The sequence below is a fragment of the Salvelinus sp. IW2-2015 genome, linkage group LG26, assembly GCF_002910315.2.
Source record: "Salvelinus sp. IW2-2015 linkage group LG26, ASM291031v2, whole genome shotgun sequence".
NCBI classification, from domain to species: domain Eukaryota; kingdom Metazoa; phylum Chordata; class Actinopteri; order Salmoniformes; family Salmonidae; genus Salvelinus; species Salvelinus sp. IW2-2015.
Window position 1 is genome coordinate 12,162,510 of NC_036866.1, and position 106,110 is coordinate 12,268,619.

The 106,110-nt window shown below is 42.2% G+C and overlaps 6 protein-coding genes across 9 annotated transcripts; 4 read left to right on the plus strand and 2 right to left on the minus strand.

Annotated features, from left to right (window-relative positions):
- The first annotated feature begins 26,010 nt into the window (after positions 1-26,010).
- Positions 26,011-31,210, plus strand: LOC111952803 (excitatory amino acid transporter 1). The gene is made up of 10 exons (XM_023971716.2): positions 26,011-26,269; positions 26,539-26,676; positions 26,926-27,133; positions 27,241-27,283; positions 27,432-27,560; positions 27,684-27,868; positions 28,030-28,263; positions 28,583-28,777; positions 29,666-29,800; positions 30,308-31,210. Exons 1-10 carry the CDS (start codon positions 26,050-26,052, stop codon positions 30,504-30,506), a joined length of 1,686 nt encoding a protein of 561 aa, XP_023827484.1. The 5' UTR covers positions 26,011-26,049; the 3' UTR covers positions 30,507-31,210.
- Positions 31,211-40,371: 9,161 nt separating this feature from the next.
- Positions 40,372-56,046, minus strand: LOC111952111 (DNA polymerase epsilon subunit 4). Its single transcript, XM_023970601.2, has 4 exons — positions 55,560-56,046; positions 49,920-50,004; positions 49,171-49,212; positions 40,372-40,658 (listed from the first exon to the last, which is right to left on the minus strand). Exons 1-4 carry the CDS (start codon positions 55,809-55,811, stop codon positions 40,642-40,644), a joined length of 396 nt encoding a protein of 131 aa, XP_023826369.1. The 5' UTR covers positions 55,812-56,046; the 3' UTR covers positions 40,372-40,641.
- A 580-nt stretch (positions 56,047-56,626) lies between these two features.
- LOC111952702 (serine/threonine-protein kinase NIM1) lies at positions 56,627-63,488 on the plus strand. Its single transcript, XM_070435128.1, has 4 exons — positions 56,627-56,699; positions 59,997-60,311; positions 61,060-61,328; positions 61,589-63,488. The coding sequence occupies exons 1-4, from the start codon at positions 56,678-56,680 to the stop codon at positions 62,342-62,344; spliced, it is 1,362 nt and encodes a 453-aa protein (XP_070291229.1). The 5' UTR covers positions 56,627-56,677; the 3' UTR covers positions 62,345-63,488.
- Positions 63,489-68,448: 4,960 nt separating this feature from the next.
- LOC111952108 (C-C motif chemokine 25) lies at positions 68,449-71,554 on the minus strand. Of its 2 annotated transcripts, none has more exons than XM_023970597.2 (5): positions 71,435-71,554; positions 70,958-71,044; positions 69,469-69,586; positions 69,079-69,175; positions 68,449-68,987 (listed from the first exon to the last, which is right to left on the minus strand). In XM_023970597.2, exons 1-4 carry the CDS (start codon positions 71,448-71,450, stop codon positions 69,079-69,081), a joined length of 318 nt encoding a protein of 105 aa, XP_023826365.1. In that variant the 5' UTR covers positions 71,451-71,554; the 3' UTR covers positions 68,449-68,987. The 2 variants fall into 2 exon arrangements, with proteins under 2 accessions (XP_023826365.1, XP_070291230.1); XM_070435129.1 differs by having other exon boundaries at positions 71,498-71,521.
- A 3,894-nt stretch (positions 71,555-75,448) lies between these two features.
- On the plus strand, positions 75,449-80,408 carry LOC111952318 (cystinosin). 2 transcript variants are annotated; one of them, XM_023970890.2, is made up of 11 exons: positions 75,449-75,557; positions 75,768-75,854; positions 77,268-77,346; positions 77,460-77,547; positions 77,745-77,848; positions 77,970-78,107; positions 78,218-78,317; positions 78,515-78,634; positions 78,854-79,024; positions 79,168-79,285; positions 79,855-80,408. In XM_023970890.2, exons 2-11 carry the CDS (start codon positions 75,794-75,796, stop codon positions 79,995-79,997), a joined length of 1,122 nt encoding a protein of 373 aa, XP_023826658.1. In that variant the 5' UTR covers positions 75,449-75,557; positions 75,768-75,793; the 3' UTR covers positions 79,998-80,408. The 2 variants fall into 2 exon arrangements, with proteins under 2 accessions (XP_023826658.1, XP_023826659.1); XM_023970891.2 differs by having other exon boundaries at positions 75,453-75,672.
- A 178-nt stretch (positions 80,409-80,586) lies between these two features.
- On the plus strand, positions 80,587-98,848 carry LOC111952317 (ran-binding protein 3). Of its 2 annotated transcripts, none has more exons than XM_023970889.2 (16): positions 80,587-80,638; positions 87,612-87,667; positions 87,848-87,884; positions 91,022-91,108; positions 91,198-91,275; positions 91,453-91,518; positions 91,892-91,987; positions 92,173-92,270; positions 93,882-93,967; positions 94,081-94,156; positions 94,293-94,389; positions 94,534-94,658; positions 94,854-94,974; positions 95,189-95,331; positions 95,666-95,852; positions 96,339-98,848. In XM_023970889.2, exons 1-16 carry the CDS (start codon positions 80,617-80,619, stop codon positions 96,389-96,391), a joined length of 1,428 nt encoding a protein of 475 aa, XP_023826657.1. In that variant the 5' UTR covers positions 80,587-80,616; the 3' UTR covers positions 96,392-98,848. The 2 variants fall into 2 exon arrangements, with proteins under 2 accessions (XP_023826657.1, XP_023826656.1); XM_023970888.2 differs by lacking the exon at positions 80,587-80,638 and adding an exon at positions 80,715-81,317.
- Positions 98,849-106,110: the final 7,262 nt, after the last annotated feature.

The following is a 106,110-nucleotide window of genomic DNA, read 5'->3' on the forward strand; positions in this document are numbered from 1 at the left end:
ACACGGCGAGTGGAGTTAGACCAAAAAGCTCTATTTTTGTTCATCAGACCACATGACCTCTCCATTCCTCCTCTGGATCACTCCAGATGGTCATTGGCAAACTTCAGACAGGCCTGGAACATGCACTGGCTGTAAGCAGGGGACTTGCGTGCGCTGCAGGATTTTAATCCATGACGGCGTAGTGTGTTACTAATGGTTTTCTTTGAGACTGTGGGTCCCAGCTTCTTCAGGTCATTGACCAGGTCCTGCCGTGTAGTTCTGGGCTAATCCTCACCTTCCTCATGATCATTGATGCCCACGAGGTGAAATCTTGCATGGAGCCCCAGACCGAGGTGATTTGACCGTCATCTTGAACTTCTTCCATTTTCTAATAATTGCGCCAACAGTTGTTTTCCTTCTCCCACCAAGCTGCTTGCCTATTGTCCTGTAGCCATCCCAGCCTTGTGCAGGTCTCAATTTATCCCTGAATGTCCTTACACAGCTCTCTGGTCTGGCCCATTGTGGAGAGTTGGAAATCTGTTTGATTGAGTGTGGACAGGTGTCGCTTTATTACAGGAACGATGTTCAAACAGTGCAGTTAAATACAAGGTAATGAGTGCGAGAGTGGAGAACAGGAGGGCTTCTAAAAGAAAAACTAACAGGTCTGTGAGAGCCGGAATTCTTACTGGTTGGTAGGTGATCAAATACTTATGTCATGCAATAAAATGCAAATTAATTATTTAAAAATCATACAATGTGATTTTCTGGATTTTTGTTTTAGATTCCGTCTCTCACAGTTGAAGTGTACCTATGATAAAAATTACAGACCTCTACATGCTTTGTAAGTAGGAAAACCTGCAAAATCTGCAGTGTATCAAATACTTGTTCTCCCCACTGTACATGTCAACTGTTAAACTATCATTTTATTTGTTCTTCATAAGTACTCAGAGTATATGAGGAAAAGCTTTTGAATTTACCATTTTGGCATATGATTGTATACTTTATACTTCGAATGTTCTTTAACATAAATCAAAATCAACTGAAAGAATGCATCCTTTTTGGGTATTATGTGTTTGTCAGGCACTTTGCAAAATTGACTTGTCACCGAGCGGTGATATTTTCTGACAAAACAGGGAATATGTGGTTCTGTGACATGAGCAGGGGTAATATTTTCTCTGTGTGCAGTGTATGTTGGAAGAAGTAGCCTATACCAAGACAAATTAATTTTATGAAAAAATGAATGATGAAAAGCAGCTGTTCTTCACAGATCCACAGCTGCTAATTAAATGGTGTTTGTTAGCATTAGAAAGATGGGGGGGAGGTGTGAATTTTAGATTTGAGAAGCTGTTGGAGCATCCTGGTGTGTGCATAGATTCATGGTGTGTGTGGGCAGTTGCACAGCTTACCATCACCCTGTCATTGACCATTGTATGAAGGATATTACTCAATAGAAATACAGATGTGGGTATATATGCGATACAGTATTTCCATAGGTTGACTTTTATTATTGACATATTGATAGATTAGATCTTGCATCATACTGTATTTGGTCCAATTGTCTTGATCTTTGGCCTTTATCACCACCATTGGCTTTAGATATCTTCATGTTACCAACTTGAAAGTAATCAGATGACATTTCAAAGCAGTGAATCTATTACCTGACCTTTCCCTGTGTACTCAGGCATTTTATATGAGCAGTTTCTCCACTTTCATCTCTTAATATTGCCACTCGTCTAAAAACAAACACTCCTCTTTTAACTGCAGGTGTGGAGACAACACCCGATGCACCACCCAGAGAGCAACCTGGTCCATCCTCTCCCCTTTAAGAATAGCAGCACATTCCTGAATCAATTTATCACATCAGCTTTTATCCAATTCAGCATCTTTTTATTCATGGCTGTCATTATCAAAGAAATACATGGCGCAGTTTTTAACTTACTAATAATATTGCTAATGACATACCCAAATGGGTTATGCTGTTCCCAGAATCAGGGGAAGGGGGGCTGATCGATTCAGTGTGAGGCTTAGCTAAATTCCCCTTTGAGAAATAATTGATGAAGTGTGTGTGTGTATCTGTGTGTGCTTTCTCAGTATGAGAGAGTGAGTCTGTTGACATGAAGACATCAGTAAGAGTTTTGTTTGTCTCATAGGGACTTAGCTACATACATTATTTTGGTTCCATTCCACTTGCCTAAACACTACCCAGGGAGATATGACGTGGGGCTACAGTGAATGTGGTTGAGCACACATTTTCCACAAAGAAATCACACCAGTAATCCATTAAAACTCTGTGTTCTCACTAATACGATCCAATCTTGCCATATTGTCCACAACATTATCACATTGCTTGTTGCTAGGTAACTGGATTTATAATGAGAGAACCACATCCATCTCAATAAATAACAATACTACAATACAGTACTACCCATCCTAATAATACAGTGGGGAGAACAAGTATTTGATACACTGCCGATTCTGCAGGTTTTCCTACTTACAAAGCATGTAGAGGTCTGTAATTTTGATCATAGGTACACTTCAACTGTGAGAGACGGAATCTAAAACAAAAATCCAGAAAATCACATTGTATGATTTTTAAGTAATTAATTTGCATTTTATTGCATGACATAAGTATTTGAAATACATTCAAGAAAAAAAGCAGAGACTTTTAATATTGGGTACAGAAAACCATTTGTTTGCAATCACAGAGGTGATCAGATCGTTTCTTGTAGTTGCTACAGGTTCTTGCACACACTCGGAGGGATTTTGGACCCTACTCCCTCCATAACAGACTTTCAGGATCCTTCAGGTTTTCCAGGGCCGACGTCGACAGCCAGGCTTAGCCTTCCCCGATGTTCGCGGAGGCCCAATACGGCTTCAGCCCTCCCCAAAAGAATTTCTATTGGGTTCAGGTCTGGGGAAGAGATTCGCTACAAGCCACCATACCCTCTCCCAGGGGATACCTTTGGAGAACCGATAGGCTTCTTTAACCCACGAGACACAGCTTACTCCTTAGTTTTTGCCCTGGCTGTGCTTGTATATCTGTGGCTATTTGTTTACGGTCGTATGTTTTCATGCTGGGAAGATCCCAGCCCACAGCTCCGACCCTATCTCAATTGCTCTTTACTATTTGGGGAAGTGTGGTTGAGGGTTGTTGTGGATGCCAAAGATTTTTTCTTATGAACTTAAGCGCGATACATGGACACACATCTCCCATACGTTCGCCCTCATACGGTGCAGTCATTCCTGTTTTACCCCTTATTTCGCCAGGCAAAAAGCACAAGCTCCCACCTACACGATAAAATCAAACACACAACCACCCATTATTCCCCAAGGATGATGTTTCACTTTTCATGAAACGTTCACAGTTGGGATGGTGTTCCTTGGGCAGGTGTCTGTAATCCTCCAATCTTCCATTACCGGGTTAGGGAGCAGAAACTGCCCCTTTTGTGACCTGTTACCCCCCTACCGACTGCTACCCGGCCTGGTTCTGGCCCCCTCAGCTGCTGTAGCATTATTGAACGTTCGGTAACATTCCCCGTAACCCCCTGATCACAAAAGATGGCTGGCATTGGACTGGCTCTTGGCCAATCCACATCCTCGCCTGAGGGATACACCACAATCAGAATGCACAGGGGAATTTCCTGGGACAGCAGGTGGGCCCGACCCATTTCAGGGGACCCCCTGTACGGGAGTGGGCAGCCTTCTCGCATTCTTTTTTTTAAATATAGCACTTTACTATTTATATAATAGCACTTTATCCTTGGAATATACCATGCCGTTTCCCCCTTTGTAGAACAGCTATTCCCTTCCCTTCGACAGTCTCCAGCAGTCTAGCCACTCTATGCAGAAGTGAGACGTGTTGGACCTACTATATGAGCACAAGGAAAGCATCTGGCATTGACCTGGAGAGTACAATTCACGTTGTTTCACGCCTCAAGTGTGAGACAAAGTCAAATATCCCCCACCTTCCCCATCGAACCACCCAACAACTAAAAAATAGCTCAGTAATATTCTGCATCCGTGCATTGTGTATAAGACCTCTTACCTTCATCCAACACGCCCAACCCCAACCAAGCTGAAATTTCGGTGTCCTCGCGTCCTTTTAACCAGAGGTACCCTTCTCCCCATTCCTCTCTGGGAATTCCAACCTCAGTGCCCTCCTCGCAACGGTAGCCCTCCCAGCTGATCCCTCGGGGCTCATCCAGTATGATGGTGCCCAGTGACAGAGCGGGAATGCTCCGAAGTGCCAGACATGCAATGGATCTGCAGCCTCTCTGCGCCAAAGTCTCCCAAGCTTTCAGCTTGTTCCTGCACTCTGCCGGACCATCCAGACACCCGTTATGTTGGCACCTGACCTAAGGAGTACGACAGCATAACAACGCGATGTGATACAGACTCACCAAACCACACCGTTGGCCTTGTATTTTAAATGTTAGATTTTAGGTCCTTGGCTTTGAGTACTGGAAGTCTATCAAGCCACTTTGAGTTCCTATCTTACTACAAATGCCATCTGAGCAGCGTGATTGACATTACATTACCTTTGATCGTGGCGCAAACCAGTTGCCCCTGCCTTGTGAACACCTTTCAGTGCTGCGCGATGTGACAGAGGAGGAACATGCCCTCTCTGAGCCCGATCTGCCGTGTGGTACTTGCTCGCGTCCCCGCCCCCTGCCAGGTATTTTTAAACATCCCCGTCCTTAGGACACCCCCCGGTGAGGCCTTCAACTCCGTTAGGGTCTTTGACTGACACCCTGAAAGACAAGAAGGAATGTGCAATGGTTTATAAATCCTATTCCCTGGAGAGACTTGGGACACAGTCCACGGACATGAACCAACCACAATAACCCTTATAACCCACAACACTCCAGCCTGAGCACGATGTGTGATAAATAGACGACCCCCGGCAGTATCTTCATGAAGATGGTTGAGTGTCTTTTCGTTGGGTCCCTCAGACAGCCGTAGTACTGGACGATGGCGTTACGTGGTGAGAGGTTCTTAAACAACTGGATCTCACACCCAGAGCAACTCACCTCCTACAGACAGACAGACAGACTCAGAACAGACAGACAGACAGACAACATGGACAGACCAGGACAGGGACTATAGACAGACAGACAGATCAGACAGACAGACAGACATGGACAGACAGACAGACAGACAGACAGACAGGACAGACAGAGCAGACAGAACAGACAGGACAGACAGACAGGGGAACAACAGGCTTCAGGGTTGTCTGCCTCATTCACAACAACAAAATCCCTCCAAACATACATGATTTTGAATTGAGGAAGTTGTATCTTCTTGAGATGTGCTCCACATCTGTATGGGGGCGCGGGTCCCCAGCTCTCCCTCAAAAGAGTCCACCCTAAAGCCAGTGACAGAGAGGTCCCTGGCGTCAATTAGTTACGTGGGACGTGATCCCCACACCTCTTTCTCCTATACAACAGCCTTGATCCACACATATCTCATTGATACTGCCCCACGAGGTGAGATCTTGCGTGGAGCCCCAGACGAGCAGGTGATTGACTGTCATCTTTAACTCTCTTCCATTTTCTAAATAATTGCCCAGCCAACAGTTGTTGCCTTCTCACCAAGCTGCTTGCCTATTGTTCTGTAACCCATCCTACCTTGTGCAGGTCTACAATTTACCCTGATGTCCTTACACAGCTCTCTGGTCTTGGCCATTGTGGAGAGGTTGAAGTCTGTTTGATTGAGTGTGTGGACAGGTGTCTTTTATACAGGTAATGAGTTCAAACAGGTGCAGTTAATCAGGAATGAGTGGGAACAGGAGGGCTTCTTATAAAAAAACTAACAGGTCTGTGAGAGCCGGAATTCTTACTGGTTGGAGGTGATCAAAATACTTATGTCAGATACATACAAAATGCAAATTAATTATTAAAAATCATCAATGTGATTTTCTGGATTTTTGTTTTAGATTCCGTCTCACAGTTTGAAGTGTACCCTATAGATAAACACACATCTAGCAACCAAGCTCTCTTACATCGCTTGTAAGTGAGCGAAAAACACTGCAAAAATCGGCAGTGTATCAAATACTTGTTCTCCCCACTGTATGTAGAGTAGTTGTTGTTCATGTTGAGGTAATCAGTTCATTGAATTAGAAACTCAAACCAAAACGATGCCAAAACAATAACTTCCAAATATTACTATTACTATACACTTCAGTGTTGTGATGCCCAAATCCTAGCAAAATGCATAGTGCATAATATTGAAACGTTATTGTTGGATATTATTAATCCTAATCAGACAGGTTTTTGAACATGGACAATACATTGGAGATAATATAAGACAAGTACTGTAAACAATAGAACACTATGAAAAATATGGGAAACCAGGCCTGGTATTCATAGCCGACTTTTGATAAAGTACAACTGGAATTTACAGTGAGGGGAAAAAGTATTTGATCCCCTGCTGATTTTGTACGTTTGCCCACTGACAAAGAAATGATCAGTCTATAATTTTAATGGTAGGTTTATTTGAACAGTGAGAGACAGAATAACAACAAAAAAATCTGGAAAAACGCATGTCAAAAATGTTAGAAATTGATTTGCATTTTAATGAGGGAAATAAGCAAAACATGACTTAGTACTTGGTGGCAAAACCCTTGTTGGCAATCACAGAGGTCAGATGTTTCTTGTAGTTGGACACCAGGTTTGCACACATCTCAGGAGGGATTTTGTCCCACTCCTCTTTGCAGATCTTCTCCAAGTCATTAATAAGGTTTCGAGGCTGACGTTTGGCAACTCGAACCTTCAGCCCCCTCCACAGATTTTCTATGGGATTAAGGTCTGGAGACTGGCTAGGCCACTCCAGGACCTTAATGTGCTTCTTCTTGAGCCACTCCTTTGTTGTCTTGGCCGTGTGTTTTGGGTCATTGTCATGCTGGAATACCCATCCACGACCCATTTTCAATGCCCTGGCTGAGGGAAGGAGGTTCTCACCCAAGATTTGACGGTACATGGCCCCGTCCATCGTCCCTTTGATGCGGTGAAGTTGTCCTGTCCCCTTAGCAGAAAAACACCCCCAAAGAATAATGTTTCCACCTCCATGTTTGACGGTGGGGATGGTGTTCTTGGGGTCATAGGCAGCATTCCTCCAAACACGGCGAGTTGAGTTGATGCCAAAGAGCTCCATTTTGGTCTCATCTGACCACAACACTTTCACCCAGTTGTCCTCTGGCAAACTTCAGACGGGCATGTATATGTGCTTTCTTGAGCAGGGGGACCTTGCGGGCGCTGCAGGATTTCAGTCCTTCACGGCGTAGTGTGTTACAAATAGTTTTCTTGGTGACTATGGTCCCAGCTGCCTTGAGATCATGGACAAGATCCTCCCGTGTAGTTCTGGGCTGATTCCTCACCGTTCTCATGATCATTGCAACTCCACGAGGTGAGATCTTGCATGGAGCCCCAGGCCGAGGGAGATTGACAGTTCTTTTGTGTTTCTTCCATTTGCGAATAATCACACCAACTGTTGTCACCTTCTCACCAAGCTGCTTGGCGATGGTCTTGTAGCCCATTCCAGCCTTGTGTAGGTCTACAATCTTGTCCCTGACATCCTTGGAGAGCTCTTTGGTCTTGGCCATGGTGGAGAGTTTGTAATCTGATTGATTGATTTCTTCTGTGGACAGGTTGTCTTTATACAGGTAACAAACTGAGATTAGGAGCACTCCCTTTAAGAGTGTGCTCCCAATCTCAGCTCGTTACTTGTATAAAAGACACCTGGGAGCCAGAAATCTTTCTGATTGAGAGGGGGTCAAAAAAAAAAAAAATTTTTTATTTCACCTTTATTTAACCAGGTAGGCTAGTTGAGAAACAAGTTCTCATTTGCAACTGCGACCTGGCCAAGATAAAGCATAGCAGTGTGAACAGACACACAGAGTTACACATGGGTAAACAATAAACAAGTCAATAACATGGTAGAAAAAAAGAGAATCTATATACAATGTGTGCAAAAGGCATGAGGTAGGCAATAAATCGAATAATTACAATTTAGCAGATTAACACTGGAGTGATAAATCATCAGATGATCATGTGCAAGAAGAGATACTGGTGTGCAAAAGAGCAGAAAAGTAAATAAATAAAAGCAGTATGGGGGGTGAGTAGGTAAATTGGGTGGGTAGTTTACAGATGGACTATGTACAGCTGCAGCGATCGGTTAGCTGCTCGGATAGCAGATTTTTAAAGTTGTTGAGGGAGATAAAAGTCTCCAACTTCAGAGATTTTTGCAATTCGTTCCAGTCGGCAGGCAGCAGAGAACTGGAAGGAAAGGCGTCCAAATGAGGTTTTAGCTTTAGGGATGATCAGTGAGATACACCTGCTGGAGCGGCGTGCTGCGGGTGGGTGTAGCCATCGTGACCAGTGAACTGAGATAAGGCGGCACTTTACCTAGCATAGCCTTGTAGATGACCTGGAGCCAGTGGGTCTGACGCAGAACATGTAGCGAGGGCCAGCCGACTAGGGCATACAGGCTCGCAGTGGTGGGTCGTATAAGGTGCTTTAGTAACAAACGAATGGCACTGTGATAAACTGCATCCAGTTTGCTGAGTAGAGTGTTGGAAGCTATTTTGTAGATGACATCGCCGAAGTCGAGGATGCGTTAGGATAGTCAGTTTTACTAGGGTAAGTTTGGCGGCGAGTGAAGGAGGCTTTTGTTGCGGAATAGAAAGCCGATTCTTGATTTGATTTTGGATTGGAGATGTTTGATATGAGTCTGGAAGGAGAGTTTGCAGTCTAGCCAGACACCTAGGTACTTATAGATGTCCACATATTCTAGGTCGGAACCGTCCAGGGGTGGTGATGCTAGTCGGGCGTGCGGGTGCAGGCAGCGAACGGTTGAAAAGCATGCATTTGTTTTTTACTAGCGTTTAAGAGCAGTTGGAGGCCAGGAAGGAGTGTTGTATGGCATTGAAGCTCGTTTGGAGGTTGATAGCAACGTGTCCAAGGAGGGCCAGAAGTATATAGAATGGTGTCGTCTGCGTAGAGGTGGATCAGGGAATCGCCCGCAGCAAGAGCAACATCATTGATGTATACAGAGAAAAGAGTCGGCCCGAGAATTGACCCTGTGGTACCCCCATAGAGACTGCCAGAGGACCGGACAACATGCCCCTCCGATTTGACACACTGAACTCTGTCTGCAAAGTAGTTGGTGAACCAGGCAAGGCAGTCATTAGAAAAACCGAGGCTACTGAGTCTGCCGATAAGAATATGGTGATTGACAGAGTCGAAAGCCTTGGCCAGGTCGATGAAGACGGCTGCACAGTAATGTCTTTTATCGATGGCGGTTATGATGTCGTTTAGTACCTTGAGCGTGGCTGAGGTGCACCCGTGACCGGCTCGGAAACCGGATTGCACAGCGGAGAAAGGTACGGTGGGATTCGAGATGGTCAGTGATCTGTTTGTTGACTTGGCTTTCGAAGACCTTAGATAGGCAGGGCAGGATGGATATAGGTCTGTAACAGTTTGGGTCCAGGGTGTCTCCCCCTTTGAAGAGGGGGATACCCGCGGCAGCTTTCCAATCCTTGGGGATCTCAGATGATACGAAGGAGAGGTTGAACAGGCTGGTAATAGGGGGTGCGACAATGGCGGCGCCAGTTTCAGAAATAGGGGGTCCAGATTGTCAAGCCCAGCTGATTTGTATGGGTCCAGGTTTTCCAGCTCTTTCAGAACATCTGCTATTGGATTTGGGTAAAGGAGAACTGGGGAGGCTTGGGCGAGTAGCAGCGGGGGGGGCGGGGCTGTTGGCCAAGGTTGGAGTCGCCAGGAGGAAGGCATGGCCAGCCATTGAGAAATGCTTGTTGAAGTCTTCGATTATCACGGATTTATCGGTGGTGCCGTGTTACTAGCCTCAGTGCAGTGGGCAGCTGGGAGGAGGTGCTCTTGTTCTCCATGGACTTTACAGTATCCCAGAACTTTTTGGAGTTAGAGCTACAGGATGCGAATTTCTGCTTGAAAAAGCTGGCCTTTGCTTTCCTGACTGACTGCGTGTATTGGTTCTGACTTCCTGAACAGTTGCATATCGCGGGGCTCTTCGATGCTATTGCAGTTCGCCACAGGATGTTTTTGTGCTGGTCGAGGGCAGTCAGGTCTGGAGTGAACCAAGGGCTATATCTGTTCTTGGTTCTGCATTTTTTGAACGGAGCATGCTTGTCTAATATGGTGAGGAAGTAACATTTAAAGAATGACCAGGCATCCTCAACTGACGGGATGAGGTCAATATCCTTCCAGGTACCGGGCCAGGTCGATTAGAAAGGCCTGCTCGCAGAAGTGTTTTAGGGAGCGTTTGACAGTGATGAGGGGTGGTCGTTTGACCGCGGACCCGTGGCGGATACAGGCAATGAGGCAGTGATCGCTGAGATCTTGATTGAAGACAGCAGAGGTGTATTTGGAGGGCAGGTTGGTCAGGATAATGTCTATTAGGGTGCCCATGTTTACGGATTTAGGGTTGTACCTGGTGGGTTCCTTGATGATTTGTGTGAGATTGAGGGCATCAAGCTTGGATTGTAGGACTGCCGGGTGTTAAGCATATCCCAGTTTGGTCACCTAACAGAACAAACTCTGAAGCTAGATGGGGAGCGATCAATTCACAGATGGTGTCCAGGGCACAGCTGGGAGCTGGGGGGTCGGTAGCAGGCGGCAACAGTGAGAGACTTATTTCTGGAGAGATTAATTTTTAAAATTAGAAGTTCGAACTGTTTGGGCATAGACCTGGAAAGTATGACAGAACTTTGCAGGCTATCTCTGCAGTAGATTGCAACTCCTCCCCTTTGGCAGTTCTATCTTGACGGAAAGTGTTATAGTTGGGTATGGAAATCTCAGAATTTTTGGTGGCCTTCCTAAGCCAGGATTCGGACACGGCAAGGACATCAGGATTGGCAGAGTGTGCTAAAGCGGTGAGTAAGGCAAACTTAGGGAGGAGGCTTCTGATGTTGACATGCATGAGGCCAAGGCTTTTCCGATCGCAGAAGTCAACAAATGAGGGTGACTGGGGACATGCAGGGCCTGGGTTTACCTCCACATCACCCGAGGAACAGAGGAGTAGTAGGATGAGGGTGCGGCTAAAGGCTATCAAAACTGGTCGCCTAGAGCGTTGGGGACAAAGAATAAAAGGCAGTTTATGGGCGTGGTAGAATAGATTCTGGGCATAATGTGCAGACAGGGGTATGGAGGGGCGCGGGTACAGCGGAGGCAAGCCCAGGCACTGGGTGATGATAAGAGAGGTTGTATCTCTGGACATGCTGGTCTCAATGGGTGAGGTCACCGCATGTGTGGGGGGGTGGACAAAGGGGGTATCAGAGGTACGGAGAGTGGAACTACAGGGTCCATTGCAAACCAAAACAATGATAATGAAAACTAGCCTGAACAACAGTATGCAAGGCATATTGATATTTGAGAGAGACATACAATAAGGCATAAAGTGATTGCAGGTCTTGATTGGGAGAGCTAGCTAAAACAACAGGTAAGATAACAGCAGCAATAACAGGGTGCTAGTCTAACACAGCAACACAGGTAAAAATGGCGACGACTAGGCGAGAGGGTCGGATTAACTACACACAGATCCTGAGTTAAAGCACAGGCCGACAGATAAACACAAATAAACAGAATGGAGTACCGTGAATTAATGGACAGTCAAGCATGCATCAGCTATGTAGCCAAGTGATCATAGTGTCCAGGGGGCAGCCGTAGATGGAGCAGAGGAGGCCTCCACTAAGCTAGCACGCGGCGTTTAAAGTTAGTAGCCCGGGGGTGGTCTGCTCAGACGGAGGGGGTCTGCTCAGACGTGGTTGTGTCGACAGAGAATCCAAGCCAGATGGCGATGGAAAAGAGAGGTTGTCAATTGTAGAATTGTGTTTGCTAACTGGTGCTAGCTTCGTGGCAGTGGCGCTAGCTGCGCTAGCCGCAAGCTAGCTGTGAGGATCAGAAGCAGTGGCTCAGGGATTACGGCAGGAATCCGGCGTTGTTGTCAGAGACAGTCCGATGCTGGTAAATTGGTGAGTAATATCCAGGCTAATAACAGGGCTGGTGTCTGTGCAGAAGGTAAAAGCTACTAGCAGCGGCAAAAAAATGGCTAAATTAGCTTGTAGCTGGTATTGTAGCCCAAGAATTCGCTGGTGGACCTCTAGCTAGCTAGCGGCAGATGGGCCTAGCTCGAGGCTAGCTCAAGGCTAACTGGTGCTTGCTTCGGGACAGAGGTGTTAGCCAGTAGTAGCCACTCGGTTGCAGCTAGCTAGCTGTGATGATACGGTTGTAATTGTCCAGAGCTTGCGTCAGGAATCCGGTGATGTGGTAGAGAAAAAGCAGTCCTATATGCTCTGGGTTGATATCGCGCTTGCAGACTGGCAGGTATTGGCCCGGTATTGAAGCTGGCTGTGTCCGAGTTGAGGGTGAAGATCGCAGCAGTGGCTAACTGACTACTAGCTAGTAGCTAGTTATCTGGCTAGCTTCTGCTTGGGGTTACGGTTCTAAAGTATAAAAAAAATAGCAGGTCCGTACCACATTGGGTGAGGCGGAATGTAGGAATGTATATTCAGTTCCTAGATGGAAAGTGAAATTAAAATATATACGAAATGTATACGAAAAATACGAAGACTATTTACTATTTACTATTTACACGCGACAGGACAATACAGGACAATACAAACACACGCCCGACTGCTACGCCATCTTGGATTCATGTGAAATACTGGGAAATACTTATTTCCCTCATTAAAATGCAAATCAATTTATTACATTTTTGACATGCGTTTTTCTGGATTTTTTGGTTGTTATTCTGTCTCTCACTGTTCAAATAAACCTACCATTAAAATTATATACTGATCATTTCTTTGTCAGTGGGCAAACGTACAAAATCATCAGGGTATCAAATACTTTTTTCCCTCACTGTATATATGCATGTCTGGATTATTACAATTTTGGAGAATCTCTTATACAATGGGTTAAAGTTATGTATATTAACCCCAGGTGTAAAATAATAAATAATGGCTACTTCTCAGAAAGTATTAAATTGTCAAGAGGAGTAAAACAAGGTTGTCCACTATCGGCATATCTATTTATTGTGGCCATCGAAATGTTAGCTATTAAAATCAAATCCAGCGATGATATCAAGGGGCTAGAAATCCAGCGCTTAAACACAAAGGTGTCATTATACGCTGACAATTTATGTTCTCTTTTAAAACCGCAATTTGGATCCCTGCACAGCCTCAGAGGATCTAGATACTTTTTGTAACCTCTCTGGATTAAAACCGAATTATGATAAATGCACCATATTGGATAATTTAAAAAAACAACAACTTTACATTACTGTGTAGTTTACCAATAAAATGATCCGACTGTGAAGTGGACATATTCGGTATTACTATCCCGAAATAAATAAATAATCTCACTACAATACATTTAAATGGAAAATTAGGCAATTTAGATTAGACCTCGCTACATATGGAAAGGACAACACCTATCTATTTGTGGAAAAATCACACTGATTCATTCTTTAGTCATATCCCAGTTGACACATTTGTTTATGGCCCTGCCTATGCCTAACAACTTTTTTWAAATACAGTTAATTCGGAAAGTACGCCTTGACTTTTTCCACAATTTGTTACGTTACAGGCTTATTCTAAAATGGATTTAAAAAATAACAAATCCTCATCTATCTACACACAATACCTCATAATGACAAAACAAAAAGTATTTTTTGCAAGTGTGTGTGTGTGTGTGTGTGGTGTGTGTGTGTGTTGTGTGTGGTGTGTGTGTGTGGTGTGTGTGTGTGTGTGTGTGTTGTGTGTGTGTTGTGTGTGTGTGTGTGTGTGGTGTGTGTGTGTGTTGGTGTGTGTCGGTGTGTGTCGGTGTCGATGTGTGTGTGTGTGTGTGTGTATATATATATAAACTTATTTACTTAAGTATTCAGACTCTTTGCTATGAGACTCTAAATTGAGCTCAGGTGCATCCGGTTTCCATTGATCATCCTTGATGTTTCTACCACTTGATTAGTGTCCACCTGTGGTAAATTCGATTGATTGGACATGATTTGGAAAGGCACACACTGTGTGTGTAAGGTCCCACAGTTGACAGTGCATGTCAGAGCAAAAACCAAGCCATGAGGTTGAAGGAATTGTCCATAGAGCTCAGAGACAGGATTGTGTCGAGGCACGGATCTGGGGAAGGACACCAAAACATCTCTGCAGCATTGAAGGTCCCCAGGAACACAGTGGCCTCCATAATTCTTAAATGTAAAAAGTTTGGTACCACCAAGACTCTTCTTAGAGCTTGCCGCTTGGCCAAACTGAGCAATCGGGGGAGAAGGGCCTTGGTCAGGCAGGTGACCAAGAACCCGATGGTCACTCTGACAGAGTTCCTCTGTGGAGATGGGAGAACCATCTCCCAGCACACCAATCAGGCCTTTGTGGTAGAGTGGCCAGATGGAAGCCACTCCTCGGCGGCAGGGACTGGGAGACTAGTCAGGATCAAGGGAAAGATGAACAGAGCAAAGTACAGAGAAATCCTTGATGAAAACCTGCTCCAGAGCACTCAGGACCTCAGAATGGAGCGAATATTCACCTTCCAACAGGACAATGACCCCAAGCACAAAGCCAAGACAACGCAGGAGTGGCTTTGGGAGAAGTATCTGAATGTCCTTGAGTGGCCCAGCCAGAGCCCGGACTTGAACCCGATCGAACATCTCTGGAGAGCCCTGAAAATAGCTGTGCAGCGACGCTCCCCATCCATTTTGACAAGAGTGTTGTAGGATCTGCAGAGAAGAATGGGAGAAACTCCCCAAATACAGGTGTGCCAAGCTTGTAGCATCATACCCAAAAAGACTCAAGGTTGTAATCACTGCCAAAGATGCTTCAACAAAGTACTGAGTAAAGGGTCTGAATACTTATGTAAATGTATTATTTCCCCAAAAATGTTTTATTTTTTATTTTTTACATTTCTAAAAAAACTTTATGTTTTGTCATTATGGGGCATTGTGTGTGTATTTATGAGGATGAAAAAAACTATTTCATCAATTTTTTAATAAGGCTGTAACATAACAACGTGGGAAATAATCAAGGGGTCTGAACACATTCAGAATGTATGAGCAAAATATATTTTACACTTTATTTGGAACAGTAAGCCAGACAAAATTAAACGGGCCTATTTATATAATGAATATGAATTTGGAGGGCATAAATGATTAAATATTATAGCATTTTATAACTAAAGGCTTCAGTCATGCAGAAACTATACTTAAATCCGAACTGGTTGTCTAGCAGATTAGTAAGAATGGCTCACCCATGTTCAAGAATGGCCTTTTTCCTTTTATTCAGATTACAGCCTCTCACTTTCAGTTATTTGAAAATGAAATCTCCAAAATATCACTATTTTTAAGACAAGCCATAGAAAACTGGTTGCAATTTCAGTTTAATCCACCAGAAAAGACAAAACAAATATTACAACAAATATTACAGTTAAACAAAAACTTATTTTTGGAAGAAATGTTTAAAAACAGTATAATCTTTGTAAATTATATCATAAATAGGACTGGTGGAGTTATGTCAAACATGCAGCAAACATGCAGGAAACGTCTGCTCTATCCAAAATTACAACCAACTGATTGCAGCATTCCCGCAAAAATGGATGAGGCATGTGGAAAGGGGAGAAGGTAAGAAACTTGTCTGTCGACCCTGCAATAAAGACTAAAATTGGCTAAAGAAAATGTTGATAAATAAAAAAGTATACCAGTTTCATTTCAGGACAAAAACAATTACAGTTGCGCCATACAAGTTGCAAAATAGTTGGGAGGAGATTTTCAATGTACCGATTCCATGGCACATGGTTTATGAACTGATACACAAAACAACGCCGGATTCAAAACTTTTTTTTCAATAACAGTTCTTACAACCAATATAATGTTAAGTACAGTGCGTTCGGAAAGTATTCAGACCCTTTGACTTTTCCCAAATTTTGTTACATTACAGCCTTATTCTAAAATTGATTAAATTGTTTTCCTCCTCATCAATCTACACACAATTCCCCATAATGACAATACAAAAACAGCTAAAACCCTATCTATTAAAAATTAAAAATGGAAATACTACATTTACATAAGTATTCAGACCTTTTACTCAGTACTTTGTTGAAAAACCTTTGGCAGCGATTACAGCCTTGAGTGTTCTTGGGTATGCCGCTACAAGCTTGGCACAGTTTCCGTGCCAGTTCTTCCCATTCTTCTCTGCAGATCCTCTCAAGCTCTGCCAGGTTGGATGGGGAGCATCGCTACGTAGCTATTTTCAGGTCTCTCCAGAGTTGTTCGATAGGGTTCAAGTCTGGGCTCTGGCTGGGCCACTCAAGGACATTGAGACTTGTCCTGAAACCACTCCTGTGTTGTATTGGCTGCATGCTTAGGGTCATTGTCCTTTTGAATGGTGAACCTTCGCCCCAGTCTGAGGTCCTGGGCTCTCTGGAGCAAGTTTTCATTAAGGATCTCTCTGTACTTTGCTCTGTTCATCTTTCCCTTGATCCTGACTAGTATTCCAGTTCCTGCCACGGAAAAACATCCCCACAGCATGATGCTGCAACCATCATGCTTCACCGTAGGGATGGTGCCAGGTTTCCTCCAGATGTGACACTTGGCTTATAGGCCAAAGAGTCCAATCTGGGTTTCATCAGACCAGAGAATCTTGTTTCTCATGGTCTGAGAGTCTTTAGGTGACTTTGGCAAACTCCAAACGGGCTGTCATGTGCCTTTTACTGAGGAGTAGCTTCCGTCTGTCCACTCTACCATTGGTGGAGTGTTGCAGAGATGGTTCTCTAGATCTCTGTCAGAGTGACCATCGGGTTCTTGGTCTCCTCCCTGACCAAGGCCATTCTCCCCCGATTGCTCGGTTTGGCTGGGCGGCCAGCTCTAGGAACAGTTTTGGTCGTTCCAAACTTCTTCCATTTAGGAATGATGGGAGCCACTGTGTTCTTGGATGCTGCGGAAATGTTTTGGTACCCTTCTCCAGATCTGTGCTTTGACACAATATTGTCTCGGAGCTCTATGGACAATTCCTTCTACCTCATGGCTTGGTTTTTCTCAGACATGCACTGTCAACTGTGGGACCTTTTTATAGACAGGTGTGTGCCTTTCCAGATTATGTCCAATCAATTGAATTTACCACAGGTGGACTCCAATCAAGTTGTAGAAATTGTCCCAGCGTCATCTGGGTTTGGCCAGGGTAGGCCATCATTGTAAATAAGAATTTGTTCTTAACTGACTTGCCTAGTAAATAAAACATTTAATAAAATCATCAGTGGAAACAGGATGCATTGGTTATTGTGTGTAGATTGATGAGAAAAAATATTTAATCAATTTTAGAATAAGGTTGTAATGTAACAAAATGTGGAAAAAGTCAAGTGGTCTGTATACTTTCTGAAGGCACTGTATATGGGGGATACAACCATCACAGCTCTGCAGATTTTGCCTCGAAGAGACATCATTAGATCACTTGTTTTGGTACTGCCCATATGTTGCTTGTTTTTGGTTGCAGGTTCAGGAATGGCTGAAAATTTTAGACATTTACTTGGAGCTAACTCCACAAATAACACTGCTGGGTGATTTGAAAATTCATAGTCAATCGATCAATATTCTAATAATATTCTTAGAATTTTTTTTAAATCTTTCATTTACAATCTGTAGAAACAATCAGAATAGAAAGAATCAGAACTTTTGTGAAACATCAGTGGAAAAATATATGGCAGCTAGAAATCAAAACAGGATGTTCTTCAGAGATAGATTGGAGGGGTTGAGGGTAGCTGAAGGCTGGGACTAAAAACAAACAAAAGATAACGAATGTTACATCTCATTCAAAATCACGGATATTAATATGGAGTTGGTTCCCCTTTGCTGCTATAACAGCCGCCACTCTTCTGGGAAGGCTTTTCACAAGATATTGGAACATTGCTGCGGGGACTTGCCCTCACCTTGCCACGAGCAGTAGTGAGGTTGGGCACTGATGTTGAGCGATTAGGCCTGGCTCGCAGTCGGCATTGCAATTCATCCCAAAGGTGTTCAATGTGGTTGAGGTCAGGGCTCTGTGCAGTCCAGTCAATTTCTTCTACACCGATCTCGACAAACCATTTCTGTATGAACCTTGCTTTGTGCACAGGGGCATTATCATGCGTAAACAGGAAAGGGCCTTCCCCCAAACTGTTGCCAAAAAGTTGGAAGCACAGAATCATCTAGAATGCCATTGTATGCTGTAGTGTTAAGATTTCCCTTCACTGGAACTAAGGGCCTAGCCCAAACCATTAAAAACAGCACCAGTCCATTATTCCTCCTCCACCAAACTTTACAGTTGGCACTATGCATTGGGGCAGGTAGCATTCTCCTAGCATCAGCAAACCCAGATTCGTCTGTCCGACTGCCAGATGGTGAAGCGTAATTCATTACTCCAGAGAACACATTTCCACTGCTCCAGAGTCCAATGGCAGCGAGCTTTACACCACTCCAGCCAGCCGACGCTTGGCATTGCGCATGGTGATCTTAGGCTTATGTGCGTTTGTTCGGCCATGGAAACCCATTTCATGAAGCTCCTGAAGCTCCTGACATCCTGTGCTGATGTTGCTTCCAGAGGCAGTTTGGAACTCGGTAGAGAGTGTTGCAACTGAGTACAGATGGTTTTTACTCGCTACGCGCTTCAGCACTTGGCGGTCCCGTTCTGTGAGCTTGTGTGGCCTACCACTTCGCGGCTGAGCCGTTGTTGCTCCTAGACGTTTCCACTTCACAATAACAGCACTTACAGTTGACTGAGGGAGCTCTAGCAGGGCAGAAACTGACTTGTTGGAAAGATGGCATCCTGTGACGGTGACACATTGAAAGTCACTGAGCTCTTCAGTATGGGCCATTCTACTGCCAATTGTTGTTTATGGAGCTTGCATGGCTGTGTGCTCAATTTTATACACTTGTCAGCAATCCACTAATTTAAAAGGGTGTCCACATACTTTTGTATATAGTGTATACTGTGTTTGTAAAATGTGTATACAGTAGTATGTATAAGCTGGAAGAGAGAGTCTAAGTATTGTTGTCAATTAGTTTACTCCAGTTAGGGGAGTTGTGGGGTTAGGGGAAAAAGAGAACAAAAATATATTTAAAAAAACATATATATATATATAAAATTATATATTTAGAGAAAAATATATATATGGGAAATTGGAAATGATGCAGACAATTACATTGATAGAAGCCACATCTATCTGCAATATTAAAGCTGATCTACCCCCTAAAGAATATATATTACTATTGTGAAAGTATTCATACAGATATTCTACTAATAATTCTACCATAATGCTAACTAATCAACTGGACTTTTGTCAATATCAATTTCCGTTGGCTTTTAGAAGGCAAAATACAGTTTTGAAGACCTTAAAGGGAAATTTCACAATGTGAATTTAACCAATTAGTAGGCAATGCCTACTCGTAATTGGTTGAAATCACATGAAGCACACCAGATGATGCGGTGGAAAAACATATCTTCCTCTATCTTTTTGACTACAAAACATAGAAACGTGCCATTTTCACATATGTTGATGTTGGGGTAGTACTGGAGATGAAGAATATGAAGTAGAACATATTTGACATTTCCCTTTAATTACTTTTTTGTTATCTGCATTCATTTTAATCAGATCAATCAACCATTTCACACTTGAGGAAAACACGTCAATTTAATTAAGAAATCAGATTTCATGCAAGACAATGAAGCCATCATCCATTACACATACTATCCTGCAAATGATGTGCTACTTTCTACAGGGACGTGCATAATTATCTGGCTAAATGTGGATCATACACGGGCCACACCTCCCACGCTGAGGCAGGGTAATTGTGTTTCCATAGTGATGCAATTTGCTTCCAACACTTTGGAGATACCAGATTGGAATCATGTGATCATGGAACCATAGCTTCCAATCTCTGCTTCTTCTGAGGGAAAAGGATTTTCAAGCCATTCCTTATGATGATGGTTTACCACTTAGTTAAGACAGTGAAATAATGCAGCGCACAATGTATTTATAGCTGTTGGTCAATTCCAGTCTTCACCATTTGAGTGGGAAAACCCCCCAGATTAAGAGCATTGCTCATACTCACTCAGTACTAGGGATTAGGAAATACATTACATTGTGACTAAACAGAAGCACACATTTGGAGGGTTTAAGTGGAAAATGTCCAAATATTGCCTTTAATAACTCTCTTGGCTTGAACTTTGTCTCTCATTAGGAAAAACATTGCATACTATTGGAGATCAGAAGGTATTCACGTGTCTACGCCTGATTTATTTCTGAGGCCACCTGGGACAGTTTAAAAACAATGTCAAATGCTCATGGGAGAATGCTTGAAGATGTTCAAGACACATCCTCTTTACTCTTAAATCACCCTTTATCACAGTGGTCTAAATGTCGTCATGAATATAAGAAGGCATTTTTCACATAAATATGAGCGGAGTATATCGGAGTTATCAGAAATAACAATGGCAATGCTCACATGATTGAAGGATATTCACCTGTTTTCTATTGTTTTCTACCTGGGGCGGCAGGTAGCCTAGTGGTTAGAGCGTTGGACTAGTAACCGCAAGATCGAATCCCCGAGCTGACAAGGTAAAAATCTGTCGTTCTGCCCCTGAACAAGGCAGTTAACCCACTGTTCCTAGGCCGTCATTGAAAAAAAGAATTTGTTCATAACTGACTTGCCTAGTTAAATAAAGGTAAAAAATGTAATAAACAGGACTGAGTATTGCATGACCTCACCCACATTAGATACTAAGCATTATTTTACTATTTTGGAGAATTTAATGGTGTTATATCAGTGAAAATACTTATGTCAATGGCATGGTGATGAGGAGCCAATGCATTCTGAACATGGAGTTCTTTGTAGCCCCCTGTAAAGTTCTAGAATATCCACATTGAAGTAATGATTGTATACAAAAACAATATGTGTGGGCAGGAGTGTGGGTAGTCAGGAGTTAAAGGTTATACATATACAATATGGTTCCCTTTAGCTGCTAGACCCTGAGCAAGTGCGGGAAGGCCGGTTGTCATGGAAATAAGAGCAGCGTTTATGTATGTATCTTCACCTCTCTCTCTCAAAGTTCACAATATCCAAGGAGAAAACAAAACGATTAAAACATTTGAGAACAAATGTCTCAATACAAAATCAAATTCTCAATCATGTCAACCTCACAATCATCCATATAATGACAGCAAATTGATTAAGCTTTTAACTGGTAGAGCATTTAGGATATTTTTAGGCAGCAAATGATCTCTCATCATTATTGCCATAACCACTCTACCACTCACAAATGTTGGGACTACGCGAGCTCCGCCGATTCGGATGGACAGCAGGTGGCTTTTCTTCACGCCAGAAGAATCCTTAAAACCTCTCTTAAAACCTCTTCCCTCCCACGCAGACCTCTGCTCGATATCGAAGCGTTTTTCTATCGTGCAGGAGGGCTAGAGAAAAGCTCAAGCTCATGTAATTGAGGGAAATTAACTGTAGATGTGAATGTGTGCTACTTTGGGCTACTTCAGTTATGTGAGTGGAAGGCAAGCAAAGGAATTAACCATACCGTGTAAGGACCGTCTTGAGAGAAGGTATGAAAATACAACACTCTCACTTAACAGCTAGATACATTATTTCATGTCTATCAAAGATACCAACTTTGATAACTTGTACACAAGTTATAATATTGTAATGTTTAAGCATATTCTATGATTATACCACCAGTTGAAGACGTTCCACCCAGACCAGAGGAGCTCTCCATGACTGTATCGTATTCTGTGAAGAGAAAAAACATCATAAACAGGGTATCTTTTTCTTTGCATATTTTTTTTTGCAGTTATTATAAAGGGTACACATTTAAAAGTGACAATGAACTTGACAGTAATAACTGAAATATTGTCCTGATTTGCTGTCAGTGTTTGGAGAAAAAAAGAACAACAGCTAATATCCTCCAGCATTGAAAAGGAAGAAGGGAGCTCCCAGAGCTGACACTGATAGCTCACTTGTTGATGCTCAGTATGTCTCTTAACCATTTATTGGGATTAGGGCTAGTTGTAATGATTCTGCTCTGCTAGGTTTATCACAGCCCCATGGTAGAATAGTGGCAGTGGTGGTGATGTAATGTCCACCAACAAAAAGAGCATTGGTTTTATATGAATGGTACAAATAGAGGACCAATTTCAAAAACTGAAGTTGCATTGTCATGTATTGCTATTTCCAGCCCTGGAACTGCTGCGGAGACTAATGTTGGCTAGGACAGTGGGGCATGGTGGAATAGGTGGGGGTTAGACTGTACCTGCGGTTGTCCCAGGGCTTTGTAGTTGTGTGTGTGCTGGTGGGCGGGTGGGTAGGGCAGAGCATGCATAAGAAGGTTAGGTCAGACGAGATGACAGACCTTTTCATGTCTGCCCGCTTATGAAATCAGCGAACCGTCACCTCCAGTCAATTTGCCCCTGACAGTAAGGGTAGACTGCATCTGTTGTATCTCTAGGCTTTGGACTGTTTGGAAAAGAAGCCCTGAACTAAACCATGAGTGGTGAGTATGCTATGCTTAAAGAGTATCCCACTGGGCACAGATGTCAGTTCAACATCTAGTTTTGATTTACATTTGGTTGAGTTGTCAGCTAACGTGAATTCAACATGAAATCATAAACAAAAATCACCATGTTATTGGATTTAGGTGAAAAGTTGGATAAAAAAATACTAAAATCCCATACATTGACAACTTTTTGCAAATCCAGTCAGTTTTCCACGTATATTTTTTTGTGTGGAAATGATGTGGAAACAATCTTGCCCAGTGGGATATTAAAGGTAAGGCAGATTGAGTCAGTTTGAAAAAAAGTGGGAGTTTAAGGGACCAGTTGATATTTTCAGCAAATTTTCTTGATATCCATTGTGTTGTTTGATTTTTGCTTCTTTGTTTACAAAACTTGTTGCATATAAAAGCTGTGATTTGCTTCTGGCTTTTACGTGTTAGAATCATACTGTAGTGTTGGTACTCTGTGTTCCTGCATATTTTAGCAGGATAGTTTGAAGAGGCTCAAGGCTTTCTTGTAAGTTAGGCATGAAATACCATCACCTTTTTAAGCCAACTTCTCCATACATACCATGGCAAGGCTAATGTAGGTTACCTGTGCCCTGGGTGGTGACATCCAGGGACTCGTCCAGTAAGAAATGCATGCAACTTTAATTTCAACCTGCAGCTTGCCAGCCTGCCAGGGTGCACACAGGGCATGTTCATTTGGGTGAAACATTCAGAACATTGCAGATATAAATATAATGTTGCCTATAGAGCTGCCAACGTCTATCAACCCCTACAAAAATGTCCATTAATTATAACCCACATAATAATTTACATGTCCTGTTTTTGCAGGATAATTTTTCCTGCTGTAGCTAACTGGCTCAAATTAAGATTCTACATCTGTAGTATGTACTGTAGTTGAATCGTCATTAGTTTCAAAATAATGCTTGTTTGCTGCCTGTATGCACCCCTTTGGGAGTAAAATCAACATTAAATCAAATCAAATTGTATTTGTCACATGTGCCGAATATAACAATACAAGACCTTACCATGAAATGCTTACTTGAAAAAGCCCTTAACCAACAATGCAGTTCAAGAAATAGAGTTAATAAAATATTTACTAAATATACTAAAGTAAAWWWTTTTTTCGAAACAATCAAATAGTAACACAAATGTACATAACAATACAGAGTCAATTTACGGGGGTACAGGTTAGTCAAGGTCATTTGTAAAGTGACAATGCATAGATAATAAACAGCGAGTAGCAGCGGTGTAAAATCAAAGGGGGGGTGTAAATAGTCCAGGTGGCCATTTGATTAGTTGTTCAGCAGTCTTATGGCTTGGGGGTAGAAGCTGTTAAGGAGCCTTTTGGTCCTAGACTTGGCGCYCTGGTACCGCTTGCCATGCGGTAGCAGAGAGAACAGTCTATGACTTGGGTGACTGGAGTCTTTGACAATTCTTTGGGCCTTCCTCTGACACCGCCTAGTATATAGGTCTTGAATGTCAGGAAGCTTGGCCCCAGTGATGTACTGGGCCGTACGCACTACCCTCTGTAGCCCCTTATGGTCAGATGCCGAGCAGTTGCCATACCAGGCGGTGATGCAACCAGTCAGGATGCTCTTGATGGTGCAGCTGAATAACTTTTTGAGGATCTGGGGACCCATGCCAAATCTTTTCAGTCTCCTGAGGGGGAAAAGGTATTGTTGTGCCCTCTTCACGACTGTCTTGGTGTGTTTGGACCATGATAGTTTGTTGGTGATGTGGACACCAAGGAACTTGAAACTCTCGACCCGGTCCACTTCAGTCCCATCAATGTTAATGGGGGCCTGTTCGGCCCTCCTTTTTCTATAGTCCACGATCATCTCCTTTGTCTTGCTCACATTGAGAGAGAGGTTGTTGTCCTGGCACCACACTGCCAGGTCTCTGACCTCTTCCCTATAGGCTGTTGTCGATGATCAGGCCTACCACTGTTGTGTCATCAGCAAACTTAATGATGATGTTGGAGCCGTGCTTGGGTGAACAGGGAGTACAGGAGGGGACTAAGCACGCACCCCTGAGGGGCTCCATTGTTGAGAATCAGTGTGGCAGATGTGTTGCTGCCTACCCTTACCACCTGGGGCGGCCCGTCAGGATACAGTTGCAGAGGGAGGTGTTTAGTCCCAGGGTCCTTAGCTTAGTGATGAGCTGTGTGGGCACTATTTTGTTTAACACTGAGCTGTATTCAATGAACAGCATTCTCACATAGGTGTTCCTTTTGTCCAGGTGTGAAAGGGCAGTGTGGAGTGCGATTGAGATTGAATCTGTGAATCTGTTGGGGCGGTATGCGAACTGGAGTGGGTCTCGGGTTTCTGGCATGATGGTGTTGATGTGAGCCATGACCAACCTTTCGAAGCACTTTATGACTCGCGTCACTGGGCAGCTCGCGGCTGGGTTTCCCTTTCTAGTCCATAATATTTTTCAAGCCCTGCCACATCCAATGAGCGTTGGAGACGGTTTAGTACTATTATATCTTAGTCCTGTATTGACGCTCCTTGAAAGCGGAAGCTCTAGCCTTTAGCTCGGTGTGGATGTTGCCTGTATTCCATGGCTTCTGGATGGGAAATGTACGTATGGTCACTGTGGGGACAGCGTCGTCAATGCACTTATTGATGAGCCCGATGACTGAGGTGGTACACTCCTCAATGCCATTGGATGAATCCTGGAAAATATTCCAGTCTGTGCTAGCAAAACAGTCTTGTGGCATAGCATCCGTGCCATCTGACCACTTCCATATTGAGCGAGTCACTGTACTTCCTGCTTTAGGTTTTGCTTGTAAGCAGGAATCAGGAGGATAGAATTATGGTCACATTTGCCAAATGGAGGGCAAGGGAGAGCTTTGTATGCATCTGTGTGGAGTAAAGGTGGTCTAGAGTTTTTTTTTTTCTCTGGTTGCACGTGACATGCTGGTAGAAATGATGTAAAACGGATTTAAGTTTGCCTGTATTAAAGTCCCTGGCCACTAGGAACGCCGCTTCTGGATGAGCATTTCTTGTTTTCTTGTTATAAGGACATATTAGGTGAATTTCCTGGGATTAGTTATATGATATGGCTTAGAACAGGCCCTTACCATACTGGAAGGAGCAGTGAGGGAATCAGATACACTACTTGTCTTATAGGATTGCCTTGGACCAGGTAGGATGATAGGATCATCACTCAGAAAATAACTCATATTTAAATGCAGAGCTGTGATACTGCACTGTATGTATTTGTCATGCATTTCATCAACGCTCATCCAGTACTGTTTGAGTATTAGCAACAACCATCAGGTTCTTGAGTGTTCTTTTGCAATCGATTTTAATAATTTTCTGACTTCAGTGTTGCTGAATTGATATTAATATGTCCAACCAACTCCTCTATCAAGCAGTCATGTACACTTCATATACATTTTTCCTTCACTGCATTATAACAGAATGCTTATGGTCTCCTCCATCTCCTCTCCTCCAGTTTCACAGGAAACCTGCCTCCTGGACCAGGTGCTGGAGCTGATTATGAATGAGAAGCCCACCAACACCACCAGCCTTTTCCTGAACGAGGACGCCGACAAGCCCTCCCTCCCTGAACAAGGCCTCTGGCGGTGGCTACATAGGGCCATGCAGAAGAGAGTGGCCAGTGCCAAGGACACGATGAGCTCCATCACTAAGGAGAGCGTCAATGGCTTCCTGAGACGCAACCTCTTTGTCCTCCTCACCATCGCAGCAGTGGCTCTGGGCAAGTGGACAAAATACTTTGTTACTGTCTTATTGGAGTTAGGGCTAAGGTGATGTTAAGAGCTAAGGTTATGGTTAGTTTGTTGGTTGTTTGTTAATAGTTAATACAATATTAATTTTTAAAAACTATAGTAATTGCAGTGTTATTACACAGGTATATGAGCTGCAGCCCCCAAGTGTAGACTCCTGTGTCAAGAAGACTTGAAATACATACAGTATTCTTCATCAATGATCCAGCCTTTATATCATGTCTCCTGTGTGTGTGTCCAGGTGTCATGCTGGGTTTCGCCCTGCGGCCCCACAACCTGACCCTCAGGGAGATCAAGTACTTTGCCTTCCCTGGAGAGCTGCTGATGAGGATGCTGCAGATGCTGGTTCTGCCTCTCATCGTCTCCAGCCTGGTCACAGGTAGCTGGTCACAGGAGTACTGCTTCCTTAGCATCATTATAATTATTTGCAATTACAGTATGTATTGCTTTTGTCAAACTCAAAGTGATTTACATTTCATGGAGATCTCTCACCCCTTCTGCATGTTTTTATTTTACATTTTCCATACTTCTTGCTATTTTGAGTTCAAAGTTAGTTGGTACAGTAATAGTCTTGTGGTAGCAGCTAGAGTATTAATGAGAAAATTATGAACTTTGTCTTGTCTTGCAGGTATTTCCTCTCTGGACAGCAAAGCGTCTGGGAAGATGGGAATGCGGGCTGTGGTTTATTACATGGTGACCACCCTCATCGCGGTCTTCATTGGCATCGTCATTGTGATTGTCATAAAACCAGGGAAAGGCCATAGGGACAGTCCAGTGGCCTCTAGCGGTACCATAGAGCCGGTACAAGCAGCTGACGCCTTCCTGGATCTCATCAGGTAAGTAACTATTGTAGGATCCCAGTGACAATAAGTCAATAGAAGATATTAATAATTGGTTGTCCTTTATTCACTGTGATAATAGTTCTGCATTGTTTATCTTTCAGGAACATGTTCCCACCAAATTTGGTGGAAGCCTGTTTCAAGCAGGTAAGGGAATTCACTTGCCAATTGATCAAGCAGCTATTCTTCAATACACTGTGTTAAAATGCTTACTCACCAAATAAATTGTTAAGGACTGATACTCTTTACTTATACAATACATACATGTATTCAATGCCTGCACTGTTTCCACCAGTACAAAACAGTCTACAAGAAGACCATTTACACCAAGAAAGTGACCGTTACCCTCAACCTGACTGACTCCCTAAACGCTACAGAGGCTGCCTTGGCTGCTAACATGAGCAGAGTCCTGCAGACCATCCAGGTGGGTGACACATCGGTGGTGGGGTGACTTACCCCAATGTAAAGTCCTTTGGGGGAACAAGTGCTACAGTTACTTTGGATAAGTGTAAATGTGATGTGATGTGAAGGGGCTGTTCTGCTCCAGGAGACAGTGGTGGAGACGATCCCAGTGTCTGGTTCCTCTAACGGGGTGAACGCCCTGGGATTGGTGGTGTTCTCCATGTGCTTCGGCCTGGTCATCGGCAGCATGAAGCAGCAGGGACAGGCTCTCAGGGACTTCTTCGACTGCCTCAACGAAGCCATCATGCGCTTAGTGGCCATAATCATCTGGTTAGTAGTCAGATTAGTGGTTGCAAAGTAACGTGTTAATGTACTCGTAAATGCTTTTACCATTACTTCTCACATACAGTATATATCTCAAAACAGTTGCTTTCGGGGGAATTGTTGTGTTAGGTAGAGTGTGGGCTATCCTACAAATATCTCCCCATCAGGTACGCTCCAGTGGGCATCCTGTTCCTGATAGCAGGTAAGATCGTGGAGATGAAGAATCTGGCCGAGGTGGGAGGTCAGCTGGGGATGTACACGGTGTCTGTCATCGTGGGTCTGCTCATCCACGGCCTCTTCGTCCTGCCCCTGCTCTACTTCCTGGTCACCAGGAAGAACCCCTACACCTTCATCGCTGGCCTGCTGCAGGCCCTCATTACTGCCCTGGGGACGTCCTCTAGGTGGGTGTAGGAACAGATTCAGGGTCAGATGTAGCTAATTCATTGCCCTGGGGATATCCTCTAGTTCAGTGGTTATCCGGTCCTCCAGTAACCCAAACAGTGCACACTTTTGTTGTAGCCCCAGACAAACTCACCTGATTCAACTCATTGAGGGCTTGACGATTGGTTGACAAGTGGAATCAGGTGTGCTTGTCCGGGGCTACAACAAAAATGTGTGCTGTTGGAGGTACTCGAGGATTGGAGTTGGGAAACACAGCTAGTTGTTGTTTGGAGCATTATGATCTCATAACGTCCTCTATTCTCTGCCACCCTGCCATAGCTCTGCCACCCTGCCCATCACCTTCCGCTGTCTGGAGGAGAACAACCGTGTGAACAAGAGAGTGACACGCTTCATCCTGCCCGTAGGTGCCACCATCAACATGGATGGCACTGCCCTCTACGAGGCTGTGGCAGCCATCTTTATTGCTCAGGTCAATGACATGGAACTCAACTTTGGCCAAATCCTCACCATTAGGTGAGTGTTAAGACCATTCATCTGATAAGCCACAATGCTATCAATGAGCTAGACCTTCAACTATGAAGTTATTTTTAAGAATTAAGTTAATTTTAACAATACATATTTGTTTAAATCTCAACTTGGAAAGGATATACGAAAGCATATTAGCTAAGAGGAGACTCATAACTCATAACAATGAGTTTTCGTGGTTTTGATGAGATGGATTTTGTGGTCTCTGCCGAACTTCTCCATGCTGTTGGCTTTCTTCTATTGACTTCACAACCCAAGATGGATTACCTCTACCACGGAGTGTTGAATTAGCTCAGGGATGGACAACTCCAGTCCTTGGGGGCCAGAGTGGTGTCACACTTTCCCCCCCATCCCTAGCAAACACAAATAAAAAAATCACATGCTTCATAATAAACAGGTATAGACTAACAGTGAAATTCTTACTTATAGGTCTTGTTCTAACAATGCAGTTAAAGATATACAAAAAAGTATTTTTATAGTCACAAAAGGAATAAATGCACAGTGAATAACAATAACGAGTAAAAATAACATGCTATATACACAGAGTACCAGTACCGAATCGATGTGCAGGGGCACAAAGTAAATGAGGTAGCTATGTACATATACTGTAGGATGGGTAAAGTGACTAGGCAACAGGATAGATAATAGACAGTAGCAGCAGCATATGTGCAAGAATATGCTAATTTAAGAGATGGCTAGTCATTATTAGCAGATACATTATGGGACACAGGTCAAGTTATTATCGGCGTGCAGCGGTTAGTCTATAACCATGTCCTCCCAGATCAGCATTAAGTATTTTTCACACATCACTCACTACCGATTCCCTAATGCAATGTGTGTTTCTCTTTCTTATTAAATGGTGCCATCCCTCCACAGTATCACAGCAACAGCTGCCAGCATTGGAGCAGCAGGCATCCCGCAGGCTGGTCTGGTTACCATGGTGATTGTATTGACATCGGTGGGACTGCCCACAGAGGACATAACGCTGATCATTGCTGTGGACTGGTTCCTGTAAGTCTGCCTAAATGTCACTGTAAGGCCGCCACCCCACTATAACAGAGAACAGATCCCCCTGAAAGGTTGGCCATGCATTATGCGCATCAGATTATTGATGAACTGTTAACAACTAGCCCTCTCTAATGTTGTGGTGTGGTATACGCTTTTCTGCATGCCTCATAGTTGGATTTACACACAATGGTTATAATTATTTATTTATTTTAATAACTTGTGGATGGATTACTCCAAGGATTGCATTGTGTTTTTGTGTGGCTGTGCAGAGGTTGACACCCTGAGGGGGGTGGGGTGGGGTGGGGTGGGGTGTGTGTGTGCGTGTGCGTGTGTGTGTGCGTGTGTGCGTGTGTGCGTGTGTAAGTAAAATAATGTCTGTGCTTTATCCAATCCATTTTATTTTATATAGCCCTTCGTACATCAGCTAATATCTCGAAGTGCTGTACAGACACCCAGCCTAAAACCCCAAACAGCTAGTAATGCAGGTTTATAATGTATGTACCTGTGCAGGGACCGACTGAGGACCACTACCAACGTGCTGGGGGACTCTCTGGGGGCGGGCATCGTGGAGCACCTGTCACGCCAGGAGTTGCAGAGCCATGATGTTGAGGTGGGCAACTCAGTGATCGAAGAGAACGAAAAGCCCTACCAGCTCATCTGCCAGGAGAACGACTCAGTGAAGCACCACAACAGTGAGACCCCCATGTAGGGGTCAGGATAGGGGAATTTATAGGCCCAGTCTGAAAACAACCACTAGCCTCTACTGTACTTCTTATTTTAGTCAATGCCACTCCAACATTGCTCAATCTAATATTTATATATTTCTTAATTCCATTATTTTACTTTTAGATTAGTGTGTATTGTTGTTAGATACTACTGCACTGTTGGAGCTAGGAACACAAGCACTTCGTCACACCCATAATAACATCTGCTAAATATGTGTATGTGACCAATACAATTTGATTTGATTTTCAGTGTTTGTGGATATGGAAGAACTGGATACAGTAGATGTAAACAATATGGGGAAAGATATTGGATTCCTAGGTTGAGCCATCACCAAATTGCTAACACCTATCTGGTTAACTTCAGATCTGCAAACACTCTAGGGATAGTGGTTTGGCATTGTTTTGACACTCTTAACCATATCACCAACTCTTTTGGTAATTTCAGTCCAAATCTGAGTCCATGGATACACTGTATACTCTACAGGACACTGATGAAAGAACTGGACAGGTGAAATCACATTTTCCATAGATATCTAGCTACCATATTGATTTCACTTATCCCATGTTTTCATATCAGTAGAGAACACTTTAGACTGTTATGTACTCAGTATCGGATTAATTTACATGAACAAGAAAATTATTGCCATTTTAAATATGTGAATAAATGGAAAATCCATTCCTATACTCACCATCACGTAGCTGGTTTTGTTGCATGGCTTGAATTTTTATTATATTTTGACACTTTTAGCATCATTGATGTAATCAATTTGAGTTTATAGCAGCCTCAGTTGCACTTCTGTAGTTGGTGGTTGTTGTTTTTATTGCGAATCTACCTCTAATATAATTCAAGTGTACATTATGCTTTCTCTTAAGCCATTTGATTTTCTGCCCCAAACATTACCTAGAGGAAATGTTGTAGGCCTATCATATTATCCATGCTACCAACTCTGATAACCAGTTTTTCAACAGTTTTGAAAACAAACACTGAAGTATTGTCATCAGTTTTGATATAATGTACATCAGTGTGAATGTATACTATATATTTGTATGGATATCTGTAATAATATTGTACACTTGGGTGATTTCTATGTTACTTATTGAGATAAATTGGGGTTGTTAGACTTAAATTTTTTGAAAACAATATTGGTAACAAAGATTTATTTTCAGTGTTTCTTAACTGAACATATGTTGGTACTAGTGCACTGTTATTTTAACACAAGTCACTCAAGACTGAAGTATGTGAAATGTTGATATCATTGGGGGTGTTGTACGTTGCTGTACATTGTAAAGATGGAGAAATATTGACAAAAGGATGTCGTATGGGCTACTGTATTACTTTATATGTTTTCCCCCAATGTTCCTGGTTGTTTGAGTGTTTTCAGACCATGCGAGAATTGAATGTACATTTGGTCCATTTGTAGAATATGAGCAGGGAGATCTAAGTAGATTTCTTGACTAAAATAACTAAAATGCTCACTAGATATTCCCTTTCCTTGATGCTGTAATCTTACATGGTCATTTCAGTTAATTTCAATACAACATCCAGTGCTTTATGGATGCACGCACTTCCGTTCATTTATGATTATGGCTTTTCTCTTTTATTTGACTGTGGGAAAATAAGTGGAAAAATGTTATGCCTAAAGCAGTTACATGTATATACATAATTTAAATGCAATTAAGTTCAATGTTAAAGAGGCATTCCAGAGGATTTGAAAACAATCTAGTTATTATAAACCCTCTGCAGTCCTAACATTTTTACCTGGCATCATTTAGTGCACGAGATACGCGCTCATTCATGTCATGTAGCCTAATTTGTGCCTCTTGTTTTACGTATTAAATAGTTGATTTATGTTTTCGTGAGATGGTTTACATTTTGATGGCTTTAGTATTTTGATGGAAGAATATGAAAGTTGCAACAAATAAATGTCTCAGGAATTGACAACAATTGTGTGAGTCTGTAGGCTGTGATAAGTGTGGTCGAGAGAGACAGAAGCCTTGTTTGTACCTGGTGCTTTTGTGCTCACATTTGTAGACAGGTGTATACACTCAAAACACACATTCTGATCTGATTGTTTTCAGATCTTCCTGACCACCAACGGAGGTAGTCAGGCACGCACTGTGTCTGGATATCTCACAGGTGTAGACAGATCTGGACAGTAAAGCCATTTAAGCATCATTATCCTTCCTTCTAAAATCATTGACAGCTGGCACCATTGACTTATGACATCAATATGTGTCTTAAAATAAATAAATATTATTTTGGAAGAATATCTGTCAAATAATATGCATACAGGGAGGGACCAGGAACTCTGGTCACAATCCAAACACAGTGGAGGGATAAGAGACACATTTTACTACCATGTGTAGACGCATATCTGAAAATGTGGGCACAATCAGAATGTGGACAAGATCAGGACCAAGGATGCATGTTAGTGTCAGGTATTAACGAGTCTATTCAGACAGCGAGAGATTCTCCAGGAGATTCCTGTTCTTTTGGTTGATCTGAGGAGATCGTGTAATAGCATGGCTGTATTCTTAATGCACAGAAAATGGCTACCCCTGGTGGAGAATCTCCTGTTTTTGTCTCTGATTCACCATGGATTCTTCCTCCGACCAGTCTAAACTGCAGTACTGAACACCTGCGGTGCATTCCAGCTGGCTTCACACGTACAGTACTGCCTCTCATTGAGTAAAGCCTCCACATTTTTGCCAGTTATGTGGTCTAAACCTCTAGGTAGTGATATGGTGTCAAACTGTCTTTGTTGAAATTAACAAACTGTCAAATGGAGTGCCAGAGCAGCTTTGGGCGTCTCAAACAGTGTTGAGTCAGAAGCTCAATGCTATGGGAAGCATTAATCAACTTTCATCTGGGAGTGAAGATGCTTGGCACCTCAACATCAAACCGAGTGCATCCACCCAGACACAGTAAACAGAAGCAGCGTGTGGTTTCAGCCAGAGGGGAACCAACGCTGTCTCTCTGGGCGACTCAGTTTCGTTGCAAACTATTAATACAGCAGTTATTCTGCTTGTTTTATACCAGTACCTTTGAGAACTGTACCTATAAGAGAAATCATAGGGTAACCTACTTTAACCAATGTATACAAAACGATATCAATATTTAGGTGTTCCTAATGTTTGGTATACTCAGTGTATATAAGCACACGGATACTCTGAGTAACCCACTGTGTCCTGTGTAGTCCAGCAGTTAAAGCCTCTGACCCCGGCGCACATGTATGTCAGCATAGGTTAGAATCCGGCCCACTGCCCTTCGACCCCCCCTCCCCCAGTCTTTACTATCTCTTCAATAAAGCAAAAAAATTACAAAAATATACCTTAAAAAAGTAAAGAACCCACTGACCTATAATATAGACTTTTGAAGAAAGAGCCTATGTGGCAATAAGACGCAACGAGGAGGAAAATCTAACTCTTTCAGGTTAATTTATTTATAAAAGATCCACTGAAGATGTGTTTAAACATACAGTGCATTTTTCTAAATAACATTGTGTTTCAGGCGAGAACAAGCCGTCTATGAAGTTGAACAGCCATACATAGATGGTGAAGACCGGTTTCTCGGAATAAAGAGTAATCAGAAATACTTGGCAAATACTTTGGCATAGTTAGCGACAGTGTGTAAAAGACATTTAGCTATATATCAAAACCTCTCATGGACTCCGCAATGTATGGCGATGACAGCTCAGCCACTACACACTCCCAGCCAGATAGATAGTGACACGAGACGACTGGAGAGTCAGCAAGCTTGGCTGAGTTAGGATGAGAAGCCGCTGGAAGTTTACTTGGCCTGCAATGACGAGAGATAGTTCAGTTCAATACATCTTTATTGTCCCCAAAGGGCAATTTAAGTGCAGCATAAATTTCAGACACTTAGTTTATGCGGAGAAAATACAGTACAATATTGCTGGAGTAAAATGATAAACAGCTGTCACCTATGACAATAATTCTCCTTCTGTGGTAACAGCAACCTCACACTCATTCCACATGGAGGGCATCCCACCCATCCTTCTTATCCTGAGAGAGAAAAGTGTGGAAAATCATTGTCTATGGTGACATAATCAGGGAGAACAACTACAGCACACGTTTCAAGAATGCTAACATTACCACTCTCTCTAATAAAGCCATTTGGATGTACAGGATGGATTTAATCTCTCCCACCATAGGAATGTTTATGTAGTATTTTAAAGTAGTATACGTAACTGCAATGTGCGTTAGATTAAAATGAGCCCTATGTGTATAAACAAGGTGCATATTTCCCACCTCCGACATGACTGGCAGGTTGCCATGAGGGTGGAGCCACATGGTTCTATGTGCTTTGGTCCTCTGCCTCTGGAGCAGCTTCCTCAGTAACCTCTTGACCCTTCTATTTCTGGGGTCAGCACACTTCACCGCCTTCTTGGTGTACAGTCTGCAGCCACAACAGATAAAGAACATTCACCAAGCCAACTTTTCAAATGAAACATACAGAACACACTATAGATATGGAGCATGGTTTCAAGAAAGCATTCTCTGAACCAAAGCTTCAACAAAGTTGGCTAGCGAGGCATCTTTTCTTTTTATGTCTTGTTATTCCCACATATTTCCTTCCTCACATCCCTGGCAATTATAGTAGAATCTGAGCCATAACAACATGACCTGGATAGATGACAATGTCTCACATCTCTGAGAGAAACATTTTCTATGTCTGCAGGTTGCTTGGAGATAGTTGGAATACTTGCATGATGGCTTGTATGCTGCAGTCTGGCCCCTCCGTCTGCACTTCAAACCTCAGCACGTCTTTGGTGCGCACGTTCCCCTGGGAGTACTGCATACAGCACTGAACGTCTCTCTGCATCTGTACCCCATCACCTGAGAGAAAGAGGGAGAGAGAGAGGAAGTGAGGGGGAGAGAGACATACCCTTATGTCAGACTCGTCAAAGCACACTTATAGTATATGAAGGCTGATTGCTATTGGCTCATAAGGAGGGTTGTTATGATAGATATGAGCTCAAATAGCAAATATTTTTGTAGGAATGCAAGGCATTTCATTGCACTGTTCTATACAGTATAGTTGGACTATGCAAGGTTAATATGTAATGGTTGCTCTTGTTGACAGGATATGTAATATTGTGTACAGACAGAGTCAGGAGTATTGCACACCCCCTATACACACAAGAATGCCAGAGGAATTAGCTAGATCATCCCATGATCCCCAACAATGTACTGTTATGCCAGTGGCACTGTGACTACATGACAAGCCTTTTCATCCAATCAGAGTGAGTAAACACAGTAACATTAGCCGAGATAACAGTTACCATATGCATGTCATATAAAAGCTGCTCTGAACCTTGTCATATATTATCATTGACATCATCTATCACTTTTTCCCATGAAAGTCTATGAGGTATTCAGTTAGCTTGTTATTAGCATTCAAGGTTTTGATGTGAAATCATTGTCTTCCTGCATTCTAGCCCTCTGTTTACATCCATGGCTCTCCCTGCTGCTGCTCCAGTATTGGCTCTATTCCCCTCCCCTCCCTCTCTCCTCTAGCTTCATCTCCTTCGCCATCACTTCCCTGCTAAACTGGCTCCCAGCAGGGTGCATACTGCTGACGGTCTAGTGTAGGTGTTATTGTGTCTTACCTTCCACTGCGTCCAGGAGAACGACAGTCAGAGAAATAACAGTCACAGTCTGCAGCAGAAACATGGTGAGCCTGACAGGGAAGTTATCCGCTGTATTACCTTCCCCTCTATTGCCGTGTCTCTTATATTTCTCCCTCCCTCCTTTTCACTCTCCCTCCCTCACACTCTCCCTCAAACACACACACTCTTCCCCTCCCTCTCCCTCATCCTCCAGTGCCCCACTCACTGTGTTCATTTCTGTCTTTCCCACTCTTCAAAAGGTGCTTTCCAAAATAAAGCTCTTAAAATAATTCAGATTTATGGCATTCTCTAATGCAGTCATGAAAAGTGATCTACCTTGTTGTAGGTGTGTCCCACTGCTATGTTATGACCCACTGCTTGAGCAAAATACATCAGTGGAAGCTGCTGAGGGGAGGACGGCTCATAATGGCTGGAACGGAGCAAATGGAATGGTATCAAACACATGGGAACCACGTGTTTGATACCATTCCAACTAATCCGTTCCAGTCATTACCACGAGCCCGTCCTCCCCAATTAAGGTGCCACCAACCTCCTGTGCAATACAGGGAACACCACAAAGCCTGTGATACACTACTTATAAGACAAATGTTACAGTGTACTGCACAGGAGGTTGGTGGCTCCTTAATTGGGGAAGGCTCGTGGTAGTGGCTGGAACAGAATCGTATCAAATACATCAAACACATGGTTTCCATGTGTTATCTGCCATTCCATTTGTGCCGTTCCAGCCATTATTATGAGCCGTCCTCCCCTCAGCAGCCTCCACTGGTGTACTGTAATACATTCATGTGGTTTTTATCCGTGCATATGACTAAGGCATCAATAATACCGACATGGTTCAAAATACAAGGAAGTTACACGCAGCCTGTTTCCAAAACCAACCACCACCGTACGCTTGAAGGCTTTAGCTTATCTGTGGTTCAAGCATCAACAATTCACATTATTAAAGAGTGAGTTGAACCAACAGCAGCAGGATGTGATTACCAGGAGAAAACACAAGTATTAGGTGTGTCTGCTCCTGTTATGGTTTTCATTTAAACTAAATATGTTAAAAACAGATGTCAATAGTCAGACGATGACATAAAACGGCAACCAGCTCTCTACCATTAGACAGATCACAAGATTATGATAAATATTGAAAACAGGAGCTGATCTGCCAGACTAATGTACATTATAGCTTCCATWGTCTCAACTGTGACAGACTTTGTATAGAAGCTTAATTCTAACATTCTCAATACAACACCTCACAACCTTGTCAAGAGGTTTGGACCTCTCTTGGTGTAATGGCAAAGGTCTTGGACTGACAAATGCAAGTCCCAGAAGGCTACCCCATGAATTTACAACATTTGGTGTCAGAAATGGGATGCATCGTGCTGCCCACGAGAGCATCCAAAGTGTAATAGAAAAAGTTGGCAAGTGCATTACTTAATTGCCTTTAGGACCCGTGTGGGACAAGCCCCCAAATTCACGACTATAACTAAATAATAAAATGTAAAATATAAAATGGCTTATGTTAGAGGAAATGGATAGAAAGTTAACGCTGGTTGGCGTTTGAGGTTTGAATGACCCGGAGACCCAGAGTGGTGTCTTTGGGAAGAGACCGTTTGCTTTGGCAGGTTGGGTGTCATTAGAACCCAGCTGATGCTCCCTACGATGTCAGAAACCTCCCTTCTAACCAAGCAATGAAACTATTGCAGAATTACAGCACGTTCTCTAATGCCTTTGGTATTCAATTAAATAAACAAGGTTGAAAAAGGAAGTGGAAGGAATGCTATAAAAATATTTGATACATAAAATATACACAAAGTTAAAACTGAACAAATGAAATAAAACCCTTGTCTGAAAAACAAACAAAAAACTGGAGAGAAAAAAACCTTTTGGACAAGAAAACCCAAATAACATTAGTCTTTTAATTTTGATACTGAATACCCACTGTTTAATGTACCTTAGAATAAATGCTTCCAGTGAATACAAGGAAGTGTTAAGCTATTAACTACTGTAACGTTAAGACACTTCATATCTTGTTTTGTATTTTACAGCAGTAGCTACTGGAAATGTATTGTTCTATATAATTATGTAGTTGTACAAAGGAATAATACACACTTGGAGAGAATTCCAAATTCAATGAATAGTCAACGTGGTAAAACACACCGCCAATGAATACAGGAAAAATTATGCTTTAAATCCCTGCTGAACGATGGGATTTAGGTAGTGGCATTTATTAAGATGACAAGGCCACAGTGTAATCCCTACTGTGTGCATACCTGAGCCCTGGAAGTGAAACTATGCAGTCTGTTGAGGGGTGTGGAGGGGGCAAGAATTCAACYCTTAAGAAATCAGGTTTGGAATCTTTCAGCTGCAAAAACATACCTTCCCCATTACTCCAGTCTGCTCCTGAGCCAAATACATTTCATGCATATCTTTGGGGCGATTAATAGATCATTGTAAAAGTATTTAAAAAAACAAGTGACTGTAAATCCACCTATGAAGTCATGGACTACACCAGTGTTCCTCTTTGAGGAGGTAGAGAGCCGGAGGAGGGATAAGTATGTCCTGGGGATGTTGTAGGGCAAGGATAACTATACCTGTGGTCCAGGCTAGAGCTGTTTAACCCAAAAGAGTGTTATTAACTAGGCAAGTCAGTTAAGAACAAATTCTTATTTACAATGACGGTCTAGGAACAGTGGGTTAACTGCCTTGTTCAGGGGCAGAACGACAGATTTTTACCTTGTCAGCTCAGGGACTCGATCTAGTGTTAAGTTAGGTTTCAGGGGGCACATCTTTGAGATATATAATTTATCAAGCACATAAAATTTGGTATGGAATGTCTGGAACAGTGTGAATGAATGGGTGATTATAGTCATTTTAGGACATGGTCTTCTCTACAACTTCCTGAAGATTGATCACTTTTAATCAGCTTTATGCCCTAATTTAAAAGTTGTTTCACAGTTCTTTATGTTCTGATCTTGTAAAAAGCATGAGTTGACACAATCCCCATAAAGTTGGGGATGTTTTGACTTAGGGAATAGTAAACTTTAGAAAAAATAAATCAAGACATATTCTATATATGCTCATGTGTCATTTAAAATGGGTGTAAAACACAAACACTTCTTCATGGTTACATAATGAATGATTCTAGGTGGAACCATCTTACTTTATATGATAATTTCCTTATTTACTGTGGCAAATAAAATAATGCAACATGTGATATTTTATTAATGTGGGGAAACAGAACACTTTTCCAAAACGGATGTGTTCATCAAAAACTGCAAAAAGAAAAACATGTCAAATCGAGAAGGTAGGGGACCTTGTAATAAATAATCCTCCCAATTTTACTGGTGCTAGGAAATAAATTACAATGACATTAAATGATAGAAATTTCTCAGAAATACTGAAAAGTAACCAAGGGATGAGTTACACCCATCAGCTTTGATATATGTTTAATGAAGTGTGTAATTGTTCATTAGAAATAATTTGGGAATGAAATATATTGTTCTGCAGCAATATAATTAATGGCAGGTGTGCTAAACTGCACTCAACCCACCATTCTGTTGATACACTAAAGCAGAATCTATTCAGGAATGCACAAGGAGTGCCTAAGATGTTGGGTATTTTTTGTCCAGTCTTGAATTCATTTGCCATAGCTCCAGACCACCAGCACAGCCACTTTCCCCGGCATGTGTGTCTGTCCTGGCGTGAGCCATCGTAATCTTCAGAAAAGCTCATATTATGCTTTTTTGATTATGGACCTGTCCTGCAGCTCAAGTCCCTCTCTCTGGCCCGATAGTTTATAGAAACAGCAAAACAAACAGGATATAATGGTATGATACGTAAATATAGTCTCTAAGCTTGGAACCTGCAGACAGAGTAATAGATATTAGGAAAGGAAATGCCCAACGTCTTACCCCTTAGTCCGCAAAATATAGACCTGGTCATTTGCTAGACCCCCTGTAAAGCATTGTGTCTGCTAGAGGTTTTAAATGATTTTGGCCGGATAGAATTTGATGTCTCGTACTTTCCATTTTATTAAAATGTTAAGTCTATATTTTCCTCACATTGGAAACTGGCACAGTGTAGTTGTTGCCTTAACAGCTGGACACTACGGAACACTAAATGAAGATGGATGTATTTCTTTTGAAAATAAATGACCGTTCCCAATAAAGCGTTCTTGATTAAAACAACAATTATTAGATTTACAAACATTTGTATGATTTATTTCAACATACCTCACATTATTTACAACAACAAAAAAGTCAGATTCCTTGCATACAAGACTAATTGAAGGAGGATCATCAATGATGTCAGTATTTACTGAACATGTTCAGGAAGGGAACTCCTTGCAACCAGTACCAAAATCTTCTCAAATATGCAATTACCAACTCAGTGATGTCACTTCAAAAGCAACACAGGTCAGTCTGGTTTCCAAATGCCTCTGATCTTTGAACTGCCTTCTTTCTTCTGAGAGTGTCTAGGCATCTAGAGTACCTTGAAAGAGAACATAGAAAAAAAAWAAAAWAATTGTCAACCATACTATACAAATCTATTATTAATATATACTACCGTTCAAAAGTTTGGGGTCACTTAGAAATGTCCTTGTTTTTGAAACAAAAAGCAATTTTTTTGACCATTAAAATAACATCAAATTGATCAGAAATACAGTGTAGACATTGTTCATGTTGTAAATGTAAATGTAAATGACTATTGTAGCTGGAAACGGCTGATTTTTGATAGAACATCTACATAGGCGTACAGAGGCCCATTATCAGCAACCATCACTCCTGTGTTCCAATGGCACGTTGTGTTAGCTAATCCATGTGTATCATTTTAAAATGCTAATTGATCATTAGAAAACCATTTTGCAATTATGTTAGCACAGCTGAAAACTGTTGTCCTGATTAAAGATGCAATAAAACTGGCCTTCTTTAGACTAGTTGAGTATCTGGAGCATCAGCATTTGTGGTTTCGATTACAGGCTCAAAACAGCCAGAAACAAAGAACCTCCTTCTGAAACTCATCAGTCTATTCTTGATCTGAGAAATGAAGGCTATTCCATGCGAGAAATTACCAAGAAACTGAAGATCTCGTACACTGCTCTGTACTAATCCCTTCACAGAACAGCGCAAACTGGCCCTAACCAGAATAAAAAAAGAGGAGTGGGAGGCCCCGGTGAACAACTGAGCAAGAGGACAAGTACATTAGAGTGTCTAGTTTGAGAAACAGATGCCTCACAAGTCCTCAACTGGCAGCTTCATTAAATAGTACCCACAAAACACCAGTCTCAACGTCAACAGTGAAGAGGCGACTCCGGGGTGTTGGCCTTCTAGGCAGAGTTGCAAAGAAAAAGCCATATCTCAGACTGGCCAATAAAAAGAAAAGATTAAGATGGGCAAAAGAATACAGACACTGGACAGAGGAAGATTGGAAAAAGTGTTATGGACAGACAAATCTAAGTTTGAGGTGTTCAGATCACAAAGAAGAACATTCGTGAGATGCAGAAAAAATGAAGATGCTGGAGGAGTGCTTGATGCCATCTGTCAAGCATGGTGAAGGCAATGTGATGGTCTGGGGGTGCTTTGGTGGTGGTAAAGTGGGCGATTTGTACAGGGTAAATGGGATCCTGAAGAAGGCTGGCTATTACAACATTTTGCCCTGTGGACGGCGCTTAATTGGAGCCAATTTCCTCCTACTTTACTTATTTTTTATTTTCTTTCACCTTTATTTAACCCGGTGGGCCAGTTGAGAACAAGCTCTCATTTACAACTGCGACCTGGCCAAGATAAAGCAAAGCGACAAAAACAACACAGAGTTACAAACAAACGCACAGTCAATAACACAATATAAAATCTATGTACAGTGTGAACAAATGTAGAAGATTAGGGAGGTAAGGCAATAAATAGGCCATAGAGGCGATATAATTACAATTTAGCATTAACACCGGAGTGATAGATGTGCAGATGATGATGTGCAAGTAGAGATAGGGAGGGTTTGGCCGGTAGGGATATCCTTGTCTCAGTATGTAAAAATGTATGCACTCTACTGTAAGTCGCTCTGGATAAGAGCGTCTGCTCTTGGCCGGTAGGGATATCCTTGTCTCAGTATGTAAAAAATTTATAAAATGTATGCACTCTACTGTAAGTCGCTCTGGATAAGAGCGTCTGCTAAATGACTAAAATGTAAAATGTAGATACTGGAGTGCAAAAGAGCAAAAAGATAAATAACAATATGGGGTTTATGAGGTAGTTGGGTGTGCTATTTACAGATTCACTGTACCTGTAAGCTGCTCTGACAGCTGATGCTTAAAGTTAGTGAGGGAGATAAGTCTCCAGCTTCAGTGATTTTTGCAATTCGTTCCAGTCATTGGCAGCAGAGAACTGAAAGGAAAGGCGGCCAAAGGGGGTGTTGCTCTTTGGGGATGACCAGTGAAATATACATGCTGGAGCGCGTGCTACGGGTGTTGCTATGGTGACCAGTGAGCTGAGATAAGGCGGGGCTTTACCTAGCAAAGACTTATAGATGACCTGGATCCAGTGGGTTTGGCGACGAATATGTAGCGAGGGCCAGCCAACGAGAGCATACAGGTCGCAGTGGTGGGTAATATATGGGGCTTTGGTGACAAAACGGATGGCACTGTGCTAGACTACATCCAATTTGCTGAGTAGAGTGTTGGAGGCTATTTTGTAAATGACATCGCCGAAGTCAAGGATCGGTAGGATAGTCAGTTTTACGAGGGTATGTTTGGCAGCATGAGTGAAGGAGGCTTTGTTGCAAAATAGGAAGCTGATTCTAGATTTAATTTTGGATTGGAGATGCTTAATGTGAGTCTGGAAGGAGAGTTTACAGTCTAACCAGAAACCTAGGTATTTGTAGTTGTCCACATATTCTAAGTCAGAACCGTCCAGAGTAGTGATGCTAGTCGGGCAGGCGGTTGCAGGCAGCAATCGGTTGAAGAGCATGCATTTAGTTTTACTAGCATTTAAAAGCAGTTGGAGGCCATGGAAGGAGTGTTGTATGGCATTGAAGCTCATTTGGAGGTTTGTTAACACAGTGTCCAAAGGGCCAGATGTATACAGAATGGTGTCGTCTGCATAGGAGGTGGATCAGAGAATCACCAGCAGCAAGAGAAACATCATTGATATATACAGAGAAAAGAGTCAGCCCGAGAATTGAACCCTGTGGCACCCCGATAGAGACTGCCAGAGGTCCGGACAACAGGCCCTCCGATTTGACACACTGAACTCTGAGAAGTAGTTGGTGAACCAGGCGAGGCAGTCATTTGAGAAACCAAGGCTATTGAGTCTGCCGATAAGAATGCAGTGATTGACAGAATCGAAAGCCTTGGCCAGGTCGATGAAGACGGCTGCATAGTACTGTCATTTATCGATGGCGGTTATGATATCGTTTAGGACTTTGAGTGTGGCTGAGGTGCACCCATGACCAGCTCGGAAACCAGATTGCATAGTGGAGAAGGGACGGTGGAATTTGAAATGGTCGATTTTAGTAAGGCAGTGCAGGATGGATATAGGTCTATAACAGTTTGGGTCTAGAGTGTCTCCCCTTTTAAAAAGGGCAGCTTTCCAATCTTTGGGGATATCGGATGATACGAAATAGGTTGAACAGGCTAGTAATAGGGGTTGCAACCATTTCGGCAGATAATTTTAGAAAGAGAGGGTCCAGATTATCTAGCCCAGCTGATTTGTTGGGATCCAGATTTTGCAGCAGGACAATGACCGCTCCAAACTATGCAAGAACTATTTATTTCATTGTTCTTTTCTCACCCATCTACACACAATACCCCATAATGTAACACAATATCAGGAAGGCATTCCTAATGTTTTATACAAAGTGTGATAAACACACACGGACAGTATCTATCACATTGTGTACAAAACATTAGGGAACACATGCTCTTTCCATGACAAAGACTGACCAGGTGAAACCTACGATCCCTTATTGTAGATGAAGAGGAGGAGACTGGTTAAAGAAGGATTTTTTTAGCCTTGAGACATGGATTGTGTATGTGTGCCATTCAGAGGGTGAATGGGCAAGACAAAAGATTGCCTTTGAACAGGGTACGGTATTAGGTGCCAGGCACACTGGTTTGAGTGCTTCAAGAACTGCAATGCTGCTGGGTTTTTCACGCTCAACAGCTTCCCGTGTGTATCAAGAATGGTTCACCACCCAATGACATCCAGCCAACTTGACAACTGTGGGAAGCATTGGAGTCAACATGGGCCAGCATCCCTGTGGAATGCTTTCGACACCTTGTGGAGTCCATGCCCTGACGAATTGAGTTTGTTCTGAGGGCAAAGGGGGTGCAACTCAATATTAAGGTATTCCAAATGTTTTGTACACTCAGTGTAATATACACTGCTCAAAAAAATAAAGGGAACACTTAAACACAATGTAACTCCAAGTCAATCACACTTCTGTGAAATCAAACTGTCCACTTAGGAAGCAACACTGATTGACAATAAATTTCACATGCTGTTGTGCAAATGGAATAGACAACAGGTGGAAATTATAGGCAATTAGCAAGACACCCCCAATAAAGGAGTGGTTCTGCAGGTGGTGAAACAGACCACTTCTCAGTTCCTATGCTTCCTGGCTGATGTTTTGGTCACTTTTGATATGTCTTCTTAGTGGTTAGCATGAAGACGGATCTACAACCTCACTACAAGTTGTGCTCATGTTTATTGCAGCTCTCCAGGTGGCACTCAATTGCTAGCTTTTGTGCCAAGAAAGCTGTTCTGTGTCTGTCAGTCTAGTGTTTCTCGAGCTATTTATATGGCGCGTATCCGGATGACAGGCCTAGTACATTAGAGACTTTGGAGGAGGCTCGTTTTTTTAGTTGATGGTCTTTATCAATCCCATGTCTAGCATGTACGCTACTTCCTGCTTTTGTCTAAGTAGTGAGCAGTAGTTAGCTTACGCTCATTTTTAGCCTGCCTAATATTATTTACCTTCCAGCATTGCCACCAAATGTGCATGTTTTGTCTGCTCAAACGGTCATGGAAACAGACTCTCGTATGAGGTGGTTTCTGGGGGTGGGGTGGTTGGGTGGATTGATGGTGCCCCGTACTGTGCCACAGGTGGTGGGTGGTTGTGCGTTTACAGGTTTCCCGATTATCGATTCCGTTGTTCAGGACTTGTGCATTGCATTCTTGATTAGTTACAGACCAGTATGGCATATATTCGCCGACTGGGCTCCTGTGCTCTTCTACAGATGAAAAGCAGGTTCACACTGTGAGCACATGTGACAGACGTGCAGCGGAGTCTGCGAGTCTGCGCGTGAGAACTTCTGCATGCTGTGCTGCAACATCTCCAGCATGATCCGGTTTTTGCGGGTGTCAGTCATGGTGTGGGTGGCATTTCTTTTTGGGGGCCGACAAGCCCTCCATGTTACTCGCCAAGAGGTAGGCCTGACTGCCATTTTGGTACCGGATGATGATCCTCAGACCCCTTGTGAGACCATATGCTGGTGCGGTTGGCCCTGGGTTCTCCTAATGCAAGACAATGCTAGACCTCATTGGCTGGAGTGTGTAGCAGTTCCTGCAAGAGGAAGGCATTGATGCTACGGACTGGCCCCCCATTCCCCAGACCTGAATCCAATGAGCACATTTGGACATCATGTCTCGCTCCATCCACCAACGCCACGTTGCACCACAGACTGTCCAGGAGTGGCGGATTCTTTAGTCCAGGTCTGGGGAGAGATCCTCAGGAGACCATCCGCCACCTCATCAGAGCATGCCAGCGGCGGTTGTAGGGAGCATACAGGCACGTGAGGGCCACACACACTAGTGAGCCTCATTTTGACTTGTTTTAAGGACATTACATCAAAGTTGATCAGCCTGTAGTGTGGTTTTCCACTTATATTTTGAGGTGGACTCCACATCCAGACCTCCATGGTTGATAACTTTGATTTCCATTGATAATTTTTGTGTGATTTTGTTGTCAGCACATTCAACTATGTAAAGAAAAAAGTATTTAATAAGAATATTTCATTCATTCAGATCTAGGATGTGTTATTTTAGTGTTCCCTTTATTTTTTTGAGCAGTGTATAATACTATATATTCACTTTGATTGTTATTTCTTGATTTTATTATTTGTATTGTATTTGCAAGATATTCTACTGCACTGTTGGAGCTAGTAGCATAAGCATTTGCTTGCAATGCTATAACACCTGCAAATATGTGTACGCAACCCATAAACTTTCATTTGAATCATTACCGATTCTTACCGATTTATCGCCCCCAGGTTCCTTGGAGAGTTCATCAATGAGCTTGACGCCCTGATAAGTTCCTTTCCTGAGGATGGCTCACCTCTCACAGTTCTGGGTGACTTTAACCTCCCCACGTCTACCTTTGACTCATTCCTCTCTGCCTCCTTCTTTCCACTCCTCTCCTCTTTTGACCTCACCCTCTCCACCTTCCCCCCTACTCACAAGGCAGGCAATACGCTTGACCTCATCTTTACTAGATGCTGTTCTTCCACTAATCTCATTGCAACTCCCTCCAAGTCTCCGACCACTACCTTGTATCCTTTTCCCTCTCGCTCTCATCCAACACTTCCCACACTGCCCTACTCGGATGTATCGCGCCGTCCCAACCTTCGCTCTCTCTCCCCCGCTACTCTCTCCTCTTCCATCCTATCATCTCTTCCCTCTGCTCAAACCTTCTCCAACCTATCTCCTGATTCTGCCTCCTCAACCCTCCTCCTCCCTTTCTGCATCCTTTGACTCTCTATGTCCCCTATCCTCCAGGCCGGCTCGGTCCTCCCCTCCTGCTCCGTGGCTCGACGACTCATTGCGAGCTCACAGAACAGGGCTCCGGGCAGCCGAGCGGAAATGGAGGAAAACTCGCCTCCCTGCGGACCTGGCATCCTTTCACTCCCTCCTCTCTACATTCTCCTCTTCTGTCTCTGCTGCTAAATCCAATTTCTACCACTCTAAATTCCAAGCATCTGCTCTAACCCTAGGAAGCTCTTTGCCACCTTCTCCTCCCTCCTGAATCCTCCTCCCCTCCTCCCCCCTCCTCCCTCTCTGCTGATGACTTCGTCAACCATTTTGAAAAGAAGGTCGACGACATCCGATCCTCGTTGCTAAGCAAACGACACCGCTGTTCTGCTCACACTGCCCTACCCTGTGCTTTGACCTCTTTCTCCCTCTCTCTCCAGATGAAATCTCGCGTCTTGTGACGGCCGGCCGCCCAACAACCTGCCCGCTTGACCCTATTCCCCTCCTCTCTTCTCCAGACCATTTCCGGAGACCTTCTCCCTTACCTCACCTCGCTCATCAAACTCATCCTTGACCGCTGGCTACGTCCCTTCCGTCTTCAAGAGAGCGAGAGTTGCACCCTTCTGAAAAACCTACACTCGATCCCTCCGATGTCAACAACTACAGACCAGTATCCCTTCTTTCTTTTCTCTCCAAAACTCTTGAACGTGCCGTCCTTGGCCAGCTCTCCTGCTATCTCTCTCAGATAACCTTCTTGATCCAAATCAGTCAGGTTTCAAGACTAGTCATTCAACTGAGACTGCTCTTCTCTGTGTCACGGAGGCGCTCCGCACTGCTAAAGCTAACTCTCTCTCCTCTGCTCTCATCCTTCTAGACCTATCGGCTGCCTTTGATACTGGAACCATCAGATCCTCCTCTCCACCCTCTCCGAGCTGGGCATCTCCGGCGCGGCCCACGCTTGGATTGCGTCCTACCTGACAGGTCGCTCCTACCAGGTGGCGTGGCGAGAATCTGTCTCCGCACCAGTGCTCTCACCACTGGTGTCCCCCAGGGCTCTGTTCTAGGCCCTCTCTATTCTCGCTATACACCAAGTCACTTGGCTCTGTCATATCCTCACATGGTCTCTCCTATCATTGCTATGCAGACGACACACAATTAATCTTCTCCTTTCCCCCCTCTGATAACCAGGTGGTGAATCGCATCTCTGCATGTCTGGCAGACATATCAGTGTGGATGACGGATCACCACCTCAAGCTGAACCTCGGCAAGACGGAGCTGCTCTCCTCCGGGGAAGGACTGCCCGTTCCATATCTCGCCATCACGGTTGACAACTCCATTGTGTCCTCCTCCCAGAGTGCTAAGAACCTTGGCGTGATCCTGGACAACACCCTGTCGTCTCAACTAACATCAAGGCGGTGACCCGTTCCTGTAGGTTCATGCTCTACAACATTCGCAGAGTACGACCCTGCCTCACCCAGGAAGCGGCGCAGGTCCTTATCCAGGCACTTGTCATCTCCCGTCTGGATTACTGCAACTCGCTGTTGGCTGGGCTCCCTGCCTGTGCCATTAAACCCCTACAACTCATCCAGAACGCGCGAGCCCGTCTGGTGTTCAACTTTCCCAAGTTCTCTCACGTCACCCCGCTCCTCCGCTCTCTCCACTGGCTTCCAGTTTAAGCTCGCATCCGCTACAAGACCATGGTGCTTGCCTACGGAGCTGTGGGGAACGGCACCTCCGTACCTTCAGGCTCTGATCAGGCCCTACACCCAAACAAGGGCACTGCGTTCATCCACCTCTGGCCTGCTCGCCTCCCTACCTCTGAGGAAGTACAGTTCCCGCTCAGCCCAGTCAAAACTGTTCGCTGCTCTGGCACCCCAATGGGAACAAACTCCCTCACGACGCCAGGTCAGCGGAGTCAATCACCACCTTCCGGAGACACCTGAAACCCCACCTCTTTAAGGAATACCTAGGATAGGATAAAGTAATCCTTCTAACCCCCCCCCCCTTAAAAGAGTTAGATGCACTATTGTAAAGTGGTTGTTCCACTGGATATCATAAGGTGAATGCACCAATTTGTAAGTCGCTCTGGATAAGAGCGTCTGCTAAATGACTTAAATGTAATGTAAATGATTCAGTACAGCCAATGAAATCAGGCTAATGCATCACAGCATGATCATCCAATTACATAAAATCTATTAGCAATCTTATGAGGATAAAAACATGGTAGAGGTTTAGTAAAGAAGCATGCTTGGCAGAGAACTTACCTTCCAGAAAAGCAAACTCATCTATGGCCTCGATTGCATTGTCTGTTAGTGAAGAAAAAAAACAATAGTTAGGAACAACTAGTCAAAGGCTAGCCCAGGGGTAGGCAACCCTGTTCCTGGAGTGCCGCTGGTACTTCAGGATKTTGTTCCAACTAGGCACCACACCTGACCAACTGAGCTAATCGATCAGTTCAGTGACTGCCTAAATTCAACACACCTGGTCTTCTAGGTCGGTTTAATCAAAAACCTGAAGTGCCTGCGGCACTCCAGGACTAGGGTTGCCTACCCCTGGTCTAGCCTAAGTGGCCACCAATCCTGGTCCTGTAGAGTTAGGCCTATACCTGATTCAACTTACCAAGGTCTTAGTGGTGAGGTAGAACAAAAGCCTGCACACCAACTCAAATACACACTTTTGCTGTACACACTTTTGCTGTAGCCCCAGATCAACACCTGATTCCTCTTGTCAACGAATCATCAAGCACTCAATGAGATGAATGAGGTGTGTGTGTCCTACAATGAAAGTGTTTACTGTTGGTGTGAGTTGGTGCGCAGGCTTTTGTTCTACCTCAACACTAAGACCTCGATCAGTTGAATCAGGTATAGGCCTAATACGTGTTTAGTACGAGGATGGAACTAAAGTCTGCAAACCCTGTGGCTCTCCAGAACCAGGGGTTGGTGACCATTACACTAAGCATATGGTATATAGGATCAATGTTTGGTCAACAACATGTCCACTTGACATTACTAACCTAAATCCTTCCTCTGCAAAGTTTTCCTCTTTCCTTGCTGGGCATACACCAGGGCATCTTTGGCAATCATCTCAACAAAGAGTTCCTGGAAGACATGAACTGAAGTTTAGTAAACAGTGAGTAACATCCAGGAGCGGCGCTCCCTCACTTTTCAATTTTAGAATACATGGAGCTGGTAAAACTACTTCTGGAAAACTCATTCTAATGATTTCGAAATCAAATTATATTTAATTACCACTAAAATTCCATGAAAAATTATAGAATGACAAACCAAATAAATATGTATAGCAGCCTAGAGGTAAATGGTGGTTTCTTCCCTGTCTTATCTCTGGCAGTGGCTAGAATGATTAACTATAGGCTGTGTGTGTGTGCACTGCGGAGACCCGTAGGAGGCTCTGACGCTCGTCGAATGTGGCAGGGCTTGCAAACTATTACGGACTACAAAGGGAAACCCAGCCGCGAGCTGCTCAGTGACGCAAGCCTACCAGACAAGCTAAATACCTTTTATGCTTGCTTCGAGGCAAGCAACACCGAAGCATGCATGAGAGCACCAGCTGTTTCAGACGACTGTGTGATCACGCTCTCCGTAGCCGATGTGACCAAGACCTTTAAACAGGTCAACATTCACAAGGCCGCGGGCCAGACAGATTACCAGGACGTGTACTCAGAGCATGCGCGGACCAACTGGCAAGTATCTTCAGTGACATTTTCAACCTCTCTCGAGTCTGTAATACCTACATGTTTTAAGCAGATCACCATAGTCCATGTGCCCAAGAAAGCGAAGGTAACCTGCCAAAATGACTACCGTCCCATAGCACTCACGTCAGTAGCCATGAAGTGCTTTGAAAGGCTGGTCATGGCTCACATCAACACCATCATCCCGGAAACCCTAGACACCTCCAATTTGCATACCGCCTCAACAGATCCACAGATGACGCAATCTGAATCGCACTCCACACTGCCCTTTCCCACTTGGACAAAAAGAACACCTGCGTGAGAATGCTGTTCATTGACTACAACTCAGTGTTCAAGACCATAGTGCCCATAAAACTCAACACTAAGCTAAGGACCCTGGGACTAAACATCTCCCTCTGCAACTGGATCCTGGACTTCATGATGGGCCACCCCCAGGTGGTAAGGGTAGGCAACATCATCCACGATGATCCTCAAAATGGGGACCCCTAACGGGTGCGTGCTTAGTCCCCTCCTGTACTCCTTGTTCACCCACGACTTCGTGGCCAAGCACGACTCCAACACCATCATTAAGTTTGCTGATGACACAATGGTTGGCCTGATCACCAACAACGATGAGACAGCCTATAGGGAGGTCAGAGACCTGGCAGTGTGGTGTCAGGAAAACAACCTCTCCCTCAACGTGAGCAAGACAAAGGAGCTGATCATGGACTACAGGAAAAGGACGGCAGACCACGCCCCCATTCACATCGACAGGGCAGTAGTGGAGCAGGTCGAGAGTTAAGTTCCTTGGTGTTCACATCACCAACAAAATATCATGGTCCAAAACACACCAAGAAAGTCGTGAAGAGGGCACAACAGTACCTTTTCCCCCTCAAGAGACTGAAAAGATTTGGCATGGGTCCCCAGATCTTCAAAAAGTTCTACAGCTGCACCATCAAGAGCATCCTGACCGGTTGCATCACCGCCTGGTATGGCAACTGCTCGGCATCCGACTGTAAGGCAATACAGGGGGTAGTGCATACTGCCCAGTACATCACTGGGGCAAAGCTGCTTGCCATCCAGGACCTATATACTAGGCAGTGTCAGAGGAAGGCTCAAACATGCATTTCACACTAAGGTCTCCACCTGTTATATTCAGCACGTGACAAATAAAATTTGAAGTAGACGAGGATGGGAAAAGAGTGAGGAATCCTGAGAGGATTCCAGTGAGTAGTAGATTTGTGCCAGCACAGAGCGATAGGCCAACAAGTAATTTATGCATTAGTAAGTTTGGCTTCTTAGCATTCATAGCAATGGTTATCAACTGTACCGCAGTTATTGAATGTAAATCACAGAAAATAGATGTTGTGGTGGCAGCTGGAGACATGTATTTGGGTATAAGAGATTTGACGTCAAAATAGTTACAAGGTTTGTTGAGAGGTGGTGTTTGATCCTCCCAGGACCTTAGCATGGTGCAGGAGCAGATGGGGTCAATGTAGTGGAATGGGATAGTGTATATTTAATGAGTAAAGGTGGTGTTGTCTAGGGCTATATTTCACATTCGTAGAGGAACAGGACTAATGAAGAGAATTTAATGTAGGTAGGTCGTGACAATAGGTGGCGGTGTATGCACCTAAAAGTTGAATGCGATCCACCATCCAAATCCCAAAGAAGGACTGACTTCAGCACCCAAAGACTAGCCTGCAATTACTGTCGGCTATAGAGCCCCACAGTGGAGAGGTTGGGTTAATGCAGAAGACACATTTCAGTTGAATGCATTCAGTTGTACAACTGACTAGTTGTCCCCTTTTCCCTTTCCATAATACCCATAAAACCTAGCAGTCCACCATTTTTCCCATAGGGGATTTTAGAAACACTTCAAATAAGGGCTGTGTTTCATGACCAGCTGGCTAGAGCGTTTACAGACATATTCAATCTCTCCCTATTCCAGTCTGCTGTCCCCACTTGCTTCAAGATGTCCACTATTGTTCCTGTACCCAAGAAAGCAAAGGTAAATGTAAGGGTGCTCTCGAGCGGCTAGATGTTCTTTACCATTCGGCCATCAGATTTGCCACCAATGCTCCTTATAGGACACATCACTGCACTCTATACTCCTCTGTAAACGGGTCATCTCTGTATACCCGTCACAAGACCCACTGGTTGATGCTTGTTTATAAAACCCTCTTAGGCCTCACTCCCCCCTATCTGAGATATCTACTGCAGCCCTCATCCTCCACATACTTGATCCGTTCTGCCAGTCACATTCTGTTAAAGGTCCCAAAAAGCACACACATCCCTGGGTCGCTCCAATTTTCAGTTCGCTGCAGCTAGTGACTGGAACAACCTGCAACAAATACTCAAATTGGACAGTATTCTCAATCTCTTCATTCAAAGACACTCTTACTGACAGTTGTGGCTGCTTTGCGTGATGTATTGTTGTCTCTACCTTCTTGCCCTTTGTGCTGTTGTCTGTGTCCAATAATGGCTGTACCATGTTTTGTGCTGCTACCATGTTGTGTTGCTACCATGTTGTTATGTTGTGTTGCTACCAAGCTGTGTTGTCATGTGTTGCTGCCTTGCTTTGTTGTCGTCTTCGGTCTCTCTTTATGTAGTGTTGTCTCTCTTGTCATGGTGTGTTTTGTCCTATATTTATCTTTTATTTTTAATCCCAGCCCCCGTAGGAGGTCTTTTGGTAGGCCGTCATTGTAAATAAGAATTTGTTCTTAACTGACTTGCCTAGTTAAATAAAAAAAAATKTAAAAAAGGAACTAAATTACTATCGCCACATAGCACTCACTTCTGTAATCATGAAGTGCTTTGAGAGGCTAGTTAAGGATAATATCACCTCCACCTTACACCTACACCCACTTGAATTTGCATACCGTCCCAATAGATCCAGACTACGCAATAGACATCGCACTGAACACTGCCCTAAGAGGAATGTCTATGTAAGAATAATGTTCATAGACTACAGCTCAGCCTTCAACACCATAGTACCCTCCAAACTCACTCACTTAAGCTTGGAAACCCTGGGTCTGAAATCCGCCCTGTGCAACTGGGTCCTGGACTTCCCGACGAGCCGCCCCCAGGTGGTGAAGGTAGGAAACAACACCTCTACTACGCTGATCCTCAACACAGGGGCCCCACAAGGGTGCATGCTCAGCCCCCTCCTGTACTCCCTGTTCACCCATGACTATGTGGCCATGCACGCCTCCAATTCAATCAAGTTTGCAGACGACAACAGTAGTAGGCCTGATTACCAACAATGACGAGACAGCCTACAGGGGGGAGGTGAAGGCCCTGGCGGAGTGGTGCCAGAAGAATTACCTCTCCCTCAACAAAACAAAGGAGCTGATGGTGGATTCAGGAGACCGCAGAGGGAGCACACTCCCATCCACGGGACCACAGTAAAGAAGGTGAAAAGCTTCAAGTTCCTCGGCCTATACGTCAATGACAATCTGAAATGGTCCACCCACACAGACAGTGTAGTGAAGAAATTTGGCTAGGTCCCTAAGACCCTCACAAACTTTCACCATTGAGCGCATCCTGTCAGGCTGTAGCACTGTCAGGTACAGCAGCTGCACAGCCTGCAACCGCTGGGCTCTCCAGATGGTGGTCTGCCCAACACATCACCAGGGGCACACTGCCTGCCATCCAGGACACCTGCAGCACCCGATGTCACAGGAAGGCCAAAAAGATCAAGGACATCAACCACCTGAGCCATGGCCTGTTCACCCCGCTATCATCCAGAAAGAGAGGTTAGTAAAGGTGCATCAAAGCTGGGACTGAGAGACTGAAAAACAGCTTCTATCTCAAGGCCATCAGACTGTTAAATAGCCATCACTAGCAGGCCTCCACCCAGTATCCTGCACTGAACTTAATCACTGTCACTAGCCGGCTACCACCCAGTTACTCAACTCTGCACCTTAGAGGCTGCTGCACTAAGTACATAGACATGGAATCACTGGTCACTTGAATAATGTTTACATACCGTTTTACTAATTTAATATGTATATACTGTATTCTAGTCAATGCCAATCCGACATTGCTCACCCTAATATTTATATATTTCTTAATTCCATAATTTTCCTTTAAATGTGTGTGTATTGTTGTGAATTGTTAGATACTACTACACTGTTGGAGCTATGCACAAAGAAGCATTTCGCTACACCCGCAATAACAACTGCTAAATATGTGTATGTGACCAATAAAATTTGATTTGATGTAGGCTTACCCTGGCGTGACATTTTGATAACTATGTAAATCGCTCTCGGACAAGGTGACTTATCAATATATTCGGCTCTATTTACGCTCAGATTCAAAACTGCTAATTAGCATCAAAATAGACATCATGCAAAACTACAAATCCCTGCAAGCTCCACCACATCATCGCTAACTGATCCCTTTGCTAAAAGGTATTGTGTCAATTTAAAAAAATGTGCAGAAGACAGTTCACAGATTTGTCCATTTAAAGAAATTTAGCCTATCTATTCCTACATCTAGCTAAAATTATATAGTTAATCCATAGAATCTTAGTTTTACTTCAATTTGGCAGTCTTGTCCAGATTAACATAGCATTTGTAGTTCCTTATGATAGCCACATTAGCATTTCATTTTTGGGAGGGTAAATAAATGCAAATATATTTGTTAGGAGAGATTTACACAGCTATGAAAACGTCGCGCCAGGGTAAGTCTACACGAAACACAGTCCTTATTGTAAGTGTTTCCAAAATCCCCTATGGGAAAAATGAAAGGTGGAAAACGATAGGAACCATTTCCCTGTTTGACCTCTAGGTTTTATGGGTATTGTGTCATCCTGTGGTACTCAATTAACTAACTACAACAAGGACCATAAAACAGCTGGCTAGCCAGTTACATGGCATTAGTCCATGTTGACTGTAGGCTACCAAATATGAAAACAAACTATCATACTGGTAGCTACTCCACGTAATAGTTTTAACTTACTGTGGCTTTAGCTATGATAAACACAGACTCTTGACTGGCGAGGGACACGTCTGGGTCGGCTTTCATCAATGCCTTGATGCGGGATAGCGGTAACTTCGCGAGACGGTTCTGGGGACCTCCTGTAACAGGCCCAGTTTGTTGGTTGTTCTCGCCAGCCTCGTTCCCCCGTACCTCTTCCTCGCCTTCACATCGCTCTGGGTCCGACTCTGTGGGTCCCAAGGGGGCGACAGAGACTGCAACACTTTCCGCCATTCTCTTGTAGCCACATACAGTTCGTAGCTAGCATGTGCTACTTTCCTAGCGTAGAAAATGTGCTCGAATTCGAGAATCACACATTCGAATGTCCCTCCCCTTTCACTCCCGCCATCTATTCCTTGTGTGTGATTGGATAAATTGCCGACTTCATGAGGCGACGATTGTCTCGAACGGAAGCCAAACAAAGTGTTCACAACTCCTCAGCGCTCCTCCTAAACGTTGTGAAACATTGACTACAGAACGCCCACGATGCTGAATAGGAAACATGACAGATCATGACACTAATTAAGAACTCTATCATATATCTGTTGCATTCAATTGCCATCTCCATTTCTCTATTGCTGTAGAAATGTGAGCAATTATTAATTGTTTGTTGCTAGACCTGTCATAAATATTGAATTTGATTGGCCTACCTTTCAATAAAATGTTCAATGTTTATCATTACATTAGAACATTGACTACAGAACGCCCACGATGCTGAATAGGAAACATGACAGATCATGACACTAATTAAGAACTCTATCATATATCTGTTGCATTCAATTGCCATCTCCATTTCTCTATTGCTGTAGAAATGTGAGCAATTATTAATTGTTTGTAGCTAGACCTGTCATAAATATTGAATTTGATTGGCCTACCTTTCAATAAAATGTTTAATGTTTATCATTACATTAGATTCACATGATATAGAAAAGTGCTCTAGCTGCGTGTCCAGAGATTTAGTGCTGCCTTGTCTATATCAGTCTCTAATGGATATTAATACACAGTGATAATAGGATTGGCAGGGTGATGCCCTGAGGTTTAGTGATGGTGAGCCACTCCATTCACACACACTGTATCTTCTCTACTGCTGGACTTGAAGGATGAGGGATCCGCAGATACCAGGTAACACTTCAAACTATTATTTTGTGAGTAGTTAGTTATATGCAAAAGAGCATATAAAGTGCATATAAATAACTTTTTTGCTATTTGTTTATTTTAGATGCAGATGTGTTCATTACGCCAATATGGGTTGACATATAGTCTAATTGCATGTAGTCTACTTATTTAGGCCTTTAATTTGGTCCCAACAAATTTAGATAAAATACATAACATTTTCTATCAGATCAATAAGACAAAAGCAGTTATTTATTATGCCCCATAACAATGTGTTGCCATTTCTATAGGGCATTATGAAATGGTGTATGTTACTGCAATAGTAGAATAGAATCAAACAAATTAATCAAAATTGTGGTTTTAAATTGGAATTCTGTGCAAACCTCATTGCTTTTTACCTGGGAACTCCTGTTATTACATTCATTTCTGAATCAATGTACCGTATAAGGCAATTGCAAGCACAAAACAGACACCTAGGCAAAAATAATGGCATGAATTTGATATTAGTGTATGTTGAAAAACATTACAGGTTACAGAGAAACTATAAGGAATTGCATTGCATCAGAATATATTATCACATAAAGTTCAGGGGCACCGATCCAGTTGTAACTGATCATTGTGTTGTGTAACAGTTCAACCAGATAGCTTCTTGTAGCACAGCGAGAGAGTACAGTACTGTACCAGTGAGCAAAATTGGTTGAAAGACGTCTTTTCAACGTCTTTTAAACCAAAAATAAGTAATTTCAACGTCTTGTGCTCTCCCTATACTGAGTGTTATCTATTGCATTTTCAGTTGTATTTTCAGAACAGAACTAACCTCCTAAACTGAGCTCTGTCTAATCCTGACCTGCATTGAGAGTGTTTCCAAAGGGGAGAGCAACATCTTTGATGTGTCAGCATCCATTAAATATAAACCAGATTGAGATGACAAATATATAGAGATGAGCTAAACCTAAATGTATAAGTATATATACCCTTATCACTTTTAAAATGGTTCTGTGCTCATAAAGGGATAGTTCACTCAAATTACAAAATGACACATTGGTTTCCTTACCCTGTAAGCAGTCTATAGACAAGGTATGACAGCAATCCATGTTTTGGTTTTGTTTCCTTTTCACGGTGGCCTACCAATATCAGCATTTTTCGCGCATCATGTCCAAATAATCCGAAAGTATATGACATTGATTGTGAATGGGATTTGTGACAGGGAAATTAAACCAAAGCATGGATTGGTGTCATACCTTGTCCATAGACTGATTACAGGGTAAGGAAACCAATATGTAATTCAGTAATTTGGGTGAACATTTCCTTTAAGCCTGACTTGCCTAGTTAAATAAAGGTTAAATAAAATAAAAAAAGCCTGATGCACCTGTTGTCTTGGGCCGTCATGACTTTAATAGTCTTTTCCAGTCTATTGTTTGAAGGCTACATTGGTTCATACTGTAGGCTACATTACAGAACCATGGGATTCAGTCCCATCCTATTTTTACATTTAATTCACGTATTCATACTCTTTACAAGAGCAATGTCTAGGGATATCATGGATTTAACATTGTTAACAAAAAGTGCTTCAGTGCCCAATTATTACTTTTGATTCAGTTTATTTCTCAAAGCAGTGTAGGAATGCACAATACAGTTATACTGTACATAAGATTTTGTATAACGCTATAATGGCCTGCCCAGGCCCAAATTGAGATTCTCTGCTCTGACCTCATTAGACCAAGGCCTCATTGGCTAATCCTACCAACTATTATAGATGTTGGTTCTGACCTCACAGTCATATATCTCCATGACCCAACCTGACCTTATGTAACGGGTGTCGTCGTCGGATGAGGAATAATCGGACCAAAGCGCAGCGTGGTAAGTGTTCATGCTTTTTATTTAAACTGAACACTATAACAAAATAACAAAGAGAATGAACGAAACGGAAACAGTCCTGTCAGGTGCAGAAACACAAAACAGAAAATAACTACCCGCAAAGCATCGGTGGCGAAAAGCTACCTAAGTATGGTTCACAATCAGAGACAACGATAGTCAGCTGTCCCTGATTGAGAACCATACCCGGCCAAAACAAAGAAATACAAAACATAGAAAAAAGAACAGAATGCCCACCCAAATCACACCCTGACCAAACCAAAATAGAGACATAAAAAGCTCTCTACGGTCAGGGCGTAACACATTATCTGTGCCCACAAAATAAATAATGTAGTGATGCTGTGTGTAAGGTCAATCCCCACCTCTTTTTATGCTTCGAGTTGATGATCTTCAGTTCAAGTACAAGGCCACATATAATTTAGGGGATAGTGCTTGATGTGCCATATATTGTAATCAGCAGTATGCACACATGCCAATCACTGCCTTTTCTCCTCTTACTAGACAGTTTAGTTTAGTTTATTAATACAACCATTTAAAAAAATAAGCACACATAAAACTTGAAAAGCCATACATGCACATGAGTAAAATCCTTGAGGATAACACAATAAAGTCTGGCACTTATTTCCATTGTTAAATGCATTGCTCTTTATGTAGTTTTCCTTTCGATTTGTAAATTGTTCATTATTGATTGATTTACTGTATCTGAGGGACTGAATGATTTGTTTCGCTGGGATAAAAAAAAACTAAACAGATCCATGTATTTGACCATAGGGAGTTCTTAGAGTCAATACTGCTGTGCTATTTCCAAGTGTCGCTGTCTCCAATATGCACTAGTAAGAATAGTCAATGTCACTTAAAGCTGTTAAGATGATTATTTAGCTGGCCGGACATTCCGTTCAAGTCAACAGGAGTCTCCTGCATGGAGATTAGTGTGAGCCAATCTCATTATGACAGTCCTGCATACTGCACATTTACCCAGAGGTAATGGTGGAGCTCCACGTCTGCAATTAAATCACCTTTTGTAACGATGACCTAAAATACATTTTGACTGCTATTATGAATCCTTAAGGCCAGTCAGACCATCAGCAGAGCTGTGCCCCAAGCCTCTAACAAAGAATGTCAGATAGAGAGAGTTATAATATGTGACAGTTTGAATCAATGATCCTTTGTATCAATGCTCATTTGATCCAATAGGAGCTAACAGGAATAAGAAAGACAGGTAAGTCATTTGTATCAATGCATGATAGAAGGGAGCGGTAGGATATTTAAGAAGTTGTGTGATGTTATTTTATGTGAATAGAGCTAACTGGAGAGGCCAGAGAACATCTACCCCCAATAGTCCCAAATCGGAATCCCAGCCATTGAACACAGGGAACCTCACCCAAATTAAAATCTCACCTGTAATTCATTTTTTTTCTTTGTGCCTTTTAGGACTCAAATCCAGACTAGCGTGGCCGAAACGCAAGGACAAGGAGGATAAGAAAGCCAAGCCAAGTGAGACGAGTGTAACGCCATTGGATAAAACACCCAAAGTCCTTTCAACCCGTCCTATTATACCAGAACTGACCCCAGAACAGAGGATGAGGCAGACACCGTTTGAGAGGGTGCTTTATGACATGAACCATGACCAGAGGGTAGTCAACGACCTCATACTGGGCCGGAGGATCTCCTTCTACGAGCTCAGGGGGGAAATAGGGTGTGGGAACTTCTCCCACGTTAGATTGGGTATCCATGCCCTGACTAAAGGTAAGGAGAGATTTATTTGTTTGTCATCTTTTCAGTAGTTAGTTAAATTATTAATTGGTCAATTCATTAATCTCGTCAAGCCTGACTGGTACAGTAAACAGAGTGAGAGTTGAGCAATACACTGTACCTCGTCTCCAATGATATAATCATATGTTCCATTCAGTAGACCAACTGATGCCACTTTGGAAAATGTAACAAAAYGGACATTACAGTTCCTACTCAATGGTTGGGACCTGGCAGTATGAAGATATAGCTCTCTAACACATTCTTACTGACTGGTTCCCTCTGAGCTGACCCTGTCTCTAGCCTCCCATGCCTGCCACACAGACTCTGTCTCCAGGGGGGTATTGTAACAGGGTGAATACTGATGCCAGAGGACAAGGGGTGGTCACCTGAACTAAGCACCTCCTGATCGCCTCAGATCCCCCCCTCACCCCCTGTGGTGAATTCATGTTTTATACAGCTCTGTTTAATTTCTGTAGCAGGCAGTTAGAGATCCCTGCAGGGAAATAACACAGGAGAGATGGCGAGATGGGGGGTGGGGAAAAGGAGAGTTCTTCATTTACCCTCACATTCTCCTCTCAGGCACATGTTTCACTGGACGTTATATAATTTGGTGAAGCTTCAAATTAAATTACACCAGTTGCCATGTCTCATCACCCTTCCTGCTCTCCTATCATTTCTGTATTGGTTTCTCCCTCTCCCCCCCTTCTCTCTGTGTCTTTCTCTCTCTCACTCCCGCCCTCAGAGAGGGTCGCAATCAAGATTTTGGATAAGCTTCGGCTGGACAAGAAGTCTCAGTCTCTGTTTGCCACAGAGATCAGCTGTATGGAGAAGCTGTCCCACCCTAACATTGTTCGTCTCTATGAGGTGATTGAGACCACCAAGCGCCTGTACCTGGTGATGGAGTACGGTAGTGGAGGAGACCTCTACTCACGTATCACCAACCGGGGGCGTCTGTCTGACCTGGAGACCAAGCTCATCTTTGCCCAGATCATCTCTGCCATCAAACACATGGTGAGCTCTAGCCAGTCAAAGCATTGAACAGTAGACGGGCACAGATGTCAATTCCACTCTGTGATTAAGGCAGCTTCCTAACTTGAGGATTGGATGCATAACTTTTGCATAAATCATGCATTGTCTATGGCCAGGATTTGCCAGAATGTATCCAATTATTGTAGGCTATTCTTGCTTGATTGATTCAGAGAGCACATCGTAATTTTGTAGCACATCCAACTAACGTACCCCCACCTTACCCCTTTTTGTTATAATTTCAGCATGACAACAACATCGTCCACCGAGACCTGAAAGCAGAGAACATCTTTTACACCACCAGCTACTGCATCAAGGTGGGAGACCTTGGCTTCAGTATCGTGAGTGCTCCATCTGAAGTCCTCACCACGTTCTGTGGCTCCCCACCCTACGCCGCTCCAGAGCTCTTCAAAGACAAAGGCTACGTAGGTCGTTACGTGGACATCTGGGCCTTGGGAATCCTGCTCTACTTCATGGTCACCGCCACCATGCCTTTCCACGCCGACAACCTTGGTCGTTTGAAGCGCTGTATCATGCAGGGAGCCTACGCCTTCCCTGACTATGTACCCAACCCCTGCCAACTGGCCATAAAGGGCATGCTGAGGTCCGTGCCCGCCGACCGTGACTCCATCTCCCTGATAATGACCAGCACGTGGCTGAAGAGCATTGAGTACCCTCGGGCGTACGCCCCCCTGCCCCAGACACCCTTTCACCTGGCTGATACCTCCCAGGCCCTGTGTGTGGAGGAGCAGGAGGTGAAGTCGGCCCTGTCTGATCTGGGCATCAAGGGAGTCCACCTGCAGAACAACACCTATACAGACAATCGCAGCCCCCTGACGGGGACGTACCGTATCCTCCTCCACCTCGTCCAGAAGAGGAGGTCTGTGGAGGCGGTGGGATACGCAGCCCTTTACCCTGAGGACTTTGGCAGTAAGAACGGCAGGACGACCACTGCTGTTATGGACAAGCACAACCCTACCAGTGTCTGTGTTATCCTATAGACCAGGGATTTTGCAACAGATTTTGAACCAGGGACTGGAAAATTATGGATCTTCTCTTTGGATTAAAACTAACAATTTTGGTGTGCCACTTATATTGAAATTGAACACTTGAGAAGTGAAGTTCTCCCATAACTATGAACTATCTGAGGGACCTGTCAGCAACATCTCAGGAACCAGTGCTGCTCCATGGACCTCCATGGAGGTTGAGAAATAATGCTACAGAGTCTGGCCTCCTGTATAGCCAGGCTACACCAGAAGAGAATGTAACCGATGTGAAATGGCTAGCTAGGTAGCGGTGGTGCGCGCTAGCAGCCTTTCAGTCGGTGACGTCACTTGCTCTGAACCAGCCGCGGCTTTTGTGGATCGATGGGTAACGATGCTTCGTGGGTGACTGTTGTTGATGTGTGCAGAGGATCCCTGGTTCGCGCCCGGGTCAGGGCGAGGGGACGGACTAGAGTTATACTGTTACACACGCATGCACACACACACCACAAATGCACACACACATACACATACACAGACACACACGCACAGACACACACACACGCACACACCACAAACACACACCAAAAACACACATACACACACTACACTCACGGATCTGTTGTCGCTTATTCGTAGCAGTACAGATGATAGATAGATAAATAGCACCATCTTGTGCTCACATTAATCATTACATTTCAGTACTCCTAAGAAATCCGTGACAGAAAGATACAATGTTGAAAAGGTTAAGATTTCAGGGTTGTACTGTAAAGTACATTAATTATATTGCAGCTTTATGTACTAACAAGGCTACAGTAATTGACTTCAGCTTGTTGTGACGTTACATCACTCAATAGGCCTATGTTTTATTACAATTGGCTTACAGCGAGAGACAAAGGATTAATAATACTATCAGCATCAGCATCTTCCAAGCCTACTTAGTCCTGTGCTTCGTCAAAATACACTGCTCAAAAAAATAAAGGGAACACTAAAATAACACATCCTAGATCTGAATGAATGAAATATTCTTATTAAATACTTTTTTCTTTACATAGTTGAATGTGCTGACAACAAAATAACACAAAAATGATCAATGGAAATCAAATTTATCAACCCATGGAGGTCTGGATTTGGAGTCACACTCAAAATTAAAGTGGAAAACCACACTACAGGCTGATCCAACTTTGATGTAATGTCCTTAAAACAAGTCAAAATGAGGCTCAGTAGTGTGTGTGGCCTCCACGTGCCTCTATGACCTCCCTACAACGCCTGGGCATGCTCCTGATGAGGTGGCGGATGGTCTCCTGAGGGATCTCCTCCCAGACCTGGACTAAAGCATCCGCCAACTCCTGGACAGTCTGTGGTGCAACGTGGCGTTGGTGGATGGAGCGAGACATGATGTCCCAGATGTGCTCAATTGGATTCAGGTCTGGGGAACGGGCGGGCCAGTCCATAGCATCAATGCCTTCCTCTTGCAGGAACTGCTGACACACTCCAGCCACATGAGGTCTAGCATTGTCTTGCATTAGGAGGAACCCAGGGCCAACCGCACCAGCATATGGTCTCACAAGGGGTCTGAGGATCTCATCTCGGTACCTAATGGCAGTCAGGCTACCTCTGGCGAGCACATGGAGGGCTGTGCGGCCCCCCAAAGAAATGCCACCCCACACCATGACTGACCCACCGCCAAACCGGTCATGCTGGAAGATGTTGCAGGCAGCAGAACGTTCTCCACGGCGTATCCAGACTCTGTCACGTCTGTCACATGTGCTCAGTGTGAACCTGCTTTCATCTGTGAAGAGCACAGGGCGCCAGTGGCGAATTTGCCAATCTTGGTGTTCTCTGGCAAATGCCAAACGTCCTGCACGGTGTTGGGCTGTAAGCACAACCCCCACCTGTGGACGTCGGGCCCTCATACGACCCTCATGGAGTCTGTTTCTGACCGTTTGAGCAGACACATGCACATTTGTGGCCTGCTGGAGGTCATTTTGCAGGGCTCTGGCAGTGCTCCACCTGCTCCTCCTTGCACAAAGGCGGAGGTAGCGGTCCTGCTGCTGGGTTGTTGCCCTCCTACGGCCTCCTCCACGTCTCCTGATGTACTGGTCTGTCTCCTGGTAGCGCCTCCATGCTCTGGACACTACGCTGACAGACACAGCAAACCTTCTTGCCACAGCTCGCATTGATGTGCCATCCTGGATGAGCTGCACTACCTGAGCCACTTGTGTGGGTTGTAGACTCCGTCTCATGCTACCACTAGAGTGAAAGCACCGCCAGCATTCAAAAGTGACCAAAACATCAGCCAGGAAGCATAGGAACTGAGAAGTGGTCTGTGGTCACCACCTGCAGAACCACTCCTTTATTGGGGGTATCTTGCTAATTGCCTATAATTTCCACCTGTTGTCTATTCCATTTGCACAACAGCATGTGAAATTTATTGTCAATCAGTGTTGCTTCCTAAGTGGACAGTTTGATTTCACAGAAGTGTGATTGACTTGGAGTTACATTGTGTTGTTTAAGTGTTCCCTTTATTTTTTTGAGCAGTGTTTAACTGGGGTCGTGCTCGTGGAAGGACATGGCTAATTTGTCTTAGCTGTGATACAGGAAATGTGCTTTGTTCAGATATTAATTGTAAGGGAGTCAGGCACGAAGCACTGGCCAATGCCCTGATATTTGAATTACAATACTTAGGTTTATCCTCAAACACTTGTATGCCTTCAACATTAATGTAAATATAACAAACATATTCTTGAGGTAAATTCACAAGCTCTATTCACAGGTACATTGTACAATTTGTAAAACATAAATGTTTTGTGCACAGATCTTTATTTTGGCTATTCAGCGGCTTGGAAGTGAAATGTTTTGTCTGAAGATGAATATCTTTATTATGATATAATGTAATTAAACCGCAGTAACACATTGCTTATGTAGATATTTTTGTACAGTCATTTTATAAATGCTTTACTGATATACTTTATGTGGATTAAGTATATCAGTAAAGTATTTATAAAATGTTAATAAATATTATTTGCCTTTGTATGTGCCCATTAATGCTCAAGAGAAATGTCATTTGAATATGAGCCTGACATGAGTAAAAAAAAATATTGTATTGTGTATTGCTATACCATTTAAATAATAAAAAAAATTAAAAAACATACACATCAAGACAAATTCATAAAAAAACTTATAATAATCGATCACCTCTTGTGAGTTCAGGGGGCATCCCTGCTGCTAGTAACAGTTGAAAGGCCTTTAGGGAAGACTGACACGTATATATTGTGAGTATCCCCTGAATGGAAGTCTAATGAGTAGCATTTGAATATCATCTGTGTACTTGAAGCACATATTTGTTAATTTTTTACATCATGGACATCACAGAACCTCAACATCTTACAGAAAATAGATTCTAGAGAGTATGTTGTTCTATTATCAGTCAAAGTCAATAAAAGTATAAAACTTCCAAAGCCTTTTTAGAGGTTTTGCAGGTTCTTATGAGGTCACTCATAACGCAACCTACGCTCTCATAAAAATCAGGACGGTTGGATTGTATAAACATTAGCAGTTTCTCTAACTGCCCTCCCATCTTACTCAACATACATTTCCCCTGAAGCTATTACCACCTCTATGATCCAAGCAGTGATAAAAGCTGTCAGCACTTTTCCTTTTCTCTCATTATTGTGTGCCAGTTTCTTACAGTTTGTACATGTACCTGTTCTGTTCCTCTCCATTGATTGGCAGTCTGGCAGGGAAATATATTTTGCAATAATGAGATGAACCCCAGTCATGCCTTTGTTAATAAGGATCTGCCCCTTTAAAAAAATGTTTGCCTAAAATTACATACCCAAGTCTAACTGCCTGTAGCTCAGGACCTGAAGCAAGGATATGCATATTCTTGATACCATTTGAAAATAAATACTTTGATGTTTGTGGAAATGTTAAATTAATGTATGAGAATACAACACATTAGATCTGGTAAAAGATCATTCAAAGAAAAAAACATGTGTTTTTTTGTATTTTTTTGTACCATCATCTTTGAAATGCAAGATAAAGGCCATAATGTATTATTCCAGCCCAGGCAGAATTGAGATTTTAGCCACCAGATGACAGCAGTGTATTTGCAAAGTTTTAGACTGATGCAATGAACCATTGCATTTCTTTTCAAAATGTTGTATCAAGACTGCCCAAATGTACCTAATTGGTTTATTAATACATTTTCAAGTTCATAACTGTGCACTCTCCTCAAACAATAGCATGCTATTATTTCACTGTAATAGCTACTGTAAATTGGACAGTGCAGTTAGATTAACAAGAAGTTCAGCTTTCTGCCAATATCAGATATGTCTATGTCCTGGGAAGTGTTCTTGTTACTTACAACCTCATGCTAATCACATTAGCCTATGTTAGCTCAACCGTCACGTGGGTGACCCACCGATCATGTAGGTTTTAAGAGAAGCATGTGAGTACAAAATGGAGAGACAAACTATCAAATTATCTCCAAGCTAGTGCCTAAGTGGAGTCCTGACTTAATCACTTTGAATGTATACTTTTTTTTAGGCTATTGCTAAATATGTCTGAAACATTGCTTTGACTCTTTTCCTTTTGCTAATTCTTTAAAATGATAGGACAATAATAAATCATGTTTCTGACTGGAGCATTTTGGTGATAAGGGGTAACTAATCACATCCATTATCCAGTGTGATGTTTGGAATGGTCTGTTTGTTGTGGTTCTGGGGAGCTTTATGTCTTAGCTGAGTCAATAACCTAAGGTCTACAGTTGAACAGTTCCCACCCCCTGAATATCATAATGTAGTGGTGAAAGCCTGTGCTGAAGGTTTGTGGAACTTTGTGTCTACTGTACACACTTAATTTCACAATTAGCCAATTCATTTCAGCTTTACCTCAACATTTCTGATTGGAATGAGAGTTCGGTATCTGCAAAAACATGTTGAGTGGATAATAATTTGAGCAAGAATGTAATAAGAAGCTAATTCTCTCTGTGCTTACACATAGATCATTTTCTCAGTATTTCATTCCCCCATGCACCTTTGAAAAAAAAAAAAAGAACTTCTATGAACTGAGTACTGAGTCACTCGTGATTATCTGCTCAAATTCAAATGTTGACCTGTTTCCTTTTGGCATTGCAACAGCATCCTTTCAGATGAATCACTTGTTATTCTCTTCCTCTCAAGTGAGACTGTTGAGAAATATGAGGTGTGGGCCAAAAACAAGTTTATAGATAGTTTATAGTCTCACAGTGCTCCTGGCAAATACAAAGAAGTCAGTGTTCTGGAACATTGATCACAGTCCATGTTCATATTGCATTGTATTGACAGTTGTATGCCTTGTTCACTGGAAGTTGGGTATGTGGTTTATAGTTCAGAAGCAGCCATTCAGATGTCTGAGATTGATTGAATACATTACTCTTGAACCCTGATAGAACATATTTTAGTGTAATTTCATTGTAGTAGTTCAGTGGCTGTATAGCAATAGTGTTAAATCAACATTAATAAGAGGAATAGGCCACTAGTAGCGATGAAAGAGATACTGTGTGTGTCCTTGGAAAGAAACAGAGGCAAACCAATTAGACAAGGTTGGATTTATGTCTCATTGTGTAGTCTCAGAAATCTTCTCATGGGAACCTTGTCCTCTGCAGCATATTGGAGCCTCCCTGTCACACTCCACTGAGGGCAGGGACAGGAGGTGATACATAGAGAGATTTCTCCTGGGGCATCACACTTGCCTTAAAATGGTGACTGTAGCAAGAATGAACATGTATAAACTGTTATTGATTCTCTGCCCATCATACTGTATCACATTTCAGGTAGATATGTAGCATTACAAGTGATAAGCTTCAGAGAGCTGAAGTTCTGTGTCTGTAAATGCTGAAGGCAATGAGAGGAGTGAAAGCTTTTTTTCAAATGAAACTTGTGCAGTATAAAGAGTTAATGTATAGATAGAGTGTAATGAGCTGTCCTTGGAGTCATACAATTAAAAAGGATGAATATGAAGACAACTGTGGGGAAGATGGTTATTATGGACATCATGAAAATATGTCTTTCTATTAATATATATTCTTAATTCGTTTTATGTATTCCCTATTGACATATCCATTGATATTTCTGAGATGTATCAACATTTTGTACTTTATTACATTTTATTACAAATGTGAACTTATACAAATAATGTTTTCACATAGTAGTGATTGAAATCAAAATAGAAATTGTAGCTTTATATAAAAGTTTAGTGGTCAGGGGCCCTACAGTCAGCATGTAGTCTGCATATAGGCAGAGGCAGCACAGCACACACACAATAATGCTAAGCTGCCAAGTGGCTCATTACTAGCAGGCACCATTCATGGTTAGTCATCTAATGCTAACAGTGAATACAGTAATACAGTATAGTTGTCTTGCTATGCTACTGGATTGCCACCTTAACAATGGAACCTCAGGTATTCTCCCAAAAGCATGTGATATAAACTCATTAAGCCAAACTGTAATATAATGAGTAATATAATGATAAAGCTCACATTCTACTTACAGGATGATATGTCATATATTTGCCCACACATTTCACTTGACATATGGAAATTGGCATACACTGGTTAAAAGACTCTCCAACGAAGCAGCAGCTCAACTACATCCCCTCATTCTCTTTTCTCAGGAAGCTATTGATACAAAAAGGCCATAATTAGATACTGTAAACTTGTCAAACGCAGAAGCATTTCTAAAATGATTAGTTAAGAGTGAGAGTTGTACCTAGTTGCTTTGCTGCTTATCGACAACAGTCATCAGATTCTGTACCCACTTCTGGCTGGGATTGGCACAAACAGTCTTCCGTTTCTTCAGCATGAACCTAGAGATATGAGACACGTGGTGGGATAAAAAGTGTTTGTTTTCCGTTAGACACTCAGACTCAGTATTGTTTTTTAGATTCACATTCTACGAGGAGAAAAAAAGGATATCAAAATATGTAGAAAAATACCAAATTTCTCTGTCAAAAAGCCTTCTTGGCATCCATTGCAGGCAACTGGAGGATTTGTTCTACCTTACCAGTGTCCCAATGATGGACTGACTGTGTAGCTTTGTTGTTGTTTGGGGAGTGAGGACTTAGGGACAGAAGGTGAGGAGGTGTTCTAACACACTCACACAACAGCCTTGATGTTGCAGTCGCCATCTGTTTCCTGTATCCTGTAGCTCATCACGTTCCTCTTGGTGTTCTTCTTCAGGCCAGCAACGTGCTTCAGACAGCAGTTCCCATAAGAGCCTGACAACAACCAGGGGGAAAGGAAATGGTTACTATTATACTTTGTGCTTACATTTCAATTTAATAAATTATAATGTACTAACATCACAGGAGGTTGGTGGCACTTTAATTGGGGAGGACAGACTCCTGGTAGTGGCTGGTGCGGAATGAGTGGAATAGTATCAAATACATCAAACACATGGTTTGATGCCATTCCATTTGTTCCATTCCAGCTATTACAATGAGTTGTCCTCTCCTCAGCCGCCTCCACTGACTGATATTTCAGTTACACATGGTTTGAAATGTGCAGTTGAAGTTGCGAAATATTACAGTGTGATCATTTTCTAAGAATGTTTTTTTGAGTAAATGTATTGCAGATGTGTGCAAGAGAAGACATATCACCAGGACTATTCATATTCACAATTTCTAATAATGCAAATATGTCACGCCCTGGCCTTAGTATTCTTTGTTTTCTTTATTATTTTAGTTAGGTCAGGGTGTGACATGGGGTATGTTTGTGTTTTGGGTGTTTATTATGGTAAAGGGGGTGTTGGTTTTAGTGTATGGGTTTGTGTGGAGTGTATGTGTATAGTATTGTCTATGGTTGAGTGTAGGTGTTTAGGAAAGTCTATGGTTGCCTGATTTGGTTCTCAATCAGAGACAGCTGGTTATTGTTGTCTCTGATTGGGAGCCATATTTAAGGTAGCCATAGGCTTTAGATGTTGGTGGGTAATTGTCTATGTTTAACGTTTGTAGCCTGTGTGTGTGCACTACGTTATTTAGCTTCACGTTTGTTGTTTTGTATAGTTTGTGTAAGTGTTTCGTTTCGTGTTCTATCTTCTTCATAAATAAAAAGATGTATTCATATCCCGCTGCGCCTTGGTCCGTCTCTCCACACGATCGTGACAAAATATGAGAACTGCTTGTAAGTGCAGCATAAGCCATGTATATAACTATTGAAATGGTTGTGAAATSTAGTGCCAGGTGATTTGAGACAATGTTTTGAAAGGATTGGATCACAGAGACAACCATCAGTCTGTGTAAAATTGTCTGGTAAGAAAAATATTTGGAGCCGACAAATCTTTCTCTTCTGGACATAGTATGGACCAGTTGAAGCTTGTAAAAAAAACAACAACATTATATTGAAATAACTGACTTTGTGCAGAATAATGCTCTCCATTACGAGAGGTTACTACTCTATCTGCAACACGTTATTAGTGTACAGAATGTGGAGTGGCTATAAGTACAGTTGATTTTTCAACAATACCTTCATTACAAGAACAAATCAGGACAAACAATAGGCTTTAGACTGTTACACCAATTACAGGGAACATAAGCTTCATAATAATTAGTCTATAGAATGTACAGTACAGTAGATTTAATGGTGCCTACCTTGAGCCATGCTGAGGTACATGCATGCCAGGAGCAAGAGAAAGAACAAAGCCTGGAACTTCATGGTGTCACTGCTTCTATGGTCCACTGTAAGAACAGGACAGGATGTAAAGCCTGAGAAACGTTCTCTTTTTAATACCACCACACTGTCAACGGGATGTTTTCCTGATAGGGCCACCCCATTTACAATACTGGTATGTTTGTTTTCCAGACCCCAATGCTGACCTCTTGATTTCAAACACTTGGATGTGTGGAGCTGTTTTGTGCAGCAATGTTGGGTTTGGCAGAAGCTCTGACTATGTTCTAATAAAAGTTAGCATGCATTCATCAGATTAACCATAACCTCTGTCTCTTAATACAGCTGCCTCAACTTGTTTCTTTTACCACAGCATAGGCTAAAAGTTAGTTAAATATGAGTTAAGAATCAGACAAGCATATTAACAAGCAATAGGTCAGCATATAAACACACAAGCCTACCAACAAAGCAGAACATGTCGCAAATAAGCTTCTCAAAACACAAAATATCCTTGCAGAAATGACCTGTCTTCTCTGTCTTGTTGAGTTCCCTACTGCTTTATACAGTAGCTGCCATTTGATACCTTCTTCACCCCTCCACCAACCCTGTTCTCTTAATCAGCCACACCTCCTCTCGCATGACAACTAGTAGTACAGTATGTTTTACAATTGCTGGGAAGAGGTAGAATTTGAACAATTTGAGCATCACAATCAAATGCCACTGCAATGCTTTCCTTGGCTTAAGTCCAGTGAAATGATGAGTGACAAACTGTTGAAGACCCTCACAAAATTCTAAAGATGTACCATTGAGGGCATGCTGTCGGGCTGTATCACCGCCTGGTACGGTAATTGGACCGTCCGCAACTGTAGGGCTCTCCAGAGGGTGGTGCGGTCAGCACAATGATTCACCAGGCACACACTGCCTGGCCTCCAGGATATCTACAGCACCCAGTGTCACAGGAAGGCCAAGAAGATCATCAAGGACTTCAGCCACCCGAGCCACAGTCTGTTCACCCACTACCATCTAGATGGTGACGACAGTACAGATGCATCAAAGTTGGGACCAAAAGACTGATACACAGCTTCTATCTCCAGGCCAACAGAATGTTTAATTGTCACCACTAGCCGGCCTCCGCCTAGCATCCTGCCCTGAACCTTAGTCAGTATTACTAGCCAGCATCCCTGTGGAATGCTTTCGACACCTTGTAGAGTCCATGCCCTGACAAATTGAGGCTGTTCTGAGGGCAAAAGACCACTCAATATTAGGAAGGCGTTCCTAATGTTTGTACACTCAGTGTATATATTTACATTCCGGATTCTGACATTGCTCGTTCTAATATTTCTTGATGTCTGTCTTTTTATTTTTGGGATTTGTGTGTATTGTTTTGTATTGTTAGGTATTACTGCACTGTTGGAGCTAGAAACATAAGCATTTAGCTGCATCTGTGAGAACATCTGCAAAATATCTGTACTCAACCATCATTTTTTTAATGTTATTATGTTTTTCGGGAGGGCTTCCATTTCCCTGAGGCCCCTCATTGCTATTGGAGAAGGATCTAAGGTCCAAGGAGCCAGGCCAGCAATCAGTGTACAGGACCAGGGTTTGTTTTAGTCATTTATTAACTGTAAAAATCAACTACATCCTTAGAATTAAGAAAATGTGGACCACACGCAGACTCCTTAATATCTTTTGTATAACAGCAATGAAAACACTGTCTGGAAACCCACTGTCTGCAATTGATTGAATATCAGCCTGTGTGTTCATGTAAGATTCAATACCTGGTTTTGACACAAGCAATTATGTTAAAAGTAGCATCCATCATTGAAGTTATAAGAGGACGGGCTAATTTTAATGGCTGGAATAGAATAAATGTAATGGAATCAAACATGTGGTTTCCATATGTTTTATGTGTTTGATAACGTTCCATTAATTCTATTCCAGCCATTACAATGAGCCCACCAGCCTCCTCTGATTTAACAATACATAAGGGCTGAGACAAGAAAATAATATTTAGGATGTCTTGGGTGGCAGTTGTTTTGTTGTGTTGGTCATTGCTTAGGAAGATTAATTTGCTAGGAACTTTCAAAGACTTGCATAATGTTCTGAAATGTAATTGTCCCGTCAGTCTGAATTTAAATGACTGCACCCTTTTTTTCCTTGTAAAAAGAAAACTCTTGCCATACTAGCCACTATGTGACATCCCTGAACTTGATTCATATCAGATTTGTATAGCATCCCCAAAGTCAATTGGGCAGTTGGGAAAATACTTGTACCTCCCATTTGGCAAAGTGTTATTGAGACCAGATGGTATCAGTCAACATAATACAAGTGTAAATATCTTCAAATCAACTTGAAAATTTGACTTGCTTTGATAGTTGTAAGATCTACTTATCCTCAACAATTTGATTCTTTGATCCATTTGCATCCATTGAATAGTTAACACTTTACATATTTTGAAAGTAGTGACAGATATCAAACAAACAATCCTCACACTGGGAAGGAAATATGTTGTCATCCAATAATGTTGTTGGCATCCTTTGGCCCAAAACATATGCCCTAATGGCCCTTGAAACTTTAAAAGTTATCGAGGCGAGTTGAACTGTTACATATGCAATATACAATTATGTAAAATGAGAGAAAAGAGATGCCCATAAATAATGAACTTTCATTTGACATATTACTCAACAACGTCTTATGAAGAACATTTCCAAAAGCATGGAACATGGTGTATTTTTTTTATACCCCATCTCAAACTGGCAGTAACTGGAGGCGTATGAGTTTCTGTTTATTGTGAAACCAAATGTTATGTAAAAAACTGCCAAATAAATTATGTTGAAAATGTTGAGATAAAACGTAACGTGATCTTGTTACGCTTTTACAATAAAATAGGAAATCTTCTTGTCAAAACTAAAGGGGTCACAATGAAGAAAAATGATTGATGATTGATAGAATTCCCTGTAAAATGTACTGTACTTTAGAAGCATAAGCATGCTTGGTGTTAATCCCAAAGGAAAATACCTAAGATGTATTCTGTTTCTTCTTTCACTGCAGGATAAGATATATTTAGAAAATTAAGCCTGCATAGGCTACTTTTCACTTACTTGGTTGTGACCATAGAAATAAGAATGACCTTGTTTTATTATAGGCTGTGTTCTATTTTAAACATGACAGCTGTACACAAAAATACATGTATTTGTTTTATGTTCATTGCTTGGATAAAAAGCACATAATCATCCTGTGAATGCTGATGAGGACTAGCCTGACTGACACGACTCGGTGCAGGAGGACTTCGAGTTAGGGCGAGGAGGACAGGCCTAGGTTAGAATAATATCCTTATAGCATAGCCTACTATTAGCCCAACCAGCCGAAAGATGGCGCTTTTGCTCCTTTTACGTCGATTCTCGTTATACGTCAGACTTTAATGTATTCAGCTGGTAATTTACTAGTGTCCCTAGTGGACCGTCTCGTAAATACAACATCCTCCATTCAAGCTGAAAAGGCGTCAGTTTCCTCCATAACTCAATCTAATGGCTCGTCGGTGGAAAAAAACGGGGGAAATGTTTACTACTGTTTTAATGAAACAAAAAAATGCACTATTATCAAGCACACTTGGCCCTTGTAATGATGTTTAGGCTACTGATGTTTTCGTCATTTGACCATGCATTTTGCTGACCGTGCGTCTTGGTTGGGTATTTATTTAAATGTTGTCGTTATAAAAAAGTATATTATACCGGGTTTCATGACCAATGCTTTCTGTTTTATAGTTATAACAAATGCACTCCACGAATACAATTTATTCAACACTTATATATGTTTTATTTTACACATATAAGCAAATAAGAGGACCCGTGACCAAAACGTGCCCCACCCTATGGAAATCAAATGCCCGTGCAAACGGATTCATTCTGGGCGCCGGCTCTGAAGCAAATCAGCAATCTGTTCGCTAGCTAACCCGACCTGTGTTGATTTACTGTTTGCTGGTCCAAATCAGAGGCCCTAGTCTGCATTTGAACGCGGCACGTGTATAACTACAATCAGTTAGCAAGTCGGACGTTTCCTAGTTTCGACTAGCACATCAACTGTGCCACAAAATGAGTGACAAAACCTGGCCAGATATTTTCAAGTCATAAGTCAAAGTAGAGTCACGAGGCTCCAAGTCAATGTGCTAGTTGGAACTAGGAATCTCTGAAATGTTCGATTTACTAACTGGTTGTAGTTATAGTCTACACACGCCGTGTTCAACAATTCAGAAAGTTGCACATTTTCCAATGTCCTAGTTCCAACTATAATATGAACTCGGCACAAGTCAAAAAGTCCCTATATCACAGCCGGCCGTGATTGGGAATCCCATAGGGCGGAGCACAATTGGCTCAGCGTCGTCCGGATTTGGCCGATGTAGGCCGTCATTGTAAATAATAATGCGTTAACTGACTTGCCTAGTTAAATAAAGGTTCAATACATCCCACAACATTGAAAGTCTTGAACGCGTCCAAGACAGCGCGTCATACAAGTCAGATGAGCCAAGTCATATGACCTAGTGCCAGCTAACGGAAGCAGAGGAAAACAAAGCACCACGCAGCTGCGGTAGCGTATAATGTTAATCTGTTGATTTCACGATTAGTTAGTTGAACAAACTATTGTTAAGACTCAGCCATGTAGCAAGCTGATTTACCGTAAATGAATAGGGCACATTGCTGTTGTAAGTCTGACTTTATATGGCAGCATATGTTACCTAGCTAATGCAGATCATTTGGTCAGCAGTGCTCCTCATCTGTTCCTCTTTTGCACTTTTAGAATTCAGCAAGGCTCGTGCTCTGAAGATGGCAGATAATAACTTTCTTTCAGTCTTGTTCATAACACTCTGTACGGTCATTACATGTGGTGAGTTTGCCCTTGTTCAACCAACAAGCTATGATTTTAATAGCTGGTAATCTTGCCGCGTTCAAAATAACTGGGAAATCGGGAAAAATCGGGAACTCATGCTGCGTTCGCATGCTAGTCAGAACTAGGAAGCTCGGAAATGTAGTTGAACGCTGCAGGTGTATAACTACAACCAGTTAGCAAGTTGGACGTTTCCTAGTTCCGACTAGGCCGTGAGCGCTGTAAAACAACTTAACTCAAAGTCAAATCATGACGTCAGTGATCTTCAGGTCAGAAAGTCGAGTTGGAATTCTGATTTGTATGACCGTTCAAATAGTTTTTTCCCGAGTTCCTAGTTTTGAACACGGCATGAGGCTTCTTTCTACAGCTCCAACCTAAAGATCACTGACGTAATGATTTGACCTTGTATTTTTCAGAGTTCCCAGTTTTCTTGAAGGCACCATTTGAACCAGTATCTTGGCTTGAGAAGAAGAAAAATAGGACAAAATCTCCTCTGGCGCCCAGGATCCTGCAATTCAAAATCCCATTAACCAGCTCTGCAAACGTTATAGTCAAATTGTATTTCTCATGATCGCCGAATAGCTTACAACAGATGTTGACTTTACCGTGAAATTCTTACTTACGAGCCCTTCAACAACAATGCAGGGTTAAAAAGTAAGAAAAGATGAGCAAATAACAAAAGGGAAACGGTAACAAAATAACCATAACAAGGCAATAAAAAGAGTACCGGTATTGAGTCAATATGCAGGGGTACGAGGTAATATGTACATGTATGTAGGTGTAAAAGTCACTAGGCAATTAGGAAAAGGTCTAAATAAAATCAATGATCTTTCGGGATACTGTGCTGCTGGATCAGCCAACCTGTGAGTGGCAGTAATGAGTGAATTTATTGGAGGTGCTGAAGGTGGATTTAGCGCATGCGCACTTGGTCAAAAACGTTTTATTTATACCTTTTTTGGAAGTGCATACTGTGTGTACTGTGTGTAACGGTAGTAATGACTATAGTTGTTCTGCGAAACTCGATATTTTGGTGAGTACCATTATGACGTTTGCAGAGCTTGTTAATGGGACTTTTGCCGCGTTCAAAACAACTGGGAACTTGGAACACTACAACTTCAAGACAACTTGGAAGTGGGAAAAATCGTTTTGAACAGTCATTCAACTCGGAATTCCAAGTCGGGAACTCGGCCCTCTTTCTAGAGCGCCAACCTGAAGATCACTGATGTCACGATTTGACCGTTTTTCCCCGAATTCCCAGTTGTCTTGAAAGCACCATCAGAATTGAAGGACCCTGGTTATCAGAGGAGATCTAGTCATATTCATCTTCTCCTCAAGCCCAAGTACTGTTTTAGGAATAATACATTTTGCTAAACAGCCCTATTTGAAAACTGCAATATCATATTCTTTCAACAGATGGGAGTGTATCCCTGTCTGCTCCAGCCACTGTAAATCTGGAGGTCAACGGTTCAGCCAATATCACCATAACACCTAGGTAACTTTTCTTATATCTGGGCATCTATTGCCAGTTTGTATCAGTATTCCATATATGTCTATTTGTTGTGATGTGTTATAATGCAGTGTTTGGCGTTTTATTTCTTTTTGCAGCTCTCCTCTTAATGTGTCCGCACTTATTTCTTTTAACTTCACTGACTCCTCTGCAAATGTTACCTCGATACTTCAACTGCCTCAGCAGGTATGCTTTTTAAACCACTCAAACTTACTGAAAAGCATGACCAAAACACCATGTAATTGATTATTAATGCAATCTGAGATCTGAATCTGTCATATTTCAAAGAACTACAGTAGCCACAGTGTGTAAAACATCAATACTCTGTTGTAGGCATAACGGTTTTATATATTATTTATATGTGCTGTATTTCTGATTTCCAGGTACAATTGCCTGCAAACGCCATATCAAGCACATTTGAGGTTCATGCAGAGCATGTGGGTCAGGTGACCGCCTATTTATACAGTAACAACACTGACATTGCAAGGTGAGTTGTTCTCAGTTTCTGTCTTTTAGTGAATTTCAACTCTGAGAATTTCCCACATGTCACATTTCAGACAGATTTTAAACCAACACAATGTACTTAAGAGTCTCTTTATGTTTTCCAGCTTTAAGACCAGAATCCGTTTCTTGGTCATTAGAAGCAACATCATCGATATCATTAACCAATTAATTGGTTGGATTTACTTCCTTGCATGGTCTATCTCATTCTACCCTCAAGTATATGAGAACTGGAAAAGAAAAAGGTAGTGCCTCAAACTGTCATATTTATTTTTTAAACAATTTAATCTCAGCCTTAAATGATTTAGACTTAAAGTGCATCTGGATTTGATTTCTGACTTTGTCTATTTGACAGTGTGGTGGGGTTGAACTTTGATTTCCTGGCACTCAACTTGACAGGCTTCATTGCGTACAGTGTCTTCAATGTAGGCCTCTTCTGGGTTCCGTACATGAAGGTAAGAGCTCTGCATGCCCTCACTAACAGTGTAACAAATTGGGACGAATCCTAATTTGAGATCTACATGCACAACTCAGATTTTTGTGTCATTCATGCATTGACACCAATGGGGATTTGTTCAAATATTTTGGTCTTCTATGGACCTATTGACTTGTTTTTTACTCCATATAGTTATATTTTAAATATTTTTTTTAGGAAGAGTTTGTGAAGAAAAATCCAAACGGTGTGAACCCAGTGGATGCCAATGATGTGTTTTTCAGTCTCCATGCAGTTGTGCTGACACTTGTGTATATCTGTCAGTGTGCCATCTATGAGGTGAGTAACAGAAGACTAGTAAAATAACTTCCTAGATGTCCCTCTTTGGTTATAGGCCGGAGAAAAATAATGATCAGTTTATGTTTTGATTGTTGGCAAAAAGATACTGTATGTCTGATCCTTTGAAAGGAAAGCATTGTTGTCAAGGCCTCAAATGAACATTGACAGTTAAACGCTTGTTGAAAGTAATGACTGTGTTCCTGTATGTGTGTGGTAAAGAGAGGAGGGCAGAAGTTGTCCAAGATCGCTATTGGCCTTCTGGTGATTGGATGGACATTCGCCCTGGTCACCCTCTTTGTTGCTGTGGCCAATAAGATCACCTGGCTGGAATATCTCTATTATTTCTCCTACATTAAGTTAGGTATCACCCTCGTCAAATACATCCCACAGGTATGGATTTCACAATATTTGACTGCATATTGAATGGTTTTAGCTTATACACAATTATAATTTGTGTTACAGTAGATATTGTTGATTTTCATGATCACCACTACATTGTCTATCATCAATACACTGTCTGTGTGTGTTCTCAGGCCTACATGAACTACCAAAGACAAAGCACGGAAGGGTGGAGCATTGGCAATGTGTTGCTGGACTTCATAGGAGGCAGCTTCAGTCTCATTCAGATGATCCTTCAGTCGTATAACAACAGTAAGGCTGCTCACGCATACCATAGATCACCAATGTGCAGACACCTCAGTAAAACATAATTAGTCAAAGTGAAAACCACAGTCAAAGGACAGTCCCAAGAATTTAAAATGTGTCTTCAATTGCAGTCATTCATTGTTTATTTATATAGCTTCTATCTTCATGGGTTTTTCTTAACTTAAAAAAAAAGATATATATTTTTTTACAATTATTCCTGCACGAGACAGTGGCACAATTATGTAGAATAATTTCCTTTTCATGCCCACCCACGCACAAGCCCGCCCACCAATTCACCATCTCTTTCCCTGTGTTTGGGAGAAAAGCAGACAAATCATAAGAAAAAGTCAAAAGCATAAAGAATAACAACAACAAAACCATAAAGAAAGTGGAAAATAAAATGGTTTAAATAATGGTATTAAACATGGTATAATAGTAAATTGAAATAGTGATACATTTTGATGTTGTTTTTCAGATTAGTTCCATCAGTCACACATTCTGCCTTAAACCATTAAATAATTCAGCATGTGATGTAGTATGTCAGGGTATCATATAATGTTTCTATTGTTTCCTAGATGAATGGAAGCTCATCTTTGGCGACCCCACAAAGGCTGGACTTGGTTTGTTGTCCATATTCTTCGATGTGGTGTTCATCATTCAGCACTACTGTCTATACAGGCATAGAACACATTACGAGCCTATGGGTGACCAGAAATAGGCTAATAACCTCTCACTCTCTACCTCTGCCAGTGAAACTGGGGCCAAATTACTTCTTATAGGGATTTATACTATGCAGTGTTCAAGGCCATTGAATGAGAAGCTATTTAAACACAGGGCATTTGCTTAAGTACTTTTTTTCAAAATGATTGTTTAGGGTAATAGGGGTTTCTTTTTGTTACATAATTTGTGAAGAAATGATTAGTTATGGTTTGATACCACTAAGGGAGGAACTCTGTAATCTTTTTAAAAACTGACTACATTTACATCTGTCAAAGCAATAGTTCATTTTATACAATACAATTGTTTATTTTGAAATGTGTTCTATATTTGAAAGGTAATTTCTATTTTGAAATGTAAATAGAACATCATGCTTTATTGTCAAATTAGTAAAATGTTTTCCACGAATTAAGATTAGTGTGATGTTTCATTATGCTTAAATTGATTTTATGATGGACTAGTGCACAGCACAAAATTGGCGGTGGGGACTATTTCTGTTTTGTTTTGTTGCACAAATGTGTAAACATGACTCCCCCTAGAGGTAGTAACATTTATTTATTTGTCGAGCCATAACGCGCATGTCTACCGCGGAGTATTGTGGGTGTCAGTAAGGAAGTAAAATGGCGGACCTGGCAAACGAAGGTAAGGATTCGCTCAGGGAGAAAGATAAACAAATCTAATGAATGAACCACAATAGCGAGTGAATGTTTCCCAGACAGCTTCGGGATTGTCAGCAGATGTGCAGGGAATGCGCCGTTGTGTTTGCAGCTCGATGTGGAGGCAGCAGTTTGACTAAACATTAGCATACGTTAGATCCCCGGCCTTTGCTGGCTATATTTTACAGGGATGTGGAGTGGGGGGCGGCGGTCCGGACTGTGTGGCACAACCAGGAGAGGGGCAGTTAACTTTTTTTTAAATATCACATCTTTACAGAACTAGCTAACATAAGCTACCTACCAATATATCAGCATGTTTTTGTAGTTAACTAGACAAGAAAAGCAAACAAATTAAATACTCACGAACAATAGGGGTCACATGTGGGGAAACACCGGGTGGAATTTGTCTCCCCGAATAGCCTTTTAAAACCTCCCACCATCTCCATGTAGCTTGATCTACTATGGTCAGAAACTAGCTAACGGCAACACGCAGACAACAATGGCTATGTCCGGCTATGTAGTGTTTTGCACCGCGGTGTTGCTTACAGACAGAAGTTCAGAACTAGGTCCTTCTTGTTCTAGCTCATTGCCGGAGGTTACAAGTCACAGGTGTTTGACCCATTGTAACGTTAGGCCCGACAGACTACATGTTCCAAATTCAAAGCGTAAGTAATTTACTGCACTAGCCAAGTGGCATAACAGGATTAACAACGTGCTAAACTAGCTATATGGATTTGACTGACTTTGATATATACGATCAAGTCAATCCATTTTATGTAGCTAACAATGCAACCCTGTCTCAGAGCGTTTCGCATTATTCTGTACATAACTCAGAGCGTTTAGTATATGTTACGTTTTGCTTGGTATGTATTAATTTATGGATGTGTATCACCCATTCGTATGATATGAATTACAAATCGTGTTATGAAATACAAATCTTATATGTTAAGAATTTGCAAAACGTGAGTGCATACATTTTCATATTTGTTCGTACTAGGTGGCTAACGTTAGCTAAAAGTGTTACGGTTAGGGGAAGGGTTAGCTAACATGCTAAGTAGATGCTAAAAACTAGTTAAAGTTGCTAAAATGCTAATGTTGTCTGTGATGAGATTTGAACTCGCAACCTAGACATTCGCGCCATACGCCTGCTCCGACCAACCACCCGACTTTCGTTCTTGCCTTATGTAACCGTCTGTCTTATGTAACTGTACCAAACGTAACATATCATACTAATTTGAGCGTCTTTGATTTACATTTACTATGTTACGTCTAGTCTATGAGACCAGGCTGAGCAATGATGCCAATGCAAATAGGTATCTTGTTGAGCAGGGCCAGTATTGAACAGTATCTATCGCTGAAATGTGCAATCTACTCAGCTGCACATAATGCCTCGATCAGACGAACGGTGTCATTTGCGTTTTGGGACACCAGCAGTACATTCATTTCCAATGGAACGCTGCGTTTGCCTTGCAGCATTGTGTTGCAAAAGCAGTGCATTTTGTGTGTCGTTTGCATCAAACTGTATGTGTAGACTTGACAGAAATGGTAGCAAAAGGTGATTGTTGAATTTTGTTGCACACATATCCAGTAATAATTTTGGATTACATGGATGAGCTAGACACTGCAAAATGTATTACTCGGCATTGATGCCATGACGCTGTCGGTCTTTATTATACATTTTATCTTAATTGTTTTGCACTGACTGCCTTGCACTGGCTCTATGCACAGTCACACATACTACACTGACACTCCAACACACTACATACACTCACACACACAAACACACATGCGTATTGACCCCACTCACACATAGGGTGTTTCTCAAAATGCATACTACCATACTCTGAGCACGAGAGGGTTGATGTTGAGATATGTCTGTTATTTGAACTCTGAAGCATTTATTTAGGCTGCAAGCTGAGGCTGGTAACTCTAATGAACTTATCCTCTGCAGCAGAGGTAACTCTGGGTCTTCCTTTCATGTGGTGGTCCTCATGAGAGCCAGTTTCATCATAGCACTTGATGGTTTTTGCGACTGCACTTGAAGAAACTTTCGAAGTTCCTGAAATTGTCTGCATTGACTGACCTTCATGTCTTATAGTAATGATGGACTGTTGTTTCTCTTTGCTTATTTGAGCTGTTCTTGCCATAATATGGACTTACCCCTATTTGGTAAAAGACCATCTTCTGTATACCACCCATACCTTGTCACAACACAACTGATTGGCTCAAATGCATTAAGAAGGAAAGAAATTCCATAAATTAACATTCCAGGTCGCTACCTCATGAAGCTGGTTGAGAGAATGCCAAGAGTGTGCAAAGCTGTCATCAAGGCAAAGGTTGGCTACTTTGAAGAATCTCACATTTTAAATATATTTAGATTTAACACTTTTTTTGTGTTATTTCATAGTTTTGATGTCTTCACTATTATTCTACAATGTAGTAAACAGTAAAAATAAAGAAAAACCCTTGAATGAGTAGGTGTGTCCAAACTGTGACTGGTACTGTATATCTAGATGATAATTATGAAGTAAAACATTTGCTTTGTGTATATTTCGTTTTGTCTCTATTGTGGCATTGTCCTGGCTGGAAGAAGGTTCAGTGAATGTGGAGATACAGCATGAGGTAATACATTTGAGAAGCACTCCCACTACTGTAATGTTTTATGCGTTCTTCACACTCTCGTCCTCACAAAAACGTACTCGAGAATGTCCTCGAAGTATGCACTTGGAGCATGAGTGTGGAGTACGGTAGTATCATATTGAGAAACACCCATCGACACACTTTCACACTTCACATACGCTGCTGCTACTCTGTTTATTATATGTCCTGATTGCCTAGTGACTTGTACCCCTACCCACATGTACATACTGTACTACCTCTACTACCTCGTACCCCTGCACATTGACTTGGTACTGGTACTCCTTTTATATTGCCTCGTTATTGTTTTTGTGTCACAATTACATTTTTTAACCTTGCATTGTTGAGAAAAGGCTTGTAAGCATTGCACTGTAAAGTCTACACCTGTTGTATTTGGCGCATGTGACCAATAAAAATCTATTTTTATTTGATCTAGGCATAAGAGCACAGCCACCGGAAGTCCAAACTTTCAACTGGCTCTCTACTGGATTTTTTCTGATTTTACCATCAAAAAAATACTGGGACTTGTAACACTTCTCTTCAGTGCATGCTCGTTCATTCAAATGTGTGAGATTTAAGATGTGAAATTGAAGGTCGTATGGCTAGCTTCAAAATAAGAGGCTTAGACGGTAGGCCCTATGTGAATAGCTAGAAGACTAATGAGATTAATGCCTGTAGCCACTCTTTGCTCCAGAATGTCACTGTGTTTCTCTGGAGTTAGTCTATTTGACAGCTGCTCCATTGAAAGACACTGGAACTCCCATTCCATTTTGTGAAACCCTCTCACTTCTCTTCTGTGGCCTGGATTCCTTTCTCATTTCGTCAGATGCACGAGGTCATAGGAGACGTGTTTGCTATTTGAATCTGCGACAGTCATTGGACGAAGCCTATCACACACATCATTCATTTCTGTCCGTTTCTAATTTCAATCAAATGGGAAGAATAATCAGTTGTTTTGGTCTCGACAACTTGTTCCCCTTACTGAAACTCATCTGATTTTCCTTCTGTTCTTAGCAGGAAGAATGTGAAATGTTCAGTTTGTGATGGTTAGAGCCAGAGGTAGGGATCAAAATTGAAAGCATGGACAAGGACAAGGACAAGGGTGAGTGGAGATGGGTGAGGCCTTTATGCTGAGTGGGTAGGGGACCCAGAAGCAAAACCAGGTTGCACTCGATCTTACTTTAATAAGATAATGTTTTGGTCCGAGGTGGATCTTTGAAAGTTTTTTCCAAATAAGTTTGCCTTGTTAAAGTTAGTTTGTGTGCAATATTGTACAGGCCTTTTATCTTGTCCAGCACCTGAGTTCCGATGATGTGAGCAAGTGTCACCTCACTGATTTCTTGATAAGTTATTCTCTCATGGTAAAGAGCTGAGGCTATATGCTGCATGAAGTAGAATAGGTTATACTGAACAAAAATATAAACGCAACAATTTAATTTATTTTATGAGGAATTCAGTCAATTGAAATAAATTCATTAGGCCACAATGTATGGATTTGACATGACTGGGAATACAGATATGCATCTGTTGGTCACAGATACCTTATTAAAAAAGATTGTCCTCACAATGGGCCTCAGGATCTCGTCACAGTATTTTTTTGGATTGGAATTTCCATCAATAAAATGCAATTGTGTTCGTTGTTCTTAGCTTATGCCTGCCCATACCATAATCCCACTGCCACCATGGGGCAGGTTGGCATCAGCAAACCCACACGACGCCATCCACGTGGTCTGCGGTTGTGATGCCGGTTGGGCATGCTGCAAAATTCTCTAAAACTATGTTGGAGGCGGCTTATGGTATTGAAATTAACATTCAATTCTCTGGCAACAGCTCTGGTGGACATTCCTGCAGTCAGCATGCCAACTGCACCCTCCCTCAAAACTTGAGACATCTGTTGCATTGTGTTGTGTGACAAAGCTGCACATTTTAGAGTGGCCTTTTATTGTCCCCAGCACAAGGTGCACCTGTGTAGTGATCTTGCAGTTTAATAAGCTTCTTTATATGCCACACCTGTCAGATGGATTGATTATCTTGGAAAAGGAGAAATGCTCACTAACAGGGATGTGCACAACATTTGAGAGAAATAAGCTTTTTGTGCGTAAGGAACATTTCTGGGATCTTTTATTTCTGCTCATGAAACATGGGACCAACACTTTACACGTTGTGTTTATATTTTTGTTCAGTGTACAGTACGTTGTATCTTAACAACAGACATTCATCTTTCAGTGTGAACACACTGAAATAACTAGCCTAGTCAGAAAGGCTATAGAGTACATTTCAACAGGCTAAGTATAGACTAGAGTGTGAAGGATATATCGAGTTTAACCCAGCATTGTGACACATTTTTATTAAATCAAGGATGTGCAGTTTGTTTTATCCACTTCATTAATTTGATCAAGTAAAAATGCCATTGAGTTTATTTTGTGACAAAGCAAATCCATTCAGTGTCCTTTTGGTTTTCATAAAAAGGGGAATGTTTCATTGCCATATCGCAGATAATAGCACTAGTGTGGTTGGAAACCTCAGTAAAACAATGTAATTATGCAGAAGTTCTCGTCAAAGGCCTTGCAGTGTGCATCCACCATGCACGTTTCACACCTGGAGGGCAAATGAGCAATGCCAAGCCATCACAAAGCCTTTTGCCTCACCTGGGGACGACTGACCACATAAACCGGCAAGCTAAAACACACACACACACACACACACACACACACACACACACACACACACACACACACACACACACAAACATGCATATTGCTGCCACACACAGACACACTTTCACATTCTTCACACACGCAGTTGCTATTCTGTTTTATCTATCCTAATTGCCTAGTCACTTTTACCCCTAACTACATGTACATATGACCTCAACTACCCCATACCCCTGCACATTGACTCGGTCGCAGTACTCCTTGTATATCCTCGTTTTTTAAATTGAATTGTGTTGCTAATTTTCTTAGTTTTGAACTCTGCATTGTTGAGGGAAGTGCTCATAAGTAAGCATTTCACAGTAAAGTTTACACCTGTTGTATTTGGCGCATATGACAAATAGAATTAGATTTGATTAACTAGGCCTACATATTGAAAAGCTATTTTTTTTTTTTGGTTGGAACCAAAAATCTTAAATTTGGACTCAAATAAAGGACAGATTTCCACTGGTCTAATGTCCATTGCTCGTGTTTCTTGGCCTAAGCAAGTCTCATCTTCTTATTGGTGGCCTTTAGTAGTGGTTTCTTTGCAGCAATTCGACCATGAAGGCCTTATTCATGCAGTCTCCTCTGAACAGTTGATGTTGAGATGTGTCTGTTACTTGAATTCTGTGAATCATTTATTTGGACTGCAATTTCTGAGGCTGGTAACTCTAATGAACTTATCCTCTACAACACAGGTAACTCTGGGTCTTCCTTTCCTGTGGCGGTCCTCATGAAAGCCAGTTTCATCAAAGCACTTAATGCGTTTTGCGACTGCACTTGAAGAAACTTTCAAAGTTCTTGAAATTTGCTGGATTGACWGACCTTCATGTCTTAAAGTAATGATGGACTGTTGTTTCTCTTTGCTTATTTGAGCTGTTCTTTCCATAAAATGTACTTAGCCCTGTTTGGTAAAATAGGACCATCTTCTGACTGGTACTGTATCTGCTTAATATCAGCTTTTACTGTTCAGTGTCAGTAGCTAGGCACATCAGCCTTCTAAATCGGGCTTTGCTGCCCTTTCTGTTCTGCATTTTTCATGTACCATGACCATCTCACCTTCACCATAGTTCAACATAGCTTTCTTTCTGTCATTTTATTGCCTTTAAAATGGGTGCTTTCCTCCTTTATACACATTACTGATTTATCATTTCAACAAAATGACGTTGAACGGCTGTGAAATAGACGTTGAATTGTCGTTTTCCCAGTGGGTAGAGCCTCCTCAATTAAGTTATGACTGGAGTTCTAATTATAGCGTGGGGAAAAGATTTACTAGGTCCTGGCTGAGGTTCTATCAAAGCTTTGTGGGCACTGACAGTGACAGGGGAGTCCACTTACACTGAATTGGATGCCTGAACCCTGAGGTGTATTGTGTTATGGGGAAGGTGAAGGTGAAGTAAGTGCACAGTTGTACAAAACTTGTCACGGTTTCACTTTGGCACAACCTGCGGGTCTTTGTCAGCTCTGTAGAATTCAACTGGTAATATTTGTAGTCTAGAAATGCAGACAAGGCTCATAGTAGGAGAGGGGGTTTTATAGACAAAGTGAAGAGACATCCATCATAAAGCTTTTGCCCAAAGATGTGTAAAGTGAGATCTCCAACAGTGACACATCTGATTTCTCTTGCAGAGAAGCATGCCATAGCCCCACCAGTGTTTGTGTTCCAGAAAGATAAAGCTCAGAAGGTGAGAAACACTCTTTTCATACCTCTTCTGAAAATGTAAACAGTGTGACGGCATGCTATGGAGCAGACTTGGCTTCACACTGACTGGATAATTTCCTCGGTTTCCTCTGTCTGAATGTCTGTTATGTTCTTCCTCTCTTTCTTCCTCTATCTCCATCTTTCTCTGTCAAACCCTTAACAGAGATCAGTAGAAGGGTCCAGTGCGGAGGATGGAGAAGGTAAGGATGAGGAGGGTAACCAAGCAGGTTCTAGTACTTTGGAAAATTGAAAATGTCTGTCTTATATTTTGCACTGAACAAAAATATAACCGCATCAATTTCAAACATTTTACTGCGTTACAGTTCATATAATGAAATCAGTCAATTGAAATTAATTCATTAGATCTAATCTATGGATTTCACATGACTAGGAATCTAGATATGCATCTGTTGGTCACAGATACCTTTAAAAAGGTAGGGGTGTGGATCAGAAAACCAGTCAGTATCTGGTGTGACCACCATTTGCCTTATGCAGCGTTACACATCTCATTCGCATAGAGTTGATCAGGCTGTTGATTGTGGCCTGTGGAATATTGTCCCACTCCTCTTCAATGGCTGTGTGAAGTTGCTGGACATCGGCGGGAATTGGAACACGCTGTCGTACACATTGATCCAGAGCATCTCTAACATGCTCAATGGGTGACATGTCTGGTGAGTATGCAGGCAATGGAAGAATTGGGAAATATTCATCTTCCAGGAATTGCGTACAGATCCTTGCGACATGGGGCCGTGCATTATCATGCGGTGATGGCGGCGGATGAATGGCACCGAAATGTGCCTCAGGATCTCATCACGGTGCATTCAAATTGCCATCGATTAAATGCAATTGTGTTCGTTGTCTGTTGCTCTTGCCTGCCCATACCATAACCCCACCGCCACCATGGGGCACTCTGTTCACAACGTTGACATCAGCAAACAGCTCGCCTACACGACGTCATACACGCTGCCTGCCATCTGCCCGGTATAGTTGAAACCGGGATTCATCTGTGAGGAGCGTACTTCTCCAGCGTGCCAGTAGCCATCAAAGGTGAACATTTGCTCACAGAAGTCGGTTACAATGCCGAAAGGCAGTCAGGTCAAGACCTTGGTGAGGATGACGAGCACGCAGATGAGCTTCGCTGAGATGGTTTCTGACAGTTTGTACAGAAATTCTTCAGTTGTGCAAACCAATAGTTTCATCAGCTGTTAGGGTAGCTGGTCTCAGATGATCCCTCAGTTGAAGAAGTCGGATGTGGAAGTCCTGGGCTGGCGGGGTTACACGTGGTCTGGGGTTCTGAAGCCAGTTGGACGTACTGCCAAATTCTCTAAAACGACATTGTGGTAGAGAATTGAACATTACATTTTCTGGCAACCGCTCTGGTGGACATTCATGCAGTCAGCATGCCAATTGCACGCTCCCTCAACTTTAGACATCTGTGGCAGTGTGGTGTGACGACTGCACATTTTGAGTGGCCTTTTTTCCCCAGTACAAGGTGCACCTGTTTAATGATCATGCTGTTTTACCAGCTTCTTGATATACCGCACCTGTCAGGTGGATGGATTATATTCGGTGACTAAAATGTGTATATATATTTGTGCACAAAATTTGAGATCAATATTTGCGTGCGTATGGAACATTTCTGGGATCTTTTATTTCAGCTCATAAAACAAGGGACCAACACTTTACAGTTGAAGTCGTAAGTTTACATACACTTAGGTTGGAGCCATTAAAACTCGTTTTTCAACCACTCCACAAATTTCTTGTTAACAAACTGTCGTTTTGGCAAGTCGGTTAGGACATCTACTTTGTGCATGACACAAGTCATTTTTCCAACAATTGTTTACAGACAGATTACTTCACTTATAATTCACTGTATCACAATTCCAGTGGGTCAGAAGTTTACATACACTAAGTTGACTGTGCCTTTAAACAGCTTGGAAAATTCCAGAAAATGATGTCATGGCTTTAGAAGCTTCTGATAGGCTAATTGACATCATTTGAGTCAATTGGAGGTGTACCTGTGGATGTATTTCAAGGCCTACCTTCAAACTCAGTGCCTCTTTGTTTGACATCATGGGAAAATCAAAAGAAATCAGCCAAGACCTCATAAAATAAATTGTAGACCTCCACAAGTCTGGTTCATCCTTGGGAGCAATTTCCAAACATCTGAAGGTACCACGTTCATCAGTACAAACAATAGTACGCAAGTATTAACACCATGGGACCACGCAGCCATTATACCGCTCAGGAAGGAGATGCATTCTGTCTCCTAGAGATGAACGTACTTTGGTGTGAAAAGTGCAAATCAATTCCAGAACAATAGCAAAGGACCTTATGAAGATGCTGGAGGAAACCGGTATCTATATCCACAGTAAAACGAGTCCTATATCGACATAACCAGAAAGGCCGCTCAGCAAGGAAGCCACTGCTCCAAAACCGCCATAAAAAAGCCAGACTACTGTTTGCAACTGCACATGGGGACAAAGATCATACTTTTTGAAGAAATGTCCTCTGGTCTGATGAAACAAAAATAGAACTGTTTGGTCAAAAGGACCATCGTTATGTTTGGAGGAAAAAGGGGGAGGCTTGCAAGCCAAAGAACACCATCCCAACCATGAAGCACAGGGGTGGGAGCATCATGTTGTGGGGGTGCTTTGCTGCAGGAGGGACTGGTGCACTTCACAAAATAGATGGTTCATGAGGGAAATTACGTGGATATATTGAAGCAACATCTCAAGACATCAGTCAGGAAGTTAAAGCTTGGTCTCAAATGGGTCTTCGAAATGGACAATGACCCCAAGCATACTTCCAAAGTTGTGGCAAAAGGGCTTAAAAGGACAACAAAGTCAAGGTATTGGAGTGGCCATCACAACGCCCTGACCTCAATCCCATAGGAAATTTGTGGGCAGAACTGAAAAAGCGTGTGCGAGCAAGGAGGCCTGTCAGGAGGAATGGGACAAAATTCACCCAATTTATTGTGGAAGGCTAACAAAAACATTTGACCCAAGTTAAACCATTTAAAGGCAATGCTACCAAATACTAATTGAGTGTATGTATGCTTCTGACCCACTGGGAATGTGATGAAAGAAATAAAAGCTGAAATAAATAATTCTCTGCTATTATTCTGACATTTCACATTCTTAAAATAAAGTGGTGATCCTAACTGACCAAAGACAGGGAATTTTTACTAGGATTAAATGTCAGGAATTGTGAAAAAGTGAGTTTAAATGTATTTGGCTATGGTGTATGTAATCTTCCGACTTCAACTGTACATGTTGAGTATATTTTTGTTCAGTATAGTTACTTTGCTAATCTTTGCTCATTCTGTCTCCTCCAGACTCTGATAAAGATGAGAGTAGTTACTGTCCCCCGGCCAAGAGGGAAAGGACATCGTCACTAACACAGTTCCCACCCGCACATTCAGGTAATTGTACATTTTGTTTAATTAAAATACTTTCCTTAGTGTTTGGAGAAAGGGTGTGTACTCATGTTATTTATCTTTGTCTTATGCAGTTTCTAAGAATAATGTGTTCATGCCATCCAGTTTCTGTCAGTCCCCGACAGGAAATAATAATTCAGATTCAGAACCTGGTGAGTTCATGAATAGTTATCTTAAGATCTCCTTTTCAATCTATTTGATTTTTGCATGATAAGGAAAACTACCCTTGAAGAATCACATTTTTTTTATAAACAAAGTTCTGGCTTAGCTTCCAGCTATCTCACGTTCCCTCTCTCTTTCTCCTTCTTTCTCTGTTCTCATGTCAACAGAGGAGAAAACGGTTGGGTTTCGCCTGAAGCCTCCCACCCTGATCCATGGACAGGCTCCTAGTGCAGGTGGGTGCTCTCTCTCTCTCTCTTTCTCTCTCTCTTTCTCTTTCTCTCTTTCTCTCTCTTTCTCTCTCTTTCTCTCTTTCTCTCTCTTTCTCTCACTCTCTCAGGGAATTTTTACTAGGATTAAATGTCAGGAATTGTGGAAAAGTGAGTTTAAGTGAGTTCTCTCTCTCTCTCGTCATGTTAGTTCTTAAGGCTTTATTGTCCATTTAAGGGACAAAGGAAATGGGTTTTGGGGGTCTAGTATACAGGCTCCGTAACAGGCATAAACACAATGTACAAAACATCACAATAAGAGTGCAAAAAGATGTCCCTTCTTTATCTGGCTTTGGTCTGTCCAGAGCCTTATATTTAGGTCAAGTATAATGTGTTGCAGGTGTCCCGAGCCAGAAACCCAAGGAGCAGCAGCGCAGTGTACTACGACCCGCAGTACTGCAGGCCCCTCTGGCCACCAAATCACTAACCCAGACCGGTAAGCACACTTTCAGGACGGATGCACCTTAGTCTTCAGATCCTCTCAAACAAACAGCTGTATTGCTTTGTTCTGTTCTGCGATGGCCATTCTCCTTCAGCTTTCTTTCATCTCAATGTGCTTCGACAAAACATTTTTTGAAGGTGAAAGGAATCCAACCATTCTCTTCTTGTGGTTCCTGATAGGGTTGAACAGTGGTACAAATGGAGTGAATAGGTCATCTGAGGGTCTACCAGTCACCCAGAACAACACAGAGAAGTGTGATGACACGACCACGTCACAGGTAGGCTGAGAGGTGAAAGGGCGTCAAAAGTTTGGACACCTACTCATCCAAGGGTTTTTCTTCATTTTTACTATTTTCTACATTGTAGAATAATAGTGAAGACATGAACACTATGAAATAACACATATGGAATCATGTAGTAACCAAAAAAGTGTTAAACAAATTTTAGATTCTTCAAAGTAGCCACCCTTTGCCTAGATGACAGCTTTGCACACTCTTGGCATCTCTCTCACCTGGAATGCTTTTCCAACAGTCTTGGGATTTTGCGGTCCAAATCATCCCAAACCATCTCATTTAGGTTGAGGTCAGGTGATTGTGGAGGCCAGGTAATCTGATGCAGCACTCCATCACTCACTTTCTTGGTGAAATAGCCCTTACACAGCCATGAAAAACAAATGATAGTCCCACCAAGCACAAACCAGATGGCATGGCATATCGCTGCAGTATGCTGTGGTGGCCATGCTGGTTAAGTGTGTCTTGAAAGCTAAATAAATCACTGATAGTGTCACCATTGCTCGTGTTTCTTGGCCCAAGCACGTCTCTTCTTCTTATTGGTGTCCTTTAGTGGTGGTTTCTTTGCAGCAAATCGACCATGAAGGCCTGATTTCAAGCAGTCTCATCTGAACAGTTGATGTTGAGATGTCTGTTACTTGCGACTGCACTTGAATAAACTTTAAAAGTTCTTGAAATTTGCTGGATTGACTGACCTTCATGTCTTAAAGTAATGATGGACTGTCATTTCTCTTTGCTTATTTGAGCTTGCCATAACATGGAATTGGTCTTTTACCAAATAGGGCTATCTTCTGTATACCACGCCTACCTTGTCACAAAACAACTGATTGGCTCAAATGCATTAAGAAGGAAATAAATCCCACAAATTCACTTTTAACAAGGCACACCTGTTAATTGTAATGCATTCCAGGTGACTGCTTATGAAGCTTGTTGAGAGAATGCCAAGAGTGTGCAAAGCTTTCATCAAGGCAAAGGGTGGCTACTTTGAAGAATCTATAGCATATATTTTGATTTGTTTAACACCTTTTTGGTTACTACATAATTCCATATGTGTTATTTCATAGTTTTGACTCTACAATGTAGAAAATAGTAAAAAATAAAGAAAAACCTTTGAGTAGATCTGTCCAAACTTTTGACAAGTACTGTATATAGTTATCAAGCGAGTTCATAACAACAACAAAAAACACAACAGGACAAGACACAAAGGCAGGTTTTATGCTTGAACATTCATTATGGAATTTCCATGAATGTCTCTCGCTGCTTTAATCTTCTTTCAAGGAGAAGAAAAGCGAGAGGGATGAGAGCAGGACAGGAGGAGGGAAAACTGATCCTCCTGTGGAATACACATTTGTATTTGGCCAGAATGTCTGAGCCAAGCTGACCTTGAATAGTTAACTCAAGTGCATGTCATATGGAATACTTTTCAAAGATGTTGTGAAGTGCTCTGGGCTTTGCCTCATACCTGACAACAGCCCACTGGGTGTGTGGGTAAATCACAATATAGCAGCCTCTTGTGGCCTTGCATGCTTTGTTACATTCTTTTGATCTGTTCCTTTTTTGTTATTTGTCTGATCCTTACCTTTTTCTCCATTGGTCTAGGTTGAGCAAAGCAGTGAACAGAAAGGCTCTACATCAGCAGAATCAGGGGAAACCAATTATTTCCTACAATACAGAAGCACTCCCAGGTTAGCCGTTTATGGATTCTGTCTACAATGGATATGATCAGTCATCTGTTTTATTAGGCTACTCTTTCATCTCCCCTATCTAACATCCTTTCTCCTGTATGTTTCCCACCCAGCTTACAGAAGGCTGAGAACAAGGCTGACGACGGGGATAAGTTTGTGTTTGGACAGAACATGTCGGATCGTGTCCTGGTAAGACTTGCTCTTTGTGAGACTAATCTAGTCATCTTTTATCACTGTTTTTTTCTACCATTTGTCCCTCTTCCAACTAATGATGGCATCCACAAAGTTGTGTTAAAGCATGTTGTATAACATTCTTGTTTTGCAGAGTCCGTTGAAATGTGAACAAGCAGCCGAGGGCAGCAGAGATCCCCCCACCGCCCCGCCCTGTGAGCTCCCGTCAAAAGACAGCAGCCCTGATAAAGGTGGGTAAATAAAGACCATACTGGATATGAAATTAATGTTAAGAGGCTTATGTAATGGCAATGCAATGAAGGAAACACCTGGCTTTTTTCAGGCCCCTACTATGTGACAGTGTTTGAATGTGGTTTTGGTTCTCTTGATTGCAGATAACAATGTGACAGAGTCTTTGGAGGAGTCGGCGGCGGCCTACACCAAAGCCACAGCCAAGAGGTGTTTGTTAGAGAAAGTAGAGGTCAGAACTGGAGAGGAGTCAGAGAGTAACGTTCTTCAGGTATGCAAGAGGTTTCCTACGTATTTGGTGTTTAATTGCTTGATTTCAATGTCAGAGAATGTTTGTAGTTTACCATGAAATTGAGCAATTGATGATTGATAGTTTTGTGTTTACATGTCTCCTCAGACAGTTGGAAATAGGCTGAAATGGTCCATGGTCATTCTCTGACAGTGGCATGTTTTTTTGTCTCCTTAGGTCCAGTGCAAGTTATTTGTGTTTGACAAAGCTTCACAGTCTTGGGTTGAGAGAGGCAGAGGACTGCTAAGGCTCAATGATATGGCTTCCACAGAGGAGGGATCGTTACAGTCCAGGCTGGGTACAGTCATTAATCATGAATTAATCATTAGTCATGAATCAAATCATATCAACAATTTAGTTAATTTAAAAATCTCAATACACTTTACTGTCATGCCACACTGCCCTGGATTGTATCATATGATTCTATGGAGTTGTTTTTGTACATCTGTCAAAATGCAACTCCCATTTGAAGGTATTATTGGTTATTCTATACATTGTTTTCTGTGCTGTAGTGATGAGGACCCAGGGTAGTTTGCGTCTGATCCTCAACACCAAACTGTGGCCTCAAATGCAGACGGACAAGGCCAGCGAGAAGAGCGTCCGCATCACAGCCATGGACACTGAGGACCAGGGGGTCAAGGTCTTCCTCATATCGGTACGAGAAAGACCACATTACTTATTACTAGAGATATATATTTAAGAGTGTTTGACCAACTTTTAGAATGTTTAATATTGTTATAATGCTTTCAGTTACAAAGAATAGTTTAAATATTCCCCATGTAATGTTAATGGGGAACTAACATGGCTGCCATAGAATGTTGAAGTGTCACGTAAATGCATCAAAACGCAGAAACCGCATTGGCCCAACTCTCTAAATACATGGCTCTGGTTATTACATAGTAATGACACTGACAGTGGTAATAGATGTTGAGTATATCTAACACTTCCAGAACATCCAGTTTAGTGCTGATGTGTCATGTCTGTTCCAGGCAAGCTCTAAGGACACAGGGCAGCTGTATGCAGCGCTGCACCATCGTATTCTGGCCCTGCGGAGCCGCTCAGACCAAGAGCCAGAGCCCAGGGTCCCCATCCCAGATGGCCACATCCCTCATCCCCAGTCTAACGGAGAGGATAGTGATGAGGACGAACCGCTCACACCCACTGCCAACACCACAGGTAAACTATATAACCCCTTAGCCTAGCTGTTACCCTAACTTTTCCAATCACCACAAACTGATCTGAAGACCTCTTACAGTGATTGTTCAAAAAAGTGATCTAATGATATCCTGGACACAAACTAATGGTCCAAAACTGTTATCTGGAAGTGATCTGGGAAAAGTTGTCTGGTGGTCCAAGAAAGTTATCTGGACATTCCCCCTAACGGTCCAACAAACATTTGAAAGTTCAAGTAAGTGACCTTCGACACCCTCGCTGATGGGAAGTGGAAGTGATCTGGGGGGTTCAAGGAAGTGATCTGTGTGTCTTTGAATAGGACCCTTGCACTGTTTCCTTGGATGTTGTGAAGTGTCTTGGATTTTCCCTTATTTCATGCAAGCAAAAAATATCTGTCCCATTCAAAAAGCCCAAGAATGTGATTTAAAACACTATTTGATTGGACTGCCCTAGTCTATCACTCACCAGGCCTGTCTTTCCTCTCCCCAGAGGGTCCAGAGGCCCAGTCCTGCGGGACTGGCAGTGGGAGTGGGTCCTCATAGCACCTGCCCCCCTTCATCGGCTCACGCACTGCAGTCAGGACCACCTTACAGACCCCTCCATGGACACCTCAGGCCAGCATCTCCCCAGTGGTCCGAGGTCACAGTGGAGCGCCAGGAAGGATCCTATGCAGGTGTTACTAAGTTAACTCTGCAGTTCACACTCTGGATTCACAGTATATCCAGGTCTTTTTTGTTTAGTATTTGTCTTTTTTAACCTCTAGAACTGGATTTTGGGGGGAGTGGGGGGTGTTGTGAATTGGATGCTCATCATATTGATGAGTCTGAGGGAACGAGAAAGCAGTTTTCTTTTCTAGCTGATATAAGTACATTCTAAATAGTTTGCTGTTAGAAGTGGGACTTCTTTAGCCACCTTGCAAGAGAACAGACCTCAGGCACTTCAGTGGGGCTTGTGTTTTGTTCAGCGAGGTAAAGATTGAGTTGCATAGCAAATATTTGTTTATAAAGTCTTTTTTTATTTCACTGAGTTTTGTCATTGAAGTGTCTGAACTCTTACTTCAAGTTGTATTTTTCTAAGGCAAAATGCTTGCACACACTAGCTAGGATTAGTCCGTCAATACCTCCTCTGGCCACTGTTAGTTTTTAGTCTGTAGTCCACATTGTCATTTATTTTTTTACCACAAATCGGTTGAATTTAATCCCTTGTGCAAACACCTGCTTTGATGTTCGTAGCCATAAAATATTTAATTAAATAGTGGAATTTACCTGTGTTCATGATTATTATTATTACTGATACATTACGTTTTTATTGATAGTTAATATTATCGACTTTGTTTTTGAAATTCACACGAAAATTAACTAAATCTGTAAATAAGAAAGCTTGTTGGATTTTATTATTTTACAACAGGTTTGCACCATGACCCCAAAGTTTACCCTGAATATAGCCGTTAGATTTGTTTGTTTCAATTTATTTTTTATTTTTTAGATAGATCAGAAAAATATACATGTTCTCAAATATATATATGGAAGAAACCCTTTTTATGTTTCAGTTGTTTAAAATTATGTAATTAGTTTGCTTTAAATAAGTTCCAATCACAAGGCTTTGTTTATAACAACCACGATCTCAGAATCATATAAGACCATTGCAACAAAAAAAATCACTATTTTTTCATGCGATCAGAAAGGCCAATATAATAACTTTTAGGTTAGGGTGTTGGCATTTGGTGTATCTAGCATGTCATTATTTTCATCTGTCCTAAACTTGTTTGACATCAAAACCCTACAAAATGCACATATACTCTCAGAACAGCGAATGCTGCCATTTTATTCAAAGAGCTATAGACATTGGAACAGGTGGTACTACGCACACAGGGTACAGTATTTTTCACCAATAGTCTGGTGCTGAGCCCTCTATTTATTCCTTTGTTAAATAGATTGCCCTGGGTTGGTGTATTTAAAACAAACAGCCCTTAAAGAGAAGTAGATGACTAATGTAATATTTTCTTCAGTGAAGTGTAGTTCCTCTTGTTTTAAGCCTTTTTCTTCCTCATCGGTGGAATGAGTAATATTTCTAAGTTGTATTATAGCGTTCTACTTTTTCATTTACTACAAGCCTTTGATGTGAAAAAAATGTATTTTAACAAAAAAAAAGTATACTAAGAAAAGTTTGAAACAAAAAAAAACAGGCAAGTAGACATATTATTGGTTAAAATGTATAAATCCTGTAATGTATATTATTGAATAAGCAGCCTTTAAAGGAATAATCCACTCAAACTTTATTTAGGTAATTGTCATTTCACTGTTGATAATGAAACAAATTCCAAAATATAGTTTTTGAGTGGATTACTCCTTTTAAGTGTAAAAAAAGGACAACTCCTTATTTAGTACTCTTCTTCACCACAGTCTATAGAAACCTCACCGTGTAATGTGCTCTGTAAAATTGTGTTCTCTCCATTTTTCACATTCTGCTTGTGCAGCTACAAACAGGACTATTCCTAATGGCCCAGTTTTTAAAAAGTCATCTGGGTTTCGCCTATCAGATAAGAATAGAATAGAATGAATGGAACGGAAGTCCCCATTCAAGTCAATGTTTTGTCCATTCTATTCATTCTATTTCTATGCATTTAATCCTATCTGATAGGTAAAATCTAGATAACTTAAAAAGACACTGGGCCCTGGACATGAATGTATGGCAACTTGTCTCTATATAAAGGGCCAGGGGCCGACGTTCTTCAGCACTTTTCCTTCTCTGTGATATTTCTCCCATCAATATGAATTGTTTTAATGTTCGTAAATGCACATGAACTGGGGCTGTCCATTGATGAATTGGCAAAGGTGGTTGATAATGAAGTGTTGAATGTTGTTTACATTGGGGTCGTTGATGGTTATTTGTTGGGGAGTGACTGTAAGACAGATATACACTTTTGTTCATGTTATATTTTTGTTGCTGAAATTTCTGTCATGTCTGCTATAGTTCCCTTAAAACATCTACCTGTTTTTTTTATTTTTTTTATGCCTAGCTGTTGTTGTTCCATAACCTGGTGCTTTTTTGTTGCATTTCCTATCACTATACAAGTCAATGTTGATGTTCTGTTAGATCGAGATCAAAACAGTACATCTTTGAATGGAAGTTGAGTGAAGAGGATGTTATGAAACCTAGTTGACATGGACGCGCCCTTGCTGCTATTGTACAAGGGCACCTATCTCATACTGTATCTGTGACTGGAATATGTTTTCATAGGAACATGTCATCTGCGTTGGCCTCTTAACATGCCATTAACTTCAATATATTAGGTGATAGTTTACAGTAGTGGCATTGCTGCTTGTTGTGATTGATCCAATACAACGCAGGTGTGTTCATAGAGTAGGTATGCCAGAGATACGCAAGGGATCGGAAGTGTTGCATTAATAGTCATTGGAATTGTCAGAAAAAGCAGATTAATTTCAAACAGGCTCCTTATGAGGGACAGGCTTGCTTACCACCTATCCTCTCTTTCCAATGGAGACATCTAGAGAGGAACCACACCTACCAGGATAAAAATGCTTGTCATTGAGGAGCACTAGAATAGCTACATGTCTCCTTTCAACAATGCCCACCATAACCAGTCATTTTGATATCAATCGCCCAATATGTGTGAAATAATTACAAAGATAGGCTACAAAGTCATAGCAAATGTCCATTCAGGCAACACACAGGAGGAGATACTGTACTGTACCTGTACCACCCCTGTTGATGTGTGTATCACAGAAAGACTACTTTGAATCTCCTCCTGTCTGAGATCTTGTACGGCTGTCAGAGCATCTACTAGCTGTAGAATATTATTTACCAATCTCTAATGCGTTCACTCGATGGAACGCCTCCTCTTTCTAATAACCCTAGTAGAGTGCCGTCAAATTGTTGACAAATTTGAGTCTTTTGGTCTAGGTTTTTCTTAGTTTTTTTCCCTTAAAAGGTTTTGAGGATATTAAAGAAGGCAGTAAATGTCCCCCTCCCCTCCACCACCCTATAGATGTATAAGAGATGAGGGACCRTGATGTGACTATGCTTAGATTGCTGATGGATTGAGCTGTAAACATTGGGCTGGAGAACCACAGCATTGCAGTGAGTCATTCTAGCGGTCTGGGCCTACTCAAGGGAGGCAAGGGAGCATGTGGCATGGATTTCTGTTTATAACGCTGCTGTCTGTCAGCAAACCATAGAGGTCTGTCCATCCGTCCAAACAAACCACAGGGATACTTGGAGATCTGGTTCAGTACTCTCTTCCCCCAGTCCTAGGGGTGGGCATCTTGGGACCTGGAGCGCTGCAGGGAGTGCAGGCTTTAGTGCCGTTTAGTTAATTTGCGCATAATGATTTACAATAAAATAGAAGAAAGATTAGAATAAGCCCTGAAGGCTGGTGAAACAAAGGCCTGCACAGCTCTCCATGAACAGAGTTGCCCACCCCTGTTTCAGTCCCTTCATCTGAAATTCATTGTTGAGTCTACTGTTTTGACAGGTGAAACAATCATGTTATTTTTTGCTTTGAGCTTTGGTATAAAATGACTACAAAAAAGGCAAAAATATAAACAAAAAAACTAATATAAAAAAAATCACTTGTGTTATAAAAAAATGTTKATGTAAAATTGTCATATCAAATGTATTTCAAAATTACATTAAAACTTTTAACAGAAAGCAAAGCTTGTTTTGTTGTTTTCATGGTTTAATCAAATAGCTTTGATTGTATGGTTTCACTTGCATGTTAGGTGAACTAGAGTAAGTCGTTTCGAAGTACAATAGCTAATCCTGCAAACTCAGACTGTCTCAGTGTAGTGAGTGTTGCTCTCTCGCCACAGGAGGGTGCTCTTGGTCTGAAGATGGTTCACTATCAACAGGAGGGTGCTCTTGGTCTGAAGATGGTTCACTATCAACAGGAGGGTGCTCTTGGAGGAGGTACGAGAGACCATTCAAGCAGAAGTTCTCATTGATCTCACTCTTGTATGTTGAGGAAAATTATCACACTCGCTACTTCACGAAAACAGCAATCAAAAATACGCTATGTTCCTTGGCTTTTGGTCGTTAATCAACAATATTCTTTTGTGAAGCCTGTACATCTTGTACAGTAGTAGAACAGTGTATTAGTAACAAAAATGGATATGAGCATACAACTTTTAGCATAAACATTTTTTTATAACACAGTGATTTTTTTTTTATATTATATATGTTTTTTTGGTTCATAAGCTAAACATTCTTTAGACCGTTCTGTTTCTCTAGTTGAAAACGTTTCATGTGCTGTAATACCCAAACATGGACTTTGAGAATAGAGGTAGTGTAGATATACCTCAAAATCAGACATAGCAGAATTGTTCTCAACTGCTAGGACCTCAGTTAAAGAGACGCATCTCGCTCAACAATGCAGGAATAGTTGTGCTAGGAGGCTTGTGAAAGCGGATCTTACAGACAAAAGCAGGACGGGATCGGCGGCAAAGACAGCTGTCTCAGGTTGACAACGGCCTGAGCAGGGCGAGACTAATCACTTCTTATGGTGCTGTGTAGGCAGACTAAACTGAAAGCATGCATGGACGCAGTCTACGCATGCTTGGTTCTGGTCACGATCGTGAGGTGCATTCAGTCACGCTTATTCTTCTTTCTTATATTTTATTGTATAATCAGTTACTGCCCGCAAGACATGACTGATGAGTCAAGAGAGCTCTCTCACACCACGGCCTCTACCACATATCACAAGGCGCGCCGCAGGGCCAGACGGTATTGTACCAGGAGTGTCTGACGAGGAATTGCGCTGACAACTGGCAAGTCGCTCTTCAACTGCATTTTTGACTTCCCTGGTCCGAGTGCTGTAATACGAACACTGTTTTTACGTATGCCAGGCTCCACCCAATAGAGTGGCCGCTGTGCAAGAACACAACCTGGAGGTAATCCCCCCCGACTCGTAGACCGGGTGTGGGCGCGGAGAGATGATGCTAACTGAGAGAGCACCAGAGGTCTACAGTAGTGTGCCCTGTGGTTTCTATTTGGGCCGTGCGCACTAGAGAACCAGAAGTCACTCGCGGGTTCTCGTGGCCAGGTGTGGTTGGGGCTTGGTGTAGCGCACCGCGCTCTGTGCCGGAGACGGCGTTCAGAAAAACGGAGGGAAAAGGCTATGGTGGCGAGACACAATTAGAAATAGCGTCGTCCTCGGCGGTTTACCGCCATTAGGTTGTCCGTCTCTCACTTGGAGAAGTGATGGATCAGACAGGGAGAGTGTGATTGGCAGAAGGACAATAGACATCATCCTTATCCTCAACGTGATCAAAGCACCACAAACGGAAGGAGTAGAGTTGGGTGGGACATAAACAAGGCGAAGAAATAGAGAGAGGGACCGCACTATTCTGCACAGGGGGTCGCATTGGGCCTACTTTCAATCGGGAAGTCGAGCCGGGAAGCAGTGAGAGACATTGGTGTTGAGCGGAGCTTTGGCAATAAAGTTTCTTTGGTGCTGATATTTATCAAACAACTTGACACATGGTCCACGCTCGATCCATAGACGTCGTTCGAAGAGCGGAGACCCAATTGACAAAAAGATTGTCAGCTCGTCTCGATGGAGACTGATAGAGATTTGCGCATAAAGAGCGCTCTCAAGAACTCCATCCAAAAAGTGTGTACATACGTGCAAGCACTACTCTGAGTGAGCTAAGCATCGCAGTACATGGATTGGCCATCTATCCTTTCCCTGGTATGGCACACCTGCTCGGCCCTCTGACCGCCATAGGGGGACAACAGAGGGTAGTTGGGAAGATACTGCTGCGATAGCACTCCACTTGGGGGCCGAAAGGTCTTGTCAGGACGTGCCAGTACAGGACCTCTAGACTTATTTCAGGCTGATGGTCAGAGTGGAAGGCCTAAAACATTGGTCATAAGTGAATGCCAGTTCCCTAGTTATTAAAGACTGTTTCTCTTTTGCGACATAATGACTTTTACGATAACTTAGGCAAGAAACAGGCCATAGCTAGTACCGAGATAAGGGAGCTGCCCCATAGCACTAGGTCAAGGGGCCTGTGCTGAACACAGACAGTGCTCCCCTGAACGACAAGTACTAGACCTTCCACTCTGAGCAATCTAGTGCGCACAGTATGGCTCTCCAGACTCATCTCTGCACCCTCCCCTCCTTTCCTGTTCAGACTGGCTAGTCTCCTGTTGCTTCAATCTCATAGATGCAATAAGTCAAGTTTCATATGAACTTCTATGACGCTACAACTGTAGATTATTTTACACAGGTTGAATCATTTAACACACGAGATGTCCATCGCCTCTGCACATTTTTGATTTCTGCATTCGACGCCCTGTACTGTTATGTGCGGCTATGTAGTAATTTATTAGACTGTATGTCAGATTAATTAAACTTGTGTGTACTATAGTTTACTATAATTTGCATATATACCGTAATAGTAAATTTTCTTTAAATCACTGGACCATTAGTAGTAGGAAATTTAAGACTTTGATGTGTTATTTCAAACTGATGTGTGTATAAGGCGTTCTTTTACTAGAGTTGAATTAGTCGGCGAATGTGTAGATTAATACTAACATTATGTTCTGAGTTATGTGATGAATTAGTCTTTTGACAAAAGTCTCTATGGACAGTTGAAAGATATTTCACAAGTGAACGAAACAAAGTACGCCCTAGAGGCTATTATATTCCTGCTTAGCTACCGTTCAATAAGGTTTTATGCATCGACCTACCTCAACTAGATCACGTTTATTCGCATATTGATTTATCATGTCAGGTCAGTAATATTCAGCACTTTGTTCGGCACACATCCGAGACACGTTGACAGGTGACAACTAGATGCCACACTAAATGGAGTTTGTTCTCCGAACTCTCCTCGGCTAAGTTACAATAGCTAAAAACTAGGGACTGCTTTTATTACACCATCGTCTCTCATGTCTGAGCTTTAGCCTGAGACTACGTTTGTTGGACTACGCACATATGGACACTCAGTTTCACACGGTAGACAGGAACGTAGGCCATGTCGCTCCTCTCTCTGAGGTGATCATTAGAGACGCCATTGATGATGGTACGGGTCAACACGCATAGGATTAAGCAGCTTTAAGCTGAGAGAGGAAACTAGAGGCGATCGCTATGTTGCAGTCATTAAATATGAAGAGTTCGACAATGTAGGCGAAAAAGAATGATAGAAGGGGTAGGCGGTTGGCTTGAATCAGGTGTTAGGTGATTGAAGATTGGACTTGTTCTGAGACCTGAAGGAATTATATATTCATTGATCATCAGGTAAGCGAGCGTGGTCGCATTCTTTTCGGCTCTGAACGTGTGATGGTTATCTATTGATGTGGGAAAAATAAAAATCTAGAGTAAGTTGAATGATAGAGCGAGCATGTCGACATGACTATCATAGGATAACTTCGCTCAAAGTAGATGAAGCTCATGTTGCGAAAGAAGAACAGCTATTTAAGTGACGAAACGCGAGGAGCTGACGTCTGTCCGCACGGTATACTAGATCGAAGTGTGAAGAACTAGAATGAGGTGTCTAGCGAGAACACTCTCACAATCAGGTGCTGTCAGAGGGTGTGGTCTGTCTGCGTGTTGTGTTCTAAAGATGGTTCACTATCAACAGGAAGGGTGCTCTTGGTCTGAAGATGGTTCACTATCGACAGGAGGGTGCTCTTGGCCTGAAGATGGTTCACTATCAACAGGAGGGTGCTCTTGGTCTGAAGATGGTTCACTATCAACAGGAGGGTGCTCTTGGCCTGAAGATGGTTCACTATCAACAGGAAGGTGCTCTTGGGCTGAAGATAATGAATGTCTCTGTTTGATAGTGAACTATTTATTTATCTTGTTAGCAGTACCAAATTGGCGTGAAAAATGTGAAATGGGCGCTAATCATATTTCCCGTCATTATTATAATTTTAAGATAATACCTCTGAAACCACAAGCGGTGCCCTTTAATGGTTGTAAACTGCTTATTACAGTGGGCTCCAAAATTATTGGCACCCCTGACTGGCAATGCACAAACAATACTTAAAAAATATATAAACAATATAATTACAGAGATGATCTCAAAATACCAACATGTGAGAAATGCTGTACTTTATTCATGTTTCAATGGAACCCACCAAAATCATTTATTGATTTAATTAAAAAATTATGTCCTCTAAATCAAGGTTTCACAATTAATGGCACCCTTAAAGATTATTGTAAATAACATCTACCAAAATTAAACCAGGAATTAAATTCCACTTATTTAAGTTTATTCTAAGTCTTAAGGAACTACAGTGGGGCAAAATAGTATTTAGTCAGCCACCAATTGTGCAAGTTCTCCCACTTAAAAAGATGAGAGAGGCCTGTAAATTTCATCATAGGTACACTTCAACCATGACAGACAAACTGAGAAAAAAAATCCAGAAAATCACATTGTAGGATTTTAATGAATTTATTTGCAAATTATGGTGGAAAATAAGTATTTGGTCACCTACAAACAAGCAAGATTTCTGGCTCTCACAGACCTGTAACTTCTTCTTTAATAGGCTCCTCTGTCCTCCACTCGTTACCTGTATTAATGGCACCTGTTTGAACTTGTTATCAGTATAAAAGACACCTGTCACAACCTCAACACAGTCACACTCCAAACTCCACTATGGCCAAGACCAAAGAGCTGTCAAAGGCCACCAGAACAAAATTGTAGACCTGCACCAGGCTGGAAGACTGAATCTGCAATAGGTAAGCAGTTTGGTTTGAAGAAATCAACTGTGGGAGCAATTATTAGGAAATGGAAGACATACAAGACCACTGATAATCTCCCTCCGATCTTGGGGCTCCACGCCCAAGATCCTCACCCCGTGGTCAAAAAAGTGATCACAAGAAGGCGGAGCAAAAATCCCCAGAAACCCACCACGGGGGGACCTAGTGAATGACCTGCAGAGAGCTGGGACAAAGTAACAAGGCCTACCACAGCAAGGGCATTGAAGCTGGAAACGTGGCTGGGTCTTTCAGATGACCCCAATGATCCAAACACACCGCCCGCGGGCACGAAGGAGTGGCTTCGTAAGAGCATTTCCAAGTCTGGAGTGTCCCTAGCCAGGTCTCCAGATTCTCAACCCCATAGAAATCTTTGGAGCGAGTTTGAAGTCCCCCCCCCCGTGTTCCCAGGCAACAACCCCAAAAACACTCCACTGCTTCTAGAGGAGAAGTCTTGCATCGGAGGAATGGCGCCAAAAATTACGCAACGCGAGACAGTGTGTCGAAAACCTTGGTCGAAGACTTACAGAAAAC

Coding starts and splice junctions, on each gene's coding strand:
- LOC111952803 (XM_023971716.2), top strand. CDS start 26,050: ATGAATGAGAAGCCCACCAACACCACCAGCCTTTTCCTGAACGAGGAC. Junction 27,561..27,683: donor GAGTCCTGCAGACCATCCAG/GTGGGTGACACA, acceptor GTTCTGCTCCAG/GAGACAGTGGTGGAGACGAT. Junction 27,869..28,029: donor TTAGTGGCCATAATCATCTG/GTTAGTAGTCAG, acceptor TCTCCCCATCAG/GTACGCTCCAGTGGGCATCC.
- LOC111952111 (XM_023970601.2), bottom strand. CDS start 55,811: ATGGCGGAAAGTGTTGCAGTCTCTGTCGCCCCCTTGGGACCCACAGAG. Junction 50,005..55,559: donor TTATCATAGCTAAAGCCACA/GTAAGTTAAAAC, acceptor CATGTCTTCCAG/GAACTCTTTGTTGAGATGAT. Junction 49,213..49,919: donor TTTGCAGAGGAAGGATTTAG/GTTAGTAATGTC, acceptor CTTCACTAACAG/ACAATGCAATCGAGGCCATA.
- LOC111952702 (XM_070435128.1), top strand. CDS start 56,678: ATGAGGGATCCGCAGATACCAG. Junction 56,700..59,996: donor GAGGGATCCGCAGATACCAG/GTAACACTTCAA, acceptor TGTGCCTTTTAG/GACTCAAATCCAGACTAGCG. Junction 60,312..61,059: donor TATCCATGCCCTGACTAAAG/GTAAGGAGAGAT, acceptor TCCCGCCCTCAG/AGAGGGTCGCAATCAAGATT.
- LOC111952108 (XM_023970597.2), bottom strand. Junction 69,587..70,957: donor GTACCTCAGCATGGCTCAAG/GTAGGCACCATT, acceptor GGTTGTTGTCAG/GCTCTTATGGGAACTGCTGT. Junction 69,176..69,468: donor TGCAACATCAAGGCTGTTGT/GTGAGTGTGTTA, acceptor TCATATCTCTAG/GTTCATGCTGAAGAAACGGA.
- LOC111952318 (XM_023970890.2), top strand. CDS start 75,794: ATGGCAGATAATAACTTTCTTTCAGTCTTGTTCATAACACTCTGTACG. Junction 77,849..77,969: donor AACAACACTGACATTGCAAG/GTGAGTTGTTCT, acceptor TATGTTTTCCAG/CTTTAAGACCAGAATCCGTT. Junction 78,108..78,217: donor GAGAACTGGAAAAGAAAAAG/GTAGTGCCTCAA, acceptor TCTATTTGACAG/TGTGGTGGGGTTGAACTTTG.
- LOC111952317 (XM_023970888.2), top strand. CDS start 81,152: ATGGCTATGTCCGGCTATGTAGTGTTTTGCACCGCGGTGTTGCTTACA. Junction 91,276..91,452: donor TAATTCAGATTCAGAACCTG/GTGAGTTCATGA, acceptor TCATGTCAACAG/AGGAGAAAACGGTTGGGTTT. Junction 95,332..95,665: donor TCAAGGTCTTCCTCATATCG/GTACGAGAAAGA, acceptor TGTCTGTTCCAG/GCAAGCTCTAAGGACACAGG.